The sequence below is a fragment of the Sciurus carolinensis genome (assembly GCF_902686445.1).
Source record: "Sciurus carolinensis chromosome 19 unlocalized genomic scaffold, mSciCar1.2 SUPER_34, whole genome shotgun sequence".
In the NCBI taxonomy this organism is placed as follows: domain Eukaryota; kingdom Metazoa; phylum Chordata; class Mammalia; order Rodentia; family Sciuridae; genus Sciurus; species Sciurus carolinensis.
Window position 1 is genome coordinate 4,234,244 of NW_025920112.1, and position 141,906 is coordinate 4,376,149.

General features: G+C 48.2%; 7 protein-coding genes and 2 pseudogenes across 10 annotated transcripts; 3 read left to right on the forward strand and 6 right to left on the reverse strand.

The window, feature by feature from the left end:
* Window positions 1–10,676: 10,676 nt before the first annotated feature.
* LOC124973419 (olfactory receptor 2T8-like) lies at window positions 10,677–11,840 on the reverse strand. The gene has a single exon (XM_047537358.1). The coding sequence runs from the start codon at window positions 11,838–11,840 to the stop codon at window positions 10,914–10,916; it is 927 nt and encodes a 308-aa protein (XP_047393314.1). The 3' UTR covers window positions 10,677–10,913.
* Window positions 11,841–25,520: 13,680 nt separating this feature from the next.
* LOC124973402 (olfactory receptor 2AK2-like) lies at window positions 25,521–40,325 on the reverse strand. Its single transcript, XM_047537340.1, is given in 7 exon segments — window positions 25,521–26,062; window positions 26,065–26,322; window positions 26,325–26,612; window positions 26,615–26,761; window positions 29,402–29,549; window positions 31,522–31,609; window positions 40,217–40,325. Coding segments are annotated over 5 exon segments (1,059 nt in total). The 5' UTR covers window positions 29,475–29,549; window positions 31,522–31,609; window positions 40,217–40,325; the 3' UTR covers window positions 25,521–25,769.
* LOC124973406 (olfactory receptor 2L13-like) lies at window positions 33,627–34,959 on the forward strand (annotated as a pseudogene).
* LOC124973405 (olfactory receptor 2W3-like) lies at window positions 37,951–40,318 on the reverse strand (annotated as a pseudogene).
* An 11,489-nt stretch (window positions 40,326–51,814) lies between the features above and the next one.
* Window positions 51,815–55,542, forward strand: LOC124973404 (olfactory receptor 2L13-like). 2 transcript variants are annotated; one of them, XM_047537344.1, is made up of 2 exons: window positions 51,815–52,021; window positions 54,366–55,542. In XM_047537344.1, exons 1-2 carry the CDS (start codon window positions 51,991–51,993, stop codon window positions 55,349–55,351), a joined length of 1,017 nt encoding a protein of 338 aa, XP_047393300.1. In that variant the 5' UTR covers window positions 51,815–51,990; the 3' UTR covers window positions 55,352–55,542. The 2 variants fall into 2 exon arrangements, with proteins under 2 accessions (XP_047393300.1, XP_047393301.1); XM_047537345.1 differs by having other exon boundaries at window positions 54,528–55,542.
* Window positions 55,543–58,024: 2,482 nt separating this feature from the next.
* Window positions 58,025–64,353, reverse strand: LOC124973403 (olfactory receptor 2W3-like). 2 transcript variants are annotated; one of them, XM_047537343.1, is made up of 5 exons: window positions 63,401–64,353; window positions 62,223–62,470; window positions 61,472–61,721; window positions 61,019–61,124; window positions 58,026–60,014 (listed from the first exon to the last, which is right to left on the reverse strand). In XM_047537343.1, the coding sequence occupies exon 5, from the start codon at window positions 60,002–60,004 to the stop codon at window positions 59,060–59,062; it is 945 nt and encodes a 314-aa protein (XP_047393299.1). In that variant the 5' UTR covers window positions 60,005–60,014; window positions 61,019–61,124; window positions 61,472–61,721; window positions 62,223–62,470; window positions 63,401–64,353; the 3' UTR covers window positions 58,026–59,059. The 2 variants fall into 2 exon arrangements, with proteins under 2 accessions (XP_047393298.1, XP_047393299.1); XM_047537342.1 differs by having other exon boundaries at window positions 58,025–61,124.
* A 4,790-nt stretch (window positions 64,354–69,143) lies between these two features.
* LOC124973422 (olfactory receptor 2L13-like) lies at window positions 69,144–76,296 on the forward strand. 2 transcript variants are annotated; one of them, XM_047537362.1, is made up of 2 exons: window positions 69,144–69,246; window positions 75,036–76,295. In XM_047537362.1, the coding sequence occupies exon 2, from the start codon at window positions 75,095–75,097 to the stop codon at window positions 76,031–76,033; it is 939 nt and encodes a 312-aa protein (XP_047393318.1). In that variant the 5' UTR covers window positions 69,144–69,246; window positions 75,036–75,094; the 3' UTR covers window positions 76,034–76,295. The 2 variants fall into 2 exon arrangements, with proteins under 2 accessions (XP_047393318.1, XP_047393319.1); XM_047537363.1 differs by having other exon boundaries at window positions 69,165–69,246; window positions 75,210–76,296.
* A 14,792-nt stretch (window positions 76,297–91,088) lies between these two features.
* Window positions 91,089–92,036, reverse strand: LOC124973498 (olfactory receptor 2W3-like). The gene has a single exon (XM_047537403.1). It carries the CDS (start codon window positions 92,034–92,036, stop codon window positions 91,089–91,091), a length of 948 nt encoding a protein of 315 aa, XP_047393359.1.
* A 12,440-nt stretch (window positions 92,037–104,476) lies between these two features.
* On the reverse strand, window positions 104,477–106,403 carry LOC124973391 (olfactory receptor 2W3-like). Its single transcript, XM_047537335.1, has one exon. The coding sequence runs from the start codon at window positions 105,845–105,847 to the stop codon at window positions 104,807–104,809; it is 1,041 nt and encodes a 346-aa protein (XP_047393291.1). The 5' UTR covers window positions 105,848–106,403; the 3' UTR covers window positions 104,477–104,806.
* Window positions 106,404–141,906: the final 35,503 nt, after the last annotated feature.

The following is a 141,906-nucleotide window of genomic DNA, read 5'->3' on the forward strand; positions in this document are numbered from 1 at the left end:
TATCTCCACATAAAGGAACTGGAGCTCAACAGGACGCAGGGAGTGGCCCCAGTAGTCTCTTCAGTGTCGGGGAGCAGAAGGGAAACCGTGCCTCCCTTGGCTTTGGAATGTTGCAGATTTGGGCAGTGTGGAAATTTTGCTCTGATCAAGTCTGTGTGAAAGTGCGTGAATGGGATCGACAGCAGAAGGGCTCCAGCCCAACCAAAGCGAGCGTTGAGTCCCGATTGGCAGTTCTGTGGTACCTCATGCTGTCTAAGGCAGAATCTCACCAACCAACATCCTGGTTGGGGGTTTATACAGACCTGCCAGGTTAAAAGGACCCTCAGTCCCCAGAGGGGAGCAGCTGGAGATGGATGCCCAGGCAGGGTGGAACATGGGAGGCACACAAAGTAAACCATGCCCCTCAAGCCCCTTGCAATGTGTGCTACAAAACCTGAAGGCAAGTTTTAAGGGAGATTATGGAGTGAACTCACTCCACAAAAGTTGCACACTCTCTGCGAATTATAATGTCCAACCTTTGATGTGGGCTGGCCACCAGAAGGGCCTTAGGCAAAAGTGTCCTAGCTGAGGTCCTTTTCACAGTTGTTGGAACCCCTCAGCACTCAGACAATTCCCTTTTGTTGATTGCTGGCAAGAAAGAGTGCAGAAACAGCGCCCTAGGTTGAGAACCTGTCTGGAAGGACAGTCCAAGTGGATGTCAGCTCAGACTACAGCGGCCTCTAAGACCCAACAGAAGTGAACTAAAAGCAGAGAAAACCTTGGAAAGTAAAGACAGAAGGAAACAAGTTTTGTCCAGTGAACCAGAAGAGAACTCACCACCTTACATGCCGCTCTATCCAACATCGCAGAGACCACTGAGACAGCAGGCTGTGCCCTCTGCCCTCTCATCCCCAGAGGTAGCAGATGGTGGCCCCTGAGCAACAGTTACTCCTTCCTCTTCAGTGTCCTCAGTACCAGAGTCTCCCCGGAGTCAAAGACTCCTCCACCTGCCCGAGACTCTGATGGGAACTTGTCCCCAGACCAGGGCCATAATCCAGATGAAAGCCCTTCAGATGCCCCTACAAGACACTAGATAACCTGCCTATGTTGACCAGGAAAGAAACATGGAGGGGAAAAACACATTTTTGTGCACCAGCCTTTCACCATCACCAATATCTTGAACTGAAAAACTTATATTCCCTTCTACATGGAGAAGCCCCAGGCCATGATTGGTCTAGGGCAGTCCACTATCCAAACCCACCTGCCTACCTATGTTGATTGCTACCAGCTCCTTCTGACTCTATTTGATCAGAGGAACACAGACAAGTGACCCAGGCAGCTTTAAAATGGCTAGAGAAACAGGCTCCAGATGCACAAGGCAACGTTCAAGCCTATGCCCTGACCTAATTTCCAGACACAGACCCAGGGTGGGACCCCAAGAAAATGAAAGACTTCCTAAAGATACAATGATATTGACGGACTCTCATTGGCAGCTTAAAGAAGGGTGAAAGAGAGCTCTGAACATGAACACAATATCAGAAGTACTCCAAAAGCCAGATGAAAGCCCCAGCCAGTTCTGTGAACACCTGTGCCAGGCCTTCTGACTCTTCTCTTTGATCCCGAGGCACCGGACAACCAGTGGGTGATCACCGCAGCCTTTGTGGGAGAAGCCAGGGAGACATTTGCCAAGAGCTACAAGAACTAGAGGCTTTTCCAGAAAGTACCAGTGAGCTGGTTGAAGTGGCCACTACAGTGTTCACAGCTGAGACCAAGAGACCCAACAAGAGGCAGAACAAAAGATGAAGAAGGTGCGTCTCCTTGTGGCTACTCCCACCACAACCCAGGCGTCAGCCAGGGAGGTCCTACTAAGCCAAAACAAATACCAAAATCGGGCCTGATGCAGGGCTCAAGAAAGGTCTGGATGGAAGGACCACCTAACCCAGGGAAAAGGCTGAGACTAACTAACGTGCCCACTGCTCTCTAGCAGGCCACTGGAAGGATGAGTACCCCAAATAAAGGAAGGCAACTGGGCCACCTCTACTCCTTACCAGGAGGCAAGCTCATTCCAGGGTGATGCCAGCCCTCAGACACCCTCCCCCACCATGCTCAATGACATGGACAGCTCAACAGTGCCCCTCAGATAGACTCTGTGGACTGGCAGCCATGGACAGTTAGGACGAGGAGTGGGACTGACCGGGCTCCATCCCTCCATCCCTACGGTCTGCATGATTACAGGCGACCAACCCAGGGACTTCATGATGGACACTGTGGCTTAGTATTCCATGGTGGCCCAACCTGTGGACCTGCTTTCAAAGAAGCAGATCACAATTGTGGAAGCCACTGGAAATAAGGCCCATCACCCTTTCCTGATGCCCCAGCCCTGCAACTTGGCAGGTCATAAGGGACCCATGAATTTCTGTACGTCCCAGATTGCCAGGTGCCATTGATAGGTCAAGACCTGCCTGGAAAACTCTGAGCCCAGATAAGCTTTGATGTGAGCCATCAGACAGTCCTCTCACTGGGAAAACCTGAGAAGACTACAAGGAAGGGACATGGCTACTCTTCACTATCCTAGGTAAAGCTGGTTTCAAAGTCTCACGGAAAAAAGCCCAAATCTGTCAAGAAAAGTCAACTACTCAGGGACCTGAGAGGTAACAGGCAGTCTGTTCAATTCCAGTCCCTTCTCTTTGTCACCAGATCTGGGAGATCCTGGTGCTGCCAGATTCTGCTGTATGCGGATCCCCAACTTTTCAGTTATGACCAAACCCCTCTAAGAAGCTACAAAAGGGGAAGAATGGGATTCTCTGATGTGGGACCAACACAACAAAAGGCCTTTGAGGACAATAAACAAGCACTCACCAGAGCAGATGGACTAGGACGCCCTGACCTCCCAAACCTTCCCTTCTGTATGACCATGAATGGTCTGGAGTAGCCGTGGGAGTCCTGACTCATATGCTGGGGACATGGCACCGTCCAGTGGCCTCTCTGAACAACTGGACTCTAGCTCAAGGCTGGCCTCACTGTTTACGAGCCCCTGCAGCCATGGCCCTTCTGGTGTTAGAAGCTGACAAGCTGACTGGGGACAGGAGTTAACTGTCCAGATGCCCCATCCTGACCAATACTGCTGGAGAGCAGAGGACAATACTGACTGACCAATGTGAGGATGGTCAGACACCAGGCACGTTATGTGAAAATCCACATACCCACATCTGGACTCTAAACGAGCCACTCCACTGCCTGTCAGGACTGGACAGCCTGATCGCAATGCATTAAGCCGTGGATAGTGTTCTCCAGGAGACGGGCCCTGACAGACCAGCCCCTCAGGGACCCACGTGGAGTACTTCACACATGGAAGCAGTTTCATGAAGGACAGAGATGCACTGGTCACTCTGGACTCCACGCTTGGGGTGGAACCTCTGCCTCAGGGAACTTCAGCACAAAAGGCAGAACTTACCGCTCTGACCCGAGCACTCCAGTTGGCCCGGGAATCTGTGTCAAGGTCTGCACAGACTCAGAATGTACACTGACCACTCTTCCTGTTTATGGGGCCGTATGCAAAGAAAAGCAGTTAATTAACTCAGGAGGAAAAGACATAAAATATGGCCAGAAAATTCTTAATCTCTAAGATGCAGAGTGGGTTCCCAAAAGAATTGCAGTTATGCATTGCTGGGCCACCAAAAGGGGGACAGAGTGGTTTCTCAGAGCAACCAAAGAGCAGGCCAAGAAGCAGTATTAGCAGCTTGCAAAAAGCAGACAGCACCCTCAGCTCCAGTCTTAAATGCTGCTCTTCTCCCTAATCGTCTAACTAAACGGGAACCAAAATATTCCCAACAAGAAAGTGGTTGATTTAAGACTAAAAATAGAAGCTGTCTCCCAGGAGGATGGTGGAAATTTTCTAACGGCCCAATAGCCATCCCTGAGACTCCACCTCTGCCTTCCTCGGAGAGTCTACAGGGGAACACATCTTGGCTGCACGGGACTCGAGACTGAGTTGGCATATCTGCATCCCCAGCTCACAAGCATTTCCTGGCTGATACGTGAAACTTGTGCCTAAAACAACCCACACCAGGGGTGAAGACTTCCACTGGGAATCCACACTACAGGAGGTGCGCCTTCCGAGGACTTGGAAGTAAACTTTACTGAACTGCCAAGCTCACAGAGCGATAAATATCTTTTGGTTTTTGTGTGCTCTTATTCCAGCTGGGTGGGGCCTTTCCACCCCATAAGCTGACCATCCAGAGGGAGGAAGCACTGGGGTAGCTTGGGGATCAGGACAACAGCCCTTCTCCAGTCACTCTGGACGCCGACTAGTCTGTGCACTGAGAAGCTTCAGGAGACAACAGCCCTGCTTTATCCACTTGGAGGCTGGTGAGGGGGCTGGCTGATCCATGCATGGCAGAGATGAACTTACCACCAGGACGAAGGGACTGTGTGATCCTCTAAGACAGTCCTTACCCTGCAATGCATTGCCACCCCGAGTTCTACCATACATTTCATCCTCTCCTTGGTCTCTGCTACAGTCTGACAACAGTAACTCCTGCTGACTGGACTCTTGTTGATATTGTGATCTATGTCCAGTACATGTGGCAAGAGTTTCTGTACTAATCATTCTCAACTGTTTTCTTGTTTCTTGAGGCTAAGTGAATTACTTCTTTTTCACTACCACCAGCAATCAGTCTGTTTCAATTCCTGCATCTCTGATATTGTTAGATTTCTCAGGAGCAGTAATAATAACCAATCATAAAATAGCAAAAATAATTTTTGAGTCACATTTCTCTTGTTACTGAGGGAAAAATTTTCCTATTCCTTGACCTCTGGATTCATCTGCACTTTATGAAGTCTTTTCCTCTTCTTTTCTATTGAAAATATTTCTTATGTGTGTTGTTATTTATACACAATTGCTTCATCTTATCATATAGATACATTGCAGATATCTTCCTCAACCGATTTTATAGAATCCAAAATTTTATTATATTATTTAGAACCAAAATTTGCATTTTTTCTTTGCCGGTGTATGTAAAAAGGATGGTGCTCTGTGTCAGGCTCAACCACAGAAGACAACGGAGGGCTTGCTGCGGCCAAGCTGGGCAGTGCCAGGGTACTGTGGACAGAGATGCCATCGTGGGCTGCTGCGTTAACATGGGGAGTGGGAGGAAAACGCCAAAGTCCTGCACAAATCTGCTCAGCAATCGTGCGTGAGGTCTGGGGCAGGGGTCCCCTCCCTGAGCCCTGCCCCAGCAGGTTCCAGACTCGGGGAACCTCACCCTGGCCTGGAGGCTCCCAGCCCTGGCCTCGCTGCTGCCCGGGGTTCCCCCTCCGACCCATGCTTTAGGAAATCAGCAATATCTCTGCCGACACCAGCTTCCCATGAAATCTTCAGGTAAAATACCTTAAGTGTAATTCGGAAAGTCTGTATTCATAAGTGAAGAAGAAAATCATTTGACACTAAAAGTATTTTAAAACATTCATTGTGATTAGATGGAACATTTTGCTCACTGAACAATCCTTTCTATTTAAATTTCCAAATGAATCCTACCATGGAATAGCTTTGTATTAACCAGTAGGACATCTAAAATCCAGAAATTTATGTGACTTGTTAAGGAACATTTTAAAAATATTAAAGAACTGATATGTATTTGTCTTTCTTATTTTATCTCAATAGAATCATTAATTGTGTGAATATAGAAATAGAGATTTATGGTCTGGATACTTAAACTTGAAAATTTATATATCTCATCAGTAGCGGGCTAAAGTTAGACAGCTTAAGTCAATCTAAAACTCAACTTTATTCTGTGCAGAATGGATGACATAACAATATATATCAGAATAGTATCCACTTCTTTCATTGTTTGACAATTACAAGAAAAAAATCACATAAAAGCATTGTAGCATGCATAAACCTTCAGTTCCACAAACATTACCCAAAATTATTGTTTTTTAAGTATTATCAAAATGGTCATGAATAGATATTGACTACCCAAACATTTTGGGTAAAAAATAAATAAATATTTCAGGACTAGCTTGCAATATAATTTTACTTACATTAAAATCAAATAGAGAGCTTAAAAGACACTACTTTTAAAATCACTGTGGACTCTGCCCTTTATCCATCTTTCATGAATTCTTTGAATACACAACACTCCCACAAGACCACAGCTAATTTAATCATTGTAAGGCTATTGCACTCTTTGATTATTAGTCTTGAAACTTTTCTTCAATTAGCAAATCAATTTTAATTAGTCAAGTTAATATACTTAAAGAATCATTTTGAGTTACTATATCATGGAAATTTTCATGTATAGAATAATTTTTAAAGTTTCTCAAATTTGGAAGAAATGAGTTAAAAAGATCAAATCCTATAAGGTGTTCATGACGAAAGAGATGTTGTGGCCAAATGAAGACAATTATGGGTGAGTCCATACCATTAATTTGAAGAAAGATTGGTAGGTCACAAGTGTTGTCAGTTCCCTGCCCGTTTTCTCTCCACACTGAAAACAATAAAACCATGCTGCTGCTTATGTACAGTCATGAAAGATGTGATTGCGGAGAGCTCGGTTCTTGCGTCAGTACGTCCATCCCACCTCGACGCGGTCCCCAGAACGAGCAAAGCCGCAACTTTCCACCTGCACGTGCAGGTCACCTGCCTCACCTGAGCAGGGCAATTTCCTGCGGTGATCCAGAACATTCACAATGAAAGCGCGCCTCGCCAGCTCCGCCGGGGACAGTGGCAGCGAGGTTCCAGCACAGACGGAAAGAGCTGTGGAAAGTGTCACCCTAAGCCCCTCTTTGTCCCAGATCGTTTTATCTAGTTTACACAAAGAACAGAGGCAGGCGGTGCTTACGGTACAGAAAGGCAGGTGTAGAAAATGGGGTTTGCTTTTCCTGGCACATGAAAGGGAGACGTCTCTTCTCAAAGCAGAGAGAGCATGTTCCAGAACAAAGACGGAGCGTTTCCTTCCCGGGTTCCCCGCTCCCAGTTTTTATTGCAATGATTACTCTGACGGTGGGGAGGCAGACTTGCTGAATAGAACAAGCAAAATAAACAATGGGCTTTCCCAGGCTTAGGCCGGACCAAAGGATAAGCTCTACTGTAACTGACAAGTCAATTCAAGTAAGGCCCACGGTTTCTGTAGTCACTCTGGGTAGAAGCAGTGCCAGTCTGTTTCACCAAAAACACGCTTACTGCACAAAGGGGGCATGGGAGAATATTGATTAATTTATCATAAATGGAAACTATTTGACTATGGGAATACTGACTTTACCAAAGGAAAGCAGTAGCTCCTGAACCCTGCAGTCTAAGTCACCAGCCAACCCATCATTCCACAGGAGTGAACCCCCCATTCCACGGCGTGGGTTGAGGGCAAGGGCGCAGGCTTCTGACGGCAGAATCACTGGTTTCTGTTACGGCAGTGACAGGTCCCGAGATGGGGGCACACTTCCCGCCCCACCTGGTTGTAGTCAGTGTTTTAAAATATGGATAGAAACTGTGTCACAGACTCATAAGGAAAACGTGGTAGTGCAGACAGAGTGATCCATCAGTCACTGTCACCTGTCAGCTCAGCTAGTGTAGAAACCACTGCTTTCATCTACTCAAAAACTGACTGCTCCCAGGGGCAGGCTCACCAGGTCCAAATGGTAAGATTTACAGCATTGATCTCAACTAGACCTGCACCTGACCAACTCGCACTTCTCCTGAAACCCTCATCAATATCGTTTGCCTAATTTCAACTTGATCAAATGAAATCATTTAAGCAGAGAATAACATGTAGTCCTCATGGAAATTAAAGACTAGTCTAGAACAATTACTGTGTTTCCGCACTCACGTTCAGACTTCAGTTTCTCTTTATACTATGCATTGCCTGTTGGAATATACTGGATATTAACGACAGCATTATAAACTTCAAAAATGTAACCTGTTGATTAATGTGGGGTGAAAATGTAGGGCTAAGCTTGTACCTGAAATTAACCTTAAAGGAGGGAAAAGCAACTTGAGCACACAAAAGTTGCTCCTTTACAATGTACCCGGAGAACTCTAACAGAACTGTGAAATTGTTACCAGGGAACCCATTAAGACAGTCAGGATGATCTGCTATTTCACAGAGGTAACAGCTGCATTTTGCACATCTTACAAAATGTGTTGGCAGAGAGTAGAAGGGAACAGTTATGAGGTCATTGGATGAGATCAAGATACTTTAATTTTTATTTCTCAAAATTATGATATAGCCCTTAAAATTGGGAATAAAATTGACAGCACCAAAAGCTTTAGAGACACTACCTCTTTTCAGCACTCAGACTCCGTCCTGGCACCAACCTACCTCAGGAGCAGCGGCCATGCAGGTGCCTGGAGCTCCCTGGCCCTGGCCCTGGATCACTGTTTGCGTGTACAAAACACCTCTGCTGCTCATGTAAAATGAAAGACACCTGTCCAAAGTCCCGAGAGCATCCCGTCAGACCCGGGAAGTCTCAGCAGGAGCGTGTTCAATAAATGGAGATGACCAGTCATTTTCTCTGCTTATTAGCTCAAGGCAGATGATTCTCAAATCCCAGGATGTTGGATCCCTGAAGCAAACTTCCTGTTGGGCTAGTGCACTGTTGTCCTCAGGCTGCGACTCACTTGAAAGGGAGGCAGATTTCCCATGACAAATGAGATGGTTTATGTAAATGAATTCTCTCCTTCCTGGGATCACAATCCACTTGGTTGGCCTGTACTTTAGCAGTATCCTTGTGTCAAGAAAGGTCTGTTAGTTACAGAGGATAGACTGTTCTAGAGACACCTTGCTCTAAAAGACGTTCTTTTAAAGTGGGGAAAAGAATCTGGACTAAATGTTACTCCAGGAAAGGGGAAGTTGTGACAGAAGGAATTCAGATAAGAGTAAAATAAGCCAGAGTAAAAACAAAATGGTGAATCTCTAAATATTTTATTTAAACTTTGTCTTGGAGTTGATTTTGTACTTAATTATTTTATTCTTTGGAGGGCATATAAATAATGCCTAGACATTTCTACATTACATGAATATTTTATGTGTAATTATTTCACTTGTAAAATTAACAGATTTGCAAGCATGCCAAATTTCTTGCTTGAAAATTATTATAGGTTTATAATAATTCACAAGTTAAGGATAAAATATATAGTCTGATCACTCAAAACCTCATTTTTGAAATTCCTTTTTTATTCTTTTTCATCTACTAATTTATATTTAAGCATAAAAATTCTTTTTTGAAAAAAATTCAGATTCTCAATGGCATCTTCCTCCAACAGAATTGGGAGAGTGTGTTAATTGCATACTATACCAAACAAGTGAGTTTCAGTTTTTTAAGTAAAATGGAAGAGGCTGAAGATATGTCACACAAATCCACAACTAGTTAAAAACAGTTCATCTTCAGGCATTGGATGGATTAAAGCATGTGTTTGAAAATATATAACAAATAACTGAATATATAGTTTCATTTTTTTCCATTTAATACTAAATTCCATATAGCCTTTTAAATGTCATGTATGGTCTATGAATGAGCTCCCAAGTTGGGTTAATTGGGTAGACTACATGTTTTATTATTTTTTTCCATGATTAATGACACCCAATTAATAAAATAAGAAACAAAATAGGCAGTAAACTAATGAAAAATTTACAAAAATGCTCAACATTAATAGCCATTAGGGGAAGATAAGCTAAACACAAAATCAGTTGCTACCACACTCACTAGAAATTCTAAAATAAGAAATGTCTGTTAACAACAGAAGCAGTGGAACCTTGAACCCTGGGCTGGTGGAAATGTAATATTAACAACCTCTTTTAGAGACCAATTCAATGAAAAGTTCACCATCCAACTGCCAAAATAATAAAAATAAAACAACTTATGATCCCACTAAAGGACCTTTAATTACAACAGATCCAAACTGAACATAGTCTAGAAGTCCATCCAAAGAGCCTGGGCTAACAAATTGCGGGATTGTAGACAATAGAAGACCTGTAGGAATTTAAGAGGGTGAAGACCTGGTGAAAGCAGAATTGCAGGGGAATCTTCACAAGCATATTGAACTGGGAGGAGAACACGGGATGTGGGTCTCCACAGATGAGAAGGTATAGGACAGGCCAAACCAAAGGGTGGGAATAAAGAGCAGACCGGTGGTGGTACTTGGGGCCGGTACCTCACTGGTGGGGCCAGGGACCTTGGAGGCTGGTGGATGTGGTCTCTCTGGATAACCGTGCCGACTATACAGCTAGTATTTATTGAAACTGCTTGAAAGAAAAGGCTGGGCTGTGAGCATCCTACTGCTTAAAAAGTTACCTAGGTTGGAAACAAACACTAATAGTCCTCATATTGCTGGAATAGTGAATTCTCTCTTTGAGTAAAAATTCATTAAAGCATAAAGGTTTACTGATAAAGTAAAACAGAAAAAAAAGCAGATATACAGAGCCACATGAATTCAGTAGTTCCCCCTTATCTCTGGTTTTTGTGCATCATAGACTATGTTACCTGAAATCTACTACAAACAGAAAAACTAAAACTGAAAATCCAGAAATATAAAATCAATAAGTGTAGAATCTGATATAATCTGCTTCATCCTGACCTGAAAAGATGAACCTTCTCCATTAATAATGAATGAGAAAAGAATTATAGGTGGAGGTTGCAAAGATCTTTGCTAAGAACAAATATATATGTGAAATTGCAAAGAAGGAAAAAGAAATGTGTGCTACTTTTGCTCTGGAACCTCAGGTTGCAAAAGTTATGGCCACAGCCCATCAGAGGTCAGCTAGATAAACAAAGCATTCACAGAGAGGCTCTGTCCTCTTAGGTATCCACTGTGCACCTTGGACCATATCTCCCATGAACAAGGAGGCATCGTGGGAGATGATGACTTTCCTTTCAATTACACAGACTAGCTCTGCACAACCATGAAAACTGGGAGAAATGTGCACACTATTAATAAAACATCAAGGCCACACACTGGCCACACACTTTCTCAGGGCCCCCTTGACCTCGCTGTTCCTCAGACTGTAGATGAGGGGGTTCAACATCGGGGTGAGGATGGTGTAGAAGGCAGACACCACCTTATCGTGGTTAGCTGACCTGAAGGATTTGGGTCTCATGTAGATAAAAATGGCAGCTCCATAAAAGAGCCCTACCACCGCCAAATGTGAGGAGCAGGTGGCAAAGGCCTTCTTGCGGGCTTCTGTGGAGCGCATGTGGAGGACGGCAGCCAGGATGAGACCGTAGGACGTCAGGATGAGGCAGCTGGGCACTAGGAGCATCAGCACACAGCAGACGTACATGACGTCCTGAAAGACAGACGTGTCAGCACAGGCCAAGCGCACGAGCGTGGGGGCCTCACAGAAGAAATGGTCTATCTCACGCCCACTGCAAAACGGGAAGCTCAGGGCAGTAACAGCCTGCATCAGGCCGTCAGCTGCTCCCAGGAACCAGGACCCCGAGGTCATCCTCAGACACAGTGGCCAGCTCATGAGAGTGGGATAGCGCAGTGGGTGGCATACAGCCACATAGCGGTCATAGGACATGGCTGCTAGGAGGAAGCACTCTCCACCTCCCAGAGTGAGGAGGAAGAAGATCTGCAAGCCACAGCCAGTAGGGGAGATGGACCTGCTCCCCGTCAAGTAGTCAGCAGCCATCTTGGGCACAGTGGTGGAAACCAGCATGGCGTCCATGAGGGACAGTTGGCTCAGGAGGAAGTACATGGGCGTGTGGAGCCAGAGGTCCCGATAAATCAGGAGAATCATCAGGACATTGCCCACTAGGGAGGTGAAAGCTATTATCAGAACCATCCCAAAGAGAAGCTGGTGGGCTCTGGAGTGGTCCAAGAGTCCTAGGAGAATGAAATCTGACGTGGCGTTCCCACTTCCCATGGTCTCACACAGAAGAGACCCTGCCAGGAGAAGCAGGAGAGAGCTTCATTATGTAAAATGCCCCATGTGACTTACAGTCTTCTAAAAAATTGCTTGGGTGCAAATGAAACCTATTTCAGTTCCTTCATCTACTCTTTCAGCATGTTTAAACTGAGATAAAATTAACCTCAAGTTTTTATTTCTCATTTCCAAGTTTCACATGATAAATGCCTTATAGGTTGAGTGTGATTAATTGGCACAGTAAATACAAATTCTTGAGTAGTTGCAACTGACATGCAAGAGAGGCTTTTTTGTGACTTGGTCCCCGGGTAAGTGGGTGAGCAGGAAGTGGTTCGTGTGTGTTGTTCATACTGGTGCTTTAGCGGTGCCATGCACAAGCAGTACTCTTAAAATGTGAATTGTCAATATTTTAGTTTCATAAACATGATGAACTTACTTATGAAGATTCTTAATCTATAACACATAAAAATTGGCTAAACTACCAAATTCACATCATTTTCCCCAACACTGACTCCTCTGGAAAGCCCTTTTCTAAAACTGGAGGACTTACCTTCTCAGATCGAAAAGAGAGAAGAGTCTGCAGACAGAAGCATAACTCAAGTTGGTAGTACCTTCGTTACTTTAGGGTTTACACTTGACATAATCCGGGTTATGGGATTTCATTCATCAGTGCAGAGCTCTGTTGCTCAATGCACACTTTCATGAATCCCTCAACAGGGTTTTGGTATCGTCCCTGGCAGTAACAAAAATGCACTATTTACTGGCTAACGGGCAGTGAACTGTGGAGAAACATTAACTTCTTCCTCATTCCCCACAGAATCTAAATCTTTAAACCAATTTTTGCATTCAATCTGCTGCTGCCAGAACTGGATAAAGAAGCCCAGTACCGGACAGATGTGGCTACTAGTCCATCCTCAGGGGTGCTGCCCACTTCATCATCCTCACATGGCAGAGGGTGTCCATCTCTTCGGGAGCACCATGACCCATCCTAAGTCCAAGTGCTAGTGGTGACTTGAGAGGACACCAGAGAGGGCTCACTCCACCCCAGAGAGACACTGCTCTGTCCAATATGTCTTCATCTGCCAGCCCCTGTGACCTGCACAGCCCTGTGTCTGAAGCATGCGCCCTGCCCCTGGTGACCACGTGAATAGCCCGGCCATGGTTCTCAGAAGGCTGAAGGGACCCCCAACCCATTCTTCACTCCCACAGCCTCTCATTGTTCAAGATCGACCAAGCTTTACCTGTGTAGAGATCATGCTGCCATTAGGTAACTGTGGGGTGTGGGACCAGTTCCTTTAATCTGTTGCACTGCACTACACATGTTTAGGTGGCAGTAACACAGTGACATTAGGTACATTCACATGTTGGCACAACTCTCACCAGTATCCATCTCGAAAAGGCTTCTCATCTCCCCAAACGAAACCATACGCCATCAGAGAGAGCCCCGTTCCTCCTTCCCTGCCACCAGCAGCCTCCTTCTCTCTCCCCCTGTGAACTGGTCCACTCAAGGAAGTCCACTTGGGTGAAGTCAATCCAGCCTCGTCTGTTGCACTTCCTGCTGACCCTGACCCCGACTCGGGTGCAGGGTGCTGCTTCCCGGGTCAGACTTCCCTCCTCCTCGAGGGTCACTGATGCCCCACCGGCTGTGTGCAGCACGTTTGCTTATTCACGCACACATCTGTGGCCACCTGGGCACTTTCACACACTTTGCTGAGCATTAACATATGAGTTTAATGGACTTTTACAGCAGATGTGAGAGCTTTTACTGGAATAAGGTGATATCACTTGATGAGAAGTTCATGTGTTTTCAGAGAATAAATTCAACAACCACCATAAAATTTTAGTTCAGAAAATACACTTTCTTATTACAAAGTTTCTACTTGTGTTTAAATCATTTTGAATTTAAAATCATTACCCCTTAATTTTTCAATGGGGATAGGGGATTTGTATATGCTTTTTAAAGGTAAAATAAGTGTATCAATGTGATTTGCCATTACAAATCTAATTTTCTATTCAGCATACTATAGCATTTAAATTCAAGGAGAGATCAATTGAATCTTCCAAATAAGAAAATGAATAGCAGGTAGTTATTTTTGGAAGAAATGATAATGGTTGACTTTACTAAAATTACTATTTGTATATTCATATTACACAAATGAAGTAAGTCGACACTAGTTAAAATATTTGCAAAGCTCTGCAAATAGGATTATTTGGGATTCATTTCTGAAACAATGATCATGGATACAAAGTATCGTTGAAATGAGTAAAACAGCATCAACTCCTCCTGCAAGTGAAATACTAGACGCCATTGAAAGCGGGAAAGGAAGCTCAAGTCCCAGCATTGGAGAGGTCCTTGTCCTTTCTTCTGTGTCTTCGCGGAGTCAGAGATTTCCTACCTACCTTCTTCCCTCTGCTCCCCTGGCTTTTCCTCAGAGCGATGTGACATGGTGGCTTTTCCCAGGTCTTTGCAGTGCTGTGAGGAGGCAGATAGACCCCTGCCCTGTTTTCCTTTTAAACCAGTTTTTGGGTAATCACAGAAACATCAAGACAGTGCCTGTAATTTTCCTTTCTATAGTTTTTCAAACTCATTGCCCAACTTTGATATTCAAATGGTAAGTTCCTTACCCAGTTCCCTGAGAGAAACCATCAGCATTTCCCGTAACTAATGGTACCATACAGATCAGTTATTTGACAGAAGCGGCAGGTTGTGAGGAGAACCAGGCTGGGGAGCACCAGCTAGCACACACTCCAGCTCTCCGGGGGGTGACAGGACAGCTCGGAGGACACTGTCACACTGGTAAGCATGGAGCGCTAGGATTGGCAAGACTTACCCGCGTGAGGGGAAAGTGGCTGCAGCGGGCTGCGTCTGCATCCCCTGTGAGAAGCATGGCTGCCGCCCCTCTGGCCGCAGGAGCCACCTGCTGCCGCTGTGTCCAGGGGCCTATATCAGTGCCCTGCCCTGCTCGGGGGTGTGGCCTGGCACCTGCTGGGGCCGGAAGCACCGTCTCATCAGCCAGAGCATCAGGGTGCCACACTTCAGGGGCCAGAGCGGCTTGAATTTCAGGAGTGTTTTCAAGAGTCCAGGATTCTGACCTTCTATGTCTGCTTCAGAAAACTTTGAGTCATTCAATAACAGAGAGTCAGAGGGAAATGTGAATAAGCATTCGTGGAAAGGATCTTGATTTTAAAACACGTCAATGAGTGAAGTTAGGTTTCTTTTCTGAATTTCAATAGAAGGGAAAATTAAAAAGTGAACCACTGAGACCAGCGTTGTAAAAAACTAGAAATGAAGCCCAGGGTAGAACTCAGCTACTTTTTCCCTTTTTCAGCTAAAGTTGAGAGAATCAACACTAAACTGCATGTGCTGATTTTTTGTGTCTATGAAAGTTTTATTTTATTTGTATATTTGCATCTCTGTGTCTGTGCAACAAAATCCATTGTAACAGCAGCAGCACTGGGGAGAGGCACACAGCCAGGTGTCTCCTGTCAGGGGACATTGACTGACCAAAGTGGCCAATCCCAACCAGATTCAGAAGGTGATCGATCAAGCACGTGGGGACAGTCTACATTTAAAGTCAAGTTTTCTTATTTCTTGTGAAATATTTGTAATATGTTTAAAATAGCTATTGAAGTTATTTCCATTTTAATTTTATTGAAAGAGACAAATGAATAAAGTGAAAGAATCATAATGCTATAGTGAGATCATTATGCCAGAGGGAACTCGCCTATGATGCAGATCGCCTAGGTGAGAAAAGGGAACACTCGTCACTAGACGACACAGCTCAGGCATGCAGAGCTGAGGGAGGACAAGCCATCGAGATTCGGTCTTGCCAGGAACTGGCCTTGGTTTTCTTTTAAAATCGCAGAGCTTAACATAATGTCAGTAGGCTAGCAGATGCTAGGCAGAAAATGGCCTCACAAAGACGTCCATGCAGCAACCTCAGGAATCGGTCAGCGTGTTAGGCTGCCTGGCCAAGAAAAGGTTGCAGACAGAATTAAATCTTCTAATAGGCTGATTCTCAAATATGAATTATACAGGTCAGTCCAACTAAGGAGAAGGATGTTAAAAGTAAGAGGCGGGCAGGAGAGAGGATGGCCGAAATGCCTGAGTGAGGAGTTGGCCCAATACCGCTGACGTCGCAGCTGGAGACAGGGCGCCAGGGCCGCAGCACTAGGGGCCTCCGGACGGAGGGATGGCGAGAGGACCCTTCGGCCCACGGGCTTCCAGCAGGAGGCAGCCGTGATGTTAACCTCCCTGACCTCGATCTCGACCTCTGTCTTCCAGAAGGAAGGCAGCATACTTGGATTGTTGAAGTCACCAAGGGTGCGTTCAGTGTTGCAGCATCAGCAGGAAATGAAGTCATGTCAGCATCACACACAGGACATCTGTTGACCATGAGAGGCTGGGAAAAGCACAAGACCCTCAGTAATGGGGTCAGAGCAGGGGGACCCAGGCACTGTGCCCAGCCTCAGAGCACCGACCAAGCGCACTCCCGGCTGTCATCCCAAAACCAGTTGCTGCGTTAGCCTTGGTCTCCTGCGCCTTCCCTGTTGGTGGGATATGAGGAGATCCCTCACCTTGGAATTGCTCCTGCCTCAGGAAATAACAGCAGGAATCAACAAATGGGATGGATTCAAACTAAAAAGCTTTTTCTCAGCAAAGAAAACTATCAACACTGTGAAGAGAGAGCCTGCAGAGTGGGAGAAAATCTTTGCCACACACACTTCAGATAGAGCACTCATCTCCAGAATCTATAAAGAACTCAAAAAACTTTACACCAAGAATACGAATAACTCAATCAATAAATGGGCAAAGGAAATGGGCAGACACTTCACTGCTTCACAGAAGATCTACAAGCAAGTAACAGATATATGAAAAAATGTTCAACATCCCTAGTAATGAGAGAAATGCAAATCAAAACTACCCTAAGGTTCCATCTCTCCCCAATTAGAATAGCGATTATCAAGAATACAAGCAACTATAAGTGTTGGTGAGGATGTAGGGGAAAAAGGTACACTCATACATTGCTGGTAGGGTTGCAGTGTGGAGATTCCTTAGAAAAGGAAGGTTGTAATGAACCACCATTTGACCCAACTATCCCACTCCTTGGCCTATACCCTAAGGACTTAAAATCTGCATACTACAGTGATGTAGTCACATCAATGTTCACAGCAGCCCAATTCACAAGAGCTAGATTGTGGAACCAACCTAGATGCCCTTCAATAGATGAATGCATAAAGAAACTGTGGTATATATACACAATGGAATATTATTCAGCCATAAAGAAGAATAAAATTATGGCATTTGCAGGTAAATGGATGGAGTTGGAGAATATTATGCTAAATGAAATAAACCAATTCTCCAAAATCAAAGGCCAAATGATTTCTCTGATAAGTGGATGCTGATACATAATGGAGAGTGTGGGTAAGGCAAGAATGGAGGAAGGTTTGAATTGTGTAGAGGAAAATGAGGGGTGGGGTGGGGGGAATAAAGATAATGGACTGAGACAAACATCATCACCCTATGTACACGTATAATTACACAAACAGTGTGACTCTACTTCGTGTACAAGTAGAGAAATGAAAGTTGTACCCCACTTATGTACAATGGATCAAAATAATAATTTAAAAAGACTGCAGGAACCATGAACCCTTCCAAAGTCACCGCACACTGAGTGCCCAGCACCCACGACTTTTCTCAAGCCCTCTTGACGAGACCCGCACCCCTGAACCTGTTGCTGCGTGTTCCTGCTCACCCCAAGGTGTGCCAGGCCAGGCTGCCCACCCTGGCCCTGTCCTTGGTGGTCCCTGCGGAGCAGGGAAGAGAGCGTCTCTGAGAGCTCTGTCGTCTCTAATGCACTGGCCAGCTGACATTTCCATTCGGTTTTCCCTGTACAGGTTGGAGTACGCATAAACGGGACCTGCAGCATGTGTCAATTTTCTTCATTTTATTTTCCCCAAAATCATATTTGTGAGATTCATCCATGTGATATGTACCTTCCATTTTTAAACACTGTATTTGGTGCAAAGTTACCTGTTCATTCTGTTCTGCTGTTAGTCGAAGTTAGACTCATTTTCATGTTGGTGATGGTAGAAATGAGGCTCCCCAGACACACTTGTACAAGTGTTTAGTAAATATTTTTATGTGAATTTGGGGGCAACTATGCCTCGGAGTGAAATTGGCAGGCCGTAGAGGATGGTGTTTAAGTTTTTGGAAAACACAGAAATGTATTCTCTAAAGGCCATGCCAACCAGCGGCAAGAGAGTTTCCCTTACGTACGGAACAGCAGGTGTTGCCTTCTCTTTTTAACTTGAGACCTGCTGAATTTGAAGTAGTAAGTGACGATGGACATAATTTGGACTTGGCTCCTGTCTGCTGAGGCTGAGGACCTTTCCAAACCATTACTAACAGTGCTGCGAACTGACACTTTAAGATGATTGGGCTTGTTTGCTGAGCTTGGGGACATTATCTAGGTATCAGAGATTTTTCACAGTGTAGCTTGGGGCTATTCCAGCTGGTTTCAGCTGCTTGCACTTCAATTGTGCATTTTAAAGTAAATCTTTCTTCAGTTTATTGATATTTTTCTTCATACTTGGTGAACTGAGGGATTTTTCCCACCTATAAAGTACTTCTGCTCTCAAGCCCTGAAAATGTTTGCCTACATTATCTTCTTGAAATTATTATTTCACTTCAATCTTTAGATATAAAGTCACCTGGGTTCATCTTTTACATTTACTTTTGCTATAAAAATAGGTCTCTTTTCATGTGTTTGAATATTCAATTCAATTGGCAGCTTTCCTCAAAAAGACAAGGGCTTGCTCACAGCCCTCTCGTCTTAAACCAGAGATCAGGGCGTGAGTTCTATTGTGGTTGCCCTGTTCTGCTTTATTGACCTGTATTTGTTCAACAATAATCACTTAATTATCACATTTTAAGTAAGTTCTGTTATTCTATAGCACAATTTTATTTGTGGAATTGGAAGAAAACTGGAAAAATGAAGTCTTTTTGAGTTGCTTTTGTCTTTGACATCATTGCAAGTTCTGTAGCATGTACGCACGCACACACACACACACACACACACACACACACAGACACACTGACAGGAACTTAATGGAGGACCGTGTGTTCTGAATCAATTTAGCAGGTAAGTTGGGGAAATTTCCCCTTTAAATTTCTTGTATAGTTGACAAGCAAAATACATTTCACCATTAGTTGCCATTTAATTCATTTTTCTCAGCAATATTAATATTTCTTCAGGTGGTATTTTCACCTATATGCAGAAATTTTATGAATCTGGTTAGTTATTTGATGCTAATTTAAAATTTAATATTTGTTTATTTAGTTCATAATGTTATCTAAGTTTTATTATAAGTTCTCTTAATCTCCATTCCTTACATAGAATTGAATAACCTTCTTTTTCCAAACCAGTGTTCAGAGAACTTGGGGTCCTGCTGTTCTACTCTCTGGCAAATGCATCCAGATGTGTGCCGCAAGGCGACTGCTGTAGTGCTCACACCACCGGCTGCAGGTGTCCCAAAGAGGAGCAGCCAATCCCTGTCACCAGAGGAAGTGCTGGTTAAGTCGGTGAGTCACAGAGCAGAATTTCACGGATGAGACAGCAGTAGGATGAGTTGGCCACAGAGACAAAAGCTCCACTGTCAGTCCTCACAAACAGCTCAGTGAAGGCCAAATGCACAAAGTGCAAGTCACAGATGTGCAAGGCACACAAAGTGCAAGACACAGAAGTGCAAGACACACAGAGTGCAAACCACAGAAGTGCAAGACACAGAGTGCAAGACGCACAGAGTGCAAACCACACAGAATGCAAGACACAGAGTGCAAGACGCACAGAGTGCAAGACACACAGAAGTGCAAGACAAACAGAGTGCAAGACACAGAAGTGCAAGACACGCAGAAGTACAAGACACAGAGTGTAAGACACACAGAGTGCAAGACACACAGAATGCAAGACACACAGAGTGCAAGACACAGAGTGCAAGACAGAGTGCAAGACACAGAGTGAACGACACAGAATGCAAGACACAGAAATGAAAGACACAGTGCAAGACACACAGAGTGCAAGACAGATGTGCAAGACACAGAGTGCAAGACACACAGAAGTGCAAGACACACAGAATGCAAGACACAGAGTGCAAGACGCACAGAGTGCAAGACACACAGAAGTGCAAGACACACAGAATGCAAGACACAGAGTGCAAGACGCACAGAGTGCAAGACACACAGAAGTGCAAGACACACAGAGTGCAACACACAGAAGTGCAAGACACACAGAGTGCAACACACAGAAGTGCAAGACACACAGAGTGCAACACACAGAAGTGCAAGACACACAGAGTGCAAGACACAGAATGCAAGACACAGAGTGCAAGACACAGAGTGCACGACACAGAATGCAAGACACAGAAGTGCAAGACACAGAGTGCAAGACACACAGAGTGCAAGACACACAAAATGCAAGACACAGAGTGCATGACACAGAAGTGCAAGACACACAGAGTACAAGACACAGAGTAAAGAAGCACAGAGTGCAAGACACAGAATGCAAGACACACAGAGTGCAAGACACAGAGTGCAAGACACACAGAATGCAAGACACACAGAGTGCAAGACACAGAGTGCAAGACACACAGAATGCAAGACACATTGCAAGATGCACAGAGTGCAAGACACACAGAAGTGCAAGACACACAGAGTGCAAGACACAGAATGCAAGACACACAGAGTGCAAGACACAGAGTGCAAGACACACAGAATGCAAGACACATTGCAAGATGCACAGAGTGCAAGACACACAGAAGTGCAAGACACACAGAGTGCAAGACACAGAATGCAAGACACACAGAGTGCAAGACACAGAGTGCAAGACACACAGAATGCAAGATGCACAGAGTGCAAGACACACAGAAGTGCAAGACACACAGAGTGCAAGACACAGAAGTGCAAGACACATAGTGCAAGATGCACAGAGTGCAAGACACAGAAGTGCAAGGCACAGAAGTGCAAGACACACAGACTGCAAGACACAGAAGTGCAAGACACACAGAGTGCAAGACACAGTGCAAGACACACAGAGTGCAAGACATAGTCATACAAGACACAGAAGTACAAGACACACAGAGTGCAAGACACAGAGTGCAAGACAGAGTGCAAGACACACAGAGTACAGACACACAGAGTGCAAGACACAGAGTGCAAGACACAGAGTGCAAGACACAGAGTGCAAGACACACAGGGTGCAAGACACAGAAGTGCCACACACCTGCATGCAAGCAACAATACATGCTATGACTTGTGTGAAGAACTCTTCTACACTGTTGGGGGGATGTAAATTGGTGCAGCCTCTGTGGGAATCAGTACTGAGGTTCCTCAAAAAACTAAAAACGGGCCTCCCGTATGATCCCACTGCACCACTCCTTGGTTATTTATCTAAAGAATCAAAGACATCTCACTTGGGAAATACATGAATACCCGCATGTATTGCAGCACAATTCACAATACATGGAACAAGGCCAGGTGTCTGTCAACAGATGACTAGGTAAAGGAAATCTGGTATATAAACAAAATGGAGTTTTACCTACCCACGAAGAAGAATGAAATCATGGAGTTTGCAGGAAAACAAATGGAACTGGAGACCATTGTGTTAAGTGGAATCAGCCAAACTCAGAAAGGCAAATGCCATGTTTTCTCCTGTGTGGGGACACTACAGCAAGAGAGGCACAAAGGAACCCCATGGAAACAGGATGGAGACAGTAGGGCAGACGAAGGGGTTGGGGAGCAAGGTGGAGAGTACAAGGAGGTTCTGGAGGGCTAAATTGAGCAAAATCCTACTGTGTGCATGTCTGACCATGCCACAATGAAACACGCCATTCTGTGTGATTGACATTCATCAATAAGATGTTTTTAGAAGGAGATATTTGGAAATTAAATACAGAAAAATAGTCTTCAAATGGGACAGACTCTTTGTTATAGTCACTTTGGGTGGACACAATCAGGCTCATTTTGCTACTAAATATATCACATTGCAAAGAATAAACACAGAATACATATTTTAATGCATTCATGAATAAATGGAATATTGTATGTACAAGGTGACTACAGCAATATGGATTTAACCAGGGGAAAATGGGAATTCCCAGTTCTCTCTACAACCTAATCATGTGAACAATACTATCAGTGTGGATCCTAGTGGTGCTCCCAGTAGCATTTGAAGAGCGTAGGAGTGTGAGTTTGTGTGTTGTACAGAGCTCACTTCTATCTGTATTCCAAGAATCACAAGTGCCGTGGTGTTGGACACATCGCTGGAACCCCAAGAACCTCAAGTGAGTGTACTGATTGGCACAGTAATTACTTTTAGGATTGCTGAAGGAGCGAAAGCAAGTTTATAGACAGTCTTTAATTAGTTACTTACATCTAGAAAGTCATCAATAAGCAGCGGCCACTATTCCTTCCATCCATTCAAAAATTGACATTTTTCCAAGGAAAAAGCAGAGTCGTAGGTCTACATGACAAAACTGAGTGAATGCATCTGACATCGGGCTGGCCCACAAGCAAGTCCCCACGCTCCTGGATAGCTTAACAACTTCCTGCGCATAACTGGGAAAGGAAGAATGTATATTCACCTGTGATTTACTGAAATCGAACAAATGCACATTAAACAAGACAATTGTTGTTTTCATACACTAGTACATGAGTTAACATTTTTCTTTTTCTTTTTCAGTGCTGAGAATGGAACTCAGGTCTGGAGAATGCCAGGCAACTGCTCTGCCACTAAGCTACATCCTCGGCCCCTGGCGTTTTTCTTTACATGCATAACAGTCAGAATAAATGACAACTAATTTCAGGGAAAGATTTTTTTAAATATATCTCTATAATCTGTTTGGTACTTTTTAGTTTGAACTGTATAGCTGGTCTTTTTCACACGTACCTTTTTATAGGTTTTGGCTTTCATTCTAAGATGGGACACAAGAGAGTTAAAATACCCAAGACCCTTGACATTTCCTTCAAGTTTGTTCACAGCCTGTAATAAGGACGATTGTGAGCTGGACCAGGTGGCCGTACCTGTAATCCTGGTGGCTCAGGAGGCAGAGGCAGGAGGATCACAAGCTCAAAGCCAGCCTCAGCAACTTAGTGAGGCTCTAAGCAACTCAGCAAGACCCTGTCTCTAAATAAAATATAAAAAAAGACTGGGAATGTGGCTCAGTGGTTAGTGCCCCTGGGATCAGTCCCCGGTAGGAAAAAAAAAAGAAGGCCGACTGTGGAGTATTAAAGTGCTTCTGGGGAACACAGCTGTTTGGCTGTGGACATGAGTCCTCCCCCAAAAGCTCCTGCTAATGCAGGGATATTCAGAGGTGGATGTCTGGACTGTGAGAGCTGCGATCTAATCGTCCATCCTGGCTTGAATGGGGACTCGCCGTGGCACCTGTGAGCAGCGGCAGGTGGCTGCAGGAGGTGGTGGCTGGGGCGTGTCCCGGAAGCCTTCTTGTTCCCTGGGGCCCTTCCTCTCTCTCTGCTGCCTGGTTGTCCTGAGAGCTTAGCGGGCTCCTCCGCTGCGCCCTCTCTCCCCTCCGCACCAACGCTCCACCCCACCCTTTTATCCTGGTGATGACCACGCCCCCCACGGACTGAAGCTCTGGAACCATGAGCCCAAACACGCTCTCCCTCCTCTGACTTGCTCTCCTTGGAAGCTTTGCTTTCTGAGTTTTAAAGTGTGTATATGGAGGAGCTGAAGAGAAGGGTGGTGAGGATGCTGGTGAAACGTAGACACTGTGATTCCTCATAATTGCGTGGATTATGATAGACTTCTTTACATTTGGAAGAAAAACAGACAACCTGAAGGCTTTGCAGGATGGGGTGCTGCCAGCCGCCAATGTCCCAGGGGTGAGGCTGACCTGCAGAGGCAGCTAACGTCCATGGCTGTGGCCCTGGGTCACCAGGTGCAACTCCCCACCTGCCTCGGCTGCTGTGGAAAGGCCAGAGAATGTCCTCTGGGGTCCTTCGGCTCTGGGAGTGCCCCGGGATCACGTGGGGGAGAATGTGGGTTTACACTGGGTTTACCTTAACCGACAAGTGAAATAAGTGTGCGCTCGAATGGGTAGCCTGTGACGTTCTGACGGTGTGCACTGTCACACTCAGCCAGGCCAAGCCTGCCTGTCTCTCAGGTGCTCGTCACTTCTTAATGGTCCATTCAGAACCCTTTTCTAGTATTTGATGTAAGCACTACGTTCTTTTCAAATCTCAGGATACTTATCCTGAGGAAAGTGCCCTGGAAATGCTCCCTCAGTGGCAGGCTCCCTGGAGGTGACAAATGGCCGTCCTCCAGAGTCAGCTCGACAGGGACACAGCACTGGGACCGAGGTCCTCCTCCTCGACCTCTGGAGAGGAGCCAGGGCTCACGGCCACACAGTCTGCTTTCCCGCGTGGCCCTGGGGGGTCTGCAGTCATACGCAGCTGGTGACCCCTTCACCCTCCGCCAGGGAGCCCTCCAGGCAGCCGGTGAGCCTGGCTTCCCACACTTGTGCTGTGACCCCGCAGCCCTGGCAGCCTTCCTGACCCCGGTGCCCTGTGCAAGCTCCCTCTGCCCCAGCACCACTGTGGACAGTCCCCGGGCCCTCACTTCTGCCTGGGTAACACTGGAGGATTTCGACTCTTGTGGCACCAGGTCACATACACCCCACAAACGCTGGGTCCTTCCCGCCGTCCCCCTTCATGTTCTTCTCTTCCTTTAGACCAGGCCTGCTGTGACACCGTCACAGTGGTGGTTCTGTGGGACTGGACTCTCTTGTCCCTGGCCTGGTTTTGTTCTAGGATTTACATGACGCTTGGTTAATGAAAGTCCCCTAGGACGTGAAGCTCACCCGAGTGAACATTCACCTGGATAACCAAGAAACGATCCCTGGGACAAGACAGGAGGACTCCAGAACTCACGGAAATCATCGTGATCTTGTTCTGTTTAATTAATAAGATGAATACATCTTAATTCTCTGCTAAAATAGTGATCTTTTAAATTTAATTCAAATGCATAAGTGGGATGGTCAAACAAGACCTCATTGTGGTGCCTCAAGACAACTGGCCTAGACAGAGAAATAGAAAGGTCTTCCCCTGAGAAAAGCAGCCCCAGCCACTGAGAGCTGGGCAGGGTGACCTGCCAGGTCTTGGTGTGGGAGCGGCTGGCCTGGGGTCCCCTGTTGGACATCTCGGGGACCGTGCCACCCTCAGAACATGGAGGTGCAATGAGAAAACAGGCCACCAAGCAGGCCCGTGTCTTAGCTGTGGATCTGCCATTGTGTCATCATCAAGGGTCATCGCCATGCAGTGGAACGGAGGCAGCTCATCTGCAGACACTTGGTCTTTTAATGCGTTTATATATATATATATCAGTTGTAGGGTGACACAACACCTTATTTTACTTCACGTGGTACTGAGGGTCGAACCCAGGACCTCACGGGTGCTGGGCGAGCACGCTCCCCCGAGCCATGACCCCAGCCCCTGCAGAAACGTCTGCTTTTATTCTTGCTCGCCCACATGGTGCTTGCAGCCTGCACCAGCGCAGTCAAATCATCAGACTTCCACTGACTGCATGCGTGACTGAGGGGACTAAACGTTTTCCATTATCTTAACCCTTGACGTTATAAAAATCATCTTTATACCAAATGCTGGTAGATTTTATTTTCTATGGATTATTTTTCAGGACACTAACAAGGAAGTTCACACTGTCAGTGCTGTGAGTGGGCGTGATGGGGACGTTGTGTTCCAAGTTGACAAAGTTGTGCTCTACTGCTTTCAGGACTGAGCAAGTGTGAGAAGCCCTGTTTCTCAGGCTGATATACAGGTATCTGGGATCTGCCTCTTTCATGGCAATTTTCAGGAGTAACTCTTCCAATGTTGAAGCCTCAATCAGCACAGGACTCCTAAAGGCAGGTGACCGCACCAATGTCCCTTGCCCCAACAGTCTTCCTCGCTGCCCCCATGACCTCCCTATTCCACAGGCTGTAGATAAAGGGGTTCAGGAGAGCTGTGATCATGGTGTGAAATACTGCCACCACCTTGTCCTGTGCTGGGGGATGCAAGGAGTGTGGCCTGGTGCAGGTGGAGAGGGTGGTGGCATAGGACAGGCTTGTCAGGGACAGGTGGGAGGTGCAGGTGGAAACAGCTTCCGTCGGTCCTGTGCCCAAGCTCACCTGGAATATGACAACAAGCACCAGGTGTAGGAAGCGAGGATGGCCAGGAATGGCAGCAGCAGGATCGGCACTCCGCTCCCCAGGACTGTGGGCTCACACTGGGACGTGTCCCGACAGACCACGGGCAGCAGGGATGGAACCTCGCAGAAGAAGTGGTCGGTGCGCAGAGCCCTGCAGAGGGGAAGCTGAAATACGTACAGCGTGTGCGTTGAGGACGTGGCAGCACTGCTGCCCCACACTCCCGTGAGCACGCAGCCCAGGCTCTCCCTGCTCGTGAGCTGGAGTAGTGCACAGGGCGGCAGATGTCCACTTGCCGGTCAGAGGACATGAAACCCAGCAGCTGGGCTTGGATCCACCAAGACTCGAGAGCACAGCCCCAAAATGTAATGGTCTCACTAGTGGACAGGGAGTTGGGTGCCATCTTGGGGACCGTGGTGGAGATGTACATCATGTCCATGAGGGAGAGCTGGCTGAGGAGAAGGTACGCAGGGGTGTGGAGCCTGGTGTCCACTTGGATGAGGTGGCTCAGGGTGACATTCCTCATCAGAGATATGGAAAAGAGGATGGCCATCCAGCAAAGAGAAGGGCGTCCCTTTGGCCATACTGGAAAAGACCCACCGGTACAAAATCTGTCCTGAAACTTTGGTTTCCTGCTTTCATGGCTTGAATTGAGATAGCAAGGCAGATAATGAACGAAGAGTCCATGGGATAGTGTTGGTGCCCTTTGAGGGAATCAAGGAGTCAATAATTAAATATGGAAGGCTTTCTGAATCGCTTTGTGTGAGCGCATCTGTCCTGTAGGAGATCTCTATCTATTGAAAATGCCTGCTTTTGCTCCTTTGAGTTTTTTATTTGTGCTTTTGATTGACATGTAATAATTGGCTAAATTCACTTGGTTCATTGTGATATTTCAAGGCTTGCCTCCAGCGTGCACTGAGTAAATCGGGGGAACTCACGCTTCCCTCTCCTCACCATGTATCCATGTTTGCAGCCTTCCAGGCCTGTCTTGGTGATCTTCATTGAGTGACAAGTAGCGAAAGTGATAAGTGAAATCGAAGGTGTTCACTGGTTGCAGAATTAAAATATAAAATAGAAACTTAAGGCATGGAGGTGGTTTGTTTGCAGAGAGTGCATTTCCTCTTGCATGCCTTTGGGGTGACAGACTGAAGCCCTTTTCCCTTAGTGTGAAAACACTCCTGCACTCTCTCTCTCCTAAGAGTGGCTCATTTAGTAAGAATGAGTTGGTAAATAATAGTATAATTGTAAAAGAAATGTTCCTTCATTTTCAATTTCATTGGTTATAAATATGAAAAAACTATATAGTCCAATTTGAGTGGAAGTAATGGATAGACATTATGAATTCATCATCATTAATTTCTTCTTATAATATAAGTGCAATTTCATGAATTTGCCTTAAAAAGGTACATGTAAAGGAAGGGTTTTGAAACATTCCAATTTAACTTAGCATTCATTATACTTTGATGCACACATAAATAATGACTAATTCAAAGCTAAAATTTGAAAATTCTGCCTTTTTTCCAACACAATTTCTGGCTTCCATATGTTTCCAGAGCAATCAAATTCTTTGTGTGTGTGTGTGTGTGTGTGTGTGTGTGTGTGTTTGTGTAGTGCTGGGGATTGAACCCAGGGCCTTGTACATGCACAAACTCTTAATAACTACAAGAACAATGTGCTAAAAGCATTTGGTGAATTTTATGGCTCTATATCCTGGGCTCTGGGCACCTATTGGACATTGACTCTACTCTCTCAAACCAGAAGACATTGGTGAACATTGCTAAGTATCTCACAGAGCTCTCCATCCTGTCCTGGAATAGCTGGTTCCTCCCTCCTGAGACTAACTCTGGGAAGCAGGCCAGAGCTTCAGAGCTCACATGAGAAGATTTGCTCTAAGCTTGAGCTGAGTTCATCTCTGCGTCAGCAAAGTCAGGTAAAGGGCCAGACTCCTGTCCCTGTGGGCTTGGACATTGGGGATCAATTAGAGAGAAGGGAGGACACATAGGGCCTGCTGGAGGAAGGCCTGCACACCAGGTGCCACAGCTCCTCCCTCTGTCCCCCTGTGTGGAACTGAGTAAGTGTGACATGTGTTGCTCTGTTTTGGTTGAACAAGGGAACAGCAAAGGAAGATGTGTGAGCAGATGAGATCATAATAACGCAGGGAAGCATTGCATGAGGAAGCAGACCTTTGTGGTCTCAGCATGAGGTCGATGGCTAGAGCAGGTACCCTGAGCAGAGTGTGTTCTGAGGACTCCTTCCTGGTGCCTCTGGCGTCTCCCACCAGGAGAGCTGGGTGAGATCAGAGCTGCTGCTCAGTGGCAGGACCTTGTAGTCTAGCATGGCAGGGAGCAATCTCCATGTGCAACAGTTTGAAGAAGTCAGTAAACTGTCAGCAGGGAATCTTGTAGTTACACAACTATTTCTCTCCAAATACAAACTCGAGAACTTCAGACAAGGTGAGTCAAGATGATATTAATGAACTGAGTTGCTTTGGGATAGATTTTTATAAGGGGGATATTTGGAAATGAGGTTTCCTATCATAAGGACACAGTTGCTGCTGCACAAAGAAAACAGGGGTTTAATAATGACCTGAAAAATCTAAGGGTGAACATACATGTAGCATGAGGCCATGTGAGCCTGTTAAAATCACACAGTGTGCTGCTCTCAAGTGGCTGGACCTTAGCTGAGACAACGACTTCCTCTGTTCCGAGGTCTTCTCTGTGTTCAGCACGTGGACGGAGGAGAGGAGATGGACATGGCACCAGCACCCTCCATGTAATGAGCTCACAGAACTCACCTACTCCTGTCCCCTAGATTCTGTCCTCAGAACCTCCTAGGGAAATGCAGGGAAGGAGTTAGCGGAGGCTCAGACACGTTGCTGGTTGTCTTAGGCTGATGGTCTCTAGTTTTAAAACTGGGCACTGCTTGTAATATTTGCAAGGTAAACTCAGGATCCAACTCCTGCTATGCTTACATAGGCTCTGCCAAACGAGTGTTTCTTTAATTCTATATATTTGAGCAATGGGTTTTGCTGGATGACCAGCCTGTAATCACAGGAAAAGTATTCTCCAAGTTATAAAGCAAACAAGAACGTGGTGACATGCTGTTTAATGTGACTCTGCTGCAAGAAATAAGATGCCACCCCTGATTTTTAAAAAGGTACTGGTGATCAACGGAATTACATATTCACGTCACATCCATGTTCTCCGGATCCTAAGGGCTAATTACCCAGTGTAGAGGATCCTAAAAGTAACCTTCTGGCCCATTCTCTGACAACAGGGAAGTTTTCAATTTCATAAAAAACAGTTTGTGCAGTCACCATCAAGCCTATTTTATGATACTCTTACCTGTAATGGATGCAGCACAGAATCTAAATGTAAACACAGGTCTCCCTTCAGAATGAGTGACGCAAGGAAGCATTAACTTACAGCCCACTGTGTGCTCAGGGCTCGGTTCTGCCAGGGTACCTGGCTCCTTGCTTCCTCTGAAATCAACCTGGAATAAACAAAGGAGTGGAGAAAGTGCTGGAGAGGCTCCTGGGCCCTACGTGCCAGGGTCTCCGTGGGAAAGACTGAGTTATACAGTGACCTAGTCACGTGTTGTTAGTTCACTCTACATTACTAATTTACTCCTAAGGCTATTATCTGGTTCAGTCAGTCAGCAGATCTGCTGAGCCTCCTATGCAGTAGCCCCCGAGCCAGGAGGCAGAGACAGAGGATTCAGTGGGTGCCCCATGTCCCTAAGCAGCACTCAGCTCTGCTGATGTGCCCAGGCCTCAGGGCTCCCTAGCAGGCTTGGCTTCCTCTGCTAAACCCAGGGCAGCCCCACTGTCCTCACTGCCCACTGCCCAGGCTCTGTGGGGCTCCTCCTCTCACCTCTGCTCAACCAGAGCCCCTGTGGGAGCTCCAGGGTCCTGACCCATGCTACACCCACTGGCTCTCACCTGGTCCAGAACAGACTCCAGTCCTCTTTCCTCCCACACACCTGTCCCTGGAGCCTGGAGCTTGCAGAGCACTCTGTCTCTGTGCTGTGCTGAGGACAGGCAGGCTCCTCCAGGGCTGGTCCTGCTGCTCAGGTCTGTGCACAGTGTTCCAGAGCCTGAGGCTCCTAGGGCACCTCCTGGAGTGGTTCTCAGTGCCCTGCCCAGCTGGCCCTCTGTCCTTCCCCCTGCTCTCCTGTGCCTGCTCTTACTGATGTCCACGCACCTCACAGCACATGTGTGAGCTGCTGCTCTGTGGTCTTGTCACCCACTAAACATGAACTCCAGATTGTGGAACCTCGTGTGCTTTAACCACTAACTCAAGTCGACACCTGCAGCACTGCCACAAATCAGCAGCACTGAGCACGTTTTGAAGGTGTGACTGCCTCTCAGTGCTGGGCACTCTGTGGCCTCCTTCTCTGTGAGGGCAGCAGCTCTGTGTCTAGACCGTGCTGGGTGCACAGGGAGCCTAGGACCACGTCTCTCAGCAGGTGCAGGGATGCTGTGCCCTGCTGGCCTCCTGACCCTCCTGTCTCACTCTCAGTGACAGCCCTCGCATGTGTCCCCTCTGGTGGGACAAGCTGTCCTTCACAGGTTTATTCAAGTTCATCACAGGTGTGTGAAGCAAAGAGAGCTCTTGGATTACTGAGGTGAAGAGTGACCACAGACTCTTAGTTGCTCCTCTTTAATGCAAATGAACATCCTCCACAGGCTGAGGCATGAGGGCTCCTTCAGGTGGAAGAGCACCAGCCTCAAGTGGGAACTCTCACCAAGACTGGACCCGGGAGACGCAGACACACACTGCACACAGGGAACCTGCCTCCCTCTGTGCATGTCGGGAGGATGAACAGAGTTAAAACCCACTTCCAGAGCTGACATGCTTAAGGGGAGAGGTGGTGAAGGGCTGGGGTGCAGAGGCACCTTCCAGGAAAGGCCTCAGCTAGGAATCACCTGGGGGGAACTCGCTCTTCCTCATCTCACTTGGGTTTCCTTCGCCTGCAGGACTGACATCTAGTTTTGTTTGGCTTCCGGACATGATTAAGTCTGGACGGGGCACGTGCTCAGCTGTGTGAGCTCCAGTCAGGAAGCCGCCTCTGCTCAGGTTCCTCCCAGGTGCACAGCTCAGCAGCCCTCAGCTCCTGCTGCACCTAGGAAGCTAAACTGCAGGACAGCCAGGGAGAAGCATCCTCCCAAGCCCAGGTGCCTGACCTGACTGAATCACGGAATCAGGTGATCTTTGAAGGACAGTAACACTTACACCAACCACTTGGGAAAATCATTCCCCAGTCTCTAAATGTGGCATGGTGGAATGATTAGGATGTGATGTCACAGTCTGATCCCAGGCATAACTGCATTTTAGAATGTTATCTTTACATCCATGAATTCACTTAACATGGGAAATAAAAACCTTTGGCCTAAATTCACATTGAAATAAACGTGGTATTGGGAAGAAAACCTCGTTTCAGGTAAGTTATCTTCAAGTCTCACCTGTACACAGAGGAAAGTGTGTCTTTGTGTATTTCCACTCTCTACAGCCAGGTTGTGTTTCTGTTACTGTTCTGGTTCCAGCTTGGCGCTGTGAAAAGAGTGAAAACACCGTGTATCATAGTCTGCCGGCTGTATCATGTGTGATCTGCTCACAAGAAGAAAAGTAAAATGTATGTGGAAAGGGACACGTTTGTTAAGTTTGCAAGGTTTCCACAACTGGAAACCCCATTAGGAGACAATACGCAAAGAACAAGTTATGATTAGGGTGATGGTATGGACGTGCATACCTTTACCATTAAAGAACAGCACTTCGCATGGCGACCCAGGTTTAGGAGAGGCAGAGAACTTCTGTTGAGAAGATGAGCAGACAGCTCCTAGGAGAAGATCCAGTACTCAGCTGCAGTAGTGCCCGTGGGGAGGGAAGAGCAGGAAGAAAAGAGGTGCAAAGACAAGGTCCCTGAGCACAGAGCGTCAGGGTCACAGAAAACATAAGAGCCGCACAGCGCAGGTCTGTGGTGAGCATGCAGTGTTTAGGTGAGGTGGTGGAAAAGCAGGGATCCTGGCCTTCTCGGGCTCCTGGTCCTGAGGAACGTTCCTGCCCCGCACTGCCTAGGAAGGACTCCTTCAGTATTTCATTTGTGTTTGTGGTACATGGTTGTAGACTTTGTATTTCAAGTTGAGATGGTTACCTGAGAGAGCTGGGTCAGGAATATTAGACTCAGATATCAAAATCAATTGAACATTTTTTTTTCCGGTGCTGAGGATTGAACCCAAGGCCTCGTGCTTACAAGGCAAGCACTCTACCGACTGAGCTATCTCCCGAGCCCTCAATTGAACATTTTTGTTGACTGTTTGGATACCTTCTTTTGAGAAGTGTCTGTTTAATTCGTTTGCCCATTTATTAATTGAGCAATTTGACTTTTTGCTAATATATTTTGTGAGTTCTTTATCTATTCTACATTCTATCTGTCAGAAGTGTACCTAACAAAGATTTTCTCCCATCCTCTAGGTTCTCTCTTCACGTTTCTTATTGTTTCCTTTGCTGTGCAGAAAGGTTTTAATTTGACAGCATGCCATTTATGATCTCTGGGCATTATTTCCTGAGCTTCAGAGGTCCTATTGAGAAACTTGTTGCCTCTGCCTCTCTGCTTTCTTCTAGATGTTGCAACTTTCTGGTTTGATACCTAGGTTTTTGATCCATTTGTGATTGAATTTTATGCAGTGTGAGGGATATCTTGTTTCATTTTACTACACATAGATAATCTGTTTTCCTATCACTGAATTTTTGAAAAAATTATCTTTCTCCAATATACGTTTTTGGCACCTTTGTCAGGGATCAGATGTCAATAGGTGCCTGGCTTTGTCTTGGTGTCTTCTCTTCTGTAACATGAACCATTAGGAAAAGCAAATCAAAACTACACTGAGAAGTCACCCCAATACCACTCCAGTGGCGGTCATCAGGAAAACCAACAGTAACAAATGCCATGGAAGACGTGGAGACAAGGGACCTCTCACACTGTCGGCATTATATATCAGTACACGACAGTGGAAGCTGTTTGGAGTCCCTCAGAAGACGGAGCATGGAACCCCTGCGGGTGACTCAGCTATGCCACGCCGCAGTGTTTATCCTGAGGAAAGAAGTCATCCTACTACACTGGCACATGCACACCCATGTTTATAGCCATACCGTTCACAATAGCTAAACTACGGAACCAGATAGGTGTCCCTCAAGGGATGACCGGATCAACAAATTGTGGTACAAATACAAAATGTGGTTTTATTCAACTGTAAAGAATAAATACATGTCAACCGAAGGGAAATGGTTGAAACTGGAGTCCATTATGTTAAGTGAAAGAAGCAAAACTCAAAATTGAAAAGTCATGTTTTCTCCCATATATGGAAGCTTGAGAGGGAAAAGGGAAGGAAAGGGAAAAGGGGATGAGAGTCTCATGAAAATCACAGGGAGATGAGCAGAGGAAAGAGACCAAGGGGTGAGAGGCAGAGAGGGAGGAGGGGAGAGTGAGGGAGTGCTGTCAGCTGCGTTGTCTTGCTGCATTGTGTGCATGTACAAATCGAGCAGCGAATGTGATCATTCTCTACAACTATAATGCACCAAGAAAAGAAGAAAGAGGTAGAAGCATATTAGCTACTACGACACCTTTGTTGTCTGAAGCATCCAGATACTTGTATGAAAAATCCATTTAACAAAAGCTGTGGTGTTGTAGGATTAACAATTCAATCTAAACAAACACTAATAAACTTAACTTCTTTTATTCTCCTCTTGTTTTTTCGGATTATTACTTAGATTTTGTTTCCATTTTTATTCCAAAAAAATCAAAGCAGTGCATTTTCATGGAGAAATGCAATGAAACATCCAATGGCTTTATTTTGTTGGGGTTGTTTCCTCAAACTCACACTGGCCTTCTTCTCTTGCTCCTCATCATGGTTGTGTTTGTCCTCGCCTCAGTGGGGAACTCAGGAATGACCGCCCTCATCCTCTTGGACCCCCGGCTCCACACCCCCATGTACTTTCTCCTCAGCCAGCTCTCCCTCATGGACCTGCTGTACATCTCCTCCACTGTGCCCAAGATGGCGTCCAACTTCCTCTCGGGACAGAAGAGCATCTCCTTCCTGGGCTGTGGTGTGCAAAGCTTCTTCTTCCTGACCATGGCCGGATCAGAAGGCTTAATCCTGGCCTCCATGGCCTATGACCGCTTCATGGCCATCTGCCTACCCCCTCCACTACCCCATCCACATGAGTAAAGTGACATGTGTGAAGATGACCCTGGGGTCCTGGACACTGGGCTCCATCAACTCCCTGGCACACACTGTCTATGCCCTCCATCTTCCTTACTGCAGGTCCAGGGCCATCAATCATTTCTTCTGTGATGTTCCCCGCCATGTTGCCTCTGGCCTGTGTGGACACCTGGGTCTACGAGTACATGGTGTTTGTGAGCACAAGCCTGTTTCTCCTTGTCCCTTTCCTTGGCATCACTGCCTCCTATGGACGGGTCCTCTTTGTTGTCTTCCACATGCGCTCAAAAGAGGGAAGGAGAAAGGCCTTCACCACGTGCTCCACACATTTGACAGTGGTGACTTTTTACTATACACCTTTTGTCTACACGTATCTCCGTCCCAGGAGTCTCCGCTCACCAGCAGAAGATAAGAGCCTGGCTGTCTTCTACACCATCCTCACCCCCATGCTCAACCCCATTGTCTACAGCCTGAGGAACAAGGAGGTGCTGAGAGCCATGGGAAGAGTGTGTGGGATGTTCTCCTCCAGGAAGACATGAGCACAGCTGAGCCTGCTCCTCTGTGTGGCTTTTTCCATTATTAATAGAATGTTCTAAGCAGTCCTGACCCATGGAAGTGTAACTTGATCCACGTAGGTAATTACATTTCTAAAGATACATTTGTCAGTAAAATTAATTTAATTAATAAAAGATCATTATAAACAAATATAATAATGCCTTCAATTGAAACTATTAAATTCATGTTAATATTTAAAATGTGGGTATTAATTACATTTTTATATTATTATCAGTTGTCATATACATTCTATGCTTATATCTTATTGTAATAATATTGATACTGATATTGATATGTTATCACATCTACATACTGAACCTGAAACTAATATTATCTGCATAATTTGTTTTCCTTCTATTTTGTCAATCCTCTGTGTAATTGACATTGATAGCACCCAAGTCCCAGCTACTTGGAATATAAACCCTTCAAGTGTCCCACAAAAACATGGGGCCAGTGTCCACAAAATCAAGGGGCCTCCTGGAGACTCAAGTCCTCTCCCTCAGGGAAGGAGTGGATGTGGGACCCAGTCAGGGTAACACCCTGGAGATAAGCCACTAGTTTCCTGTTCAGGTTGTTCCCTGCCAGGTGGCTTGGATCCACACTTAGCACAGAAGCTATCACAACCCAGTCACCCTGGAAACCAAGCGCCAGGACCCTCACAGAGAATCCCTGCTGAGGGCACCAGAGAGCAAAACTGAGAAAGGGGGCAGGAAATTGGGGCACATTCCGGGACACAGCGTCCTCAGCGAGCACCACACAGCCTCTGGAGGGGGTCCATGCAGCTCCTGTGCTGTCAGTCAAAGTCAGAAGGTAGACATGGGCGAGATTCTGGAAACTTCCTTGGAACCCCAATAAAACTGGAGGGCAGCAGGGGCATGCTGTGCCTGTCCTCCTAGGAGAAGCCTCTCTCTCCCTGGAGACTATCCCTTTTCCCTCTCCATCTTGTCTAATAAAATCAAGCCTGCTACTCTGAGCACCACGTCTGAAACCTTTCTGACTTGACGCAAAAATCGGGGATTGAAGGGGGCTTCCCAGTGCCCCAGTTTCCCTGAGGGTCTCCGCTCTGAAACAGTTAATCAAGCAACTTGCAACCTGCCTGGTCCTGGCCAGCCTGGGGGGTCTCACTGAATTTCCACCTGCCCTCATGTGGTCTTGAGGACAGGCTGCCTGAAGGCCAGAGTCCCTCCTCGGGGGCTGGTGAAGCTGGACCTAAGATGCTGCAGAGTGACCACAGACCACCTCTGACGTCATCAGAATAACACGCCTGCATGTTCCTCCCGCAGCAGCCTGCTCTCCCCTCATTCCTTCTACCCTACATCAACCACGCCCCACTTCAAGGACGGGAAGTTCACCTGGGAGTCTATCTTCACACCCTCTTCTTGGCAAGAGTAAAAGTGTCCTTGGCTGCTCAAAGAGTGCTTGGGTGCTCGGTCATGTTCCTGGTTCCACATTCCAAGAGGGAAAAAGGACCCAGTCTTTGGGTCAAAAATTGTCAACACTTTGTTCTTTCTGGGTCATTTTTCTGGGAGCTGGAAGTGTGGACTCTCTCAACTGAGGATGAGGGTGGATGGAGTCCACTCGGAATACGAGTGAGCTCTTTCCAAAAAGAGGAGGGTCCCCAGGAGTCCAGGGAGCTCAGGTCCCATTCCCAGGACTCTCCCTGGACGGGCTCAGCACCAGCAGGACTCCTGGAGTTTGATTCTGGGAAGGGCCTCACAGGGAGCCCGACCTCCACTCTCAGCCTAGACCCATGTTAATCCTTTACACAGGGGGTGCATGTCCACACCTGGGCTCCCCTGAAGCCCGGCAGCCCCTCCAGGGAGCTCTGGCTCATTTCCAGGTGGCCCATCCTGGGCTGGTGCCTTGAGACTTGTGTGGAGGGGAGGAGAGGAGAGGAGAGGTGGGGACAGGCACAGGGTCGGAGCTCAGGGAGGCGCAGGGCTGGGAGACTGTGGTGGGTGAGCCCCGCCATCTTCTCACGCCTCCTGTCCCTGGTCTGGGACGCTGTCTTGGCTCTTCCCTAAAGGTGTGTGCCCTCAGGGCAAAGGTGACCTGCCCCTGGGCCCTCAGGAGGTGACCCGAGTCCCAGGAGTGAGCGTCCCTGGGGGAGGTGGGAAGTGCAGACCCCCGACCCCCTCAACACCCCCGAATCAGTGTGCACCCCAGCTCTGAGGGGACTGTGTGCACAGTGCGTCCAGGAGCCCCGAACGGGAGCCAGTCCCGCTCTCCAGTCACGGTGTGTCTTGGACACTGCCTGTGAAAGGCTGGGGACACTGCGCTCTGGAGGCTGCGGTGGAGCAGGAGCCTCGGGAGTGGGAGCAGACGGGCCCGGGAGAACCCCGGTTCTCTTCTCCTAAGCACCTGATGCAACTCCACACCTAAGGCATCAAGTGGGACATGGGAAGGGTGCCAGTCACACCAGCCTCTCACAAGCACGGAGGCGAGATGAACCGGGAGCACCAGGCGGGAACCACAGGAATAGCCATGCTTATCACAAAAAATCAAGACAGCACTGTGAGACCTCCTGCTGCAGGATTTACATGGCCCACAAAGAGTCACGTGGAAATCTGGACGTAGCCAAAGCCTTAAACCAGCTGTCAGGGACAGTGGCTGCGGGGCAGGCCCTGACTGGCTGCAGCTGGGCTCCACTGAGCCCTCGGCTGATGGGTTATGGCCTCAGTGTGCAGCCAGGGCTGGGAACTGGCTACGCTATGGTGGTCAAGGCCAGACACTCGATGCTGGTACAGCTCACACAGGCACTTGCGAGCCGCGCCCCTGTGCACCCTGCTGGCAGGTGCCTTCCTCCTGTGGCCTGCGCGTGAAAAGGGTCTGTGGAAAAGACCTGGGGGCTGTGGAGGTGGGAGGGCTGATGGAACTGGCTGGGTGCTGAAGCGGAGGCCGGGCCCGGAGGCTGTGCCCACTCTGAATGAAGCATGTCTCTCCCAACTGCACCTGGAATCTCCTTCCACCTGCCGAACTCAGACTTCATTTCCTGGGTCAGAGGCCCCACTCAACAGCGACCCATTTTGGGAATAAAGGGCAGAAAAGGCAAATGATTCCATGAGTGACTGAGGGTGGAATCTAGGAAGAGGAAATGCTCGATGGCCATCCATGAAGAGCATGGTTCGCCCAGAGCCCTGGCGGAGCCGGGTGGTTCCAGCTAAAGTGCTGAGACCGACTGTGAGCAGAAAGCAAGCGGCAGAGGCAGAGCTCAGCGGGGCTGCCTCAGGACCTGGGGCAGCTGGGGTCTGGTCTTCTGGTCCAGGTGACCCTGAGGACCCTGGGCTCTTCCCTCACACACACCACGCTGGCCTTGGGCAGGCGCAGGAAGGCAGCCCACAGGGTGCTGGGCGCTGCGGGCTGAGGCCAGATCTGCTGCACACCAAGGCAGCAGTGGCCCCGGGGAGCCACCCCGAGCTGGGTGACGCTCTCCCCGGCTTCAGACCTTACCCCCGCCTCTGGCTCCCAGCAGCAGCCTCCCGAGCGCCCCCTTCACCTCCTTGTTCCTGAGGGTGTAGATCAGGGGGTTGAGCAGTGGGGTGACCATGTTGTAGAAGAGCGTGAGGAACTTGCCCTGGTCCTGGGAGGAGTGCTTTCCCGGGCTGCATGTACATGTAGATGATGTTCCCGTAGAAGAGCGAGACCACGGTGAGGTGGGAGCCACAGGTGTTGAAGACTCTGTGCCTTCCTGAGGACGACTGGATTCTGCACACAGCCCTGACGATGTGGCCGTAGGAGCCCAGGATGAAGATCAGGGGGCACAGCACGATGCCCACGGCCAGGACGAAGACAGCGCCTTCCATGGCCACTGTGCTGACGCAGGCCATGCGGATCAGGGCCGGCATCTCACACAGGAAGTGGTCCACCTTGTTGTGCCCACAGCGGGGTAATTGCAGGGTCAGTGGGGACATGACCAGGGAGTTGGCCACCCCGCAGCCCCAGGCCGCCGACACCAAGCCCAGGCAGAGCCTGGGACTCATGATCACCGTGTAGTGCAGGGGCTTGCAGACGGCCACGAACCTGTCGTAGGCCATGGCGGCCAGCAGCAGGCACTCCACCCCACCCAGGCCCAGGAACAGGAAGAGCTGCACCCCGCAGCCCGCGGAGCTGATGGTCTTGTCGCGGCCACTCAGGTTGTAGAGCAGCTGGGGGATGGAGCTGGAGGTGAAGCCGAGGTCCAGGAAGGACAGGTGGCCGAGGAAGAAGTACATGGGCGTGCGGAGCCGGGGGTCCAGCCGACACACCAGGATGATGGTGCTGTTGCCCACCAGGGTCAGCATGTAGGCCACCAGGATGACCACAAAGAGGACCTTCTCCAGGTGGGAGCGGTCAGAGAAACCCAGGAGGACGAAGCGGCCCTGGCTGCTGCTGTTGGTCCCGTCCATCTCTGTGCTCCTGAGCAGAGGTGTCCACACAGGAGGGACAGCAACTGAGGCAGGGACGTGGGCTCCCAGCCAGGCCCGAGTGAGCCCAGTGTGCATGCACTTGCTCACCCACCCTAAGCAGAGGTGGGGACTCTGCTAGGTCACCACTGTCACCCCAGCTTACAGACCAGGAAAGGAGGCACCAGGTGCTAGTGATGTCACAGGCAGAGAGCAGACTTGGTCCCAACCCAGCACCACCCCAACCACCCTGGTGCTGTTGTTCCAGTGAGCAATCCAACCTGAGCTTCTTCCAGAGCACAACTTCCTGACCCTGGTAAAACCTCAGAGGCACCAAAGGAGACCCCAGACAACCCCTGAGCATTTAGGAAATACCAAGTGCAGCTGATCCTTGAACACCAAGCTTCTAACTATGTGGGTACACTCACAAAAAAATCATTTTACTACATGTACTGGGAACTTGTTAGGAGATTTGCAAGCATTTGATAAAACTCAGACAAAACCTGTAACTATAAATACCAAAAAAAAGGAAGAAAAATTTAAGATGTCATGAGCACACAAAATACATGCAAGTAACCCTGCATCTTATCATCTAATAATATAAAATATGCACAAATCTTATGTAAAAATCTAAAATGTCTCAGCACTAATGCAAACGCAGATCCTAGAAGGCACCATTTGCAATGGAGAGAAATGGAAACCAAAGCAACACTACAGGAGGCATCACGGCTGCAGGAGAGGAGCACGGGGAGCCCAGGCTCTCCCCGACCTCAGCAACCCCTGCTGTGGAAGACACTGTCCTCCTCCTCATCTACTCAGGGGGACATGATTGTGGGCCCCTGGCACGTGGGCTGGAAGTTACCTGGGCAGCCTCTGCCCCCACCAGGAAACACAGGCCCCTGGGGAGCGCCAGCAGCCCTGCCTCCCCTGACCCTTTCCTCCCAGTGCAGAGGACTCAGCTGGAGGCCACCCAGACAAAAGGCACCCTGCACATAGAACCTCACCTGGAAGACACAGAGACCTGCTGGGAGGGCACCCTGGTCCTCAGTCCTAGGGAGGCCCGCAAACTCTTCCCCTACCTTTCACATTACTCCCTTTCCAGGTGGGATTCTGAAAAAAAAAAAAAAAAAAATACACCCATGAAATCAAGGTGAGAGGAATACAGACGAGCCAGACTTATGACCACGTATTCACATTATCTTAGGGCAAACACCTCGCAATTTCCAGTCCCCAAGGAGAGCAATAGCATGCACTTCTGCTCCATTAGGTCATGGCTTAGACTCAGTCTGAGAGGACAACTTAAAGTCACTGCCACTTAAATCCTGTGACCAGCCCACCCCAGAGCTTGGACAGGGGCAAACGAAGACATTCTAACCCTTTAGCAGGCCCAGTGGGGTTGGTCAGGTTGAGCACTACTGAGCCCAGAAACTGAAACCACATGTTTCTCCTGCATCTTCACCTGAAATTGCTTGGATCTGCAGGGACTTGTCAGAAGGCAGCCTCCTGTGTCGTCCCTGCCATCACACACGCTGTGCAGCTGGCCTCCATGTCCACCCAGAGCTGGGAATCCCGCTTCTCCTAGAATCCCTCTCCTAGAGGTTCAGGTCCTTGGTCGTCCAGGCAGGGAGGGAGCCGGTGCAGTGGGCAGAGCCAGCACTCAGGCTGTGGCACCTGCCAGCTCCCTGATGTCACCAGGCGGTGGAAATGAGCTGTAACAAGGACACAGTGCAGGATTCCTAGCCCTGCCAGGGAGCCAAACAGCATAGGAAGCCATGCATTTTAGCAAACTGGGTAAAAACCCCACTGCTGCCGTTTTGAGAATGGAGACCTGTGTCACAGCCGGGCCTCCATGCTCACTGCTGACGCAGTGGGTCACGAGTGCACACCTGAACTCCAAGGCCGCACTCGGAGGAAGGAGGCGTGCTCGGCACACTGACAGACAACGCGTGGGCCTCAGGACACACGCCTGCAGTGGAGGCCACTCTGTGCCCCAGCCCTGGTCCTGTCATACTGGGAGACTGTCCCCACTGAGCTGACTGAACTCTACACAGCAGCAGCTACACATCAGGTGCATGTCTGGAGGTCCTTTCTGCAGATGCCGCTTGATACCTGGATAATGGGCACAGCCCAGACGGAGGCAGAACCCAGACGGTGAACTGGCAGGCACAGAGTGCAGTGCAGGCTGGGTAAGCCTCCACATCACCACCCACCTGGGGAGTGGCAGAGCAGCTCACGGTCCTCTTCCCAGCCTGATCAGGAGGACTCTGGGTCCATTGGTGGGACAGACAGTGCCTGAGAGCTCCCTGGGCACAGGCCTGCCATTGAACAAGACGGTGGTCTGGAAAGATCTCTTCTTCCAGACAAGTGGCCTAGATTGTCTTCACTTTATAAGATGCTCAATTCAAAAATCCTTGCAGTGCAGATTTAGCTAATCTCTTCCAAAGACTTCCAGAATTTTCTGTAGCAATGGAATATTCAAGATATGGGAGATGGGTCTGCAGACCTGCAGAAGGATTGCCTGCCACCTCACTTGGAGGTGGTTAGAAAGTCGCAGCATTTTCTTCCTTGAATTGCTTTCATTAAAATCACACTCTTTGTAGATCATGTATATTAAAAAGATATAAAAGCAGAAAGACATATCTAAGAAATCAAGCTATTTCATAGGACCTCCTGAAACAGAGATCCTAAGCCTGGAAAATCTCTGAGTTGAACACTTTTTAGTAGCATTTCTCACACTGCGACTTTATAAGATCATTACTTTGTGGCTCCAGAGAGTAAGGTTTGCATCACAGCTTTAAAACATTCAGTGCAAAATGGAATTCAAACAAAAAATTGTGATTTTCTGAGCCAGTGAAAGACTCTGGTGCCTCAACCTCAATGGGCTGACTGCCTGGTGAAGGCTGAGCTGGGCTCCATCTCCTGCCCTCCTAGGAAAACTCGGTTTCTAGTCCAGACTTAAACACCCAGTGCACACAGAAGGTGACACTTCATTAGCACTTCTGTCTGCATTCCAAAATATATGGTCCACTTCACTTCAAAATAAATGAAGAAAATACACTTTTTCAAAGGAAAAACACTATTCAACTGGCAACTTTTAAAAGATCCTTATTCTGTGGCACACTTAAGATACATGCTCATAGAGAGACTCTGTGATTATCCAAATGATGTATGATCATTGCAAAGCTCATAATTATGATATGCAAGGGATCACACAACACAGGATCTGGTCTGCGTCACATACTACAACATGTATACCTAGGAAGACTCACAGGAGACTGCAGGGATCACTCACAGTGGGAGACTCGGGGTCTAAAGGGCTCAGGGCAGCAGCAGGTGGTCACAGCTGACTGCCTGTGTCCAGGCTCACAGGGAACAGCACTGTGCTCACCCAGTCCTGCTGGCTTGCCACAGAATCTATTCCGTGCAGGAACTTGAGTGTGCGGTTGAATCTCCAGTCAGCCTCCTACCTCATTCCAAGAGAGGACAGATGGCATCTTTGCTCAGGAGCAGGACCCAGAATGTGCCGTGGTTCCGGAGGCAGGTTGAGGTGGCTGCGGTGAGCGGGGCCTGCGTGCTCCACAGCTGACTGAGCCTCTCACCTCACGCCCCTGAGCTAGCTGTACTTCCGTAGCTTCAAACAGCCTTTCTCGGATTTTTGTAAAGCATTTTTACTGGGGCCGACAGAAAGAAAACTCTGCCCTCAGACATTACCCAGTGAGCTTCACAGGTAAATAAAAACTGAGGACATTTCTGTAAGGTCGAAGGACAAAACTAAGTTTTATGACGCCTGTGGAACATTCGGGGTGTGGTACTGTCCTTAAGAAAAACAATCAAGATATGTCTTGGGAGGAGCTGGTGCTGCCAGGGTGCCCAGGGTGGAGCTCTGTCCTCATCAGTCTCTGGCTTTAGATGTGACACTTCAGCAGTGCAGACCGTTTGTTCTTGTGCCTCCCCAGTGACTCTGTGTGGGCAGAGGATTCAAGGGTGACCACACACCAACGAACGCAGCCACTTAGGAGGGTCATGAGAACATGACCTTGAAACCCTGGCCGTGATGGGGAGCAGGGGACCCCTCTGCAACTCTGGGTCTCAGAGGGAGCCGGGTGTGGGTGCCGGAGCCGGCAGATGGCTGTCCTGTAGTGGAGAGTCCTCCGCCCTGCCCCTGCCCGGTGTCTGGGGACAGCACTAGCCCTGGGCTGGTAGGGACAGCCCAGATGACTCACATCCTGGCAGGAAAGCTGCTCACAGCAGGTGGCTGTCGATGGCTCAGCACGGCCGCCCTTTCTGATGTTCCCACTAGTAGACCACAGGTAACCCAGGTGGGCGCAGGGCAGGAGGCCTTGCTCTGCATCCCCGTGTGGTCCTATGCTTGGTACTTATGCCTGTCCAGGTGTGACCCAGCTCCTGTGAAGATGCAAACCCATCCGAGACCCACCCACTCCCGCCCGCCCTCCGCCTGGTGGGTGTCACCGCCCGTCTTCTCCCAGATGGACGCGGCCCTGGCAGTGGCTCATTCTCCCTCTCCTGGCACCGGCCCATTTCCCTCCCCTGGGCAGCGCTCTGGGCCCACACACAGGGACCCATCCAAGGAGAGACCTGGCAGAGAGCCCCAGGTGTCTTCCATATTCACCTTCCAAACTGTTACATTTGATCAAGTTTCATAAAGAAGCTGCACCAAGTTAGGGACGGGATTCCACTCAGCAGAACCACAGGGCTTCCCTTCAGGACAATGAGAGGATCGAGTGGCTCTGTGACTTAAAGTCCAGGACAACGTGAGGAGTCGTGTTGCATCACAGGGAATTCAAAAGCTAACACTGTGGCAGGATCACAGGTGTGAACCAGGAGGGAGTCCAGCCTCGGCTCCAGACCTGCTCAGCCTCACCCTTGGCCTCCATTCGGTTCTGCCTCATCCTGGCTCCACTCCTGCAGAACACCCGCTCCTGCTGCCTGAGCTCCAGGCAGGAGGTGAAGCCCTAAATACAGTGTCCTTGCAGTCCCTCCCTCAGAGGACCCTGAGGGTGGTCAGGGAAGGTGCCTGCTCATGGCACAGAGCACCTCCACAGAGTCCGTGGGTGGACTGTGTCCAGGTGAAGGACCCAACCCTGCCAAGGCCGGCAGGTGGGAAGGGGAGTGAGGCCAGGTCGAGGGGTCCTGGGAAGAGTGTGGAAGGGGACAACACTCAGCAGAGACCCAACACGACTGGAATTTAGAGCAGGGCGGGATGTGAGGGTGTCCGGGGTGCACTCCACTTTTGGCCATGGCCAACCTTCCACGTGAATAGTGCCCATGTCTTTAGAGGAGAACTGAGTCGCACCAGGATGAGCTGAGAGTTTCCAGAGCCCAGCTGCACACGGCAGCCAGCCCAGCACTGCACCAGCACCAGGCTGACCAGGGGCTCCCTGCTCGTGACTCCAGGACTCAGTGCCCAGCACAACCCGCTCCACACAAGGTCCATCGCCTCCATCCACATCCCGCAGTCCACGTGCAGATGTCCTGAGCGCATGCCATCTCCCTTGTAAAAGACTTGCATCGTCACGTTGCCACAAGGACTCTGACCCCTGAGACGAGTACCAGCTTGCTGTGGCCTTGGTCCTCTCTGCAGAGTTAGCCAAGGTGTGAAGGCCCTGGGAAGAGCGGGGTTCATTTCCTCTAACATGGGCTTAAGACAGGGAAAGAATGTGGTCACGTGGACAAAGGACAGCCATGCAGGACACGCACAGCTCAGGTCAGGGGTGGCATACGCAAGTAGCAAAGGGGACAGTGTCCTCGACCTGAAGCTCTGATCCCCAGCTGCCAGACCAGCGCTGCTTCCTAGAACCCTCAGCATGGCAGGGACACATCTCCTCCCTGTGCAAACTCGCATCCTCACTGAAACTAGGTCCTCTCCACACCAAATCTCATGCTTCCCCAGGTTCTCTGCCTCCAGAAAAGCAGGAGGAATGTGCAAGGGCAGTCATCGAAACCCTCTGATTCCCCAAGAGCTGGGCGCTGGGGAACAAAACAACTCTGCTTTTCTGTTTCCTCCCACACTTTATTTAGAGGAACCAGAAAACTTACACGATCCACAACATTAGATCACCAGGAGCAACATTGCTGTGACTTTTTCATTTCTTAATATTTCACTGGTGCATGTTGGATTCTCATCATTGTGAGGCTTAAGTTGAAATTTTTATAAATATATGGAATACAATTTGCTCCATTTCAGACCCCATACGTCTTCTCTCCCTCCTTCCTGCCTGCTGTCTCCTTTCACCTACTCTGCTGGTCTTCCTCCTATTTATTTGTTCATTTATGGAGCTCCACAGATACACATAAAGCTGTTGTTCATGGAGAGATGATCACATATCCACACCCCACAATTTGGTCAGTTTCACTCTCCGGTTCCTCCCTCTTCCCATTCCCTCTTCCCTGACCTCCATCCCTTTGTCTCCCACTGATTGCTGCTCTCTTTTCTTGGAATCCCCTTCTTGATTTTTCTTACTTTGCTGTACCTTCACAGATGGAGGAAACATTCACTCTCAAGTGTCAGAGTCTGGCTTATTCCACCTCACATGAGAGTCTGCAGTTCCACCCACTTACCAGCAGGTAACACAATTTCACTCTTCTTTATGGCTGAGTGAAGCCACATTTTCTCCCTGCATTTGCTGGTTGGTGGCACCTGTGCAGCTTGCAGAACTTGACTGCTGTGCATTGTGCTGCTCTGAGCATTGGTGTGCATGTGTCCCTGCAGCATGCTGGTTTGGGTTGCTGTGGGTGAATACCAGGAGTGGGACACCTGGGTGACATGGGGTTCCATCCTAGTCCTTAGAGGAAGCTCCATCCTGCTTCCAGAAGTGGTTGTACTAATTTATAGTTCAACCAAAAATAATATGAATTGACTTTTTCCCCATTGTCACCAACAGTCATTATTGTTCATAGTTCTGGTGATTTCTATGTAGTCTTGATTTGTGTTTCTCTGATTACTAGGGAATTCTCCTGGTGGAGTTTCTTGGGTCTTCTAAGTAGAGGAAGAGTCCTCAGCAAACAGAGACTCATTCACTTCTTCCTTTCCTACTGTGTCTCTTTAATTTCCTCCTCTTGTTCAGCTAGAGTTCCAGGAACCACCTTGAAAACAAGGGGCAATAGTGGATATTGGTGTCTTGTTCCTGAGTTTAGTGGACATGCTTTCGTTTTCTTTTTCCCCATTCAGCAGGTTGCTGACTCTGAGCTTGTCATACATAGACCTTAAGGTGTTGCAGCAGGTTCCTTCTATGCCTAGTTCCTCTGGTGTTTCTAACATTTTGGGGTGTTGGATTTTTTGCACCACTTTACCTGCAACTATTTAGATGACCATGTGCTTCCTGTCCCTCCTTCTATTGATATGAAGTATTAAATTTATTGATTTGTGTATATTGAGCCAAACTTGCACTGGTGACATGAAACCCACTTGGTCATGGTGCAATATCTTCTTAATGTGTTTCTGAAGGCTGTCTATTGATTTTTTTAAGGATTTTTATATCCGTGTTCGCCTGGGATATCAATCTGTACTTTTCTTTCCTTGATGTATCTGGTCTTCTTTGGATAAGACTTCACAGAAACAGTTTGGCAGTCTTCCTTCTTTTTGTATCTCATGGAATAATTTGAGAAAGATTGGTGCTGAATCTTCTTTAAAGGTCTGGTAGAACATGGCCAAGGAACCTCTGGACCAGGGCAATTTTTTCTTGGAATGCTTTTAATTGCAGTTTCCTTCCCATTGCTCCATATTTGCTTGTTTACATTTTCCATATCATCAGCAATCAATTTGGGTTGGTGATATGTGACTAGAAATTCATCAATTACTTTGAGAATTTATAGTTTATGGGGTAAACATGTTTGAAATTGTTTCTACTGATCCTCTGCATTTCAGTACTCTCTGGGGTAGTAACACCTTTGCAGGTCTAACTTGGGTTATTTGTGTCCTGCATGTGTCTTTTAGTTAGTTTGTCTAAGTTAGTTTGTCATGTTTAGCTCTCAAAGACCCATCTCTGTTGCATTCATCCTTTTTATTTTTTTGTATTCTTTATTTCCTAAATTATACTTATCATCTGAAATATTTCCTGTCTTCCACAGATTTTGGAATTAGTTTATTCTTTCTCTCTGGGGTTCTGATGTGTAATATTGGATTACTCATCTATGAGTTTTCTTTCTTTCTTCCTTTCCTTCTTTCTTTCTTTCTTTCTTTCTTTCTTAATAGCACTGAATGCTTTTGACTTTCCTCATATGGCATTCATACTGTCCCAGAGACTTTGATATGTTCTGTGTTCTAATTTTTCTGAAATTTTTTCCACTATGATCCATTCATAATTTAAGGGTATTTTTCAACCTCCATTTCTTTATGGTTCCTATAATTTTTCATGGTGTTGATTATACTTTTATTCCTTTATGACTGGCCCAGAAATATTTTTGATTTTTGTTTATTTCTAATATTTTCATTGCGTCTCACAGATGAACATTCCTTAGGGTTCCTGCATCTTGTTCATCCTTAGGTCTCTAACTTACAAAATAAGAGGATTTTCGTTAACACCATCAACTATCTCACAGAGCTCTCCTTCCTGTTCTGAAATAGCTGGTTCCTCCCTCCTGAGACTACCTCTGGGCAGCAGGCCAGAGCTGCAGAGCTGACCACATGAGAAGATTTGCTCTAAGCTTGAGAGGAGTTCATCTCTGCGTCAGCAAAGTCAGGTGAAAGGACCAGGCTCTGTCCCTGTGGGCTTGGACATTGGGGATCAATTAGAGGGAAGGGAGGACACCTAGGGCCTGCTGGAGGAAGGACCTGCACACCAGGTGCCGCAGCTCCTCCCTCTGTCCCCCTGTGTGGAACTGAGTAAGTGTGACATGTGTTGCTCTGTTTTGGTGGAACAAGGGAACAGCAAAGGAAGACGTGTGAGCAGACAACATCATAATAACGCAGGGAAGCATTGCATGAGGAAGAAGACCTTTGTGGTCTCAGCATGAGGTCGATGGCTAGAGCAGGTACCCTGAGCAGAGTGTGTTCTGAGGACTCCTTCCTGGTGCCTCTGGCGTCTCCCACCAGGAGAGCTGGGTGAGATCAGACCTGCTGCTCAGTGGCGGGACCTTGTAACCTAGCATGGCAGGGAGCAATCTCCATGTGCAACAGTTCGAAGAAGTCAGTAAACTTTCAGTAGGGAATCTTGAAGTTACACAACATTTCTCTCAAAATACAAACTCGAGAACTTCAGACAAGGTGAGTCAAGAAGATATTAATGAACTGAGTTGCTTTGGGATAGATTTACATGAGAGGAATATTTGGCGATGAGGTTTCCTATCATAAGGACACAGTTGCTGCTGCACAAAGAAAACAGGGGTTTAATAATGACCTGGAAAATCTAAGGGTGAACGTACATGTAGCATGAGGCCGTGTGAGCCTGTTAAAATTACTCAGTGTGCTGCTCTCAAGGGGCTGGACCTTAGCTGAGACAACAACCTCCTCTGTTTTGGGGTCTTCTCTGTGTTCAGCACGTGGACGGAGGAGAGGAGATGACCGCACACCAGCACCCTCTGTATTGAGCTCACAGAGCTCACTCACTCCTGTCCCCTAAATTCTGTCCTCAGAACCTCCTAGGAAAATGTGGGGAAGGAGTTAGCTGAGGCTCAGACACGTTGCTGGTTGTCTTAGGCTGGAGGTCTGTAATATTTTAAAACTGTGCACTGTTGCAGAGACATGTTTAAGCAGCTCTAAGATGGCGGCTGGTGTTGAGTCAAGAGGTGGCGCATAATTAGTGTTAACACGGCATGATCTACCTTTGCCTAATTAGTTAATGTCTCCTCTGAGCTAGTGGTCAACAGGTGTTCCTCATTCTTTCTTGATTGGTACTGTGTGGCTTGCTTCAATTGTGCTAGTCCTAAGTTGATTGGCTGCCTTAGGTATATAGGACATTCTCTTCATTGGGTGGGAGTCGCAGGTTGCAGGACGTAGGCTGCAGGCTGCAGGCTGCACGCCCCACGCCCCACCCCGCACCTCCAAGAAGCGACCCACCTTTAAGAAGCAGTAGACCTTTGATAAGCGTAGCCTCTCTGAAAGCATAGCACCTTTGAAATTAAGCAAAGCCTCTCTTCCTCTCAAAGCTTATCTTCCTTTAAGCAAAGCCTCTCGCTCTCCTCTCAAAGACTCTTTCTCTTATGTAAAGTCTCCCCTCTCCTAAGCAAAACCGTTCTTCCTCTATAAACTAGGGAAGATAGTAGAAGTAGCAAATTTCCAGTCCACCTCCGATAAATACTCAGGCGATTGTTGCCGCGAGCGGCGACATACTGCTTATAACATTTGCAAGGTAAACCCAAATCTAATACCAGTACACTCGAATGTTTCAGATTCTATCAAATAGGTTCTTTTGTTTTCTTTGTTTTTTTAATTCTATATTCTTGAGCAATAAACTGTGCAGGATGATCACCTGGCAGCCACAGGAACAGCCTTCACCAAGGTGTAATGCAACCAAGAATGTGGGGTTTTCAGTATTTCTGTTGCAAGAAATGACATTCCATACCTAATTTTTCAAAGTTGCTGGTAATCAATGCAAAGAAATCTTCATGTGTCACCCAAATGTGCTAGTTCCTAGGAGCTCAATTAATAAGTGAACAGGATCATAAAAGTACTCACTCGAGCCCATTTTCTGACAAAATGAAACTCTTCAATTTGGTTAAAAATGAATACTTATTGTAATACCATTTAACACACCTGTTCTAAGATACCCTGGTGTGCAAAGGGTGCAGCACAGAATCTAGTATAAACATCTGCCTCCCTCAAAAGACTGGGCAGCAGGAGTGACAAACTGAGAGCAGGCTCTGCAGACACCAGGGGTGCTGGCATCCGTCTTCCTCTAGATTAAACCTGGACTAGACACAGAACACAGGAAACCACCACAAGCAGCACCATGCCCCACAGGCCAGGGTCTCTGTGGAAAGATTGGGTTACAAAATGACCTGGTCACATTTTCTTAGTTTGGTCTTTATTGATGATTTAATTCTAAGGCTCACTCTTGGCTCAGTCAATCAGCAGATCTGCTGAGCCTCCTATGCAATAGCCCCTGAGTCAAGGGGCAGAGACAGAGGATTCAGTGGGTGCCCCTGTCCCTAAGCAGCACCAGCTCTGCTGATGTGCCCAGGCCTCAGGGCTCCCTAGCAGGCTTGGCTTCCTCTGCTAAACCCAGGGCAGCCCCACTGTCCTCACTGCCCACTACCCAGGCTCTGTGGGGCTCCTCCTCTCACCTCTGCTCAACCAGAGCCCCCTGTGGGAGCTCCAGGGTCCTGACCCATGCACACCCACTGTCTCTCACCTGGTCCAGAAAAAACTCCAGTCCTCTTTCCTCCCACACACCTGCCCTGGAGCCTGGAGCTTGCAGAGCACTCTGTCTCTGTGCTGTGCTGAGGACAGGCAGGCTCCTCCAGGGCTGGTCCTGCTGCTTGGTCTGTGCACAGTGTTCCAGAGCCTGAGGCTCCTAGGGCACCTCCTGGAGTGGTTCTCAGTGCCCTGCCCAGCTGTCCCTCTGTCCTTCCCCCTGCTCTCCTGTGCCTGCTCTTACTGATGTCCACACACCTCACAGCACATGTGTGAGCTGCTGCTCTGTGGTCTTGTCACCCACTAAACATGACTCCAGATTGTGGAACCTCGTGTGCTTTAACCACTAACTCAAGTCAACACCTGCAGCACTGTCACAAATCAGCAGCACTGAGCACGTTTTGAAGGTGTGACTGCCTCTCAGTGCTGGGGACTCTGTGGCCTCCTTCTCTGTGAGGGCAGCAGCTCTGTGTCTAGACCGTGCTGGGTGCACAGGGAGCCTGGGACCACGTCTCTCAGCAGGTGCAGGGATGCTGTGCCCTGCTGGCCTCCTGACCCTCCTGTCTCACTCTCAGTGACAGCCCTCGCATGTGTCCCCTCTGGTGGGACAAGCTGTCCTTCACAGGTTTATTCAAGTTCATCATAGGTGTGTGAAGCAACAAGAGCTCTTGGGTTACTGAGGTGAAGAGTGACCACAGACTCTTAGTTGCTCCTCTTTAATGCAAATGAACATCCTCCACAGGCTGAGGCATGAGGGCTCCTTCAGGTGGAAGAGCACCAGCCTCAAGTGGGAACTCTCACCAAGACTGGACCCGGGAGACGCAGACACACACTGCACACAGGGAACCTGCCTCCACCTGTGCATGTCGGGAGGATGAACAGAGTTAAAACCCACTTCCAGAGCTGACATGCTTAAGGGGAGAGGTGGTGAAGGGCTGGGGTGCAGAGGCGCCTTCCAGGAAAGGCCTCAGCTAGGAATCACCTGGGGGGAACTCGCTCTTCCTCATCTCACTTGGGCTTTCCTTCGCCTGCAGGACTGACATCTAGTTTTGTTTGGCTTCCGGACATGATTAAGTCTGGACGGGGCACGTGCTCAGCTGTGTGAGCTCCAGTCAGGAAGCCGCCTCTGCTCAGGTTCCTCCCAGGTGCACAGCTCAGCAGCCCTCAGCTCCTGCTGCACCTAGGAAGCTAAACTGCAGGACAGCCAGGGAGAAGCATCCTCCCAAGCCCAGGTGCCTGACCTGACTGAATCACGGAATCAGGTGATCTTTGAAGGACAGTAACACTTACACCAACCACTTGGGAAAATCATTCCCCAGTCTCTAAATGTGGCATGGTGGAATGATTAGGATGTGACGCCACAGTCTGATCCCAGGCATAACTGCATTTGAGAATGTTATCTTCACTTCCATGAATTCACCTAACATGGGAAATAAAAACCTTTGGCCTAAATTCACATTGAAATAAATGTGGTATTGGGAAGAAAACCTCGTTTCAGGTAAGTTATCTTCAAGTCTCACCTGTACACAGAGGAAAGTGTGTCTTTGTGTATTTCCACTCTCTACATCCAGGTCGTGTTTCTGTTACTGTTCTGGTTTCAGCTTGGTGCTGTGAAAAGAGTGAAAACACCATGTATCATAGTCTGCCGGCTGTATCATGTGTGATCTGCTCACAAGAAGAAAAGTAAAATGTATGTGGAAAGGGACACGTTTGTTAAGTTTGCAAGGTTTCCACAACTGGAAACCTCATTAGGAGACAATATGCAAAGAACAAGTTATGATTAGGGTGATGGTATGGACGTGCATACCTTTACCATTAAAGAACAGGGCTTCGCATGGCGACCCAGGTTTAGGAGCAGCAGAGAACTTCTGTTGAGAAGATGAGCAGACAGCTCCTGGGAGAAGACCCAGTACTCAGCTGCAGTAGTGCCTGTGGGGAGGGAAGAGCAGGAAGAAAAGAGGTGCAAAGACAAGGTCACTGAGCACAGAGCGTCAGGGTCACAGAAAACATAAGAGCCACACAGCGCAGGTCTGTGGTGAGCATGCAGTGTTTAGGTGAGGTGGTGGAAAAGCAGGGATCCTGGCCTTCGCGGGTGCGTGGTCCTGAGGAACGTTCCTGCCCTGCACTGCCTAGGAAGGACTCCTTCAGTATTTCATTTGTGTTTGTGGTACATGGTTGTAGACTTTGTGTTTCAAGTTGAGATGGTTACCTGAGAGAGCTGGGTCAGGAATATTAGACTCAGATATCAAAATCAATTGAACATTTTTTTTTCTTTTTTTTTTTTTTTTTTTCCGGTGCTGGGGATTGAACCCAGGGCCTTGTGCTTACAAGGCAAGCACTCTACCGACTGAGCTATCTCCCCAGCCCTCAATTGAATATTTTTGTTGACTGTTTGGATATCTTCTTTTGAGAAGTGTCTGTTGATTCATTTGCCCATTTATTAATTGAGCAATTTGACTTTTTGCTAATATATTTTGTGAGTTCTTTATTGATTCTAGATTCTATCTGTCAGAAGTGTACCTAACAAAGATTTTCTCCCATCCTCTAGGTTCTCTCTTCACGTTTCTTATTGTTTCCTTTGCTGTGCAGAAAGGTTTTAATTTGACAGCATGCCATTTATGATCTCTGGGCATTATTTCCTGAGCTTCAGAGGTCCTATTGAGAAACTTGTTGCCTCTGCCTCTCTGCTTTCTTCTAGATGTTGCAACTTTCTGGTTCGATACCTAGGTTTTTGATCCATTTGTGATTGAATTTTATGCAGTGTGAGGGATATCTTGTTTCATTTTACTACACATAGATAATCTGTTTTCCTATCACTGAATTTTTGAAAAAATTATCTTTCTCCAATATACGTTTTTGGCACCTTTGTCAGGGATCAGATGTCAATAGGTGCCTGGCTTTGTTTTGGTGTCTTCTCTTCTGTAACGTGAACCATTAGGAAAAGCAAATCAAAACTACACTGAGAAGTCACCTCATACCACTCCAGTGGCAGTCATCAGGAAAACCAACAGTAACAAATGCCATGGAAGACGTGGAGACAAGGGACCTCTCACACTGTCGGCATTATATATCAGTACACGACAGTGGAAGCTGTTTGGAGTCCCTCAGAAGACGGAGCATGGAACCCCTGCGGGTGACTCAGCTATGCCACGCCGCAGTGTTTATCCTGAGGAAAGAAGTCATCCTACTACACTGGCACATGCACACCCATGTTTATAGCCACACCGTTCACAATAGCCAAACTACGGAACCAGATAGGTGTCCCTCAAGGGATGACTGGATCAACAAACGTGGTACAAATACAAAATGTGGTTTTATTTAACTGTAAAGAATAAATACATGTCAACCGAAGGAAAATGGTTGAAATTGGAGTCCATTATATTAAGTGAAAGAAGCAAAACTCAAAATTGAAAAGTCATGTTTTCTCCCATATATGGAAGCTTGAGAGGGAAAAGGGAAGGAAAGGGAAAAGGGGATGAGAGTCTCATGAAAATCACAGGGAGATGAGCAGAGGAAAGAGACCAAGGGGTGAGAGGCAGAGAGGGAGGAGGGGAGAGTGAGGGAGTGCTGTCAGCTGCGTTGTCTTGCTGCATTGTGTGCATGTACAAATCGAGCAGCGAATGTGATCATTCTCTACAACTAGAATGCACCAAAGAAAGAGGAAAGAGGTAGAAGCATATTAGCTACTACGACACCTTTGTTGTCTGAAGCATCCAGATACTTGTATGAAAAATCCATTTAACAAAAGCTGTGGTGTTGTAGGATTAACAATTCAATCTAAACAAACACTAATAAACTTAACTTCTTTTATTCTTCTCTTGTTTTTTCGGATTATTACTTAGGTTTTGTTTCCATTTTTATTCCAAAAAAATCAAAGCAGTGCATTTTCATGGAGAAATGGAATGAAACATCCAATGGCTTTATTTTGTTGGGGTTGTTTCCTCAAACTCACACTGGCCTTCTTCTCTTGCTCCTCATCATGGTTGTGTTTGTCTTCGCCTCAGTGGGGAACTCAGGAATGACCGCCCTCATCCTCTTGGACCCCCGGCTCCACACCCCCATGTACTTTCTCCTCAGTCAGCTCTCCCTCATGGACCTGCTGTACATCTCCTCCACTGTGCCCAAGATGGCGTCCAACTTCCTCTCGGGACAGAAGAGCATCTCCTTCCTGGGCTGTGGTGTGCAAAGCTTCTTCTTCCTGACCATGGCTGGATCAGAAGGCTTAATCCTGGCCTCCATGGCCTATGACCGCTTCATGGCCATCTGCTACCCCCTCCACTACCCCATCCGCATGAGTAAAATGACATGTGTGAAGATGACCCTGGGGTCCTGGACACTGGGCTCCATCAACTCCCTGGCACACACTGTCTACATCCTACATCTTCCTTACTGCAGGTCCAGGGCCATCAATCATTTCTTCTGTGATGTTCCCGCCATGGTGCCTCTGGCCTGTGTGGACACCTGGGTCTACGAGTACATGGTGTTTGTGAGCACAAGCCTGTTTCTCCTCGTCCCTTTCCTTGGCATCACTGCCTCCTATGGACGGGTCCTCTTTGCTGTCTTCCACATGCGCTCAAAAGAGGGAAGGAGAAAGGCCTTCACCACGTGCTCCACACATTTGACAGTGGTGACTTTTTACTATATACCTTTTGTCTACACGTATCTCCGTCCCAGGAGTCTCCGCTCACCAGCAGAAGATAAGAGCCTGGCTGTCTTCTACACCATCCTCACCCCCATGCTCAACCCCATTGTCTACAGCCTGAGGAACAAGGAGGTGCTGAGAGCCATGGGAAGAGTGTGTGGGATGTTCTCCTCCAGGAAGACATGAGCACAGCTGAGCCTGCTCCTCTGTGTGACTTTTTCCATTATTAATAGAATGTTCTAAGCAGTCCTGACCCATGGAAGTGTAACTTGATCCACGTAGGTAATTACATTTCTAAAGATACATTTATCAGTAAAATTAATTTAATTAATAAAAGATCATTATAAACAAATATAATAATGCCTTCAATTGAAACTATTAAATTCATGTTAATATTTAAAATGTGGGTATTAATTACATTTTTATATTATTATCAGTTGTCATATACATTCTATGCTTATATCTTATTGTAATAATATTGATACTGATATTGATATGTTTTCACATCTACATACTGAACCTGAAACTAATATTATCTGCATAATTTGTTTTCCTTCTATTTTGTCAATCCTCTGTGTAATTGACATTGATAGCACCCAAGTCCCAGCTACTTGGAATATAAACCCTTCAAGTGTCCCACAAAAACATGGGGCCAGTGTCCACAAAATCAAGGGGCCTCCTGGAGACTCAAGTCCTTTCCCTCAGGGAAGGAGTGGATGTGGGACCCAGTCAGGGTAACACCCTGGAGATAAGCCACTGTTTCCTGTTCAGGTTGTTCCCTGCCAGGTGGCTTGGATCCACACTTAGCACAGAAGCTATCACAACCCAGTCACCCTGGAAACCAAGCGCCAGGACCCTCACAGAGAATCCCTGCTGAGGGCACCAGAGAGCAAAACTGAGAAAGGGGGCAGGAAATTGGGGCACATTCCGGGACACAGCGTCCTCAGCGAGCACCACACAGCCTCTGGAGGGGGTCCATGCAGCTCCTGTGCTGTCAGTCAAAGTCAGAAGGTAGACATGGGCGAGATTCTGGAAACTTCCTTGGAACCCCAATAAAACTGAGGGCAGCAGGGGCATGCTGTGCCTGTCCTCCTAGGAGAAGCCTCTCTCTCCCTGGAGACTATCCCTTTTCCCTCTCCATCTTGTCTAATAAAATCAAGCCTGCTACTCTGAGCACCACGTCTGAAACCTTTCTGACTTGATGCAAAAATCGGGGATTGAAGGGGGCTTCCCAGTGCCCCAGTTTCCCTGAGGGTCTCTGCTCTGAAACAGTTAATCAAGCAACTTGCAACCTGCCTGGTCCTGGCCAGCCTGGGGGGTCTCACTGAATTTCCACCTGCCCTCATGTGGTCTTGAGGACAGGCTGCCTGAAGGCCAGAGTCCCTCCTCGGGGGCTGGTGAAGCTGGACCTAAGATGCTGCAGAGTGACCACAGACCACCTCTGACGTCATCAGAATAACACGCCTGCATGTTCCTCCCGCTGCAGCCTGCTCTCCCCTCATTCCTTCTACCCTACATCAACCACGCCCCACTTCAAGGACGGGAAGTTCACCTGGGAGTCTATCTTCACACCCTCTTCTTGGCAAGAGTAAAAGTGTCCTTGGCTGCTCAAAGAGTGCTTGGGTGCTCGGTCATGTTCCTGGTTCCACATTCCAAGAGGGAAAAAGGACCCAGTCTTTGGGTCAAAAATTGTCAACACTTTGTTCTTTCCGGGTCATTTTTCTGGGAGCTGGAAGTGTGGACTCTCTCAACGGAAGATGAGGGGGGATGGAGTCCACTCAGAACACCAGTGAGCTCTTTCCAAAAAGAGGAGGGTCCCCAGGAGTCCAGGGAGCTCGGGCCCATTCCCAGGGACTCTCCCTGGACGGGCTCAGCACCAGCAGGACTCCTGGAGTTTGATTCTGGGAAGGGCCTCACAGGGAGCCTGACCTCCACTCTCAGCCTAGACCCATGTTAATCCTTTACACAGGGGGTGCATGTCCACACCTGGGCTCCCCTGAAGCCCGGCAGCCCCTCCAGGGAGCTCTGGCTCATTTCCAGGTGGCCCATCCTGGGCTGGTGCCTTGAGACTTGTGTGGAGGGGAGGAGAGGAGAGGAGAGGTGGGGACAGGCACAGGGTCGGAGCTCAGGGAGGCGCAGGGCTGGGAGACTGTGGTGGGAGAGCCCCGCCATCTTCTCACGCCTCCTGTCCCTGGTCTGGGACGCTGTCTTGGCTCTTCCCTAAAGGTGTGTGCCCTCAGGGCAAAGGTGACCTGCCCCTGGGCCCTCAGGAGGTGACCCGAGTCCCAGGAGTGAGCGTCCCTGGGGGAGGTGGGAAGTGCAGACCCTCGGCCCCCCAGGACCCCCGAATCAGTGTGCACCCCAGCTCTGAGGGGACTGTGTGCACAGTGCGTCCAGGAGCCCCGAACGGGAGCCAGTCTCAACGCTTGAGGGCTTTTTCGCTTTGAAGGTTTGCTGTGCAGTAGGAGCTGCGGGAACTGGCAGTCAGACAGGCCCTGGGTAAATCCCAGTTCTCTTCTCCTGAACACCCTGCAACCTTCAAATCTCAAGCACCAAACAAGCCCAGTGCAAAGGGTGCCAGTCACGCAGACTTCCCGTAAGCATGGAGTGAGGTGGACTGGGAGCACCAGGCGGGAGACTAGCAAACACCAGGTGTTGCTCACAGACAAAATTAAAACCCACTACAAAATCACGGTGCTTCACGAGTTAAATGACGAAAAAAATCAATGTCATAGGTGAAAATCTAGATGCAACCAGAATCTTAAAGCAGACTTCAGAGGCAATGCCCGAGACTAGGTAGGAAGGTGTTACAGACCCGGGGACTTCTGGGAAACCGAGGCACAGCAAAGACCCCATTCAAACCCTGATTCTTGTGCTCAATTCAGAAAGATTTCAGACACGTAGTTCAGAGTTACAGGCATGAGTTTATTGAGGGGATAGGGAAAGGGGAATGGGGACTCTGTCAAGGGAGAGAGTGGGTCCACTCAGAGGAGAGGGACAGGGTAACTCTCCTGCACTCCAGCTTTATTGGGGTCCCAGAGGAGTTTCCAGAAAGACCTGCCCAGGTCCACCTCTTGACTTTCAACCGACAGCAAGTGACATCACATTTTCAAGTCCCCACTGTCAGGGAAGTGCTATGTGGCCTTGGACCATGCTGACCACTCTAAGTGGATTCTTAACTATACTTTCTTAGAGGCTTTATGGTCAGGAGGAATTATTCTTATCTTTCAGAATCTGGTCTGGGAAAAGGGTCTGAAAAGTCACTCCTACCATCTGACCTGGGCTCCTCCAGTCCATGGTGCTTCCTCTGTGCATTTCCATAGGTAAAGGGGACTTTGCTGAGGACTGTGAGGCATCCTGCCCACGTAGGCCAGGCGGGTGGCGGGAAAACTGCTTTCTGGTGGGGGTCAGCACAGAGACCCGTGGTGTGTAAGTTTTATCCTCACGTTCCCCTTGTACTCGTCGACCTGCCCCCAACAAAGGGCAGGAAAAGAAAACGTGATTCCAGGTGGAATCTGGGAGGAGGAAACACCAAACCCCCCTGAACTCAGCGCTCAGGGCCATCCATGAAGAGCATGGTTCACCCAGAGCCCTGGTGGAGCCGGGTGGTTCCAGCTAAAGTGCTGAGACCGACTGTGAGCAGAAAGCAAGCGGCAGAGGCAGAGCTCAGCGGGGCTGCCTCAGGACCTGGGGCAGCTGGGGTCTGGTCTTCTGGTCCAGGTGACCCTGAGGACCCTGGGCTCTTCCCTCACACACACCACGCTGGCCTTGGGCAGGCGCAGGAAGGCAGCCCACAGGGTGCTGGGCGCTGCGGGCTGAGGCCAGATCTGCTGCACACCAAGGCAGCAGTGGCCCCGTGGAGCCACCCCGAGCTGGGTGACGCTCTCCCGGGCCTCAGACCTTACCCCCGCCTCTGGCTCCCAGCAGCAGCCTCCCGAGCGCCCCCTTCACCTCCTTGTTCCTGAGGGTGTAGATCAGGGGGTTGAGCAGCGGGGTGACCATGTTGTAGAAGAGCGTGAGGAACTTGCCCTGGTCCTGGGAGGAGTGCTTTCCGGGCTGCATGTACATGTAGATGATGTTCCCGTAGAAGAGCGAGACCACGGTGAGGTGGGAGCCACAGGTGTTGAAGACTCTGTGCCTTCCTGAGGACGACTGGATTCTGCACACAGCCCTGACGATGTGGCCGTAGGAGCCCAGGATGAAGATCAGGGGGCACAGCACGATGCCCACGGCCAGGACGAAGACAGCGCCTTCCATGGCCACTGTGCTGACGCAGGCCATGCGGATCAGGGCCGGCATCTCACACAGGAAGTGGTCCACCTTGTTGTGCCCACAGCGGGGTAATCGCAGGGTCAGTGGGGACATGACCAGGGAGTTGGCCACCCCGCAGCCCCAGGCCGCCGACACCAAGCCCAGGCAGAGCCTGGGACTCATGATCACCGTGTAGTGCAGGGGCTTGCAGACGGCCACGAACCTGTCGTAGGCCATGGCGGCCAGCAGCAGGCACTCCACCCCACCCAGGCCCAGGAACAGGAAGAGCTGCACCCCGCAGCCCGCGGAGCTGATGGTCTTGTCGCGGCCACTCAGGTTGTAGAGCAGCTGGGGAATGGAGCTGGAGGTGAAGCCGAGGTCCAGGAAGGACAGGTGGCTGAGGAAGAAGTACATGGGCGTGCGGAGCCGGGGGTCCAGCCGACACACCAGGATGATGGTGCTGTTGCCCACCAGGGTCAGCACGTAGGCCACCAGGATGACCACAAAGAGGACCTTCTCCAGGTGGGGGCGGTCAGAGAAACCCAGGAGGACGAAGCGGCCCTGGCTGCTGCTGTTGGTCCCGTCCATCTCTGTGCTCCTGAGCAGAGGTGTCCACACAGGAGGGACAGCAACTGAGGCTGGGACGTGGACTCCCAGCCAGGCCCGAGTGAGCCCAGTGTGCATGCACTTGCTCACCCACCCTAAGCAGATGTGGGGACTCTGCTAGGTCACCACTGTCACCCCAGCTTACAGACCAGGAAAGGAGGCACCAGGTGCTAGTGATGTCACAGGCAGAGAGCAGACTTGGTCCCAACCCAGCACCACCCCAACCACCCTGGTGCTGTTGTTCCAGTGAGCAAGACACCACCTCCAATCCAACCTGTGCTTCTTCCAGAGCACAACTCCCTACCCTGGTAAAACCTCAGAGGCACCAAAGGAGACCCCAGACAACCCCTGAGCATTTAGGAAATACCAAGTGCAGCTGATCCTTGAACACCAAGCTTCTAACTATGTGGGTACACTCACAAAAAAATCATTTTACTACATGTACTGGGAACTTGTTTGGAGATTTGCAAGCATTTGATAAAACTCAGACAAAACCTGTAACTATAAATACCAAAAAAAAGGAAGAAAAATTTAAGATGTCACGAGCACACAAAATACATGCAAGTAACCCTGCATCTTATCATCTAATAATATAAAATATGCACAAATCTTATGTAAAAATCTAAAATGTCTCAGCACTAATGCAAACGCAGATCCTAGAAGGCACCATTTGCAATGGAGAGAAATGGAAACCAAAGCAACACTACAGGAGGCATCACGGCTGCAGGAGAGGAGCACGGGGAGCCCAGGCTCTCCCCGACCTCAGCAACCCCTGCTGTGGAAGACACTGTCCTCCTCCTCATCTACTCAGGGGGACATGATTGTGGGCCCCTGGCACGTGGGCTGGAAGTTACCTGGGCAGCCTCTGCCCCCACCAGGAAACACAGGCCCCTGGGGAGCGCCAGCAGCCCTGCCTCCCCTGACCCTTTCCTCCCAGTGCAGAGGACTCAGCTGGAGGCCACCCAGACAAAAGGCACCCTGCACATAGAACCTCACCTGGAAGACGCAGAGACCTGCTGGGAGGGCACCCTGGTCCTCAGTCCTAGGGAGGCCCGCAAACTCTTCCCCTACCTTTCACATTACTCCCTTTCCAGGTGGGATTCTGAAAAAAAAAAAAAAAAATACACCCATGAAATCAAGGTGAGAGGAATACAGACGAGCCAGACTTATGACCACGTATTCACATTATCTTAGGGCAAACACCTCGCAATTTCCAGTCCCCAAGGAGAGCAATAGCATGCACTTCTGCTCCATTAGGTCATGGCTTAGACTCAGTCTGAGAGGACAACTTAAAGTCACTGCCACTTAAATCCTGTGACCAGCCCACCCCAGAGCTTGGACAGGGGCAAACGAAGACATTCTAACCCTTTAGCAGGCCCAGTGGGGTTGGTCAGGTTGAGCACTACTGAACCCAGAAACTGAAACCACATGTTTCTCCTGCATCTTCACCTGAAATTGCTTGGATCTGCAGGGACTTGTCAGAAGGCAGCCTCCTGTGTCGTCCTTGCCATCACACACGCTGTGCAGCTGGCCTCCATGTCCACCCGGAGCTGGGAATCCCGCTTCTCCTAGAATCCCTCTCCTAGAGGTTCAGGTCCTTGGTCGTCCAGGCAGGGAGGGAGCCGGTGCAGTGGGCAGAGCCAGCACTCAGGCTGTGGCACCTGCCAGCTCCCTGATGTCACCAGGCGGTGGAAATGAGCTGTAACAAGGACACAGTGCAGGATTCCTAGCCCTGCCAGGGAGCCAAACAGCATAGGAAGCCATGCATTTTAGCAAACTGGGTAAAAACCCCACTGCTGCCGTTTTGAGAATGGAGACCTGTGTCACAGCCGGGCCTCCATGCTCACTGCTGACGCAGTGGGTCACGAGTGCACACCTGAACTCCAAGGCCGCACTCGGAGGAAGGAGGCGTGCTCGGCACACTGACAGACAACGCGTGGGCCTCAGGACACACGCCTGCAGTGGAGGCCACTCTGTGCCCCAGCCCTGGTCCTGTCATACTGGGAGACTGTCCCCACTGAGCTGACTGAACTCTACACAGCAGCAGCTACACATCAGGTGCATGTCTGGAGGTCCTTTCTGCAGATGCCGCTTGATACCTGGATAATGGGCACAGCCCAGACGGAGGCAGAACCCAGACGGTGAACTGGCAGGCACGGAGTGCAGTGCAGGCTGGGTAAGCCTCCACATCACCACCCACCTGGGGAGTGGCAGAGCAGCTCACGGTCCTCTTCCCAGCCTGATCAGGAGGACTCTGGGTCCATTGGTGGGACAGACAGTGCCTGAGAGCTCCCTGGGCACAGGCCTGCCATTGAACAAGACGGTGGTCTGGAAAGATCTCTTCTTCCAGACAAGTGGACTAGATTGTCTTCACTTTATAAGATGCTCAATTCAAAAATCCTTGCAGTGCAGATTTAGCTAATCTCTTCCAAAGACTTCCAGAATTTTCTGTAGCAATGGAATATTCAAGATATGGGAGATGGGTCTGCAGACCTGCAGAAGGATTGCCTGCCACCTCACTTGGAGGTGGTTAGAAAGTCGCAGCATTTTCTTCCTTGAATTGCTTTCATTAAAATCACACTCTTTGTAGATCATGTATATTAAAAAGATATAAAAGCAGAAAGACATATCTAAGAAATCAAGCTATTTCATAGGACCTCCTGAAACAGAGATCCTAAGCCTGGAAAATCTCTGAGTTGAACACTTTTTAGTAGCATTTCTCACACTGCGACTTTATAAGATCATTACTTTGTGGCTCCAGAGAGTAAGGTTTGCATCACAGCTTTAAAACATTCAGTGCAAAATGGAATTCAAACAAAAAATTGTGATTTTCTGAGCCAGTGAAAGACTCTGGTGCCTCAACCTCAATGGGCTGACTGCCTGGTGAAGGCTGAGCTGGGCTCCATCTCCTGCCCTCCTAGGAAAACTCGGTTTCTAGTCCAGACTTAAACACCCAGTGCACACAGAAGGTGACACTTCATTAGCACTTCTGTCTGCATTCCAAAATATATGGTCCACTTCACTTCAAAATAAATGAAGAAAATACACTTTTTCAAAGGAAAAACACTATTCAACTGGCAACTTTTAAAAGATCCTTATTCTGTGGCACACTTAAGATACATGCTCATAGAGAGACTCTGTGATTATCCAAATGATGTATGATCATTGCAAAGCTCATAATTATGATATGCAAGGGATCACACAACACAGGATCTGGTCTGCGTCACATACTACAACATGTATACCTAGGAAGACTCACAGGAGACTGCAGGGATCACTCACAGTGGGAGACTCGGGGTCTAAAGGGCTCAGGGCAGCAGCAGGTGGTCATAGCTGACTGCCTGTGTCCAGGCTCACAGGGAACAGCACTGTGCTCACCCAGTCCTGCTGGCTTGCCACAGAATCTATTCCGTGCAGGAACTTGAGTGTGCGGTTGAATCTCCAGTCAGCCTCCTACCTCATTCCAAGAGAGGACAGATGGCATCTTTGCTCAGGAGCGAGACCCAGAATGTGCCGTGGTTCCGGAGGCAGGTTGAGGTGGCTGCGGTGAGCGGGGCCTGCGTGCTCCACAGCTGACTGAGCCTCTCACCTCACGCCCCTGAGCTAGCTGTACTTCCGTAGCTTCAAACAGCCTTTCTCGGATTTTTGTAAAGCATTTTTACTGGGGCCGACAGAAAGAAAACTCTGCCCTCAGACATTACCCAGTGAGCTTCACAGGTAAATAAAAACTGAGGACATTTCTGTAAGGTCGAAGGACAAAACTAAGTTTTATGACGCCTGTGGAACATTCGGGGTGTGGTACTGTCCTTAAGAAAAACAATCAAGATATGTCTTGGGAGGAGCTGGTGCTGCCAGGGTGCCCAGGGTGGAGCTCTGTCCTCATCAGTCTCTGGCTTTAGATGTGACACTTCAGCAGTGCAGACCGTTTGTTCTTGTGCCTCCCCAGTGACTCTGTGTGGGCAGAGGATTCAAGGGTGACCACACACCAACGAACGCAGCCACTTAGGAGGGTCATGAGAACATGACCTTGAAACCCTGGCCGTGATGGGGAGCAGGGGCCCCTCTGCAACTCTGGGTCTCAGAGGGAGCCGGGTGTGGGTGCCGGAGCCGGCAGATGGCTGTCCTCTAGTGGAGAGTCCTCCGCCCTGCCCCTGCCCGGTGTCTGGGGACAGCACTAGCCCTGGGCTGGTAGGGACAGCCCAGATGACTCACATCCTGGCAGGAAAGCTGCTCACAGCAGGTGGCTGTCGATGGCTCAGCACGGCCGCCCTTTCTGATGTTCCCACTAGTAGACCACAGGTAACCCAGGTGGGCGCAGGGCAGGAGGCCTTGCTCTGCATCCCCGTGTGGTCCTATGCTTGGTACTTATGCCTGTCCAGGTGTGACCCAGCTCCTGTGAAGATGCAAACCCATCCGAGACCCACCCACTCCCGCCCGCCCTCCGCCTGGTGGGTGTCACCGCCCGTCTTCTCCCAGATGGACGCGGCCCTGGCAGTGGCTCATTCTCCCTCTCCTGGCACCGGCCCATTTCCCTCCCCTGGGCAGCGCTCTGGGCCCACACACAGGGACCCATCCAAGGAGAGACCTGGCAGAGAGCCCCAGGTGTCTTCCATATTCACCTTCCAAATTGTTACATTTGATCAAGTTTCATAAAGAAGCTGCACCAAGTTAGGGACGGGATTCCACTCAGCAGAACCACAGGGCTTCCCTTAAGGCCACTGAGAGGAACGGGTGGCTCTGTGACTTAAAGTCCAGGACAACGTGAGGAGTCATGTTGCATCACAGGGAATTCAAAAGCTAACACTGTGGCAGGATCACGGTGTGAACCAGGAGGGAGTCCAGCCTCGGCTCCAGACCTGCTCAGCCTCACCCTTGGCCTCCATTCAGGTTCTGCCTCATCCTGGCTCAACTCCTGCAGAACACCCGCTCCTGCTGCCTGAGCTCCAGGCAGGAGGTGAAGCCCTAAATACAGTGTCCTTGCAGTCCCTCCCTCAGAGGGCCCTGAGGGTGGTCAGGGAAGGTGCCTGCTCATGGCACAGAGCACCTCCACAGAGTCCGTGGGTGGACTGTGTCCAGGTGAAGGACCCCAACCCTGCCAAGGCCGGCAGTGGGAAGGGGAGTGAGGCCAGGTCGAGGGGTCCTGGGAAGAGTGTGGAAGGGGACAACACTCAGCAGAGACCCAACACGACTGGAATTTAGAGCAGGGCGGGATGTGAGGGTGTCCGGGGTGCACTCCACTTTTGGCCATGGCCAACCTTCCACGTGAATAGTGCCCATGTCTTTAGAGGAGAACTGAGTCGCACCAGGATGAGCTGAGAGTTTCCAGAGCCCAGCTGCACACGGCAGCCAGCCCAGCACTGCACCAGCACCAGGCTGACACAGGGGCTCCCTGCTCATGACTCCAGGACTCAGTGCCCAGCACAACCCGCTCCACACAAGGTCCATCGCCTCCATCCACATCCCGCAGTCCACGTGCAGATGTCCTGAGCGCATGCCATCTCCCTTGTAAAAGACTTGCATCGTCACGTTGCCACAAGGACGCTGACCCCTGAGACGAGTACCAGCTTGCTGTGGCCTTGGTCCTCTCTGCAGAGTTAGCCAAGGTGTGAAGGCCCTGGGAAGAGCGGGGTTCATTTCCTCTAACATGGGCTTAAGACAGGGAAAGAATGTGGTCACATGGACAAAGGACAGCCATGCAGGACACGCACAGCTCAGGTCAGGGGTGGCATACGCAAGTAGCAAAGGGGACAGTGTCCTCGACCTGAAGCTCTGATCCCCAGCTGCCAGACCAGCGCTGCTTCCTAGAACCCTCAGCATGGCAGGGACGCGTCTCCTCCCTGTGCAAACTCGCATCCTCACTGAAACTAGGTCCTCTCCACACCAAATCTCATGCTTCCCCAGGTTCTCTGCCTCCAGAAAAGCAGGAGGAATGTGCAAGGGCAGTCATCGAAACCCTCTGATTCCCCAAGAGCTGGGCGCTGGGGAACAAAACAACTCTGCTTTTCTGTTTCCTCCCACACTTTATTTAGAGGAACCAGAAAACTTACACGATCCGCAACATTAGATCACCAGGAGCAACGTTGCATGACTTTTTCATTTCTTAATATTTCACTGGTGCATTTTGGATTCTCATCATTGTGAGGCTTAAGTTGAAATTTTTATAAATATATGGAATACAATTTGCTCCATTTCAGACCCCATACGTCTTCTCTCCCTCCTTCCTGCCTGCTGTCTCCTTTCACCTACTCTGCTGGTCTTCCTCCTATTTATTTGTTCATTTATGGAGCTCCACAGATACACATAAAGCTGTTGTTCATGGAGAGATGATCACATATCCACACCCCACAATTTGGTCAGTTTCACTCTCCGGTTCCTCCCTCTTCCCATTCCCTCTTCCCTGACCTCCATCCCTTTGTCTCCCACTGATCACTGCTCTCTTTTCATGGAATCCCCTTCTTGATTTTTCTTACTTTGCTCTAACTTCAGCAGATGGAGGAAACACTCCCCCTCAAGTGTCAGAGTCTGGCTTATTCCACCTCACATGAGAGTCTGCAGTTCCACCCACTTACCAGCAGGTAACATAATTTCACTCTTCTTTATGGCTGAGTGAAGCCACATTTTCTCCCTGCATTTGCTGGTTGGTGGCACCTGTGCAGCTTGCAGAACTTGACTGCTGTGCATTGTGCTGCTCTGAGCATTGGTGTGCATGTGTTCCTGCAGCATGCTGGTTTGGGTTCCTGTGGGTGAATACCAGGAGTGGGACACCTGGGTGACATGGGGTTCCATCCTAGTCCTTAGAGGAAGCTCCATCCTGCTTCCAGAAGTGGTTGTACTAATTTATAGTTCAACCAAAAATAATATGAATTGACTTTTTCCCCATTGTCACCAACAGTCATTATTGTTCATAGTTCTGGTGATTTCTATGTAGTCTTGATTTGTGTTTCTCTGATTACTAGGGAATTCTCCTGGTGGAGTTTCTTGGGTCTTCTAAGTAGAGGAAGAGTCCTCAGCAAACAGAGACTCATTCACTTCTTCCTTTCCTAATGTGTCTCTTTAATTTCCTCCTCTTGTTCAGCTAGAGTTCCAGGAACCACCTTGAAAACAAGGGGCAATAGTGGATATTGGTGTCTTGTTCCTGAGTTTAGTGGACATGCTTTCGTTTTCTTTTTCCCCATTCAGCAGGTTGCTGACTCTGAGCTTGTCATACATAGCCCTTAAGGTGTTGCAGCAGGTTCCTTCTATGCCTAGTTCCTCTGGTGTTTCTAACATTTTGGGGTGTTGGATTTTTTGCACCACTTTACCTGCAACTATTTAGATGACCGTGTGCTTCCTGTCCCTCCTTCTATTGATATGAAGTATTAAATTTATTGATTTGTGTATATTGAGCCAAACTTGCACTGGTGACATGAAACCCACTTGGTCATGGTGCAATATCTTCTTAATGTGTTTCTGAAGGCTGTCTATTGATTTTTTTAAGGATTTTTATATCCGTGTTCGCCTGGGATATCAATCTGTACTTTTCTTTCCTTGATGTATCTGGTCTTCTTTGGATAAGACTTCACAGAAACAGTTTGGGAGTCTTCCTTCTTTTTGTATCTCATGGAATAATTTGAGAAAGATTGGTGCTGAATCTTCTTTAAAGGTCTGGTAGAACATGGCCAAGGAACCTCTGGACCAGGGCAATTTTTTCTTGGAATGCTTTTAATTGCAGTTTCCTTCCCATTGCTCCATATTTGCTTGTTTACATTTTCCATATCATCAGCAATCAATTTGGGTTGGTGATATGTGACTAGAAATTCATCAATTACTTTGAGAATTTATAGTTTATGGGGTAAACATGTTTGAAATTGTTTCTACTGATCCTCTGCATTTCAGTACTCTCTGGGGTGGTAACACCTTTGCAGGTCTAACTTGGGTTATTTGTGTCCTGCATGTGTCTTTTAGTTAGTTTGTCTAAGTTAGTTTGTCATGTTTAGCTCTCAAAGACCCATCTCTGTTGCATTCATCCTTTTTATTTTTTTGTATTCTTTATTTCCTAAATTATACTTATCATCTGAAATATTTCCTGTCTTCCACAGATTTTGGAATTAGTTTATTCTTTCTCTCTGGGGTTCTGATGTGTAATATTGGATTACTCATCTATGAGTTTTCTTTCTTTCTTCCTTTCCTTCTTTCTTTCTTTCTTTCTTTCTTTCTTTCTTTCTTAATAGCACTGAATGCTTTTGACTTTCCTCATATGGCATTCATACTGTCCCAGAGACTTTGATATGTTCTGTGTTCTAATTTTGCTGAAATTTTTTCCACTATGATCCATTCATAATTTAAGGGTATTTTTCAACCTCCATTTCTTTATGGTTCCTATAATTTTTCATGGTGTTGATTATACTTTTATTCCTTTATGACTGGCCCAGAAATATTTTTGATTTTTGTTTATTTCTAATATTTTCATTGCGTCTCACAGATGAACATTCCTTAGGGTTCCTGCATCTTGTTCATCCTTAGGTCTCTAACTTACAAAATAAGAGGATTTTCGTTAACACCATCAACTATCTCACAGAGCTCTCCTTCCTGTTCTGAAATAGCTGGTTCCTCCCTCCTGAGACTACCTCTGGGCAGCAGGCCAGAGCTGCAGAGCTGACCACATGAGAAGATTTGCTCTAAGCTTGAGAGGAGTTCATCTCTGCGTCAGCAAAGTCAGGTGAAAGGACCAGGCTCTGTCCCTGTGGGCTTGGACATTGGGGATCAATTAGAGGGAAGAGAGGACACCTAGGGCCTGCTGGAGGAAGGACCTGCACACCAGGTGCCGCAGCTCCTCCCTCTGTCCCCCTGTGTGGAACTGAGTAAGTGTGACATGTGTTGCTCTGTTTTGGTGGAACAAGGGAACAGCAAAGGAAGACGTGTGAGCAGACAACATCATAATAACGCAGGGAAGCATTGCATGAGGAAGAAGACCTTTGTGGTCTCAGCGTGAGGTCGATGGCTAGAGCAGGTACCCTGAGCAGAGTGTGTTCTGAGGACTCCTTCCTGGTGCCTCTGGCGTCTCCCACCAGGAGAGCTGGGTGAGATCAGAGCCTGCTGCTCAGTGGCAGGACCTTGTAAGCCTAGCATGGCAGGGAGCAATCTCCATGTGCAACAGTTCGAAGCAGTCAGTAAACTGTCAGTAGGGAATCTTGAAGTTACACAACTATTTCTCTCAAAATACAAACTCGAGAACTTCAGACAAGGTGAGTCAAGATGATATTAATGAACTGAGTTGCTTTGGGATAGATTTTTATAAGGGGAATATTTGGAGATGAGGTTTCGTATCATAAGGACACAGTTGCTGCTGCACAAAGAAAACAGGGGTTTAATAATGACCTGGAAAATCTAAGGGTGAACGTACATGTAGCATGAGGCCGTGTGAGCCTGTTAAAATCACACAGTGTGCTGCTCTCAAGGGGCTGGACCTTAGCTGAGACAACAACCTCCTCTGTTTTGGGGTCTTCTCTGTGTTCAGCACATGGACGGAGGAGAGGAGATGACCGCACACACCAGCACCCTCTGTATTGAGCTCACAGAGCTCACTCACTCCTGTCCCCTAAATTCTGTCCTCAGAACCTCCTAGGAAAATGTGGGGAAGGAGTTAGCTGAGGCTCAGACACGTTGCTGGTTGTCTTAGGCTGGAGGTCTGTAATATTTTAAAACTGTGCACTGTTGCAGAGACATGTTTAAGCAGCTCTAAGATGGCGGCTGGTGTTGAGTCAAGAGGTGGCGCATAATTAGTGTTAACACGGCATGATCTACCTTTGCCTAATTAGTTAATGTCTCCTCTGCGCTAGTGGTCAACAGGTGTTCCTCATTCTTTCTTGATTGGTACTGTGGGGCTTGCTTCAATTGTGCTAGTCCTAAGTTGATTGGCTGCCTTAGGTATATAGGACATTCTCTTCATTGGGCGGGGGTCGCAGGTTGCAGGACGTAGGCTGCAGGCTGCAGGCTGCACGCCCCACGCCCCACCCCGCACCTCCAAGAAGTGACCCACCTTTAAGAAGCAGTAGACCTTTGATAAGCGTAGCCTCTCTGAAAGCATAGCACCTTTGAAATTAAGCAAAGCCTCTCTTCCTCTCAAAGCTTATCTTCCTTTAAGCAAAGCCTCTCGCTCTCCTCTCAAAGACTCTTTCTCTTATGTAAAGTCTCCCCTCTCCTAAGCAAAACCGTTCTTCCTCTATAAACTAGGGAAGATAGTAGAAGTAGCAAATTTCCAGTCCACCTCCGATAAATACTCAGGCGATTGTTGCCGCGAGCGGCGACATACTGCTTATAACATTTGCAAGGTAAACCCAAATCTAATACCAGTACACTCGAATGTTTCAGATTCTATCAAATAGGTTCTTTTGTTTTCTTTGTTTTTTTAATTCTATATTCTTGAGCAATAAACTGTGCAGGATGATCACCTGGCAGCCACAGGAACAGCCTTCACCAAGGTGTAATGCAACCAAGAATGTGGGGTTTTCAGTATTTCTGTTGCAAGAAATGACATTCCATACCTAATTTTTCAAAGTTGCTGGTAATCAATGCAAAGAAATCTTCATGTGTCACCCAAATGTGCTAGTTCCTAGGAGCTCAATTAATAAGTGAACAGGATCATAAAAGTACTCACTCGAGCCCATTTTCTGACAAAATGAAACTCTTCAATTTGGTTAAAAATGAATACTTATTGTAATACCATTTAACACACCTGTTCTAAGATACCCTGATGTGCAAAGGGTGCAGCACAGAATCTAGTATAAACATCTGCCTCCCTCTAAAGACTGGGCAGCTGGAGTGACAAACTGACAGCAGGCTCTGCAGACACCAGGGGTGCTGGCGTCCGTCTTCCTCTAGATTAAACCTGGACTAGACACAGAACTCAGGAAACCACCACAAGCAGCACCATGCCCCACAGGCCAGGGTCTCTGTGGAAAGATTGGGTTACAAAATGACCTGGTCACATTTTCTTAGTTTGGTCTTTATTGATAATTTAATTCTAAGGCTCACTCTTGGCTCAGTCAATCAGCAGATCTGCTGAGCCTCCTATGCAGTAGTCCCTGAGCCAAGGGGCAGAGACAGAGGATTCAGTGGGTGACCCTGTCCCTAAGCAGCACCCAGCTCTGCTGATGTGTCCAGGCCTCAGGGCTCCCTAGCAGGCTTGGCTTCCTCTGCTAAACCCAGGGCAGCCCCACTGTATTCAATGCCCACTGCCAAGGCTCTGTGGGGCTCCTCCTCTCACCTCTGCTCAACCAGAGCCCCTGTGGGAGCTCCAGGGTCCTGACCCATGCACACCCACTGGCCTCTCACCTGGTCCAGAACAGACTCCAGTCCTCTTTCCTCCCACACACCTGCCCTGGAGCCTGGAGCTTGCAGAGCACTCTGTCTCTGTGCTGTGCTGAGGACAGGCAGGCTCCTCCAGGGCTGGTCCTGCTGCTCAGTCTGTGCACAGTGTTCCAGAGCCTGAGGCTCCCATGTCACCTCCTGGAGTGGTTCTCAGTGCCCTGCCCAGCTGGCCCTCTGTCCTTCCCCCTGCTCTCCTGTGCCTGCTCTTACTGATGTCCACACACCTCACAGCACATGTGTGAGCTGCTGCTCTGTGGTCTTGTCACCCACTAAACATGAACTCCAGATTGTGGAACCTTGTGTGCCTTAACCACTAACTCAAGTCGATACCTGCAGCACTGCCACAAATCAGCAGCACTGAGCACGTTTTGAAGGTGTGACTGCCTCTCAGTGCTGGGCACTCTGTGGCCTCCTTCTCTGTGAGGGCAGCAGCTCTGTGTCTAGACCGTGCTGGGTGCACAGGGAGCCTGGGATCACGTCTCTCAGCAGGTGCAGGGATGCTGTGCCCTGCTGGCCTCCTGACCCTCCTGTCTCACTCTCAGTGACAGCCCTCGCATGTGTCCCCTCTGGTGGGACAAGCTGTCTTCACAGGTTTATTCAAGTTCATCACAGGTGTGTGAAGCAACGAGAGCTCTTGGGTTACTGAGGTGAAGAGTGACCACAGACTCTTAGTTGCTCCTCTTTAATGCAAATGAACATCCTCCACAGGCTGAGGCATGAGGGCTCCTTCAGGTGGAAGAGCACCAGCCTCAAGTGGGAACTCTCACCAAGACTGGACCCGGGAGACGCAGACACACACTGCACACACAGGGAACCTGCCTCCACCTGTGCATGTCGGGAGGATGAACAGAGTTAAAACCCACTTCCAGAGCTGACATGCTTAAGGGGAGAGGTGGTGAAGGGCTGGGGTGCAGAGGCGCCTTCCAGGAAAGGCCTCAGCTAGGAATCACCTGGGGGGAACTCGCTCTTCCTCATCTCACTTGGGCTTTCCTTCGCCTGCAGGACTGACATCTAGTTTTGTTTGGCTTCCGGACATGATTAAGTCTGGACGGGGCACGTGCTCAGCTGTGTGAGCTCCAGTCAGGAAGCCGCCTCTGCTCAGGTTCCTCCCAGGTGCACAGCTCAGCAGCCCTCAGCTCCTGCTGCACCTAGGAAGCTAAACTGCAGGACAGCCAGGGAGAAGCATCCTCCCAAGCCCAGGTGCCTGACCTGACTGAATCACGGAATCAGGTGTGATCTTTGAAGGACAGTAACACTTACACCAACCACTTGGGAAAATCATTCCCCAGTCTCTAAATGTGGCATGGTGGAATGATTAGGATGTGACCCCACAGTCTGATCCCAGGCATAACTGCATTTTAGAATGTTATCTTCACATCCATGAATTCACTTAACATGGGAAATAAAAACCTTTGGCCTAAATTCATATTGAAATAAGTGTGATAATGGGAAGAATGCTTCTTGTAAGTTATGGCATCTCCAAGATTCCTCTAGTATGTCTCTGTGTGTGCTTCCATTATCCACACCCATGTTGCACTACTGTTACTCTGCTAGTTCTAGCTTGCCGCTATAAAAATAGAATGAAAACCTCATATATTATTTAATCTGTCAACCTCATCATGTGTAATTTGCTTCAAAGAATAAAAGGAAAATATATATGAAAACCCTCTTATTTGATAATAAGTTTGGAAGATTTCCACAGATGGAAACCTCATTAGGACAGAGCATCAAGGAACATGTTATAATGAGGGTGATCATATAGGACTCATGATACCTTATCATTAAAGAACAATGCTTTTGGAAGGTGACCCACTTTTACGAGCAGCAGAGAAGTTTATTTTGTGAAGGTGAGCAGACAACTCCTGGGACAAGTCTCTGATTATGCAGTTGCAGTAGAGCTGGTGGAGAGGAGAGAGCAGGAACTGCAGATGTGGAGTAGGCAGGTCCCTGAGGTTGCAGGTTCAAGCACACAGGGACCTTCTGAGCCACACAGCCAGGTCTGTGGTAAACAGCAGAGCTGAGCTGAGGAGGGGAAGCAGGACCCTGGCTTCTCAGGAGCTGAGACAGGTGCACAGTCCTGAGGAATAGTCCTGCTAAGCACTGCCTAGGAAGCATTCCTTAAGCAATTTCATTTGTGTTTGTGGTACATGGTTGTAGACTTTGTGTTTCAAGTTGAGATGGTTACCAAAGAGACCAACTAGAACATTCAGTTCAGATATCAAAATCAATTGAATCCTTTTTCATGTATTTGTTGGCCATTTGTTTTTCTTCTTTTGAAAAGTTTCTGTTTAGTTCATTTGACCATTTATTAATTGAATTCTTTGATTTTTTCTAATATAACTTGTGAGTTTTTTGATCTAAGTACTAATCCTCTGTCAGAATAGTACCTACCAAAGATTCCCTCCCATTCTGTAGGTTGTCTCTTCACATCCCTTATTCTTTCCTTTGCCTTGTAGAAGTTATTTTCAACTTGATAGAATGCCATTAATAAAGTCCAGGCCTTATTTCCTAAGCTTTAGAGGTGCTTATAGAAAAGTTGTTGCCTGTGCCATATGCTGGACCTTTGACCCTGTTTTCTTCTAGCAGTGACAGTTTCTGGTTTGATTCCCAGATCTTGATCCAATTTGAGTTGACTTTTGTGCAGAGTGAGAGATAAGGATTTTCTTTCCCTCTTCTACATATGGATAACCAGGTTTTCCAGCACCATTTGTAGAAAAGACCATCTTTTTTCCAGCGAATGTTTTTCTCACTGTGTCAGGGATCAAATAACTGTAGATGGGTGACTTTGTCTCTGTCTTCTAGTCTGTACCATTAGCAAGTAGGAAAATGTCAATCAAAACTGCACAAAGATTGCACTGCACACCACTCAGAAGAGCAGTCATCACCAATACAAATAAGAATCAATGCTAGCAAGGATGTGGAGAAAATGAAACACTTTCACAGTGTTGGGCTTGTAATCAGTACAAGCAAAATGGAAATCAGTATGGAGGTTCCTCAAGACTAAGCATAGAACAGCCCTAGAGCAAGGTGTGCCACTCCTCAGAATTTATCCAGAGGAATCAAAGTCATCAAGTTGCACTGATACACGCACACCCATGTTTATACAGCACAATTTACAATAGAGCGGACATTATTTTAGCCATAAAGAAAAAGTAAGTTTTGTTATTTAAAGAAAATGCATGGATTTCAAGTTCATTAATGTTAGAGAAAGAAACCCAACTCAAAAGGTCAAGAGTCATGTTTTCTCTCATATGTGGAAGTTAGGGTGGAAAAAGGAAAAGAAAGGTGAGCAGATAGGAACCTCCCACAAATCAAAGGCAGATTAGTAGGGGAAATGGGCAGGACCTGGGAGGCAGGAGAGATGGGGAACATTCTAGGGGGGAATGTCAGCCACATTCTACTGCTACAGTGTGTGGACGAACAAACATCTGACTACAAATGCCGTCATGACGTACAACTACAATGAGCCACTAAAAAAAGGGGGAAAAGACTGTCACATTAAAGAGAGAGTAGATATTAGCTACTATTACACATTTGTTGTCTGAAGCATACAGACACTTGTATAAAAATTCATTTAACAAAAGAAACAGTATTGTAGCTTAACAATTCGTTCTGAAAAACACTAATAAATTTAAACTCTTTTATTCTCCTCTTGTTTTTTCAGATTATTACTTAGATTTTGTTTCCATTTTTATTCCAAAAAAATCAAAGCAGTGCATTTTCATGGAGAAATGCAATGAAACATCCAATGGCTTTATTTTGTTGGGGTTGTTTCCTCAAACTCACACTGGCCTTCTTCTCTTGCTCCTCATCATGGTTGTGTTTGTCTTCGCCTCAGTGGGGAACTCAGGAATGACCGCCCTCATCCTCTTGGACCCCCGGCTCCACACCCCCATGTACTTTCTCCTCAGCCAGCTCTCCCTCATGGACCTGCTGTACATCTCCTCCACTGTGCCCAAGATGGCGTCCAACTTCCTCTCGGGACAGAAGAGCATCTCCTTCCTGGGCTGTGGTGTGCAAAGCTTCTTCTTCCTGACCATGGCCGGATCAGAAGGCTTAATCCTGGTCTCCATGGCCTATGACCGCTTTGTGGCCATCTGCCACCCCCTCCACTACCCCATCCACATGAGTAAAGTGACATGTGTGAAGATGATCCTGGGGTCCTGGACACTGGGCTCCATCAACTCCCTGGCACACACTGTCTACATCCTCCATCTTCCTTACTGCAGGTCCAGGGCCATCAATCATTTCTTCTGTGATGTTCCCGCCATGGTGCCTCTGGCCTGTGTGGACACCTGGGTCTACGAGTACATGGTGTTTGTGAGCACAAGCCTGTTTCTCCTTGTCCCTTTCCTTGGCATCACTGCCTCCTATGGACGGGTCCTCTTTGCTGTCTTCCACATGCGCTCAAAAGAGGGAAGGAGAAAGGCCTTCACCACGTGCTCCACACACTTAACCGTGGTGATATTTTACTGTGCGCCATTTGCCTACACATATCTCAGACCCAAGAGCCTCCGCTCACCAGCAGAGGATAAGAGCCTGGCTGTCTTCTACACCATCCTCACCCCCATGCTCAACCCCATCATCTACAGCCTGAGGAACAAGGAGGTCCTGGGCGCCATGGGAAGAGTGTGTGGGATGTTCTCCTCCAGGAAGACATGAGCACAGCTGTACTAGCTTCTTGGTACTGCTTCTATCCATGACACTGGGAACACTCTAGAAAATCACTGACCAAAAGGAGGTATGAGACTGACATATGTCACTACAACTTTCAAGTGACACATTTATCAGTAAAATTAATAGAAATATTATGTTGACAATTATAAACTCATATAATGATTAATATTTTAATTGAAAACATTAAAGTTCATGTTAAAATTAACAATGTAAACATTGATTACATTTTATTTCATACTATTATAAATTATCGCACACAATACAGCATATGACCTTATATCAATTAGTCAATGAAATATATACTGATATTGAAATGTAATCAGCTCTACATGAGTCACATTAAATTATTAGTTTTGTATACTTCGTTTTCACTATATTTTGTCAAACCTTGTGTGCAATTTATACTTATAACCCACACCTATAGGACTCTAGGCATTCAAATGTCCCACAGACATGTGTCCAGTGTCTACAAAGTGACAGGATATCTGGGTGAGTCAAAGTCCTTTTCTTTAGGGAAAGATGTGGCTTCATTTTCTAAGTATGAGTCCTCATTTGGGACAAAGAATTGTACACTAAACCCTTAACAATAGCCATTCACTTCCTTCAAATTCCAGCGGTGACTCCTATGGACACATGCACGTTAAGCGGTCCCTACAGGCCACAGTCACCCCACCTCTGACCATCCTGGCACGCGCTCTGTGAAGAAGCCCTCTCAGCCTCGCCATGGAGGCTGCACTTTTCTTTCACGTCCATCTTGAAATTCTTTGACCAGCAGCGTCCATGGTCCTTGACTCCACTACGAGATTCATCTTGGCTCTATCACCAGTGGCTCCTCTGAGCTGCTCTTTGGGGTCTTCTTGGCTACAATCTGGAAAGTCAATCTGGACAGTAGTGGGCCCTCTAAGTGTGCATGGCTGTCCCCTCCTCACAGGCAGCCTGTGTCTGCGAGTATCACCATGTCCCATCTTTCTACTCTGTCTGCCTGGTCATTTCCATGAGCCATCGGCCACGGGCCCAGCTCCTTTTTGGGCATTATTCTTCAGCCTGTGTCCCCTCCACATTTCCCCAGATTCATGCTTAAGGGATTTATTGAGGTCACTTGGTCTGTTCGTCCTGGAATGAGCACAATTTGTCTTTTGTTTCACCTGGAGACATCCATTTCTATCTCACAGAGGTTCAGGGCATTGGTCTCCATGGGTGCACATCCAGCCTGATCGCTCAGTGTTTCTAAGATGGTAGGGGACATCTGATGTCTCTCAATATGCTTCTTTTCTATTTCAATAGGGGTTAATATGCTTCATTGTTTTCAATTAAGAGCTCTGGCGGATACGACTGGTTTCAAATGTCAATTTGAATGTAACTAGAAAATATTATGGAAATCAGGAGCAGTAATTATACTAATGGAGGAGAGAAATATATTAAAACATTTAGGAAACAATAAGGTTTTATAATTATCTAGATAGGTGGCAATTGGAGGAAAGTGCTCAGTGGGAGAACCAAATGTCAAACTAGCCTCCAATTTTCATTCATTCATTCATTCATTCATTTTGGTACCAGAGACTGAATCCATGAGAGGTCATCCACCGGGCCACAACCCCAGCCTTCTTTCCTTTTTAATTTGGAGATGGGGTATCATGAATTCCCAATTATGGGACACTTACCTTTACCACTATGTCCACTACATTACTATAAATATTCAGTATTTAGTGATGGATAAATCACCACTTCTTAAAGTAATTACGTTCTCAGCTCCTAAGACTTATTAATAATCCTGAGTAAGGTTCTGCACAGAAATCATCTAGAAAGAAATGCTAGTTATTTTATTTATTTTTGCTATGTATAGTACTAGAATTAATATTTCAAAACCATGGATATATCTATTAATTACAGAAATATGTACCAGAAAGAATTTGAACAGGAATTCTTGTTGGTGTAGTGTATCTTTCAGTAATTTTTACAGTGCTCATGAATTCTTTTACTTTATTCTTGCAACAGAAAGTTTTTATTTCTTCTTCATTTCTGAAAGGTACCTTTATTGGATATAACAATTTTGACTGGCAATTATTCTTTCAGGGTATGAGCAATCTCCTTGACTTTAGGGTTTGAGTTGAGAAGTCAGAAGTGGGTCTTACTGGTTTACCTCAAAATGGGTCCACAAGTTTTACTCTGTTGCAGCTTTCCTTAATTTTTATGTAAGCCATTTTAATTATGATGTGCATTGGAAAGGTTCTTTTCTGATCTTGTCTCTTCAGTTTTCTTCATGAATCCAGTATGTGGTTTTTCATCTCATTCCTAAGGTAATAAAAATCTGAGGCTATTATTTCACTAAAAAGGGTTTGAATGCCATTAGCCCATATCTCCCTTCTTTTTAATCCATATGACTCTAATATTTGGACTCTTGATTTTGTCCAAAGTGCTTGTATATTTAGGTCATTCTTGATTTTATTTCTTCATTCCATACTGAGTGTTCAAGTAAATATACCTTGCCGACAAGGACTGACGTTCTGTGCCTGATTTTCTACTCTATCTGATCTACTGGTGATACTTTCAGTTGAATTTGTAATGACTTCCTTGTGTCTTTCATTTCTGGAATTCTGATGGGCTTTTCCGTGTTTAATTTCTGTCTTTAATTAAATGGTCTTTCACTTTCTGCACTGAGTCTCTTCCCTTGTTCCTCTGATCTTATTTTAGCTCTTTGAACATGTAGATAATCCATTTGTACAGTCTTTGTCTGGAATGCCATCCACCTCCACATCTGCAGGCTCCTTTCGTGGGGTACAGAAACTTTGATGGAGACTTATTTGCTGTTTCCTCGTGTTTTCAGAGTTCTTGGACAGGTGCATCTGTGGAGATGGATTCCTGTGTCTTTTCTAGGTGAGCGCCCTTGCGCCCTTGCGTGTGTGGTTATCTCTCATGTCTTACGTCCTGTGTGTTGGTATCCTTCAGTGTCACCACTTAGCCTCAGAATGATCTGAGCCTTAAGTTCAAGCTCCAGTTCCACTCAAGCTGCTGACGTAGGACAGCTGTTTTAATCCATGGAGAGTGGCTACAGTACCACAGACTCTCAGCACTGTCGACTGAACTCTCCTGTTTAGGGAGATCAGCATTTAACCCAAGCAACAGCACTACACAGCCTCAAGGTGGGAATGGCACTAAACACCAGGTGCCAACTGGGTCGCCCATCAGGTTAACAACACAGCATCACAGAGTGTGGGGCAGGAGTCACACCCACTGCACAGTTTCCACCGAGAGCAAGGTTCAGTTCTTCAAGTGAAGACAACTGAGGTAGGAAGACAAGAGAAAGTTTGGAATATTTTTAAAAACAGGGGAGAGTCAGGGGAGGGGTAGCAAGTGATGGCTGGAAAGAAGGAGGAGCAATAAAAATCTAAAGCAATAGAATAAATACGGAGAGGATGAGGAAATGAGAGGATGTGTCTATCAGAGAGGGGTGAAGGCAAGGAGGAATGAGAACAAACCCTAAGGTAAAAAGAAATAAAAACTCAAACCAAAACCAGCCCAGAAAAACCTACCACTCCAGGACAGGAAAAAGAAGAGATGAGTGGGACAAAAATGGTAAAAATGAAAAACAACACACACACACACATGCACACATGCACAGACACATGCACACATACACACACATACAAACACACGTGTACATGCACATCCACACACACACAATGGTGCCGTCTGCTGGAGTCCAGGTCTCAGGATCCCCAATCCCTGCAAAATCCTCACATATTCTACGACGATGGGCATTCAGATGAGGGTGTCTGACCACATTCTGTCCTTTTCCGAGACGTCTGCATGGGCTGCCAGCAGCCAAGGGGGCCTCAGTCCTCAGTGTGCCCACCCTGCCCAGAGATGCTCAGTGTCCTTCCATCACCAGCTGGCTCCTCATGGGTTGGTTGAGACCCACCTCCCTCTCTTCCCCATGTTCTCCTGTGCCACGTTGACTCACAGGGCTGCCCCTCGATGATTATTTTACTGTCCAATGCTGAATTGCAATGAATTTCCTCCGTCAGCCCACTGGACAGGGGAACTTCTGCGACTGGGATCCCAGCTCAGGGGCAGCTGTCACCCGCAGCCTCCCTCTACTCCACCTTCCCCCACGGAATAAGTTTCTCCTCCAACACTTTCACCATATTACCAGGAAAATTCATCTTTCCTTATTGTGGAATAAGACTGCTTGTTTTCCATAGGCAACCATGTCATCGCCGTGCATTCATCTGAGCCGATTAGGAAATCAGTTCCCTCTGAACTTCTGTCTCCTGGGGACGTCTTCCGGAAGCACAGAGTGTGGAAGGCAGCATTTCTCTGCAAGGCAGAAGTCCCTCAAAGTAGTCAGGGTGCATATGATTGTACCACGGCAGTGAGTTGCTTATTTGGTATCTGGAAAGGTGGAGACAGTGAAGGCCACTCTGTTGTGCTCTTGGAGAATACCTGGAAGTTGCCACAGGTCCCAGAAGGTAAGCGGTGGCCCCGACGGCCTGAGTCTCTGGCACCCATGTGGTGCCTCCACAGGACACCGTCTAGAAGCTGATGGTGACCGTGTCTGCCTACCTGCCTGCTGCTTCAGAGAACACTGCTTTCACCATCCACTCTCCTCGACTGCGGAAACCCTGTGACGGGCAGGTGCAGGACGAGATCACACAGGGAATACACCCTGGATGACGGTCGCCAGCTCTCCTCTGCCAGGCAGCTGGACTCTCACACTGGGCTGGAGTGGCCACCACCCTGACCGTCAATCATCATATGAAATACCGTGATCTTGAGAGAGATTTATGCCTCTTTAATGAAAAGGAGAGTTTTTAAAAACCTTGTCTCTCCATTTTTCATTGAAAAATTAAGAGCAAATAAAAAGAAATAAGACCATTGCTTATTTTTTTAATTCCTGAAATAATTTTGCACAAATTTTATAATTCAACTGAAACTGTAAGAACTGTACTAAATTAACAGGAAAAGACAAATTGTTTTCATGATTGTTATCACACTCTGCCTTCTTCTCAGCAACTGTCATGCAAATAACTGGATTTTTTTCTTCTAAGAATTTGGTAACTCTTTAGCTTGGTGGGATCTAATGACACACTGACTGTAATGATTTTGGATTGTGTGAGGGACCTCCAGGTGTTGATTTGGGATGCATTTCTATTTGAATATTATATTTTCAGTTTTTCTTAGCAGAATGAAAAAATATCAGACTAAATTTTTCTGTGATAGTACGTACTGTCTGACTGCAGATATGTTGGACAAGATCAGGGGCATGGAGCTGAATTATTCATATTACTCAAAAAACTCAATAGCAAGAAAATAATCTGATGATTAAATGGTCAAGTGATCCAATAAATAGTCTATAAAAAGATGTCCAAAGGACCAAAGATGTTTGAAAAACGTATAACATCACCAATCACAAATGAAATGCAAATAAAAACCACAGGAGATGCCACTTCACACTCATTTATTTGTGCACTTCATACCTATTTGAATGACTGTTATCCAAAAACAAAAGCTACCTGTTTGTGAGAATTCAGAGGAAAGGGAACCCTCCCACACGTAGCTAATAGGAATGATGATTGGCGTGGTCACTTTGGAAAGAGGCATGGTGGCTCCTTGAAAACCTAAAAATAGAACTCCCTTCTCAGCCAGCTGTCCCTCATGGGCCTCTTGTGCAGCTCCACCTTCTTCCCCAAGATAGCCATTGACTTTTGTGGGGAAGAAGCAACATCTCCCGGGTCAGCTGTGGGTTCCAGCTCTTTCTTCTCATGACGCTGGTGGGGGCCCAGTACCTCCTCCTGGCGGTCATGGCTTATGACCGCTCCGTGGCCATCTGCCACCCACTGCACTACTCAGCCCTCATGCGCCCGCCATCTCTCCCGTCCTGGTGGCTGGAACCTGGCTGGGGGCGCTTCTCAGTGCCCTGACCCAGGTCACGTGCACCATGACGCTCCCCTTCTGTGCCTCCAGGGAAATCCACCATTTCTTTTGTGAGATCCCAGCTCTTCTGGAACTCGTCTGTGCGGACACCTCTCTTTATGAAGACGGTCTCTTGGTCAGTAGCGCAGTGTTCCTGCTCCTTCCAATATCTGCCATCGTGGCCTCTTAGGGGCAGATCCTCTCCACTGTTTTCAGGCTAGGCTCCAACCTGGGTGAGGAAGGCTCTGGCCACCTGCTCCTCCCACGTGGTTGTGGTGTCCCTCTTCTATGGGTCAGCCATCAGCAAGTACCTCCTGCCCAAGGCCTCCCACAGGGCTGAGCAGGACCAAGTGGTCTCCATCTTCGACACCATCCTCACCCCCGTGCTCAACCCCTCACCTACAGCCTGAGGAACAAGGAGGTGGCTGCAGCCTCAGGAAGCCCTGGGAAGGTGAGTGACCAGGAGGCTGGCTGCTGTTAGGACAGGGAGGGGAAGGCTGGGCCTCTGCTGCAGAGGGGCCTTGCCACCACCCAGAGGCCAGCACTCAGCAGGCCAGGGCACCTCTCTGCTGCCACCTGGGGCTGGCATTCCACCTGCCGGTGGCCAACTGTTGAGGGGCAGAGACTGCTTCACGGGAGCGTCCACTAAGCATCATGCTGAAAACGAGAAACATACCAGCACCTTTGATCAGAAGGAAGCACAACCGTTTTGATTAGAGAGTGGGAACGTGCCCACTATGAGAGCATACTGATTTCATACTGTACCTCAAAAGGTCCAGCTGGCGCAGCAGCATTTTATAAAGTAAATATCTGTAACAAACTGTCCAACATTCATTTTCCAGTTAAGGGACAATATTTAATTTTGAGTATATAAACACAAGTGCATGTTTCTTTTTTAAGATTCTTTATTTAGAGATAATACGCTTTTAACTAAATACTTAAAGCATGGATTTAGACTGATAAATATTTGAAGTTTGTCCTAATTAACCCCTATTGTCTGCTTATCTATTATCTTATTGATCCATCCACTTTATGCTGTTATAGTACGACCTTTTCTATGGATTCATTTTTCTTGATAAGCTGTCAAGAGTAAAATACTAGGATTGAGGGAATGATTATTATCTTTATTTCTTAAATCAACATCTTTTACATTTAGATTGGTAAAACATGGGCTGCATTGGTTTACCAATGAATATTTGGTGCCAATCAACAGTAAGGTCTTTTCTCACATCTCTGTGCTGGTTATCATCCTTATTGGAGGGGTTATTTGCAATATGACTTGTTACATATTTGCCTGATTTTCATAGTTTCTTATATATTCAACTTTTTTTTTATTCTTCTAATGAATAAATAATCCATTTATCTCATAATTGTAGTGCTGTTCTACATATTTTATATTTGAATTTATGTAAATTTCACCCTGCAAATTTATTTATTAGAAAATTTTTTCACTCTCCATATTTTATATTTTCTCTCATTTTTCACTAGTTTAGATTTTTCCTTCAAACTTAAAATTCCAAGTTCCATCAGTTCCTAAGGTACAGTATTTCTTTGAGTAATGATCAATAGAGTCTTGTATCATTCGTGTAGTAAGAAATAAAAAATTTTACTTACCAAATATTAATTACATAAAGTGTTCCCAACTGGAACTGACTCACAAGAAGAATAAAAATAATCATAATGTTAAATTTTCCATTAGCACCAACATTGTACAATCTCATAGCTCTTTAATCTGTTCCGATACCTGGTAGCACTTGCTTGGCCTAGGTTTCCTCTGACTTTCGACTGCATGATATGCTGTAACTGAACGTTACGTGCATGAGCAAGCTCTCCCTGACTGCATGACACCGAGGGCCCCCGGCACCACCAAGGCACCAGCACAGACAATACTCTCACCCCCTCCGAAGTGTAGTGGCCTGCTTAGATTCTGTTCATCCTTGTTTTCAGTTTACTATTAGTATTTACAATGCTAAAGAACACAGGACAGCTGATCTTTTTAGCTGAACGTAACCATGCTTTGTGCATCTTGCTGAGCCCCATTTCTGGAGTTCCATATTCTGCTTGTGAGAGTCCTGCATTTGATGGCGCTCACTTCGCAGCTGGGTGCCACGGGGGCATAAACACACCCACTCCCTCCACATTCTGTTGTTGCTGGGCCTCTGAATGCTTCCCATTTCCTGCCCATTCTGAACAATCCATAGCAGCATGTGTGTCCCCATTTTCTGGTAGAGAGAGGCAGGGGCCTTTGAGATCGTGCTTTGAGTGAAACTGAGAGGAATTCCACAGTCAGGTGTGAAAGATGTGGCTTTGGTGGATACGCCGTTCCTCCTTGCTCTGCGAGTTCAAAGAAATCCCACCAACGTCACCTCAGCCACCTTTCCAAATGTCCACAGTTAGATTCTCAGCTCTGTGGAAAACTTTTAAAACCCGGGACATGCCAAGACGAGGCTGCAGAGCAGCAGAGGGACTCGCACATACCAGCTCAAGGCTGACAGGAAGCTGTGGCCTTCAAGAGCATCACCTAGATGGACGAAGATGAGTGAAGAGCACGGGAAGCACTCAGCAAGCCACAAAGCACAGCTAACTCATCCGATAGTGAACCCAGACAGCGCAGTGGCAAGATGACTGACTTCCCAACGGTGGGTGCTGAAACGTTGGGCGTCCACACACCAGGGAGTGAAACCAGGCGTGAACGACAACCTGCTGAGAAGCTAACCCACAGCATATAGCTTAATGTAAAATGCAAAACTCTACTGTCAAGAACACAGGAAGTCTAGACCACTGGGTTTGGCAGAGAGTTTTTACTTAGGAATCCAAGATGGCTCCAAGAAAGGTGAATATGATAGAATGAACCTTTACAAAATTGAAGACTTCTGAAATCAACAGTATTAAAGGAGTGGGGTAAAACATGCCCCACCATGAGGTAAAATATTTGTAAAAAAAAAAAAAAAAAAAAAAACACATTTGTAGTTGAGCACTGTGGTGCTTGTCTGTAATCCCAGCAGCTCAGGAGGCTGCGGCAGGAAGATTGGGAGTTCAAAGCCAACCTCAGCAGAAGTGAGGTGCTAAGCAACTCAGTGAGACCCTGTTTTTAAATAAAATACAAAATAGGGATGGGGGTGTGACTCATTGGTCCAGTGGAACTGATTTCGATCCCTGGTACTCTCCCACCCAGAAACAAACAAACAAACAAACATATATAGCCGGGCACGGTGGTACACATCTGTAATCCCAGCCACTCTGGAGGTTAGGGTAGGAAGGTCACAAGATCAAGGTCAGTTTCAGCGACATAATAAGATCCTGTCTAAAAATTAAAAAAGGGCTAGGGGTGTAGCTCTTTTCACTCCTAGGTTCAACCCCAGAACCACAAAAGACAATAGATAGATAAATAGATAATGACCTTGTTTTCAAAATATTTTAAAACTATTAAAAGTAAACAATATGAAAGGAAAAACGATTTAAATGAACAAAAGATCTGAAAATCACTTCCGCTCAGAAGATACACTGATGGTAAATAAGCATGTGAGGAGACAGACACCATCTCCCTTGGGGAGCTGAAGCTGAAGCACGGGTGGGCCGCCGCACACCTGCTAGAAGGAGCCCTAACCGTGACAAGGCTGGTGGTGCCCTCGGACGCACAGCACAAGGGCACTCTGTCCTTCTAGTGCAGATGCACGCCAAGACAGCCACCGGATGGCACTTGGGCAGCTCCTTGCAGACACATTCGTTCTCCCACGTGATCCACGTCTGACTATCGACCCAGTTGATTTCTGAACCTGGAGTCACACAAATCTTTAGAAGAATGTCAAACGTGGCTTTGTTCATTCACCAGAAACTGGAAGCCACCAAGACACTGTTTAATCACCAAATGGCTAAACCAGGCTCCTCCACCACGGAGTTTCATCCAGAGGGACAAAGAAATCAAGGCAAAGGTGTTTGCTGAGCGCACATTGCCAAGTGAAGGAAGCTGGCTGACAAGGTCCCTCCTCACAATCCCACCATGGAACAGGCTTTAAACGCAAAGCAGCTGTTTTATGTGGTTTCACAGTTTCTTGTCGGCAGTGAAAAGTTATGTCTAATTCTTGTTATTCTATCATGGTTATTAATGAAAATCCATAATCACATTAATTCTCTTAAATTTATTTTGATGTAGGGAAGGAGAAATTTTAAAGTTTAAACTTTAGAATAAAACTTTAAAGAAATTTAAAATTAAACTTTAAGGAAATTTGTATTATTGGTGATTTGTCATCCATGTAATGTATGATTCTCTTTGATCATTTAAGGATAGTTTTTTCCTCTTTATTTTTGTTTCCTATATTTTGTATATTATTCTTAAGTTGTAGAGACACGCTTACAGCCGTTTGAGGAAGTAACTCTAAGATGGCGGCTGGCGATGGGCCAAGAGGTGGTGCATAATTAACATGGTGTGATCTCTCATGACCTTTTGCCTGATTGGTTGATGTCTCGTCCGCACTCATGATCAACATGTGTTCCTCATTCTTTCTTGATTGGTACCGTGGTGCATGCTCCAATCGTGCTACTTAATCCTAAACTGATTGGCTGCCTTAGTGTATATAAGACATTCTCTTCACCTGGGAGAGGACGCACCTCTAAGAAGCAGATCTCTAAGAAACAGCACCTCTGAAAGCATAGCCTCTCTTCCTCTAAAAGCAAGCCTCTCTTCCTCTATAAACTAGGGAGCAAGCAAGCAAGCAAGGAAACAGCCTAGAAAAAGATAAAGAAGTAGTTCATTCCCAGTCCGCCTCCGATTCCTTCCCGCGGGATTGTTGCTGCAGGTGGCAACATTAAGTATATCTAGATATTTTGTATTTTATGGATATCTTGATTTTTTTCCTTTACTGATGCTTATCCAGTATCCTATGATGAAAATCTATTATTTAAGGAATTAAAGCTTGAGTTTAAAAAAAAAAAAAAATCAAAGCTCTAAACCAGAGACTGTGAAAAGATTCCATGGTCACCCAGGGAGTAGGAGCCCAGTGGAGAAGTGAGCGACAGGATAAGGAGGTTCGTGTGTTGGGAACAGAGGGAGGAAGGTCACTGTGGGGACCTGACAGATCCTCCCCTGTGGGAGCGAGCTCAGCGTCGGTGACAGCAAGTCCTGCCTGGGAGGTGCCCTGGGCCTGACGTGAGGAGAGGCTCCACCTCAGGCCTTCCTCTCCAAAGCCACAGGCCGGTCCTGAGAGTCCACCTCCCGTGCCCTGGCTGCTCAGCGGGACACCCAGCACCTGCAGAGCGGAGTGCAGTCTGTTGTGCGCCTCCTCTTGGCACCCGGGAGACAAGGGCAGGCCCTGTGTGGCTGTCCCTGCGTGGCCGTCCCTCGCCTGCTCGTCGTGATCCTACAGCTGTTCTAACAACTGCTCTCCAGTTAGTGGGAAGAGTAGGAAAGGCAGAAGGCAGCCAGTTCTTCCTCTCCACCATTTGAAACTGGGGTAGGTCAACATCTTGGAGTCTAGATTTAATACTTAGCATTGTAAAAGATCCCAATTCTGAGTGTTTCTATGATGATAAAATATGGTACATATTTTATATGTGCCTGTCCCAGAGACTACAACCTGTAACGTGAGAGTGACCATAAATGTCTCCCTTTAATGAAGAAGAATCTTAGACCCGGAGAAGGAAGACATGTCCCCGAGATGATCTCACGTGACACTCAGGAGGGCCTTCAGAGTGACCTTCTTGATCCTGCTCTTGGGATTCTCTCCAGAATTTCTTCAAAGCAAGTGCAAAATGACAACGCGTCCCTCTCTGCCTCCCAGCCGGCAGCAAGGAGCCCAGGTGCCACTAGGGACTGCACTGTGTGGAGGTGAAGCCCTCAGGCCATGGGGATCTCAGGTGACGCAGAATCTAGTGACCTTTGACACCAGAGCTCCCGCTGCCTTCTTTCTAGAGGCTGATTTCTGTTCCCTCATGTCCCATCTAACATGGGCCAGAAGGAAGAGCGTTCTTTGGAACTGGACTGCGTAACAATTTCCACTAACTCTCCCTGAGAAGGTGCTTGAACACTCTGTGCCCTGCTCCGGGGGTGCAGAAGGAACCTGGGGCAGTACCCGCTCGTGCGACTGTCATTTTGTTGTCCTTCTCTCTGACATTTTCACGCATGGAAAGCAGAGGCCTGCGGGTAGAATCATCAGGACTCCGCCACAGCCCCACCTTGTTCCCTGAAACCTCCCAGGCACCTCTCCACTCCCGCCTCCCATGACTCATCCCCCTAGACCCTGGGCGTTCTGACTCTTGACTGGCTGCACTGTGCTATTTGCTCCACCCTCCCCAGATGAGAAACCCCGGGAAGGTAGGCTCAGCAGTCTGTGGATGCACACATCTGCCGTCTACAGCGGGCTCCCAGGGAGGTCTGTTGAATCAGTCTGAATCCCCACTGTGACCCCAGCTGAAAGTGATTGAGCTGCAGCTGGCTGCCCATAAACCCACCCTCCAGAAGGAGACTGCACGTCAACCAGATCCTGACAGCCACCTCTGCAGGAGGAACTTCCTCGTTATCAGTGCCAAGTCGACGTTCCACGGTGTGCAGCAGTGTGCACAGGAACATCAGCTTCTCCAGAGGTGCCTTCGGGGGGAGACAACCCAGAAGTTTAAATGGGAAATCACAGCCAGAAAGCGCAAAGAAGACCTTCCCTTGTCAGAACCCCCGCACCTGCCTCTCTTTTCTTCCCACTTTTTGTGTCTATGATGCTGTTGGTCATCCGGGCATTCAGCAGCCTTCCTGTGACCATGAAATGGACACAAGGACGGGGACCACTCGAACTCCAGGCAGGAACTGAAGCATGAGGTTCCTCTGCACTAACCGCTCCTTACAGCACAGAGCGCCTCCCACGTTCCTGACGCAGCTTTGACCTGCTTCTAGGTATGGTAACAGAAATGCCTCTTCCTCCTTCTTCCCAAACACTGTGACCACTCCGGGAATTCCAGTCCCTGTCATACCATTTGCAAACAAGGCTAATATAATTTTCTGGTTTCAAACTGTAGATTGCAGATGGAGAAAGGGTTTGTTTTGGATCATACACACTTGGCAAAGCCCGATGCCGGGAAGCACTTCACTGTTTGCTAACAGCACATGCCTCTCAAGAAAATCTGCAAAATCAGTTTGAGTGCATGCCCCCAAAAGACAACAGAACAGGCAACGGGCTCAAATCAGGTGGAGCTTGCAAAGAGGGCTGAGTGCTCCCGCTCAAGGGAGTGCTCCACCTTCTCCCCTTTCTTCAGCCTACGCTCTTGCCTGGTTCTGCCTCCCTCTGTGCTCCACTAGTGACGGGTTCTTACACTGCGACCAGGAACCAGGTGCAGCCAGGAGCTCCATGAGTCACCTCCATGAGCACAAGAACTCCTCTGCACCGTCCGTCTGCACTCTCTGTCAGCCTGCCCGCCTTACAACGGAGATCTCCTGGCTGCCGCTGAAATCCTCGCCTGGATCCTCACGCTGGACCTTCTGATGGTAACGACAGAGTCTCCTTTCTTATTGAAACATCGGCCTCAATTTACAAGCACATCGAGCATGTGTTTCATTTCAAAAGTAAACAAAACCTTCCAGTTTCCGTAAAGTGTTCCCCATTTATCCATTTTCTTTTCAAGCCCCAGGGTAAACTTTTAAAAGCAAAGTCTCTCCTTTATTGCTGCAAAACACACGGTGCCCAAACTAATGGCTCAGAAGAGCTGTAATAGTTTTATTATTGTTCCCAAGTCTCCCGATTTTTATGGTTTTATTTTCCCTATCAGTGTTCAGCCTGTTAAGGATCACTTAGGAAAGCGCATGCTCCGAGCGCCAGCTTCAGGAGAGGGGGCCTGTCAGGCACCGCAGGCTGGAGTGGCAGCTCGGCAGCACCCGTCTCCCCCCCCCCCCCCCCCCCCCCCCGCGGTCCTTCGCGTTCAGCGGTCTGGCCTGAGCTTCTTTGGAAGCTGGACCCCCACAATCAGTAGCCGACAGCCCCCAGGAGCTGGTCCAGGCCTGACACAGGAGACACTTGCTGCATCCCGCTGCTGCAGGCGGCTCCGGTGGCCACGTGGAGCGGAGGGCGTGAGGCGCAGGTCACGCTTGCCCAGGTGCCAGGCCTGGCGGAATCCCGGGCGACTGATCTCCCTGCCATCCTCGCTTTGCTGGCCCCGTTCCCTCCGCAGCAGCCGGAGGCCCATGGAGCTTCTCTGCCACCCGCAACGCCTTGGCACGAACCTGGCTGGCCGTCTCGGGCGGACAAGGGCGCTGTCCCGCAGCCGCGACGCCTCCGCGGCAGACGGAGTGGCCTGCAGACCAGACCGCATCGCTGAGCTCCCGCAGGACGCCCGCCTGGCCTTCGCGCCGGCTGTCAGTTCTGCCTAGGGGTCCTCACTCTGGCGGCATCGCTGCTTTCCTGTCCGCGGGCAGGCCGAGCTCGCTCCAGTCACCCCACAGTCTTCCCGGTGGCCACACAGCTGCGGCCAGAACGTGACCTGGACATCGCCCTGGCCTGGTCCCCCAGCTGTCTCCACGGGGATTCCGTCCTGTTCACAGCACGTAGGCTACGTGGCAGTTTCCTCCTCTGTCATCCATTGTCACCGCCCCTCCCAGAGCAGGAGGTGGAGCAGATGTTCAGACCCAGCCTGGAACAGCGCCGGGAGCAGGAGGCTGACCCCACGACCTGGGCAGGGGCTCTAACAGTCACTCGGCGCCAGGTGAAGATCCGCGGTAGGGCTTCGATGTTGGACGCTGACGGGTCAATGAAACTCCTCTGCCGGGCGACAGCATCTGACCAGGGTGTGCAAAGGCGCACGGTTCGGAAGAGGCGCTCAGTGTGCTGTGGCCGCCATGATCAGCAGCCCAGAGCCATTCAAGGAAGCGCTATTTCCCTTCTCCCTGCCTCTCTAGAGGAGGCCCAGCAGTGAGACCGCACAGCCTCCGCATGAGCATCGGAGGCGGTCAGTAGACCCTCCCTTGAGAAGTCCTGCTTCTGAAGTCCAGCTGGGCTGTACGCTGGCACAACACACGCCAGTCAAACCACAGGTGGATCGGAAGCCACTGAGGAATTCTGCTGAAATTCTGAAGGTTGGTGATGCAGAATCGTGATCAAACAGCATGGCTTTGTAGGGCTTTAACGTAGGCAGGATTCTAAATTCACCCTTGTCATAAAATCCTCCTTAAACTTACATTTCCCAGCAGCAGCCTCCCGAGCGCCCCCTTCACCTCCTTGTTCCTGAGGGTGTAGATCAGGGGGTTGAGCAGCGGGGTGACCATGTTGTAGAAGAGCGTGAGGAACTTGCCCTGGTCCTGGGAGGAGTGCTTTCCGGGCTGCATGTACATGTAGATGATGTTCCCGTAGAAGAGCGAGACCACGGTGAGGTGGGAGCCACAGGTGTTGAAGACTCTGTGCCTTCCTGAGGACGACTGGATTCTGCACACAGCCCTGACGATGTGGCCGTAGGAGCCCAGGATGAAGACCATGGGGCACAGCACGATGCCCAAGGCCAGGATGAAGGCAATGCCCTCCACAGCAGCCGTGCTGACGCAGGCCATGCGGATCAGGGCCGGCATCTCACACAGGAAGTGGTCCACCTTGTTGTGCCCACAGCGGGGTAATCGCAGGGTCAGTGGGGACATGACCAGGGAGTTGGCCACCCCGCAGCCCCAGACCGCCGACACCAAGCCCAGGCAGAGCCTGGGACTCATGATCACCGTGTAGTGCAGGGGCTTGCAGACGGCCACGAACCTGTCGTAGGCCATGGCGGCCAGCAGCAGGCACTCCACCCCGCCCAGGCCCAGGAACAGGAAGAGCTGCACCCCGCAGCCCGCGGAGCTGATGGTCTTGTCGCGGCCACTCAGGTTGTAGAGCAGCTGGGGGATGGAGCTGGAGGTGAAGCCGAGGTCCAGGAAGGACAGGTGGCCGAGGAAGAAGTACATGGGCGTGCGGAGCCGGGGGTCCAGCCGACACACCAGGATGATGGTGCTGTTGCCCACCAGGGTCAGCACGTAGGCCACCAGGATGACCACAAAGAGGACCCTCTCCAGGTGGGGGCGGTCAGAGAAACCCAGGAGGACGAAGCGGCCCTGGCTGCTGCTGTTGGTCCCATCCATCTCTACAACTCCTAAAAATTGGAAATTGAAATAAAGAAACCAAAAAAAAAAAGAAAAGAAAAAGTAGCTCCCAGTCACTCTGCACCCATCACACACCGAGACCTCTGCACCCACCACACACCGAGACCTCTGCACCCACCACACACCGAGACCTCTGCACCCATCACACACCGAGACCTCTGCACCCACCACGCACCGAGACCTCTGCACCCACCACACACCGAGACCTCTGCACCATCAACACTGAGACCTCTGCACCCATCACACACTGAGACCTCTGCACCCATCACACACTGAGACCTCTGCACCATCACACACTGAGACCTCCTGAATCAGGCTCCCCATCAACAAGCAAAGCTCTTCCGTCCTCTTCCTCGGCCTCTGCAGGAAGTCGAGATGTGGTGCCAGGTCAGAGTCACTTCCTCTCCTCCGTGAATGGACTTCCTGAATGTGCCTGAGGCTGGGCAGAAATGGTGGGCAACTTGTGGCCATCACCAATCTTTAGGGAAGGTCTACTTCTCCCCAGTGTCTCAGAGACAGGAAAAGAAAGAAGGAAGGCAGAAGGAAGGAAGAAGGGAGGGAGGGAGAAAGAAGGAAGAAAGGAGAAAGGAAAAGAAAAGAAAAGCAAGAGGCGGAGGGATCCAGATTCCTACACTGGTTTTTCCACGTTCGTGATCTCATTACCAAGAGTGATGTGAATTTTTCCTCCTGTCTGATTACACCAGGGACTGCAATTCCAGTCTCCCTCTGTACTGAGTCTTGAGGAATTGGGTGTCTACCCCAGACTCACTGCCTGATACTGTCACACACACAGTAAGATGTGCCAAGTGACTCTCTCTCACTCAATTGCCCCTAATCTCCCTTCAAGACACTTTTTGAAGATGTGGCTTATGGTCATTTCATCCTGTGTCTCTAATACCCGTATTCAGCTTGAGAACTTTGCATTTTAACTAATTAGTGCAACAGCTACTGACTTCCCAATGGACCCAGAGGGAGAAATATTTTGGCCAGATTTTTGGAGTTTGCTGATAAATAAAATGTTTAAATGTAGATCCAATGCAGACTCTAAATGAGCCTGTCCCTTTTCTGTACCTGCTAGGATGCAGGAGAGGGCCCTTGGCGGAGGGGCCTGGCCCTCTTGTGCCTCTTTTCTTCCTCGCTGATGCCAGGTTTATTGACAGTGGAGCAAACTTCACTTCTGGTTTCCCACTATTTCTATCATTTGATAAAAACCACTGCGTCCTGAGATCCCAAGCTCTCCAGGTGGTAGGAGATCAAACTTCAGTCCATGAAATGCCACTTTTAATTTCATAGAGCCTAAGGTGCTATCACTCCTCTTTAAGTTAAAAAAAAATTTTAAATATTTGCAACTTAAAGGCTTATATAAACCAAAATTTTAGACTTCACACCATTGGTATCCAGCAAGAGAAGCCGTGGAGACACAGACCTGTTCAGTAAGCCATCACCACAGCAGGATGACAGAGAGGAGCCGGGCGTCCTCCTGGGGAGCTTCCAGTTCCCTGCGTGTCTGCCGACAGTGCCTGCCCGGGTGCCGGGTGCTGCGTGGCCACAGCCTGGATCTCTGCCGAGTGCCCCCCTCTGACAGTGCCTGCCTGGGTGCTGCGTGGCCACAGCCTGGATCTCTGCCGAGTGCCCCCCTCTGACAGTGCCTGCCCGGGTGTTCCGTGGCCACAGCCTGGATCTCTGTCGAGTGCCCCCCTCTGACAGTGCCTGCCCGGGTGCTGCGTGGCCACAGCCTGGATCTCTGCCGATGCCCCTCTGTTCCCCCTCCTCCATTCCCTCACCACTGCCTGCGACCTTCAGGCACGCTGCTGAATCACTGCTCTCCCCGACAGAGTTCAGAGGTCTCCCTTTGCTCGCCTCCTGAAGACGCCCTGCTACCTTTGCCGGCTTTCCAAGAGCCCTGCCGTGTGCACGGGCTTGCTTACAAACCATTCCCTCCTCAACGTCCTAAGTGTCTTCTGCTCCCAACTTCTACCTTCTGAGGCTGAGAATTTCCCAGACCCTGTGACCTGCGTGTGGTCATCTGCAGCGTGCAGCGGTCAGTCCTGGGCACGCTCTTCACTTTGTCCCTCAGACTCACCCTCCTCCACCAAGCTCTCAGGACTGCTCACCTTCTTGTGCTGACGTCAACGCCTTTGGTATCCTTTGGTCCCCATGTGCCTGCCTTCTCCCTTCCACACCACGGTTCCTACACCTAGGCCTTCGTTTCGTCCTGCCTCACACTGGGTCTCATTCTGGCCTGAGGTTTCACTCTATGGAGGTCTCTGAGCACAAGAGGAGTGACTTGTTCTCCTTCCTGCACTGCAATCAGGCACCCTCAGGCAGATCTGGAGTAGTAGCCCAAATACTTGTGAGCAGAACAGAGCAGCTGAGTGGCAGGAGCTCTCCCTACCGGTCTCAGGCCCAGGCCCTGAGGGCCATTTTACTCCTGCCTGAAACACAGCGCTGCTCTTTATACCGCTCTAGAGTAACCGGGTGGGCGCCTGGCGCTGTCTCATCCGGCCGATGTTGGCTGTGAGCTTGCATCACTCCAACGCTCCACTCTCACTCCCTGAACCCTGGTTCTCCTCACATCCCGATGTCCTCCCGCAGCCCATGTGGGGTGAGGCTGATGGCGGGGTGGTTTTCTGCTGCCCGTCTAGGTTGTGTTTTTTTGGTTTTTTTTTTTCTCACCCTATCTCTACCTATGTTTATTTCAAATTCAGCTGAAATTGTTCTCAGCCGGGCACCGCCCTTCATTAACATGCCGCAGTTGAGACTCTTCCCGACCCTGTGGGCCATCCACAGGAACACATTGCATCCACTCTGTTTTACATGGCTGTGCACATCCTTGCCTATTATTTTATTTGAAGTGTAGCTCACAATGTATTTTCTATAGCCTGTGTTCTGATTAGTTGGCAGAAATAAATTCCGGACATCCGGATGTGCATGGCTTCCTTGTCTGTGTCTCTGAGTAGGTCAGTGCGTGGCCTGCACCGTGCAGGTGTGCACGGCATCACTGAATGGAATTCTCTAAGAACAGAGGCCGAGTCTCTCTCTCTTTTGCATTACCTGCACACTCTGGATGGTTCAAGGAAGGTGTTAATTGGCATGCTAATGCACAGAGTAAGGAGTGAAGTATCAAAAGAAGGGTTAAGTGCATACCCTGCTCACCATTCTTGGTGGTGTGTTGCCAAGGAAGCTAAGGCTGGCTGATCGTAGAAGCAGGAAGCTGGAGGTTGGACTCCAGCAAAGCTCTCTGCTCTGCGACTTCTGACAGTCATTCATCCTCTCGCGCTTGTCTCCAGAACAGGTCCAGCCTGAGGCTGGTGAGTGTGAGGCTGCTCCTGTGCCCTACAGCAGCAGAGGCACCGGGAGAGAAAGAGGAAGGGGGCCCCTGGAACTTCCCTTCCCTACTTGACTCCTGCGGCCTCAGTGGCCCTGAGGACAAGGGTTTTGAGGAGCTGACATCAGACAGTGGTCTCCCCAGGGAGACCCTCGGAGATAGGGAAGAGGACCCAGCGTAACAGGGCTCAGTCCTCCAGAGCCTTTCCCATTCCCCATGGAATCCGTGTGCCCATGGGAGGGACAGAGGCAGAAACCACAGGGGAATCAGTCGCCCTTCTGCTTTGTACAACCACATGTCCCCTCTGGCCTGGGACAGAAAACATGGAAACCAGAGTTGTGTTTTTTTTTCCCGTTGATAGGAAATGTGCTCATAAGCTTCTTTAAACTAAAAATATTTTAAGTGATGCATAATTTCTATAAATGCTGATGAGTTATATACTCTTTCCTGTTCTCCCAGCAGTATCTTATTGTCACAAGCCATGCCACCCACACCTGTGGGCACAGAAGAGGCTAGAACAGTGTTTCCTCCCCCCCACTTTCTTGTCACATCAGGACAGGAGAAGGCGCCTGAGTCTCCCTCAGACTCACACAGGCTTCACCAGGCACCATCTGTGGGGAGCAGCATGAAACCTGGAGGCCTGATTTCTTCCTGATCTGAGGGGCAGAGTCAGCCTGCATCAGTACTTTAATTACACAGAGATCCAGAAGTTCACTGGGAAAGTCACTTAAAAACCCGTTTGTGTAAGTACATTCCTAATTTTCTAATAAGAGTCTGTGGCAACAAAAGAACTAGAGTGACTTGAGAGTGGGATGGCATCAGTCCCGTGAAAGCAGAGTCATCAGACACAGTTCTCCAGAGAACTGGGCAGAGAAATTAGTGAGTCTTCAACTCGACCAGCACCGAGGTTCTGCCTGTAGTCCCAGCTACACGACTGAGTGAGGCAGGAGGATGGCAAGTTCCAGGCCAGCCTCAGCCACTTAGCAAGACCCTGTCTCAAGGTAAAAAGTCAAAGGGCTGGGGTGTGGCCCCGTGGCGGAGCACAGCTGGGTTCTGTCCCCACACCACAGCGACAGCTAACCAACGAGTCTGCCGTCTGTGAGTCCTGTGCTTCCGAGCACGTGGAGGACACTTGGCTGTCTCTTTCTGCTCAGTGCGAGGGACCAGCTGCACAGGAGAGACGGCAGCACACAAACAGAAAGCATGCTAATTGCCTGACAATAACGAGAGGAAGAAGCAGAGGGCTTAACGAGTCCCAGGGCTGGCAGTTCTGTCCCAGGAGACTCGGGGCAAGTTCCTGCTCTAAACTTGCTGAGCACATTCTCTCTAAAATAGGAATTGTTTAGGAATACTTTTAGTTGTCGATAGACACAGTACCTTTACTTTATTTCACAATATCTTTATTTTATTTGTACGCAGTGCTGAGAATCGAACCCAGTGCCTCACGTGTGCTAGGCAAGCACTCTACCACTGAGCCACAACCCCAGCCCCGAAACAGGGATCTTACAGCAGGCCCTTGTATGGGTCCCCAAACACCACGCTGTCCACACTCCGAGCACTGAGCTTCCCACACTAGACATGATGGAGGATTTAGTCATTTAAGTCTTAGTCTCTGCAATCGCACCCTCTTCTTCCCCTTGGTAGAACTGAGAGCAGAGTTCTGAGCACAGCTTAGGAAACACCGAAGTTTATCTTATTTTCCCAACATTAGGCAAGAGGAACGGTAGCTACACCACGTGGAAAAACTAAGATTACATCAGAAAGAAAATACTGGTATGGTCAGGAAATCAGCAGAATGGACACACATGGAGACTCGGATAGTCCAAATAGAGGATTTGGTGCTTATAAATCACCAGAAGGAAACAGGCAAGCCTGCACGACGTGGGGGAAATAAGCCATTTTGGTCTCTAGAGCAGAGAGACGGCATGCTCGTATTAGTGATCAGCACAAGCACATTTCACTACAGTCATACAGTGAGAGTGTGGAATCTGGAGGACACCTGCTGCCCAACTTGTCTACACCTCAGAAAGGGAACAGCCCTGTGGAGTGGAAGGGGGCCAAGGCTGACGTCTGGCCTGCTAGGGGTCACTCTACCTGCTCTGCCCTGGTGGTCCTGCACACCACAGGCACGGCCCCAGCCCAGCGCCCACACCTCCTCTGGCTGCAGGTGGACCTCCAGTCCCTGTGACTCACGTCTCCTTCATTCATATTTTCTGTTTCAAGAGAAACACAGTTTCTTTTAAACAGTTTCCTGGGAAAGTCAGACTTTTGATACCTTAAAAATGCTTATTTTAGGTTCTACATGAATGACACTTGGGTCATCTACAGCATCTACTTTGAAAATTTCCCAGCTACTTTCAGTTGGCACTTTTTCCTTTTTTCGCAGTGCTGGGGATTGAAACCCAGGATCTGTGCTTGCAAGGCAAGCACTCTACCAACTGAGCTTTGTCCCCAGCCCCTTATCTCCAGCTTGTTAATGAGAAAGGAGAGCCACGTGTATTTCTGGTCCTTTATCCTCTCGAGAAGCTTATGAACAAATTGCATTCCTTGCATATTATGAATAATAAAATATCTTCACAGTCTTGCCCTGGTCTCAGAAAGCCCTTTGATGTGGCAATACATGACTTCCAGATGGTGAACACTTTCAACTGATTCCATGAATGATTTCTTGTCTCTATTTTCTATTTTTAGGACAACTGTTATTATTCATGGTCCCATCTCCTGCATCAATTTTGTTTTTCCTTTATTTTCTTTCCCTTTTGTTTTTTCGATTGCTTGTTTGAATTGTTCCTCACTGTGATCATCTAGCCCTTCTCTTGGTTTTTAAAATTTCTATTTTTAATTAGCAGGAATGTGTTTAGTTTGATGAGTGGATATTTCCACTAGGGTATTTTTATTTCGGCACGTCTCCTCCTTAATACATCTTAAAGTTGGCTTCCTGAAGGTCAGCTCTCCTGTCCGCCCTCTGTGTGCTTCTCTCCTGGGTCCTGTTCTGACGTTGCTGTTTGGGCCCCGTTTTATGAGCACAAAGTGCCTCCCACATTCACTGGCCCTTGCTTTCCTGCTGTCACCTGTGAGGGAGCCCTCCGTGACAGTTGCGGGAGCAGCATGGCCTTTTCGCAGGTAGCCATACCATGTGCATCAAACGTGGATACCGTTTAATTTTGAAAATTCCTAAACACTGGTGTCTGGACCCTCGTACCCTCGGCCTCCCGTCGGCCACCTCCAGCCTGCTCCCTGGGGCTCTCAGGGAGGCCCTCCGTGTTCCACACTCAGGGGACAAGCATCTCCAACCGTCAGCTGTGCCCCAGGGCCGTGCCTGGGATACACAGTGACGAGACTGCCTGCCAAATCTTCCAAGGAGAAGCAGCAGCTTCCAGAACATGCTGTGGCTACCTAAGTCTAAATTTCTTCATGCATTCTCCAAAATAAAAACAATGAGAATGAAAGCAATCGAAACCACCTAAACTTTATATTGGCATGGAAACGATTTAAAAAGCAACAATGTCCACTTCGGGGAACTCTGGAACTGAACGTGAGTCAGAAGACACCTCACTGTGGGTCACCATGCAGAGTGGGCACAGTCATAGCTGCCCTTTCAAAAGAAGGCCCACCCGTAGAGAAGGATGGGGTGAAGTCTGAGACCTGTCAACGGAACACCTTGGCTGCAGGGAACAGAGAAAGGGTTATATGTTATAAATATATGTTATAGGTTATAAATGTATGCTGTGAAATGTGAATAAAAACACTACAGCAAAAATTGAGCAAAAGGTGGGGACCTCACAAGAAACCTAAGGAGTAAAGAAAATCTGACATAGCAAATCCACAAGCAAAGTGAGGGCTCGTTGAGCGTCCTCTTCTGCAGACAGGAAGTGACCGCTACAACAGAGGCTGGAAAATGAACCAAAAATAAGCAGAAGCTCAGGCGATACCCACAGCAGTTTCCTCCTCCACACCCTTCCACCGTGACGCTCTGCCCCACCCGAGACCCCTCAGAGCAGTGGCCGGTGGCTGACCGTGGACTAATCTCTGAAACTGTGAGCCAGAATTAACTTTTCCTCCTCTGAGCTGTTCTTGCCAGGAATTATGGTCACAGGGTCAAAAAGCTAACGCAGTGGACAGTAAACCCACAGATCGGGGTTGATCGTGGACATTTGTGGAAACACAGATGAGTGCCGTCTGCATGCTGGAGTGAGGGACAGTGGCTTCGTGAGGACTGCACAGGGAGTGGAATCGGGCCATCACACATGCACGAGGAAGGAGCCTGCAGAAGCCTTCCCACGTGGGTGCCTTGGAGAGAAAGAACGGGCCAGATGTTGGGGCTCACACATGCCACCCCAAATTATGACTCCAGAGGACCAGAGTAGGCCCCCCAGGATGCCCGCTGGTGTGCTGAGAGCTCAAGGGCGTTCTCTCGAGAAACTGCGAACCTGTGTGTGGAGGCAGGTCGCATTAGCAAAGGTGTCTTCCAGGAAGAGGGCGGCTCCCCGCAGCTCGGACTCCTGGGGGCCTCTGTCAGCAAGGCCACCTCGTTCCCAGCACTGTCTCCCTTCCCTCCTCTCGTTGGATCCACCGTTCCGACACCCATGGAGGCTCTGCCACCCTCAGTAACCTGGCCCTTCTCTAGGTCTCTGCTTGCGGGAGACTCCCATGCACATGCGAGCGACTGAATAGCCTTTCTCTCTAATTCCTCTTTATGCCAGTTTAATCCGCAGTCGGCCTGGAGGATTTCCTTCCTGAGGATTAATTCCTTCCCGACACCTCCTAGAAAGCGGTCACTCCCTGCTCTCTGTGCTGTGCTCCTGCCGGGGAGATTCCATCCAGGAATTCCTGGGCTCCTGAGGTTAGAACTGTCCTTGACTCAGCTGGACTGGTTTTCAACCCTTTGCAGTGAGCAGTGCCCCCGGCTGACCGTCCTGCTGTTATGGCCTCTCATTCTACAAGCCTTCCTCCAGGGGGTTAGATCTTAAAAGTCCCCACCACACATAAGATCCGCCTGTCTGGTGAGCTGTTCAATATCTGTGTGGGTGCATCAGCTGCTGTACCTTGCTTTCAGGCAAAACGGGTGTTTCTGTTGAGATCCCTTTAGTTAAGGCACCTGTACCCAAAGATCATCGTTTTAAAGTTTGTCTGTAGACTATTCCCCCATAAGCTTTCCAAATATCAATAAATAATAAATAAAAGGCCATTTTTAAGAGATACTCCATCTTTTTTCTTCTAGCTGCTCAGAATATTATATGGCCTATTTTCTCCTAGGTCTCCGGGAAAAGAAGGCTTTGACCTTTCACATCACTGTAATGGCTTTTACTGAGAAAAACAAGTCAGCGATATTTATTGACTTGCAGTAGGAAGACAGTAGATAAAGAACACTGTGCTGGGCCACCAGGCTCAGTCCTGAGAGGGACTGGGGTCGACTCTGAGTTCAGGAGTGGGGATGGAGTGGCCTGGAATCAGCAGAGGAATGTGGCTAAGGGCCTCTGGCTACGACGGCCTAACAGGACTCTTGTGAGGCCTGCCCAGGGTGCTCAGATGCTGCCTGTGCAATGGTGAGGGACAAGGACCCTGGCCAGGGACCAGACCAGGAATTTCCACCTAAGCTGGTGTAGCAAGGGTTCTTTGCTAAAACTGCATTTCATGGATGAGTCATAAGCCTGACTAAAGGTTGGGCAAGCAACATCTCTGTCACCTTCAAGGGAGCTGTAACACCCGTGCTTCGCATAAAAACTGAGCCAAGGAGCAGCTTCATTGCACACCTATGATCAACCCTGTCTTTGCCACCTGTGGGTTGTGGGTTTGCAGGAGAATGAGGAAAGCTAAGAAGTGTAACTTATTGAGCCTGGATCGTCACCACCGTCTTGCTGATGATGCACCGCAACTGATCTGCCTTGGAAAATGGAGAGGGCAGCTACCTCCACGTCACACCTGTGCACTGTGGGACAAAGCGCTATCTTCCCTGTGTCCTCCAGGTGGCGGTGTTGCACAGCTTCTGGCCACCTCACCCGGTCCATGGGCCAGAGCGTCCACAGGAGCATTTCAAGGTTTCTGGGTCTGGGATGAAGGAAGCTTAAGTATGAGCTCACAGCATTGAGTCTTTCTGTCACGACTGTGTGAAATCAAACTCTTTGACACCCGGTGCCCTCAGCAGTCAATACCTAGTTATCAGTGTTCGCATGTATCACCCCGCCCAACTACGCACTCTCTTTTCCAATACATTTGTCCATGTCCGCAGAAGTCCTCCTTGGGTAGAGTCAGGCCCAGACCTACAGTAAAATGGGAGGAAAATGAGGTCTGTTCTCACTTCTCTTCTAATTCTCTTCATCTAGCAACTGACTCAGGTCCAAAAAGCAAATAAGATTGTGAAATTCCTTCAGCTGGTTCAAGTCAGAACTCTTTTTACCCGACCCCAACTAACCTTGGTTTCGTAAGCCTGGTAAGAAGGGCTCAGAAGCATTCCTTACTCCTCAGCTGGATCAACTGCCTGTGTGAACAGATGGCTGCGGAGAAGCACAGGCTCCGCGTCTGGTAAGCACAGCAAACACAGCAGGTGTGCCTCGGCCTTACGCCTTGGTCTCCCTCCATCCCTACTAGAATCTGGGAGTCTTCTTTCACTACAGGTTCTCTTCTGTGTTCCCAGAAGAAGAAGGAAGTTTGCTGAGGGAGATTTAAAGGGGAACAAACCAATTGAGGGGGCAGGAAATTGGGGCACATTCCGGGACACAGCGTCCTCAGCGAGCACCACACAGCCTCTGGAGGGGGTCCATGCAGCTCCTGTGCTGTCAGTCAAAGTCAGAAGGTAGACATGGGTGAGATTCTGGAAACTTCCTTGGAACCCCAATAAAACTGGAGGGCAGCAGGGGCATGCTGTGCCTGTCCTCCTAGGAGAAGCCTCTCTCTCCCTGGAGACTATCCCTTTTCCCTCTCCATCTTGTCTAATAAAATCAAGCCTGCTACTCTGAGCACCACGTCTGAAACCTTTCTGACTTGATGCAAAAATCGGGGATTGAAGGGGGCTTCCCAGTGCCCCAGTTTCCCTGAGGGTCTCCGCTCTGAAACAGTTAATCAAGCAACTTGCAACCTGCCTGGTCCTGGCCAGCCTGGGGGGTCTCACTGAATTTCCACCTGCCCTCATGTGGTCTTGAGGACAGGCTGCCTGAAGGCCAGAGTCCCTCCTCGGGGGCTGGTGAAGCTGGACCTAAGATGCTGCAGAGTGACCACAGACCACCTCTGACGTCATCAGAATAACATGCCTGCATGTTCCTCCCGCAGCAGCCAGCTCTCCCCTCATTCCTTCTACCCTACATCAACCACGCCCCACTTCAAGGACGGGAAGTTCACCTGGGAGTCTATCTTCACACCCTCTTCTTGGCAAGAGTAAAAGTGTCCTTGGCTGCTCAAAGAGTGCTTGGGTGCTCGGTCATGTTCCTGGTTCCACATTCCAAGAGGGAAAAAGGACCCAGTCTTTGGGTCAAAAATTGTCAACACTTTGTTCTTTCTGGGTCATTTTTCTGGGAGCTGGAAGCGTGGACTCTCTCAACGGAAGATGAGGGTGGATGGAGTCCACTCAGAATACGAGTGAGCTCTTTCCAAAAACAGGAGGGTCCCCAGGAGTCCAGGGAGCTCAGGTCCATTCCCAGGACTCTCCCTGGACGGGCTCAGCACCAGCAGGACTCCTGGAGTTTGATTCTGGGAAGGGCCTCACAGGGAGCCCGACCTCCACTCTCAGCCTAGACCCATGTTAATCCTTTACACAGGGGGTGCATGTCCACACCTGGGCTCCCCTGAAGCCCGGCAGCCCCTCCAGGGAGCTCTGGCTCATTTCCAGGTGGCCCATCCTGGGCTGGTGCCTTGAGACTTGTGTGGAGGGGAGGAGAGGAGAGGAGAGGTGGGGACAGGCACAGGGTCGGAGCTCAGGGAGGCGCAGGGCTGGGAGACTGTGGTGGGAGAGCCCCGCCATCTTCTCACGCCTCCTGTCCCTGGTCTGGGACGCTGTCTTGGCTCTTCCCTAAAGGTGTGTGCCCTCAGGGCAAAGGTGACCTGCCCCTGGGCCCTCAGGAGGTGACCCGAGTCCCAGGAGTGAGCGTCCCTGGGGGAGGTGGGAAGTGCAGACCCTCGGCCCCCCAGGACCCCCGAATCAGTGTGCACCCCAGCTCTGAGGGGACTGTGTGCACAGTGCGTCCAGGAGCCCCGAACGGGAGCCAGTCCCGCTCTCCAGTCACGGTGTGTCTTGGACACTGCCTGTGAAAGGCTGGGGACACTGCGCTCTGGAGGCTGCGGTGGAGCAGGAGCCTCGGGAGTGGGAGCAGACGGGCCTGGGAGAACCCCGGTTCTCTTCTCCTAAGCACCTGATGCAACTCCACACCTAAGGCATCAAGTGGGACATGGGAAGGGTGCCAGTCTCGCCAGCCTCTCACAAGCACGGAGGCGAGATGAACCGGGAGCACCAGGCGGGAACCACAGGAATAGCCGTGCTTATCACAAAAAATCAAGACAGCACTGTGAGACCTCCTGCTGCAGGATTTACATGGCCCACAAAGAGTCACGTGGAAATCTGGACGTAGCCAAAGCCTTAAACCAGCTGTCAGGGACAGTGGCTGCGGGGCAGGCCCTGACTGGCTGCAGCTGGGCTCCACTGAGCCCTCGGCTGATGGGTTATGGCCTCAGTGTGCAGCCAGGGCTGGGAACTGGCTACGCTATGGTGGTCAAGGCCAGACACTCGATGCTGGTACAGCTCACACAGGCACTTGCGAGCCGCGCCCCTGTGCACCCTGCTGGCAGGTGCCTTCCTCCTGTGGCCTGCAGCGTGAAAAGGGCCTGTGGAAAAGACCTGGGGGCTGTGGAGGTGGGAGGGCTGATGGAACTGGCTGGGTGCTGAAGCGGAGGCCGGGCCCGGAGGCTGTGCCCACTCTGAATGAAGCATGTCTCTCCCAACTGCACCTGGAATCTCCTTCCACCTGCCGAACTCAGACTTCATTTCCTGGGTCAGAGGCCCCACTCAACAGCGACCCATTTTGGGAATAAAGGGCAGAAAAGGCAAATGATTCCATGAGTGACTGAGGGTGGAATCTAGGAAGAGGAAATGCTCGATGGCCATCCATGAAGAGCATGGTTCGCCCAGAGCCCTGGCGGAGCCGGGTGGTTCCAGCTAAAGTGCTGAGACCGACTGTGAGCAGAAAGCAAGCGGCAGAGGCAGAGCTCAGCGGGGCTGCCTCAGGGCCTGGGGCAGCTGGGGTCTGGTCTTCTGGTCCAGGTGACCCTGAGGACCCTGGGCTCTTCCCTCACACACACCACGCTGGCCTTGGGCAGGCGCAGGAAGGCAGCCCACAGGGTGCTGGGCGCTGCGGGCTGAGGCCAGATCTGCTGCACACCAAGGCAGCAGTGGCCCCGGGGAGCCACCCCGAGCTGGGTGACGCTCTCCCCGGCTTCAGACCTTACCCCCGCCTCTGGCTCCCAGCAGCAGCCTCCCGAGCGCCCCCTTCACCTCCTTGTTCCTGAGGGTGTAGATCAGGGGGTTGAGCAGTGGGGTGACCATGTTGTAGAAGAGCGTGAGGAACTTGCCCTGGTCCTGGGAGGAGTGCTTTCCGGGCTGCATGTACATGTAGATGATGTTCCCGTAGAAGAGCGAGACCACGGTGAGGTGGGAGCCACAGGTGTTGAAGACTCTGTGCCTTCCTGAGGACGACTGGATTCTGCACACAGCCCTGACGATGTGGCCGTAGGAGCCCAGGATGAAGACCAGGGGGCACAGCACGATGCCTATGGCCAGGACGAAGACAGCGCCTTCCATGGCCACTGTGCTGACGCAGGCCATGCGGATCAGGGCCGGCATCTCACACAGGAAGTGGTCCACCTTGTTGTGCCCACAGCGGGGTAATCGCAGGGTCAGTGGGGACATGACCAGGGAGTTGGCCACCCCGCAGCCCCAGGCCACCGACACCAAGCCCAGGCAGAGCCTGGGACTCATGATCACCGTGTAGTGCAGGGGCTTGCAGACGGCCACGAACCTGTCGTAGGCCATGGCGGCCAGCAGCAGGCACTCCACCCCGCCCAGGCCCAGGAACAGGAAGAGCTGCACCCCACAGCCCGAGGAGCTGATGGTCTTGTCGCGGCCACTCAGGTTGTAGAGCAGCTGGGGGATGGAGCTGGAGGTGAAGCCGAGGTCCAGGAAGGACAGGTGGCCGAGGAAGAAGTACATGGGTGTGCGGAGCCGGGGGTCCAGCCGACACACCAGGATGATGGTGCTGTTGCCCACCAGGGTCAGCACGTAGGCCACCAGGATGACCACAAAGAGGACCCTCTCCAGGTGGGGGCGGTCAGAGAAACCCAGGAGGACGAAGCGGCCCTGGCTGCTGCTGTTGGTCCCGTCCATCTCTGTGCTCCTGAGCAGAGGTGTCCACACAGGAGGGACAGCAACTGAGGCTGGGACGTGGGCTCCCAGCCAGGCCCGAGTGAGCCCAGTGTGCATGCACTTGCTCACCCACCCTAAGCAGAGGTGGGGGCTCTGCTAGGTCATCACTGTCACCCCAGCTTACAGACCAGGAAAGGAGGCACCAGGTGCTAGTGATGTCACAGGCAGAGAGCAGACTTGGTCCCAACCCAGCACCTGGTGCCAGCTGCACCCCAACCACCCTGGTGCTGTCGTTCCAGTGAGCAAGACACCACCTCCAGTCCAACCTGTGCTTCTTCCAGAGCACAACTTCCTGACCCTGGTAAAACCTCAGAGGCACCAAAGGAGACCCCAGACAACCCCTGAGAGCATTTAGGAAATACCAAGTGCAGCTGATCCTTGAACACCAAGGGTCCACTTACACACAGATTTTTAAAAGTATACAGTATAACCATATAAAATACATGAAAGTGTGTAAATATAAAAGTATGTACATTAAATAAAGCCAATGCGTCCTGAAAGTAGAGAACAAGAAAATAAGCCCATTGTTTTCAGAAAAAAATTCTACCATGATAAACTACTATGTAACTGGGTCCACTTCACCTTTTGAATACAGCTCTGGGGCTTATTTTTTAAAGGGAGAAGCTTTCCTTTTTCTTTTCTCCCTTTCCCCTCCTTAACCTGGGGGCAGGGAGCAAGATTGCCCTGAGCTCTCTGTGCTTCACAGGGAGGAGATGTGGGTCAGGGATCCAGGAAGTGAGTATCTCCCAAATTAGCTCCCCTGGAGGCTCCCTGGAACTCCCCACCAGAGCACACCTGGAATGTAACCCGGAAGAGCTCCTTTTAGACCCCGGCCCTACTGGTGGCAGAATCACAGCCTGTGGGACAGGAGTCTCCCGCGTCTCTCCTTTGCTACCAAAGCAATAAACCTTCCTTTTCCTTTTTCTCAAAACCGCGTCCTCGCTGTTGAGTTGGCACTGGAGACAAGGACCGAGCTTTCATCAACACTGACTTATATCTGAGCATACTTAGAAAATACAATAATCAGAACGTGCCTGACTGACGTGCCCTCTGTGGAGGAGGGACGTGCAGGTCCCTGCTGTGTCCCTTATGCCAAAACCAACCAAATGACACACGTGGACACTTAATCATACAGAACTGATAGAAGACAGTGTGACGACTTTCCTTTTTTCCTCATCATCTTGGACTTCAGCAGATTTCACAAGCCAAAAATCAGTGTTTAAAACTGTGAAGTAAAATGTGAATAAATTTGCTTACAGATTTTTAAAAGTCTGAAAAATGATCACAGTAGAAATTTCTGCAAGACAATGAAAAGTCTACCTGTATGGTTTTTTTTTTTTCAAGGTGTTTGCAAGAAAAACTATAATAACCAAAATCAGAAATGCCTTGGAAAAGCACAGGAAAATAAATGATTTACAGCGCAGCGACTTGTAGGATGAGCAGTGTTTCCCTGATGACCAGGACACACCACCTGGAACACAAAGGGGCTCACTTTGTAGATCCGTAAATCCAGAGCCAAGAGGCCTGGGTGACACGCTGCGCATAGGGAAGTGTGGGCGAGGAGCCTCCCAGGGCCCTGCGGGAGCTCCGCGGAGCAGCCTCTGAACACACCAGTTCAGAGTCCCCCCAGCCGAAATGTCACTTTTCAAACCAAAAAAACATAGATAAATCATCAACACCAGTCCTGCTGTCCACACCTGCCTCTCTCTGGAAGAAGGTTCCCAGAAGTGTGGGCTCCTCCACCTTCTAGAAGCTTCTGGGAAGGGCCAGCGTATTCACCCCAAATCCTGACTCTAGAAAGAAGCGGATCCTGCTGTTCCCTCTGTGCCAAGGTCCTTTCCAGCACGCCAGCCCAGGCACGGAGCTCTCTGCGCCTTCAGCCTGCCCTGCACACACCTTCCACGGTCACTGCCAACGTCCTGTTAAATGATCAGCCTCCTTTTCCTGCACCCAGTGGGTCTTTCTGTCTTCCTTTCAATTGTTCTTAGTCACACATGACAGCACAGTGACTGACATACCGCACGTGGGTGCCACTCCCCTTCCTGTGGCTGTACGCAGTGCGAGTCTCACTGGTCCTGTGTTACAGAACAAGGGACGAGACGTCTGACTCACGCCACTCTCTCCCATTCCCCTCCTCCCTCCGTGCCCCACCTCCCCCGTCCAGCCCCGTGAACCTCCACTGCCCCACCCTGCCTGGCCCCAGCCTATAGTGAGTCAGCATCTGCACATCAGAGAGAACTTTTGACCTTCAGTTTTGGGGACTGGGTGTTTCCGTATTTCCTGTGGAGTTGCAACCACTCTCCCAAGTCCTCTCCTGGAGAGAGCGTAGATTCGCCAAAACCCCTTTGGATCCTTCGCACCGGGCAGGTGGGAGCGCAGCTCAGTGAGCCTGCGGCTGGTTGACAGCTATAGGCCCGCAGGCCAGGGCTCCCTCCTCATGATGCCTAGAGGAAACACCCCCGGAAGTAGTGGGCACTACGCTGGCGAGGGCTCCCCCACAGATGCCCACCATGGTGGCAGTGCAGAGGACAAGAACCAGTTGAAGACACGGGATTGTCAGACAGGGTGCCACCTGGGCCTGAGGAGAGCAGAGCACTCACCCGTGTGCAGACCTGCTCAGCTCGTGTGCAGGAGTGGGCTCGGGCAGACACTCGCAGGTCCAGTTGCTTTCTCCTGGTGCTGCTGACTGATCAAACAGCAGGAAAGCTTCCCCCAAAGGCACGCACTGTCCATCTCAGAAAGAGCCACAGTCAGGCCATGAGTCCAAGAAGTGCCCTTTTCAGTTCCTGGAGGGTGGAGGTAGTCATATGGTTAAGTATTCTAGTTTATCTTAAAACTAAATAAAATTAAAGTGAAATTATTTTCAGGTTTAAATTTTTAAAATAATTTTAATTCACCAAATCTATGAATGCAGTAAGATGACGGGAAGCGAGATCTTGCTTTCAGGGAAGGGCACCGGCCTCATCACCAGGTTCCTGGTCCCCACAGAAGGCTGACCACCACACCCTCTTCATGTTTTGTTTTGTTTTGTTTTTCTCAATGAAACTCACATCTGGGATTCCATTTGCTTACTTCTGCCTGTCAAATCTGGTTTTTTTCCCAACATACTCCAGTTACAACATTTAAAAAAAAAAATGATTTTGTGTTTTTCATGTGCTGCCTTCTGAGAAAATTAATCCCTGATCTTTTACTATAATTTTGCATTGATGAGTCTACAGCTTGTTCTGATTGAATAAGGTGGGCGGTGGTAAACTGCTCTGGGTGACCTGCCTGAGGCTGTCTGTCACGATCCACACACTCTTCAAGAGCAAAGAGAAGCTCTTCATCTTCTGCCTTCCTGCACCTTCAAGGCACACCTGTGGACTTATCTTCCAGCGCTGGGGAGGCACCCAGGGCCTGGAGCTTTCTGGGCGAGGGCCCTACTGCTGGGCGACACCCCAGCCGGGCATCCTTCCTCAGCAAGCCAGCCTGGAGGAGCTCACCTCTGAGAGAAGCTCCGAAGGCCGGAAGCCCACTCACCATCTCCTCCTGCGGTAGCGCACCGCTGGGACCACTGCCAACCAGGAGGCAGAAGGCCGACCGCTGCCGTGTGCTCCCCCGCGTGCGCAATGCGTGGGCGGAACTGCCGGTGCCCTGCTCAGGTGGGCCAGTTCCAACGTCCCACGGGCCGCCTCCGTGTGCAGAGGGGTTTATGGTGACTGCAGGTTGATGCAGCTCTCCTGAGGAAGGATCAGGGAGGGACCTGGGGGTGGCCCAGGTGCATCAGCCTCCCCAAGCTCTGGGGAGACTTCTGAACCCACCAGGGTCAGGCAGCCCAGGTGTGCGGTAGGCGAGCGTCACCTCGAACCCTCCAGCCTCCCACAGGGTCCAGGCAGAAAATGAGGACCATGAGAATCTGTCCCTGGAGACAGAAGGAATCAATACTTCACACAGATGGAGAAGCTGGGCTTCTCCGTCCACGGTTGCTCAGACGTAGTAAACCCAGGGCCACTTGCGTCCCTCCCTACTTCCCAGGATTGTTACAGGCCAAGAAGCAAGCAAAGGCTCAGCGCCCCAAGTCCACGGAGAACAGCATCATACTTCTGTTTCTCCTTGGAGCCACTAAAACAGGGCAAATGTATTGACATCTTCTCACTAACAATTCTGTTCATGAAAAAGAAAGAACCCATTGTCCCACCGACTGAAAACCCGGAGGAGCCGAGAGGAGCAGAAGGCTGGTTAAGGGTGGAAAGGGCAGATCTTGTTTCATTCATTTTTACTTCCTTTTGCTTTTAGAGATGAGAGGGAGATGCCAGCACATGCAGGTTTATATTGTTAATTTCAAAACTAACCAGAAGGAAGGCGATCTGTGGTTGATTCGTTACACCGTGGACCTGCGCCCAGGTTTATGATGCTCCCGTAGAGGCAAAGCTGACGTCACGGGGTAAAGAGTTTTGAAAAATAAGCAAATGAGTAGAAACTGAGGCCTTTCCGTCAGCAAGGCAGTATCGGAGAAAGAGCAAACGAATGAATCTGACTCCATCGACTAAGGGGTTAATCAACACTGGCACAGGCACTGTGGCGGAGGCAGAGAGGAGTGAAGAGGCCACTCTGCATGGGCCTCTGTGGAGCTGCGCTCTGACCCCACAGGCCTCCCTCCTCTCGCCCTGGGCAACAGGACAGACCCACAGCAGGGCCCAGACGCAAGCCGGAGTCGCACCTGGAAATCATTCATCAGTAGGCTGGTGCTGAGAGAGCTGGCAGGTTTAATCAGTCCCCGGTGCCCAATTTCTCTGCCCTCTGGGATGCTGGGAGTTTAAACTAGTCCTCTAAACAGGCCCATCCCTCTTGCTGCTAATGAGGTTAATTCGCTTCCCATTCCAACAGGCTCCTCCTGACCTGCGTCCTGCTTCCTTCCCTGAGGCCTTCCCCAGGGCCAGGAAATGGCTCTGTTTAGCTAGCTCTCTTGACAAACCTGCCACCTGACTCAGCAGAGGGACTTAAGGGACAGCAGCTTAGCTATCAAATTAGTGACTGGAGCAACGCGCCCAGTCTTCTGGGAATTCAGACCTAGAGGCTTTGGCACAGCTGAGGAGCCACAGCTTAGGGCAAATGGGCATCCAGGATTTAACGCTGAGGCTTCACTTGTTTTTTGTTTTTTGTTTTTTTTCCCAGAAGCTGTGGGTCGGACCTGGGCCTTAGCGGGAATTCGATATTTATTAGGGCAGCATTTAAGGATACATCAGAGAGGAGGGAAAAAACGGAGCTAGGAAAAAGCCCAACATACAGCCACAAAGGGAAGGGCAGCAGCAGAAAGCCCGTGGGGAGCAGGGCAGACCCGGAGTTGGTTCCTGGAGCCAGGGCTGGGCCCTGGGGTTCAGAGGAGACGCACAGAGGGCACCGGAGCCTATTCTTGTAATGAAAAGGTTTAGTCCACACAGTTCAGAGAGGGTCTCCACCTTCCCAGCCAGAGCGTCATCGGGAGCCATGGCTCTGCAGCACGAGGGCACACTGATTCCAGCCGGAGCTGCAGGAGGCTCGATGTCTTGCTGAGATGCCAGCTCCCGCGTGGCTGGCCTCCACCAACCCTTCCAGCTGGGCTCTGCTGTCACACGTCCCCTGTGCCCAATCACTGACTTGGCTCATTGAGCACCAGGCACTGAGCTTCACTGAAGCCAGGAACCGTGGTAGACGCCTGTAATCCCAGGGACTCTGGAGGCTGAGGCAGGAGGATCTCAAGGTTGAGGCCAGCCTCAGCAACGTAGCAAGGCCCTATCTTGAAAAATAAAAATTAAAAAAAAAAAAAAACAGTTGGATATGTAGTTCAGTGATCCCCAGTACCTCCAAAAACAAAAATGTAAACCAAACAATAACCTAAACCCTTTATTGGACAGTGGTTACTATTTACTACTAAAAGCATCATAATAATTTATTACCTTTCACAAACTTTCAGATCCATGATTCAGTTCTGCTCTCCAGAGAGTCAAACGTGTATTCGTGCAGTAAGTGAGCATGCAGTGCTCTCCAGGTGCGAGCGCTGGGAATGTCTCAAAGACTTAGGTTGCAGACAGATCAAGCACCCCTCCCTCCTGGCGCTTGCTCCCACCCCAATAGGCAAGTGAATAAACCAATAAGTTAATTCTAAAGCAGAACCTAAGGAAACAGAAGCTGACACTGAAGGAAAACAACAGAATGAATCCAACATCATCACGCCATGCACACGTACGTCACACCAGTGGTGCGCCTCTACTTCACGCACAGCCAGAGAAACAAGGTGCACCCCATCCGTTTACAATAAAAAAAAGAATTTAAAAAAAGAAGCTGACGCACCATGTGGGGAGGAAAGAGCCCCTCGCCCAAGGGCAGGGAGGGGACCTGGGGTCTGGGTGAGGGGCCCTGTCCTCTGGAGGGGCAGGACTGGAGTAGCTCAAGGAGGGAGGAAGAGTCCAGGAGGCCTGGGGAAGGGGCAGAGTGCACTGGCCACAGAGAGCCCAGCCAGGGGCAGGCAGATCAGCAGAGGAAGAGGAAGGAGAGAGGTAGGAAAGAGATGGGGGGACGGTCCCTCCCTCTGGGGATCTTTGTCTCTAAGTCGACTTGGGTCACTACTGTAAGGTATAAAGCCACCTTTCTCTCCCGCTGCAGGAACCACCTGTCAATCTGCGTTACACCCGCCTCTCCCGTTACAGGAACCCGGCCTCCTACGCCTGCCTCTCCCATTACAGGAATTTCCAGCTTACGTTGCCGTAACCTTCCTGCCTCCCACATTACGTTCTAATATGTCATTGGTCCATCAGTCAGTCTGTAATAATTCTCCTCCGCGATTGGTTCCTCCCAGCCCGCGAAATTCCAATAACTGAGGAGAAACCCTGCGCCATCTTCTTCTTTTCCTTTCCCCTTTTTCCCAAGCGGGCACGGTTTGTCCGCATAAAATAAAAGTTCCTCGTGTGGGACCTGTGTCTGCGGAGCGTTTTTCTGGGAGTTATCGACGAACCAAAACTGCCCCTAACATCTGGCCTGACAACTACAATGCCACCCTTCTGGGAAGGTCAGCCCAATCTCGGGGTAGGGGCAGGTCAGCCAGGACACCGAGAGGCCCACTCAGCGATGCCCACAGAGGGGCCAGGACACCATGAGACCCACCCAGCAATGCTGGCAGAGGAGCCAGGACACCGTGAGACCCACCCAGTGATGCCCACGGAGGAGCCAGGACACCAAGAGGCCCACCCAGCGATGCCCACAGAGGGGCCAGGACACTGTGAGACCCACCCAGCAATGCTGGCAGAGGAGCCAGGACACCGAGAGGCCCACCCGGCAATGCCCATGGAGGGGCCAGGACACCGTGAGGCCCACCCAGCGATGCCCACGGAGGGGCCAGGACACTGAGATGCACCCAGCAATGCCCACGGAGGAGCGGGGAGCTCAGACCCCAGGACAGACACAGTGATGAGGGTTGAATGGACTCCACGGGAGCAAACGGGGCTGTCACTGGGAAGGGACTGGCGTTGGATTGAAATCCAGAAAGGCGTCACCGGGATGTTTGGTCTACGTGACAAAGAAAGGAGCCGGCCTCCTCCCAGACGGGGAAGGCTTTTGAATTTATTGTTATCTTTAGGGAAGACTTGGGGAATATTTATGGTTAAGTTTTGGGCATCTAAGTTCAGAACATCCATGTTGATGACAAGTGGACACTGGACTGTGAAGAGCTGAGGCTCAGGGGAAAGGATGAGGAAGGTCAGGAATTAGATACAGATTTAGAGCATCTGGCTGGTAATGAACCAGAATTCCAGGGGAGTAGCGGAAACCTTTAGGAATGGGAAGGGAGGAGGAAGAGGTCACAATAGAAACTACGGAGATTCGTGAAGTTTAGCACGCAGGGGCTGGGAAGGACTGACGTTTAGTGACTGGAGGTGACAAGTCTCAAGACCACTGTGGAGACCAGGCTGTGGGCTTCCCTGGCAGGCAGGGAGAACAGAGGACCGTAGGCTGGGCCTTCCCAGAGAGACTTCCTGTCCCAGCAAATGGCTGGAGACCCCAGGAGGCTCTCCCCAGAGAGCCAGTCCTCATCCCAGTGGGGAGGGCTGCACTGCCTGGCCCCCTCCCAAAGGTCTCGGGTTATCTGTTTTGTTTTTAAACCTGATCATTTCTTGGTTTAACTGAAAGACATGAATAATCACTTTTTTTAAAATCCAAGTAATACTTCTCCCGAGATCTCCTGAAACTCAGTATCTGGAGGTGTCTGGTTGCCACTCTCGGGAGGCACCACGTGCTGCCCCCATCCCTGAGCACCCAGCCTGCCCGCAGCACCTGCCCCTCTCCACAAGGAGCCCACAGGCCCAGCTGGTCTCAGGGCCAAGAGCTTCCGCTGCCATCCTCCATTCGCATTCTCACCTTCTACCGTTTTCTAAATCACTGGATTCACACAATCGTGAACCCTTTCTCAGGCCAACTGACTCTGAGTTCCACATTCTGCTTTCTGATAGCACAACTCATGGGCTGCGTGGAGAGGAGGGCTGAGCATTGCCCTGGGAGAGTGGAGTCTTGTGGGCGCCAGGGATGGCGAGGTGGGGGGCGCAGCAATCCAGCCTCCTTCGCGTCGTCCCTGAGCACCACAGTTACCTCTGGACATAAAGAAGCAGCACTACTGCAGAATTTAGAGCTGATTTTTATCAAACCTATGCTTGATGGATCTGGCTCATATGAACATGAGTATGGTGAAGATCATGCGTGTCTATGGGTCTTCGAACAGAGATGTTCGCATCACTTCTATGTTATGATGTGCACTAGAGGTTTTGAAAATGTGGGGATTCAGATCTTGGACTTGGGTTTTTGATTTAATAAATCTGTGAACAGGCCAAGATTCAAAAAATTAAATATTATTAGCTTTAAAAAATAAAAATTGTTAGTCAGTGTTTACCTTTACCTGTATTAGACATAACAATAGGAGAAGATAAGACTTATTTCATAAGAAAAATGTAGCCAAAATGGTCCTTATGAGCCAGGTACAGTGGTGCACTGTAATTCCAGTGACTCACTGAGGCTGGAGGTTCACAAGTTTTGGGGCCAGCCTACAACTTAGTGGGACCCTATCTCAAAATCAAATGTAACAGGGGCTGGGGATGTAGCTCAATGGCAGAGCACCTTGGGTTCAATCCCCAGTACCAAAAAAAAAAAAAAAAAAAGAGAGGTCCTTATGAAAATATCTGTCTGATCTGTCTGAAGATAGTGTATCAAACTAAATTTTTGAGGAAGGAAATACTATAAAAAAAGAATTGAAGAGGAAGGGTGATTGGGAGGAGAAAGAAGAGGAATTTTCTATAAAACCCATCTGCTCATGCTACCTACTGCCTCTGTATATGCTCTATCCATCCACCCATCGCGCTACACCAGTCGCTGCCTGGGCACGTGGTGGGTCCTGCAGGAAATCCAGGCACATGGAGCACCAGGCCTCCTCCCGCAGCCGCTCTCCCAGCGCCCTGGAGGCCATGGCACCGGCCTCGCCTGGCCCCGCGGCTGCCGCTGCGCCCACGGCGCCGGTTATCTCCCCTGCCTCCTGGCACTGAGAGGAGGGTTCATGGCCAGGATGGGTTATCGCTGGCTGGGGTTCAAGAGTCTAAATGAGCCACTCCTGCTGACTATTTACAACTTAGACTCCGTCAACCACAGGGATAAAATTAGCATTTGAGTGGTACTTGCCTCCTGGGAAGCTGAGCTCTTCTCTTTTTCTTTCTTTCTCTTTTCCTTGTTCTTCTTTTCATTGAAGAGAACATTTTTATTTGAGTGCTTTGATATAATGCCACATTTAAGTCATTTTAGGGGGGAATTTATGAAATTTGTCTTCTTATCTCAAAAGTTTAAACTCCAAAATTTAACGGAATTTTACAAAGTATCCAGAAGCGCATAAATGAAGGGAATGGTCTGATGCCAGCCCGACTCTGAGGTCCGCTCGATAATTCCACGTGAACGCGACACGGTGGGCACACACTTGCCTAAGGGTGAGCCCAAGCCGCGCCGTTCTGCCTGGAACGTGGAGGCTGCTCCTGCGTCCGCCCTCGGGAGGTTTGAAGAATAGCGAGCTCCCTCCCCCGGTATTGCTGATCCCCTCCACGGTCGCCTAGCAGCCTGGTTTGTGGAGCATACTCATTGCTTCTCAATCTTCTTTCCCCAAAGCTTCAGTTTTTCTGTCTTCCACGAATTACTTAATGATAAAGAAATGAGGCCACCTAAGGAGGAGACACCTGCATAGACGCACGTAGTAAGGTCCACAGCCCAGCGGCGATTCCGAGTGTTCTGGAAACTTCTGCCCGTTTCTGACAGACCTGAAACAAACGAACTGGTGTGTTGTAACTGGTGGTAGAGGTCAGCTAAGGCACTGCTCGGAAGGGACACTTCCCAAGGCCCCCAGGGCAGCTGTGGGAAGGGAGACTGAGGCAGGAGCAAGTGACTAGTTGTCGGGTATGTGAGGTCGTCAGGGTCATCCAGAAAGCTGGCAAGTTTGCAGGCGTGTCTCCTCTGAGCAAAATGTGATTTCACTGTGGAATTTTAAAGTGTGCTTCTGGCAAGTCAGTCAGTCTGTGCCCGATGTTCGCGTTTCTCAGTAGCTATGGAAACCTGGGGACTGTGACTTGAGGATGAGGGAAAGAGCTAGGACCTCCTCGCTCCAGCTGCCTTGAGAGCAACTGGGAGAGATGAGAACAGAGTCGAGCAAATGCGTCCTTACAAGTCATTAACTGGGAGAAACGTCGCTCCCTGTCCTGCCAGAGCAGAGGACTCTACAGTAGCCCGCAGGGGTGGGGGCACAGCCTGTGAGGCTCTGCTGAGGTGGGGGTGAGGGCAAGCTGCAGGTAGGCCCCCACCCCACCAGTGCACACAGCGGGCTGGGGAGGGAGCAGCTGGCTGCACCAGGTGACCAGAGGCGGCCAGGCAGACTCACGGAGGGCCTGATGAGGGCAGCAAGATAAATTTGCAGGGAGTGGCTGGGCCTGATGACTCAGGCCCTGCTGTGCTCTGAGGTCCAAGCTTATGAGGAGCTTCGGTGGTCCATGGGGTGTGAGGGATCTTGAGGTTGTTTGCCCAAAGGCGAGGTGGACAGTTGGACTGGATAGAGGCTTCAGAACAGCCGGTGCAAGCAAGACAGTAACAATGTGGCGTTTGAGAAGAAAGGGAGCTGGCCAAGGCCTAGACTTAGGAAAGCCGACCCTGGCACCAGACTGCAGGCTGGGCGGCTGGCTAGGAGCTGTGCCCCTTTCCCTGCGGCTTTCCTCTCACCCAGGAGGTCAGTGCCAAGGGCCTCCCACCAGGCTGGGCAGTGCAGAGGTCACAGGAACCAAGAGGCTCTGCCTGCCAAATGGAGGTCCTGGCGTCTGCTGAATGTACTGAATGGAAGACAGAAAAAGAAATGCAAGAACAAGTGGGAGGAGGAAAATGATCAGGAGATAAGCCGCGAGAGGCAGGGAGGTCTCTGCCTTCACAGCTGCGTCCTTAGGACTTGAGATGACTGGCACAAAGGGACCTCAGCAAACACTAGCAAGTGAGGGCATGAACGGGAGCAGGCAGTCTAGAAGGTGGTGGGAGAGCCAGAGGTGAGCACCATGCCTGCAGTGCGGATCTGTCTCTACATACTACACGTATGCTCTCGTCTGTCTGCATGGCTCCGGCAGAAGCTGGAGTATCTGTCTTACAAACTCGAAATGCAATAAAGCAACCTATTTGCTCACATGTAAGGACAAATTGATAATTAGGCTCATTCGAACCCAGACACCCCTGTGCCTGGCAGGGTAAGGAAAGGTCTCTATTTCTGGTGGGGTCATGGTGCTTCTCCAGAGGCTGGGGTGGAGTAGGGGAGTTCACATCCTGTTTTATAGTTTTAATCAAACTTCTTTTCTTTCTTATAAACTTATCTGATCAATAAACACAGAAACACAATAGCCAATACTCTTTTCAAATGGGAGGGAGTGTGATGGATTGTTCCATGCAAGATCTGGCGTCTAACAAGTAGGAGTAACCCACCTCTCCTTTATTATATAGTCACACAGGTAAAGGGGGCCTGGACCAGGAGGGGCTTCTTCTGTAGGGAACAGGATGGGGTAGAGCTCGGGAAGCCCTTTGCTCAGGGAACTAGCATTTCAGACGGTAAGCCACTCCCACAGAGGGCCACCTACCCAGCGATCAGAGCAGTCCCTCACGGCTGCCAGTTCCTGGGACTCAGGCCTCTGTCAACCACGTCTGATTCTGCTAGATATGGATGGCTCCCAAAGACTTGTTAAGCTAAAGTTATTTTCTGTCGGGGTGTCCGGGACCCCTGGCCCAAGGCAGGTTAAGTTGGCAGCTGGCACAAAGCCAGTGCGGTTAAGCTCTGGAACAAACAAGTGACGTGAGTTTAAGGAAGTTGTGCTGATTGGACTGGGTGGCTCATGAGCAGCGCGTGATCACTTCATGTCCTGCTTTACTTCCATGTACTGTCCACGCTCTCCCCTCGTGTACTTACTCTGATTGGTTGTATTACTCTATATAATGTGCTGGACTTCCCTGTTAGAGAGGAAAAAGAAGATAAAGACGCTTGCTACAAGTAAAGAGCTCTTACAACAACAGTACTGTGTCGTGTCTCTCTGCGGGAGGAGAACGCGATAAGTGGTGCTGAGACCGGGGAACCTTCCTCTTGTATATATGTAAGTATTATTAAAATGTTTATGTAAATATTGTAAAAAAGGAAAAATTAAAAGGAGAAAAGGCAGCCTTGACGTTCGCGGTTTTGCGACTATCCGGACCAAGCGAAAAGCGGTCCATTAAACTGAAAGTGGTGCGCGAAAGGCGGCCATCAATCAACCCCGACCAAGTGGAAGGCGGTCTAGTGAACTGAAACTGGTATGCGAAAAGTGATCGCAGTAAATTAATCATGGGTTCTGAGGTGTCTAGATTTCGCATGGAAGGCCTATTAAAGGTTTATTAAAGGCTAATGGAACACCTTTAAAGGTTTCCTCAGCTAGGAAGTTTTTAAAAACTGTAGAAGATAAAGCCCCTTGGTTTTTAGATGAGGGATTGTTGGATCAAGAGAAACTATCACAAGAGACAGAAACAGGCCCCCCTCCTGATCCCTTCCACGCAGCTCCATGGCCACCTAGGGAGGGAACACCCATGTCCTTGAAGCAGTCCTCCCCCGAGTCCACTCCCTCTTCTAACCCTTTCCAGGCTTCTTCAGCCCCTCCTCCACCCTATCTGGATACAAAACTTATCTTGAGCACAGGGTCACTCCCTGCCCCTGCCTGGCCTTGCTGAAGCCTGCATTGGAATGAAAAACTGCAGCAGTCTCAGTGGGGGAGCGACCTGAGACTTAAACTCCTGGGCTACTACACAGAACTAACTCATTTTCCAGGATTCTTGTTTTGTTTTGTTTTTCTTTAATGCTGTATTTTTGAGCTCATGACTTTTTTTTTTGATCAGTTTTATTTTTATTCAACTCTACAGTTATTTTTGAACATCTGTTACATTGCAATGGAGATTCACCTATAAAGTTACAAGGCCTTTGATTTTGTGTTATTTGTATGTCGTGCTGTCTGATGTCATGTTTTGTCTGTATCAAAACTGAGCGCTCCTAAAATTAAAATTTAAAAATGGATCCACATACTTTTATTCACGTGATTTAAAAGGGTTCAATTTAAATTGGGTAAAATAATAAAAGTAAAATGCCTTTAGAAATAACTCACAAGCCTCTAGGTGGTCAAACTAATGGAATGTTGATGTTAAACAATGTCTAATATCAATTGTTTCTAGGACTTTTCTTCAACAGAAAAGAGACAGCAAATACTGTTCAGGACACTTGTCTGATATCTTGGTTTTTACAGAATAAGTGAATTAGAGTTAACATGTATGGGATTACTCAAATGTGTTTGTTGGTGACATCTGATTAATTTGCAAAGTTAAAATGCTCATTGTTAAATAACATCAAGTACTTTTAACTCCTTAAATTACATGGGGTAACATACTTAAACATTATTGGTGTTTTCATAGGTTGGTAAATTAAAAAGGGTTTAAAATTGCTTTGTGTCATTACTAAAAACAAGGTTATTAAGAGTTATGTTCTAACAGATAAAACCTCAACTCAGAGGGTGAGCATTCCATCTGCTCCCTTACCACTTCCCCCTGCTCCCCCTCCAGTTCTGCAAAGCTCCAAGGAGCTCTTAGATTTGGATTTAGAGCTAATATATCCCCTTTCACTGTGTTTCAGTTAGAGTACCATAAACCACAAAGTATTTTATCTTGTTAAATCAGAGTAATTTGTCTAAATTCAAAAATTTCATAAGAGTTGTTTCAGAATGTGGACAAAAAGGGGTCAACAGATAGGAAAGAGAGAATAAAAGGTTCTGGGTTTGGAAATATATTTAATAAAAAGAAAAAGAAAATGTTTCTGGGTAAGAAAGTGCCTGTGTGATGGAATACATGAGGGTCTAAGTAAGGGCTCAGAAGGTCTGTGTGTAAGTGAAGGGCAAGTTTCAACAAGTCTGTGTGTAACTAAGTTGGTTGTATGTATGTGAGACAGCTAAAGCTATTTAAGGTTTTTCCTAAGGTGAAATACTAATGTTCTGATATAAGCCAAAGTTTAATCTATATGGTAAAATGACATGGTAAAATAACAAGGATTTCTTAGAAACACTAATTTACTCTTAACTTTGTGTCTATTAAGTTTTATTCTTTAAAACAATTAGTCTTAAAAATTGGGGTTTATACAGTTATGGTTAAACAACTGTTAAGAGTATTGTACTATGTTACAGAGTCTAAATTTTTCTTTAAAAACTGAATTTAGTAAGATTAAAGTGTCAAGGTAATTGTGAAATGGTCACTCCTTGTATATTAAATGTATTCATATTTTCCAGGTATACAAGTTTTTAAAGCAGGAAATTTATCAAGCTGCTATTCTCCAAACTAAACTTGTCTGTAATGGTAATTATAAACAGTAAATTTTATTGGGGATTTATTTCTATCATTTAATATTCTATTATAGGAGCTGTTATCAATAGGGTGTATGTAAAATTTGTTACTTTTCCCACCAAGATTGTTTTTACCTGAGGCTTATCCTTCCTTCCTCATGGTGTTCTCAGATGGGGAAAAAAGAGGAGCAGCAATAGTTAGTTTTCCACCTTCTATGCAGGGTGACGAAACCCCCAGGACATTAGTCCATAACATCCAAGGTTCAGCACAATTCAAAGAGCTCTATGCAATCGTTCTGGCCTTAAGTGAGATACAAGAGCCTTTCAACCTGTTCACTGATAGCCTCTATGCTGCCGCTCCTTATTTTATTAGCCTACAAACCTACATCCTAAAACGCCAGCACCCCTTTTTCATAGGACATAAGGGCACATTCTAATCTTCCTGGACCATTAACAAAAGGAAATAATTTGGCAGATTTGGTTACACATACAAAATTTAATTTTTTCTGTAGAAGAACAAGCAAAAACATTTCATGATAATTTTCATGTTAATTCTACAACATTAAGTAGAACATTTCAAATACCCAAAACACTTTCCCGACAAATAGTTAAAAATTGTCAACATTGTGTGCCACTAATTCCAGTTCAATCTTTTGGAGTAAATCCTCGTGGTTTGTTACCTAATCATGTTTGGCAAATGGATGTCACCCATATTCCAGAATTTGGTACTCTTAAATATGTCCATATTTCTGTAGATACCTACTCGGGAGTTATTATGGCCTCCCCACTTACCGGAGAAAAGGTTCAAAATGTTATACAACATTGTTTAAAAACATTCTCCTCCTAGGGCACTCCTAAAATCATAAAAAACTAATAATGGTCCAGTGTACACTTCTAAAAGCTTTTAACAATTTGCCAAAACCTTTAATATTCAATTGGTGACAGGTATTCCTTACAATCCACAAGGACTAGGAATCATTGAAAGGACTCATTTGACACTCAAATATCATTTACAAAAACAAAAAGGGGGAATAGGGGCATCCTTTAGATCCCCTAAAGATAAACTAAACTTAGTCCTCTTTATTTTAAATATTTTTAACTTTAGACAATGATGGGCATTCAGCTGCTGACCGCCATTGTTCCCCTGATATTTCTCCAAAACAATATGTAATGTGGAAGGACATTTTAACAGGAACATGGAAGGGTCCAGACCCAGTCCTACGATGGGTCCGGGGTCCAGTTTGTGTTTTTCCCCCTTTTATGTTTCTGCTAACAAACAAATAAGATGTTTCTCTCAATTGTACTGTAGCTTCGTGCTATCTCTCTCAATGTTGGAATGCTTCTAGGTTCTCACGGGCAGTCTTAATGCGTATTCCTACCTTCCTACCAGTCCCAGTCTCTGTTACAGATACAGAACTACCAGTGCTATTATCAAGAAACAAAAGAGATTTTGGCATCACAGCAGCTGTGATCACTGCCATTGCAGCCTCTGCAGCAGCAGCCGCAACCGCAGCAGCCGCGTTGACAACTACAATACAGACATCAACTACAGTTAATCATTTGGCAGAAAACACTGCCACTGCCTTACAGACTCAAGAGACCTTAAACCAACATTTAAGAACAGGCATCCTCCTAGTAAATCAAAGAGTGGACTTATTACAAGAACAAGTGGACTTGTTACAAGAACTTATGGGTCTGGGTTATGTTCTTTCTCTAAGAACAGTTTGTGTTACCCCTATCACTTTTTATAATGATAGCCATGCAGCTATGTTGTCTAGAAATCTTTCTCACTATCTTACTTCTACTTGGTCATATGGGTTTGACAATTTAACCTCTCAACTAAGAGCTGAAATTATGAGAGTCAATACCACCAGGGTAAATGTCGCATCTGTATCTGAAATGGTCAAATGGTTCTCTACTGCTCTAGGTTTTGTAAAACAATGGGCAGGCCTTGGCGCACTAGGACTAATACTTACTTTAGGTGTTTTATACCTCATTCGCTTAATTTATCAATTACGAGCCACCCAACAGAGAGATCGAATCATCCTTCAACAAGCCATGACAGCCTTAGAGGCCAGCAGTTCCCCTCAAGTATGGCTTAGCATGCTGGGTCCGATAGTCAAAGATGGGTAATGTAGGAGGTGGCTGTATACCAACCTAAGACAGAAGCTGTAGCATAATCTACAGTCTTTGATGAGGGGTAAGGATACGGGCTGACCCCTCAACCTAAGACAGGAACGGTCCCAAGCCACTTATAAAAATAATAAAAAAGGGGGAGCTGTCAGGGGTGTCCGGGACCCCTGGCCCAAGGCAGGTTAAGTTGGCGGCTGGCACAAAGCCAGTGCGGTTAAGCTCTGGAACAAACAAGTGACATGAGTTTAAGGAAGTTGTGCTGATTGGACTGGGTGGCTCATGAACAGCGCGTGATCACTTCATGTCCTGCTTTACTTCTATGTACTGTCCACGCTCTCCCCTCGTGTACTTACTCTGATTGGTTGTATTACTCTATATAATGTGCTGGACTTCCCTGTTAGAGAGAAAAAGAAGATAAAAGACGCTTGCTGCAAGTAAAGAGCTCTTACAACAACAGTACTGTGTCGTGTCTCTCTGCGGGCGGAGAACGCGATAATTTTCTTTCTTCCTGTCTTTTTTTTTGGGGTACTGGGGATTGAACCCAGGGGTGCTTAACCACTGAGCCACAGACCCAACCCTCTTTTATATTTTATTTAGAGACAGGGTCTACTGAGTTGCTTAGGGCCTCATTAAGTTGCTGAGGCTGGCTTTGAACTCCTGATCCTCCTGCCTCAGCTCCCAAGCTGCTGGGATTACAGGCCTGCACCATGGGTCCTGGCCTAAAATTGCTTCCTAAGCTTGTTCTCTGACACTGGAGATTGGGAAAGAGGTCTGTAACATGGGTCTTAAAAACAAAGTTCCCTTGTGAGCAGACAGGTAGTGGAGTGGATGGTAACAGCCCCACGCGACCCCCTGGCCATTTGCTTGTTTAAGTTGAATTCCTGTTTTCAGGTCTCTCTTCAGGGTGAACAAACACGGCTTAGTGCTGATGCTCCTTGTTCTGAACATGGTTCCGGTGCTTGGCCTCTCCTTGCTGACCCTAACCCCGAAGGACTTGGGGTGCAGAGTTTGGGATCTCCCAGGGGAACCCTGCCCTCTAGGCTCCTCCCCTCGCCTCCCTGGCCTGCCTCCTCTGAGGCCATCAGCCAGCTGGAGTGAAGAACCCACGTTTTCCAGGCTCTCCTGGTCCCTCCCTAGTCTCCGTCTGTCTCCTCTCTGCTTGAGGGATCCCCAGTCTCCCCACCCTGTCGCCGCTCGCGGCAACAATTGTGCAGGTATTTATCGGAGGGGCCTGGAAATAAACTATTTTTCCTATATTCACTAATTTATAGAGGAAGAGAGACTTTGAGAGAAAGATAGGCTTTGCTTATAGGAAGAGAAACTTTGCTTATAGGAAGAGAAACTTTGCTTAGAGGAAGAGAAACTTTGCTTAGAGGAAGAAAGACTTTGCTTAGAGGAAAGTTTTAGAGAAAGACAGGCTTGCTACGCTTATCAGAGATCTATTTCTTCTTAAAGTTCTGCTGCTTCTTGAAGGTGCGTCCTGCATCCTGTGAACTAAGGGTGTGTCTCTCTGAGGTGCTTCTTTTCAGAGGTGCTTTCTATCTGCTTGCTGCTTTTTCTTCTTCCCTTCTGCTAATGGCTTCTACTCTGCTTCTTTCTGGTAGCTGCTCTTACTGTCTTGCCCCTGCCCACCGCCAGCTTATATTCCCTCCAGGAGGTGGAGGGCGGGGCCACGCCAGTTGCAATCAGGCGAGGAGCCAGCTGCCCCATCACGGCAAGGGTTAAAACGAGCAGGCCCAAGCAGGCGTGCTCGGGAACACCTGTGTACACGTTGTGCGCGTGGACTTAACTGAATACGGTGGGTGATATATCACCTGAGTGTGCTTATGTCAATTAACCTCCTCACTGCCAATGTGATCAGGCACCATTCTGGCTGGCACAGCCCCCAACACCACCCCACAGCCTAAGCGCAGACCTCCAGAGTCCCGTGCCTGATGGCATTTCCCTCCAGCTCTCTGCTTCTTTCCACTTCAGCAATTGTGAAACCAGAATTGGGGACAGGCAGTTAGTGTAGAAACAGGGGATCAGGTCAAATCCAGGAAAAGGAGGCCATGAGAGCCATCTGCCTCTGGAAGTTGGAGACGCCCCTGGGAGAATGGAATGTCAGGGATCTCCAGAGTCCATTGATGACCAAATTTACCTGTGCTTGTCAAGGACTGGGGCAGGGAGCTGCTAATGAGTGCCCCCTGGGCCCTTGCCAGCTGAATCACTTTGGCCCTCCCCCTGCCCATCCGCTCCTCACTTTATGCATCTCATCTGCAAAACCAGGCCTAGTCAAGTAGGCAAGAAGGAGAGATAAGGGGGGAGAGAACTGGAGAACAAGAGACCTTAACCTATAAAAGATGTAGGGTGCGCTCACTTCTTGGGACTCTAGAACATCAGCCATGGCCCCCTTCTCCCTCCCAGGAGAGGTCTGTGCTGTTACTTCTTTTAAATAAAACCTGCTTACTACACTTGCCTTGGCGTGCTTCTCTAGGGTTCAGACCTCAACATTAGAGGGAGCAGAACTCATCACCGGTAAGCGGTGGAATCAATTGCACCTGCATTTGTACTCTGATTTTTTTAATGTGGCAAAATACACAATACAAAGATCTACAGTCCTGATTTTAAGCAGAGAGGCAGTGATATTGAACACACGGACTGTTAAATACAGTGATCATCTCCCAAACGCTTCATGGTGTAAAACCGTCACTGTCTGCTGGCCCAGTGGCCGGGATGGACTTCCTGCTTTTGCTCTCTCCCCTGACCGCTCCAGCTGCCTTACACAGGGTGTCATTGATACTTGCCTTTTCTGTCATCAACTTATTTCACTCAGTATGACGTCTGCAGCAATCACCCTCCTGGTAGCATATTGTAGATGTTCTTATTTCTAAGCTCAGTAGTGTTTCCCTTACACACACACATGCACGCCCCCCATTTTGAGTATGGATTCCTCGGTCAATGAACTCGTGGTGCCTTTCATGTTAGCTACCGTGAGTAATGGCGCTAGGAACACACAATCATCCATCTTTCCAGACCCTGCCTTCAGTTCTGCTGGGTGTGTACCTGGAAGTGGAACTGCCTCATCCTGAGGTAATTCTGTTTCCACTTCTCAGGAGTCTCCGTACTGTTCCCCACGGGTGCTGAGCTATGTTCCCACGGTGCCGAGGCTTCCAGGTCTTTACAGGCCCCCCTAGAGCTGCTGTTTTCTACTTTTACTTTTTATTGTTTTCCATTTTCAGTGCTCACGATGGATCAAGCCTCGGGTCTTGCACATGCTGGACAAACGCTCCACCGCCTGCCATGTCAACCTGTGTTCTGCTGTTGGTTTCACCTACCTCCTGAGTGGGAGCCGCTTGCCCCGCATGTTCTCCCCAGAAGCCCTACTGAAGCCTGGCCAGCCAGGTGGTCACTCGCTCCCTGCAGGTGCAGCACCAGCCTTCCCTGCCCAGGGAGGGGCGCTGGCACCCAGCACACCTCTGTGCTGCCATGGAAGGAATTCAGGGGGAGGGCCAAGCTGGGACTGCTCCCAGGGGCCAGTGGTGGTGAGAGTGGACCAAGGCCTACCAGATGCTGAAGCAAAGGAGGACATGCCGGCCCAGAGCGCTGTCCATGCCCAGAGCTCCAAGCAGCACACCTGTATTTCAACAAACTGGATTTGTGTGATAATGTTACCTTCATAGAGTGGTCTGACCAGGCACCGTGGTGCATGCCTGCCATCCCAGAGGCACCGGAGTCTGAGGCAGGAGGATCCAGAGTTCAAAGCCAGCCTTAGCAATGGCAAGGTGTGAAGCAACTCAGTGAGACCCTGTCTCTAAATAAAATACAAAGTATGACTGGGGGTATTGAAGCCAGAATTAAGGACAGGTAGTTAGTGTAGAAATAGGAAATTGGGTCAATTTGAGGAAATGAAGCCATAAAGCCATCTGCCTCTGGAAGTTGGAGACTGCCCCTGGAAGAATGGAATGTCAAGGATCTCCGGAGCCCATTGATTACCAAATTTACCTGCCTTTATCAAGGACTGCAAGCATGGAGTTGCTAATTAATGCCTCCTGGGCTCTTACCTGCCTCAATCACCTTGGCCTTCCCCCTGCCCATGACTTCTCACTTAATGCAAAACCAGGCCTAGTCACATAGGCAGGAAGGAGAGATAAGGGGGAGAGAACTGGAGAACAAAAGAGACTTTAACCTATAAAAGATGTAGGGTGTGCTCACTTCTTGGGACTTTAGAACATCAGCCATGGCTCCCTTCTTCCTGCCGGGAGAAGTCTGTACTATTACCTTTAAATAAAACCTGCTTAATATGCTTGCCGTGGCTGCTTCTCTAGTGTTCAAACTTTAACATTAGAAGGAGCAGAACTCGTCACCGGTAAACGGCGGTATCAGATTTGGAGGTCCCACCGAGATTTACACCAAGGTAAGTAAGCTTCTCTCTCCACGCACCCCACATCTGTTTGAGGTGCATCTTTCTTTCTGTCTCTTTATTTTTGGAGGGCAAAATGGGCACCCATCGGCTACTTAAATGCAGTTAGTGCAGCCGCCATTCTTAAGACTCGGGTGAGAGGTTTCCCGGCCCAGGCAAGTTTCCAATCACCTGCTCTGTAGGCATGTTGGACTCTGCTGAAGCCGTTTCCTACTTTTCTGTCCAGGCCCGGAGCGCAATTGCCGCCAGTACACAGTGTCTCTAGTCCTGATCTGCCCAGGATGTGTGGAGGTGGAGGAAGGGTTGGAGCAACTGTGGGGTTCTCGGCCCGGGCTACTCTTGGGTGGACCCCAAAGGTTCCTTCTCTGGACTCCCCCTCCTGACAGCCCTGAGGGGTATCCAGAGTGATTGGTAGACCAGTGGCACTCAGGGAAAGCGCCAATTACCTTTGCCTCCATATGGGCCATACAGTGCACAACACTCATGCACATCCACTCCCTCCTGAATGCTCCCCTTCCCTTGCCAGTCAGACATTAGGAATTCAAACTGTAGGATTAAGGTCTAGGATGATTAGTATGGAAATGCCCAGGTTCCCTTTGTTCGCATAGTTAGCGTTCACTAGTCTAGATATCTAGAGCCTCCCCATTACTGTTCCTGTGCTTAAATGTGCTCACTGTGTTCTCTTTAAGCTGCAAGAGGAAGGCATTTAAAAACTCCTCCTGTGAGACCCTCCAAGCAAAGGGCGGTATACGCCTAACAACCAATAGGCGTCCCCTCACCCTCTGGAGATTCCTTTAGTCTACAGGGCAAGAAGATGGGCAAAAGGCACACTTTTTATTTTGTCATCGTTTTTCATAATTAGGAGTTTATAGTGGTAGGAGGAAAGCACTAATGCCCTTATGTCAGGGACCAAGAAGAAGTTCTCATTCTGAGAACATTCTGACCTTTACAATAAGCAACAGCGCCCCTCCCCCCTCCTGGCTGATAGTTCTGACAATATGGCGCCTATGGCACCGTCCCTGCTTCTCTTCCAGGATTTCACCTTCCCACCAGCGCGAGATTGCGGCAGTCACATCACAGTTTGGGAGACACATACTCAGTGGTCTTGTATCGCAAAACCACAAATTATTCCCCCAGTTAATGGCAAATCTGCACCCTGTTCTTGCACAACCTTTCACACTTCCTTCCATAGTTCTTGTTATTCCTCAGCTCAAACCTGTTCCTCAGGGGGTAAAATCTATTTTACTACCACCTTATTAAGGTCCCATACAGGATCAACTGGAGGGGATTGGTCTAATACCCCTGGAAAATTAAGTGTTGCCTCATGTTCTGCAGACTTAGTAGGGCACACAGTTTGTTGGTCTACTACAGCCCCCCTACATGTATCTGACGGAGGAGGCCCCCAAGATTCTAATAGAGCCAAACAAGTCCATGAGAAAATTCAACGGATGTACGAGGAACTGCATCCTACTCTCTTATATCACCCACTAGCACTACCTAAACACAGATCTTCTGAGATAGACCCTACCACTTACAATATTCTTGAAGCCACTTATGCCTTGCTTAATCGGTCCAATTCTCCCTTGACTGCAGATTGTTGGCTTTGCTTGCAGCTAGGATATCCCGCTCCATTAGCTCTTCCAATTGATTATAGAAATGACTCAGCTGCTACCCTTACTAGAAAAATTGCTGAAAATGTAACCTATCCTAATTCACTGTGGTCCAATTTTACCAGTGAAAATTGTCTACCGACTCCACCATTTTTGGTATAGCCATTCACATTTTCCAATACTACCTGCTTTTTCTCACCTGGCTAGAATAATACCTGGGATTTAAATGTAGGGATTATGACATTTAGTGATTGCTCCCAGACATTCAATTTTTCACAGCCATTGTGCCCCCCTAATGGCACCGTATTTGTCTGTGGAGGTAATAAGGCTTTCACTCAACTGCCAACCAACTGGACTGGATTATGTGTCCTAGCTGCCTTGCTCCCAGATGTAGATATTATTCCAGGAGATGAGCCTGTTCCTATACCAACAATTGATCACATTGCAGGATGAGCTAAACGTGCTGTCACATTTATCCCTTTACTTGCAAGACTTGGAATAACTACAGCAGTGGACTCAAGTACTGCTGGTTTGGGGGTCTCTCTTACTCAATATACAAAATTATCCAGACAATTGATTTCTGATGTACAGATACTCTCAAGCACCATACAAGATCTTCAAGATCAGGTGGATTCCTTAGCAGAAGTGGTCCTACAAAGTAGAAGAGGTTTAGACCTTCTAACTGCCGAACAGGGAGGCATTTGTCTGGCTTTGCAGGAAAAATGCTGTTTCTATGCCAACAAGTCAGGGATTGTTAAGAACAAGATCAAACAGCTGCAGGAAGACTTAGAAAAATGCCGACAAGCACTGGCTGATAATCCAATATGGACTGGATTCAGTGGACTCCTTCCCTATCTCCTTCCCTTCCTAGGTCCCCTCCTTTGCTTACTGCTTATTGTATCTATAGGTCCTTTGATATTCAACAAGATCATGGCTTTTCTTAGAGCTCAAATTGAGGCTATACAGGCGAAACCTATTCAGGTTCATTACCATCGACTGGAGATGATGGATCACGATGGTGATCTTAAAAGACCATCACCCCTGTGAGCTGAACTGGACAGCCAATGATGGGTAAGATTCGTGAGAGCTCATACCAACCTAAGACAGGAAATGAGGGCTAGAGCCTCATTATCCAATGATGGGTAAGGATGTTGCTCTGCCACGGACAACCTAAGACAGGTGCAGTTCCCGAGGGATTGTCACTCCAGTTCTGTACCTGTTCGGGAAAGTTGCGCCCCTGCCTTGCCACATAGCCTCTATCACCTCCTTAAAATATGGCTATGAAAATATGGTCAATAATTTTATATAAGAAAGGGGGACCCTTAAGTCTGAATTCTCCCAGGGTCTCTAGCACAGGGCAAACTAGGACCCTAGCACTTTGCCGAAGAAGGCCAGAAATAACTTTGGCAAAGTCAGGTAGTGAGAGACGGGTTTTTTTGGACTGTAAGGAAGCTCAAAGTTAGGGAGACGTCCCTAATACTTCTCACTCAAAAGGGAGCTTCTCTCTCAACAGTATTGCCAGGTTCACCACTAACCTGCATACTGCTAAATTGCAAATGAAAAGTGCCTTTCATATGTTACCATGATTGACAGCAATAATCTCTACCATGAGAGGTGAAAGATTTCAGGAATTGCCTACTAAGGGAGGAAAATCCAGGGAACCCTCCCAACTTAAGATAGACAAAAATAAATTTAAGGGGGCTTTTGGAGGATCCTAATAGATATTGAGATGTTTCAAAACTTATGCCAGGTATTTGACTTCATTTGGAAAATTATGCTATTAACCATCTAGAGAACAGGCAGTTCACAGAAACCATCCTAACTGGGATTCGAATAATGAGTAGGATGCCTAAAAAAACTATTATGCAGCCTTCAGGAAAGTTCTGCTATTTTCATGGAGAGACTTAGGAAAGCAATAAGAAAACACACCACTCTGAATCCTGAATCCATAAAGGGCCACCTACTTTTAAAGTATGAATATATCATTTAGTCAGCCCCAAATAATTAGAGGAAACTACAAAATTGGCACATGGCCCTGATCAATCCTCAGATGATCTTCTCCAGTTTGCATCTTCCATTTTTTAATAGACATCAAAAAGAAAGAAAAGGGAACATATAGGCAAGAAAAAGGACTTATTAAAGATCATTCAAACTGATAGAAACTTTTAATGCCTTGCAATAGTCCATGCAATTTGCCCATTTTAGGAGTTAAAAAGCAAACTGCCTAGTCCAAGACCTTAGAATAATGAAGCAGCAATTTCCCCCACCCTGTAGTTTTTAATCCATACACTTTTATCTTGGATTCCAACTGCTGCTTGGTTTACTAAGTTAGATTTAAAAGATGGCTTTTCCTGTTTATGCTGGACTCTGAATAGCAATTTCTGTTTGCCTTTGAGGAACCAGATACTGTATCTCAACTAACCTAGACAATATTGCCTCAGGATTTAGATGGCCCTCACCTGTTCCGGACAAACCTTAGCTAAGGACTTAACAAAATTCAGAGATAAAACATCTGTAATTGTTCTCCAGTAAGTAAATGACATCCTTTATGTGCCTCCACCCAGGAGGAATATCAAAAGGCCATTGCAGAACTCCTAAACTTCTTAGCTAATAGGAATTAAAAGATCTCAAAAAAATAAAGCTTAATTATGTCATCAACAGGTTCAATACTACAGAAAATAGCCACTATAGGACAATGTTCTGCCCCAGGAATATCAAGAAGGGGCCTTACTTCAAGTTCCTGTCCTCAGCTTACCTATGAAGATTTAACCTGTTTGTCACAAAGGGGAAAATAAATCCTGGATAGGCAGCCATAGGCAACTCAATAACCAATGGCATATCTCAGTGAGGAACTTAGCAAAGTAGCTTCATTCTCAAAAGTAATGGAAAATAAGGTCTCATAATTTTCTTTGACAGCCAACCTGTCCTGATGAGATGGCTAAAATGCCCTAGGCACAAGGTTTCTGTTAAAACCTGTTAGATCCTTCCAGATCTCAGTCAAGGCTTACATTGAAATGTAAAATTAAAATTTAAAAATGGATCCAGATACTTTTAATTCACGTGATTTAAAGGTTCAATTCAAATTGGGTAAACTAATAAAAGTAAAATGTCTTTGAAAATAACTCACAAGTCTCTAGGTGGTCAAGCTAATAAAATATTGATGCTAATAAAATGTCTAATATCAATTGTTTCTAGGACTTTTCTTCAACAGGAAAGAGACAGCAAATACTGTTCAGGACACTTGTCTGATATCTTGGTTTTTACAGAATTAAGTGAATTAGAGTTAACATGTATGGGGTTACTCAAATGTGTTTGTAGAGACATCTGATTAATTTACAAAGTTAAAATGCTAATTGTTAAATAACATTGAGTACTTTTAACTCCTTAAATTCCATGGGGTATCATACTTAAACATTATTGGTGTTTTCATAGGTTAGTAAATAAAAGGGTTTAAACTTGCTTTGTGTCATCACTAAACTAAAAACAAGGTTACTAAGAGTTATGTCCTAACAAGTGCAATTCTATATACAAAGGGTCCCAAAAGTTTCAACTGTGTTTCAATTAGAGTACTATAAACAACAAAATATTTAATCTTATTAAAATAGAGTAATTTATCTAAATTCAGAAATTTCATAAGAGTTGTTTCAGAATGTGAACAAAAAGGGGTCAACAAATAGGAAAGAGAAAATAAATGGTTCAGGGTATGGAAATATATTTAGTAAAAGGGGAAATGAAATGTTTCTGGGTAAGAAAGTGCTTGTGTGATGAAATACATGAGGGTCTAAGTAAGTGCTAAGAATGTCTGTATATGTAAAGGGCAAGTTTCAACACGTTTGCGTGAAACTAAGTTGGTTATATGTATGTGAGACAGCTAAAGCTATTTAAAGTTTTTCCTAAGGTGAAATACTAATTTTCTGATATAAACCAAAGTTTAATCTATATGGTAAAATGACAAGGATTTCTTAGAAACACTAATTTACTCTTAACTTTATGTCTATCAAGTTTTATTCTCTAGAACAATTAGTCTTAAAAATTGGGGTTTATACAATTATGGTTAAACAACTGTTAGAGTATTGTACTATGTTACAGAGTCTACATTTTTCTTTAAAAACTAAATTTGGTAAGATAAAAGTGTCAAGGTAATTGTGAAATGGTCACCAGTTGTATATTAAATGTGTTCATATTTTTCAGGTATACAAGTTTTTAAAGCAGGGAATTTATCAAGCTCTGCTATTCTCCAGATTAATCTTGTCTGTAATGGTAATTTTAAACTTATAAAGAGTAAAATTTAATTGGGGATTTATTTCTATCATTTAATGTTCTATTATAAAACCTCCTATCAATAGGGTATATGTAAATTTTGTTACTTTTTACACTGAGATAAAGAATTTCAAATATAAATGTATTTATAAAAGTTAGAGCCTGACTTGTTTAAAGGTTAATATTGTGAAACATGAAAACATTTTGCCACTTTGACACACAAAAGGAAAGTTAAAAGCTCTCTCAGCCTTTCTTTGATTCATGTTTTAGATACAATGTTAAATTGTGTTAATTATAAAGTTTATATAGGCTCAGGAAACAGTATATGTAAGCTTCTTAAAATGATATTTAAGAAGAAGCAAAGATCAACATCAAAATTAGAACACTTAAGATTTGTAAAGAGCCACACCTTACCTGAGATAAGGCTTTGCCTCCCACCTTACTGCATGTTAGAGTGACTCCAAAATAAGTCAGACTTCAGCTTATTTAAAGTTATAGTCAAAAGATTGGTTCTTGTTTTAAAAGTAGTGTGATCTCAAAGAGGGGATATAATGTGGTTCTCAGTCAAAATTCAAGATAGTTATTATACAAGCTGAATATTGTTAGGCCAGATGTTAGGGGCAGTTTTGGTTCGTCGATAACTCCCAGAAAAACGCTCCGCAGACACAGGGTCCCACACGAGGAACTTTTATTTTATGCGGACGAATCGTGCCCGCTCAGGGAAAGGGGAAAGGACAAGAAGAAGATGGCGCAGGGTTTCTTTTTAGTTATTGGAATTTCATGGGCTGGGAGGAATCAATCGCGGAGGAGAATTATTACAGACTGACTGATGGACCAATGACATATTAGAACGTAATGTGGGAGGCAGGAAGGTTACGGCAACATAAGCCGGAAATTCCTGTAACGGGAGAGGCGGGCATAACGCAGATTGACAGGTGGTTCCTGTAGCAGGGAGAGAAAGGTGGCTTTATACCTAACATTCCCCCATTTCCTTTTTTATAAAATTTTTTTTTGGGGGGGTACATGGATGAAGGTCAGTCTTCTGTAATTACTTTCTGCTGGGTGTGGACGTAGAGCTGGTATCATTGTGACAGGAAGAACTGCAGACTTGATAGTTTCTCTGGAGGCACATCTGCAGCCAGGCTCCAATCCTGGAGGCACATCTGCAGCCAGGCTCCAATTTTTTGTGAGATCCTGATATTTCTGCAATACAAGTTGATTAATTGACATGGAAGTAAAAGACAGGGGGCTCCCCTCTTTGGCTGGCATTCTATTGAAAAGAAAATTCAGTGGTTAGGAAAATTATAAGCAGGACTCTGGTCCTCATGGCTGGGCATAGTTGTCTGGTATTGTCTGGCTCCCAATTTCTGGAATGGGAGGAAGGGTGGAGGGCTTCATGATCTTCAGTCTGAGACAAAGGGGTCCCACAGGAGTGACTGAGTTGGAAGAAGCCTGTGAGAATAGAGCTTAACCCAAAAATGTGCAGTCATCCTGGTAGATTTTGTACCTTGGCAGCTGTTGGCATGGTTAGGATCCTGTATGGGGTCCCTGCCACTTGGGAGATAGAGGGATTGTAGCTTCCTGAGGAGGAGAAATGAGAACTTGGTCTCCTATTTGAAGAGGTTGGGTAAGGAGGCCAGATAAAGGTTTGGGTAGGGTGGAGTCAGAATAACCCCATAGAAATGCTTGAATGTGATTTAGGAGAGGAATGGATATTTGAGAAGGAAGAAGGGAAGGAAGGGGCACTATTCCAGGTGGCAGGATGGGACGACCGTACATTAACCTCAAAAGGGGAAATATTAGTTGGTTTCTTTGGGAGTGAGCAAAGACACAGAAGAGCAAGGGGCAGGAGTTTAACCCAGTCGAGGTGAAGTTCTAAAGAGAGCTTGGTTAAAACATTTTTAAGAGTTTGGTTTGCTCTTTCTACTTTGCCTGATGACTTTGGGTGAAAAGGAATGTGGAAATGCCAAGGTACCCCGAGAGCCTTGGCAAGTTGTTGGGTGACTTAGGGAAATGAATTCAGGTCCATTATCTGACTGGAAGGAAGTAGGTACTCCAAAGCAAGGGATGATTTCATGAAGGATGAAGGTAGAGACAGTTATTGCCCTTTTGTTGGAGGTGGGGATGGCTTCAATCCATCCTGAGACGGTGTCTATCATAACCAATAAGTATTTAGACTTTCTTACTGTGGGCATGTGAGTAAGTCAAGCTGCCAGTCTACCCCTGGAATGGTGCCACGGGCTTGGTGAGTCGGAAAAATGGGGGGCCTGACAGCTGTAGGATTTGTTCGCAGGCAGACTTCACATGAGGAAGAGAGTTCCTTTAGAAATGAGATATCAGAGGAGGACAGTTGCAGATGAGTTTTAGCAAATTGTAAGAGTGAAGAAAGGTTGGGGTGAAACAGACGATGGAGATAGGAAAGTATTTCCCTGTTGGGAGTGGTGGAGGCAAAGGATTATGGAGAGCCATAATAGGTGCTGGCCTGGATGAGAGGGCAGCCCTTTTAGCCTCCTCATCTGCCTTGTTATTACCTGAAGAGATGAATGATTGATGTGTTTGATGGGCTCTGCAATGTACAAGGCCTATAGTTGCTGGGAGGTGAACAGCCTCAAGGAGTTTTAGAATGTAACTACAGTTGGTGATGGAGTTTCCTCTTGTAGTAAGAAGGCCTCTCTCTTTCCAGAGAGCAGCATGAGAGAGGATAATGTGAAAAGCATATTTGGAGTCAGTGTAGACTGTGAGGGATTGTCCCTTTGCGAGGGTGAACGAGCGGGTAAGGGCAATTAGTTCCGCCTGTTGATTGGTAGTGTTGTTGGGTAGTGGTCCTGACTCTATTACCTTTTTAAGAGAGACAATGGCATATCCAGCTCGATGGATTCCTTTATGGAGAAATGAGCTTCCATTAGTGAACCATACAAAAGTAGGGTTGCATAGAGCTCCTTCCTGGACGTTAGAGGGGTAGGGAAGTAACTCTTCCAGGGTCTCAAGGCAGCTGTGGGTTGCAGAAGCATGTATATTGAAAGGTAGGGGTAAGAGGGTGGCTGGATTTAGAGGACAGCATGTTTTGAAGGAAATGGAAGAGTCCTCAATAAGAGCAGTTTGTAAGGTTAACACCCGACAGGGTGGTAGCATTTGCAGACCTTTATAAGTAAGAAGCTTAGACAGATGATGAGGTGAGTGCACTTTGGTGGGAGCCCCGAAAGAAAGTTTTTTTGATTCCTGAATTAAGACAAATGCTGCTGTTAATACTCTAAGATATGGTGCCCAGCCCCGTATAGTGGGGTCTAACCTCTTTGACAGGTATGCTATTGGTTCAAAAGTGGGACCAAACATGTGTCCTAAGACCCCCAGGGTGAACCCACTTTTCTCGGAGACAAACAGGTAGAATAGTTTGGTTAAGTCAGGGAGGTGTAGGGCTGGGGCTTGAAGAAGGACTTTCCTTAAGATCTGGAAAGGGGCTTTCACTGTGTTGAGGAGAGGTTCAGTGGGAGTACCCTTTGAAGCCTCATACAGAGGAGCTGCTAGGATGGAAAAATTGGGAATCCAGGATCGTAAATATCCTGCTAATCCCAAAAAGGAAAGGATTTCTTCTTTGGTGGATGGAGTGGGCATGTCCTGTGTTAATGCTTTTCTCTCTACAGTGATGGCTTTATATCCAGGTGAGAGGCTGACACCTAAGTAAACAACCTGAGGCTGGGAAAGTTGCACTTTTGCTGGAGAAACTCTATAACCCCTGTCAGTCAGAAAGTTTAAAAGCTTAATTGTGTCCCTTTGGGAGTCCTCAAGAGAGGGACTACATAGAAGAAGATCATCAACATACTGTAAAAGAAAGGAGGAAATGAATGTGAGAGAAGCACGATCCTGAGATAATGTTTGGCCAAAGAGATGAGGACTGTCTCAGAAACCCTGTGGGAGAACTGTCCAGGTCAGCTGAGAAGAAACTCAAGTGAAAGTGTCAGTCCAAGTAAAAGCAAAGAGATCCTGTGAATCAGGGTGAAGTGGGACAGTAAAAAATACATCCTTTAAATCTAGCACTGAAAAGTATGTGGTGGAAGAAGGGAAAGAGGAAAGCAGGGTGTAAGGATTGGATACAATGGGAAAGATGGGGACCACTGCTGAGTTAATGTTGTGGAGGTCTTGCACTAGACGGTAAGATCCATTAGGCTTCTTAACAGCCAGGATGGGAGTGTTATAAGGCGAGTTGGCAGGGTGCAGGAAGCCTTTCTGCCTTAAATCCTGGATGATTGGTTGAAGTCCTATGAGGCTCCTTTGGGGAAGGGGATATTGGGCCTGGGCTGGGTAGGATGTTGAGTTCTTTAGATGAATGAGTACAGGTGAGCATTTAGCTACAGAGGGTGTATGAGTGTCCCAGACCTTGGGGTCAATCAGGGAGGGAGGAAGAGGATATGAGGACTCTGTTTGAGCTGTATATTCCTGTAGAGTCATAAGGAGAGGAATAGCAGAGGAGTCTTGGCTGAGGCGCATGGTGGGTGAGAAGGAAATAGAGGCACCCAATTTGGTTAGGATGTCCCTTCCCAGAAGGGGAATGGGACATGAAGGAATTATTAAAAAGGAATGAGTAAAGCCAATTTGTCCTATATGGCAGCTTATTGGAGGGGTTTGTAGGGGATTATATGGTTTTCCCTCTACCCCAACAATAGAGGATTTGGCAGGGGAAATGGGTCCCCAAAACTCCCACAGCACTGAGAAGGTGGCTCCAGTGTCTATAAGGAAAGGGATCTGCCTGCTGCCACCGTAAGGGTCACCCGGGGCTCCTGAGTGGTGATGGTCGTCGGGTGCAGAAGTCCCAGGTCCCTTCAGTCATCCATTGCCAATCCCAGCAAGTCACCGGAGGGAGGAGCCAAGGATGACCTGGCACTTCTCTGAGCACCAGGGCAATCCATTGCCCAATGTCCCTGTTGGTGGCATTTTGGACAAGGACTTGGGGGCTGCCAGGGGTTGGGGCAGGCGTGTGCCCAGTGGCCCTCTTGCCTGCACTTGAGGCATGAGCTTGGAGGTCATCTGGGAGCTTGGCCACCCCTAGCAGTGGACAGTTGGGCAGGTCTAGCTGGCTGAAAGGACTTTGGTCAGCATTTGGTATTTTAATTTTTGTTTTTTTTTTCTTCCCTTCATGTTAAACCTTGATTGCCACTGCTAGAACCTCTGGCTGTGGGGTAAGGGCCCCCTATCCAACTGCCTCAATTTAACCTTTATGTCAGGGTAACATTGGGAAAAGTAATAAGTCATAAGTAACTGCCGTCCCTCTGGGGTTTCGGGATCCTGGTTAGTGTACCTGAGCATGGCCTCTGTAAGGCGGCTTAGAAATGCTGACAGGTTTTCATCTCTGTCCTGTATTACTTCCTGAAGTTTATCATAGTTAATGGATTTAATAGTAGCTTTTCGTAGACCTGCGAGGATGCAAGTTTGAAACCTATCTCGCTGTAGACACCCAGTCTCAGTATTATAGTCCCATAGGGGCTATTTGGTACCGCTTCAGCCCCAATGGGATGGGTTGGGGTCGAATGATGAATGTCATCTGCAAAATTGCGCGCCTGTTCCCAGACTCTCCTGCGTTCCTCAGGGGTTAGAGTGTTGGACATGATTATGTAAATGTCATGCCAGGTAAGGTTATAAGACTGGGTAAGGTACTGAAATTCCTTAATGAAGGTTGCAGGGTTGGAGGTGAAGGAACCTAGCCGCTTCTCTATTTGAGACAGATCAGACAGTGAAAAGGGGACATGGAATCTGATTACTCCCTCTGCGCCAGCCACCTCCTGTAAAGGAGCTAAGATTTGTGCACGGGACCGTGTGGTGGGGGGACTTGGTGGGCTGAATGGAGGAGCAGAAGGAGAAACAGAGGAGGTGAAGAAGAAGAATGGATAAGGGTTTCTGCAGTAGGAGGCTTGTAAGGAGACGACTCATCGGCTGGATCGAACTCAAAAGGGAAAGAAGGGTTAAAAGGTGGGGGAGAAACCAAGAGAACAGGTTCAGGTTTTTGGGGAGAGCAGAGATTATGTTTAGCCTGAAAGAAAGAAAAAACACAAAGGGGAAAACTTCCTTTCCATTCACCAGGTTGCCCACATATGTATTTAATTATAACTAGTACAATTAGGCATACAATTATACCTAGTACAAAGCTAGAATTTAGGGTGTCATAAATAGACCATTCTGACTTACTATCTAAAGGACAATTTAGCTCTGATTCAGGGAATAGGTGAAGGGGTTTGAGATGATTTAATAAGCATCTCAGGGGCGAGTTTGCTGGGTTGGATGTTCCAAATTCCATGGTAATCTGAGACCCACCTGGCTAGTGGATTTGGTGTCCCAAGAACCACAGTGCCAGGCAATGAGAGGATTAGAACAATGATTTGGTCGTCACCTAAATCAATGTTTAACCGGGCAAAGAGCCGGGAGAGTTTGAAGACCTGGCCAGGATTTCAAGCGAGAAGCAGAAGAGAGCGAGCTTCAAACCCTGAGAAAGAATCTCAGCACCACAAAATTCAGACATCCACCCAACAACTAAGACCAATTATGAGGACCAAGGAGGTACCCCCACACCTCGGCGGTTGAGCGGCGGGAGCCACGAGGGGGGGGAAACCGCAGGGCAGCGAGAGGGAGCCGTGGGGCAAGCAGCGGAAGGCCACGAGGGGGGAGTGCGGGCAAGAGGCGAGAACCGCAAGCTGGCGGAGGGAACTGTGGGGATGGCCGCTTCTCAAATAAGGAGGGGACTGTGATGGGAGCTGCGGGTGGCCGAGATGTGTTTAAGTGGTCAGGGGCCTGCCTAAGGGGAACTCACCAATTTTGGAGTCCGGTGTTGTATGCAGAAAACTGGGCATCCAGGTAAATAGAAGGTGAACCTGAATCTGCGGGCGCAGGAGCCATCGGATGGGATTCCGCTTGCTTAGTCAGCAGAAAAAAACCCATCCTGGGTCTTTCGGCACCAGATGTTAGGCCAGATGTTAGGGGCAGTTTTGGTTCGTCGATAACTCCCAGAAAAACAGCTCCACAGACACAGGTCCCACACGAGGAACTTTTTATTTTATGCGGACGAATCATGCCCACTCGGGGAAAGGGGAAAGGACAAGAAGAAGATGGTGCAGGGTTTCTTTTTAGTTATTGGAATTTCGCGGGCTGGGAGGAACCAATCGCGGAGGAGAATTATTACAGACTGACTGATGGATCAATGACATATTAGAACGTAATGTGGGAGGCAGGAAGGTTATGGCAACGTAAGCTGGAAATTCCTGTAATGGGAGAGGTGGGCGTAATGCAGATTGACAGGTGGGTTGGGAGGCTGGGTTCCTGTAACGGGAGAGGCGGGCATAACGAAGATTGACAGGTGGTTCCTGTAGTGGGAGAGAAAGTTGGCTTTATACCTAACAAATATATTTTTACTCTTGCTAATTTCATTTTGTAAAACTGTTACCTGTTAATGTTTTGCAGAAGTAGCTGCTTCAAGAACACGCAACCTAAGTAACTTGTGATAATAAGCCATCACCTATAGAACAGATAGTGGTAACTTCCAGTACTAATACAGACTCCAGTTAGATAAAAGGGTAAATAACTGTAAAGTTATGGACATTGAATTTAAAGCCCAGTACTCTTACTTTATGACTGGTGAGACTGGCTTGCTGGATGATTAAGATCAAACTTAGAGATTGGAATTAAATACAGAGGGCAAGATAGACCAGTATTTGGATCTTTTGCCGTCAGTCAGCCTGAACCCATGAACATGAGAACTTCTCTAAGGAGCGCTGCAACTCTGGGTCACACAACCTCCTGATCAAGGAGATTGTTGAGACTGGAGGATGAAAAATCACTCAGTGCATCTGCTGCAAAGGAGGGTCATGGAAAAAGGGAGACAGCCCTAATACTTTCAAGGAAAGCCACCTCATCGAGAAGACCCTGCCTAACCAATGGCACTGGTGGAGCTAAGAAGCTGCTCTTAAGTTCTCTATGAGTGGCCCCTGTGGGAACTCAGCTGACTCTTTAACAAGACAGGTACCAGGTCAATTTGACCAGCTTGATCTTGGACACCCAGCAAAACAGTTAAAACCAAAATATAGCCATTCTTGGGCATTTAAAAGAAATAATAGTTAAATGTAACTTAAGATGTACACTTATATTAGCCCACTAGAATAAAGTCTGGAAGCTACAAATGAAAGAAAGATTCTTCAGCAAAGGTGCCTGATAACTATCAAGAGAAACTGCCAGAGCCAGAAGTTTTTAGTCAGTTTAAGGCCTACAGACCTTCCTAAGCTACACAGGTGGACTTAATCTATGTTTGCTCCTATGATTATCTATCCCTAAGTAACAGAAGTATAGAAATCTCTACTAAACACAGGTTATACCAGTAAAGGGATATTTTACAAAAATCAGATGACATTAAGTAGCTTAACTATATTTTCTGGGGACATCTATGACATTCAGAGTTAAATGTTGTGTTTACATTCCTGATAACCTGGACAATGTTAAAGTCCCCAAATAAAGGCCTTGTCCTCTCCAGCCTTTGCTAGGCCTAGTTATGGGAACAATTTCTCAGTTCTTCCACCTCCTGGTGAGAGATTGACTTCTGTCATTTTCACAATACTCAGTGGCATGTTCCAGATGCTGCAACATTTACTTTGTACTAATCTCATTTCAGTACTCATGTCTTTTTGTTCTTCTATCATAGAAGCACCCACCCCCAGATGACTTTACAACCTGCTCTTCCCCAACCAGACTTCTACCTTGGACCCTCGATTGACCCGATTTTTAAAGAAGGAACTCCAAACTGCTTGCCCCTCGCTGCCCCCTTTCAGCTTTGAAGCA

Bases quoted from the DNA above. Each gene is read 5' to 3' on its own strand.
- LOC124973419 (XM_047537358.1), bottom strand. From the start codon at position 11,840: ATGGGAAGTGGGAACGCCACGTCAGATTTCATTCTCCTAGGACTCTTG.
- LOC124973404 (XM_047537344.1), top strand. From the start codon at position 51,991: ATGTGGTATTGGGAAGAAAACCTCGTTTCAG. The intron at 52,022-54,365 runs GTAAGTTATCTT...ATTATTACTTAG, and splicing joins GGAAGAAAACCTCGTTTCAG to GTTTTGTTTCCATTTTTATT.
- LOC124973403 (XM_047537342.1), bottom strand. From the start codon at position 60,100: ATGCACACTGGGCTCACTCGGGCCTGGCTGGGAGTCCACGTCCCAGCC.
- LOC124973422 (XM_047537362.1), top strand. From the start codon at position 75,095: ATGGAGAAATGCAATGAAACATCCAATGGCTTTATTTTGTTGGGGTTG.
- LOC124973498 (XM_047537403.1), bottom strand. From the start codon at position 92,036: ATGGATGGGACCAACAGCAGCAGCCAGGGCCGCTTCGTCCTCCTGGGT.
- LOC124973391 (XM_047537335.1), bottom strand. From the start codon at position 105,847: ATGCACACTGGGCTCACTCGGGCCTGGCTGGGAGCCCACGTCCCAGCC.